The 104,656-nt window shown below is 44.5% G+C and overlaps 5 protein-coding genes and 1 non-coding gene across 12 annotated transcripts in view; 3 read left to right on the forward strand and 3 right to left on the reverse strand.

The window, feature by feature from the left end:
- The window catches only part of LOC135255816 (follistatin-related protein 5-like), a 174,632-nt gene extending 166,309 nt beyond the window's left edge, over positions 1-8,323 (reverse strand). For 3 of the 5 annotated variants that reach the window (XM_064337487.1, XM_064337486.1, XM_064337484.1), the window contains exon 1: positions 692-792. In XM_064337487.1, the coding sequence (XP_064193557.1) occupies positions 692-777 (86 nt within the window). In that variant the 5' untranslated portion in view covers positions 778-792. Of the gene's footprint in view, positions 1-419; positions 793-8,175 lie in introns of those variants that run through there. The other 2 variants (XM_064337489.1, XM_064337488.1) reach the window with 2 other exon arrangements.
- A 24,756-nt stretch (positions 8,324-33,079) lies between these two features.
- naf1 (nuclear assembly factor 1 homolog (S. cerevisiae)) lies at positions 33,080-58,944 on the reverse strand. Of its 3 annotated transcripts, XM_064337479.1 has the most exons (10): positions 58,825-58,944; positions 57,975-58,353; positions 57,796-57,878; positions 55,788-55,944; positions 48,577-48,670; positions 45,612-45,694; positions 45,049-45,209; positions 40,704-40,755; positions 39,489-39,591; positions 33,080-36,509 (listed from the first exon to the last, which is right to left on the reverse strand). In XM_064337479.1, exons 2-10 carry the CDS (start codon positions 58,308-58,310, stop codon positions 36,097-36,099), a joined length of 1,482 nt encoding a protein of 493 aa, XP_064193549.1. In that variant the 5' UTR covers positions 58,311-58,353; positions 58,825-58,944; the 3' UTR covers positions 33,080-36,096. The 3 variants fall into 3 exon arrangements, with proteins under 3 accessions (XP_064193549.1, XP_064193547.1, XP_064193548.1); XM_064337477.1 differs by having other exon boundaries at positions 57,796-58,353; XM_064337478.1 differs by lacking the exon at positions 58,825-58,944 and adding an exon at positions 58,720-58,824 and having other exon boundaries at positions 57,796-58,353.
- Positions 58,945-66,800: 7,856 nt separating this feature from the next.
- trnae-cuc (transfer RNA glutamic acid (anticodon CUC)) lies at positions 66,801-66,872 on the forward strand. The gene has a single exon. It is a non-coding gene; the product is annotated as a tRNA-Glu (tRNA).
- A 2,917-nt stretch (positions 66,873-69,789) lies between these two features.
- LOC135255811 (neuropeptide Y receptor type 1-like) lies at positions 69,790-82,745 on the reverse strand. The gene is made up of 3 exons (XM_064337481.1): positions 82,354-82,745; positions 75,917-76,761; positions 69,790-70,221 (listed from the first exon to the last, which is right to left on the reverse strand). The coding sequence occupies exons 2-3, from the start codon at positions 76,616-76,618 to the stop codon at positions 69,793-69,795; spliced, it is 1,131 nt and encodes a 376-aa protein (XP_064193551.1). The 5' UTR covers positions 76,619-76,761; positions 82,354-82,745; the 3' UTR covers positions 69,790-69,792.
- Positions 82,746-83,065: 320 nt separating this feature from the next.
- Positions 83,066-87,904, forward strand: LOC135255810 (neuropeptide Y receptor type 5-like). The gene is made up of 2 exons (XM_064337480.1): positions 83,066-83,697; positions 84,863-87,904. The coding sequence occupies exon 2, from the start codon at positions 84,884-84,886 to the stop codon at positions 86,276-86,278; it is 1,395 nt and encodes a 464-aa protein (XP_064193550.1). The 5' UTR covers positions 83,066-83,697; positions 84,863-84,883; the 3' UTR covers positions 86,279-87,904.
- Positions 87,905-92,878: 4,974 nt separating this feature from the next.
- tma16 (translation machinery associated 16 homolog) lies at positions 92,879-96,675 on the forward strand. Its single transcript, XM_064337482.1, has 7 exons — positions 92,879-93,030; positions 93,172-93,284; positions 93,652-93,689; positions 94,098-94,182; positions 94,514-94,662; positions 95,169-95,211; positions 95,870-96,675. The coding sequence occupies exons 1-7, from the start codon at positions 93,028-93,030 to the stop codon at positions 96,039-96,041; spliced, it is 603 nt and encodes a 200-aa protein (XP_064193552.1). The 5' UTR covers positions 92,879-93,027; the 3' UTR covers positions 96,042-96,675.
- The last annotated feature ends 7,981 nt before the right edge of the window (positions 96,676-104,656 follow it).

Consider the following 104,656-nt stretch of genomic DNA (forward strand, 5'->3'; position numbering starts at 1 on the left):
TTTGCTATGTTAATTTATTTTCAGCAAGAACAAAACTTGACGAAGCATAACCTGCCACGGCTGCAAACTTTAATTGTTTTTCAGGTCTTCCTGGTAAGCACTTAAGCTTAAATCCTGAAATATATTGAAAATGCCGTTTAAAAGAAAAGACTTGACGTTGTTATACACCAACATACACTACGGTACAGGCCTGTTCAAAATGGGGACACAACAAAATCAAAACTAGCATTTGGTCCTGAATCAAGATGCCTAAATGATCCACATGGTGTCAAAGCGAAGTGTTTACGACGAGATGTTATGTTATTTCGAACGCTACTTTATATCGACTCCACTTCGTACAGAATATTCATTACCTCAGAGCACCCCCCCCCCCCCCTTTCTATAAGTAAATTAATTATTATAAAAGGTTTTAACATTACCTGTAAATCCAGTCACGCCTATTCCAACGAAATGTTATACAAAGCAAGATCGTGACACAAGAACAGTTTGAAATACAGCGGTATCCCCAGAAGTAATCCACAAAATCAGATCCACATTTTTTGTGAAAAGTCCTCGAGACAAGTTGTAGTCGACGTATGGGGGGAAGGAGAAACGCGAAGGTCAGTCTATAAGCCTTATTTCAAGACGGAATTCAGTTTCAGATTTCAGCACCAGTAGTTAAATGGACAGCTCTGGTTGAGACGAGTCTCACCTCTCTGGGGTCTCCGCCGCCACTGAGATGTAAGCTGCCAGCGCACAACCCCTCACCAACTGGCCGCGTCCCGAGAGGATTTGCATGCAATCACAGTACCAACCAATCACCGGCACCGCTGCGAGTAACAGAGTCGTAACAGTCGGGTATGCATGTCACATTTTTCAAGCTCTTTTGCTAGTTATTGAATAGGACTCGGTTAACTTGATTGGGAAAACGGGTTTCATTAAATTCTGTGTATTAGTTTGTTTCGCTTTTTCTTTTTTTCTTTTTTTGCAATGCCGATTATGAGAATATCCAATGTGAAGTTGGAGTTTGCAAAAGCGCAGTAACACAACCAATACACGACACTACACTACTGGCGCGCGCGCGCACACACACACACACACACCGAGTACACAAATTGGTACTGCCAATACAGCTTTGATAGATTAAAAATACAATAATACAAATGCACTGCCAACAATTTGAACTACACAATTGAGCATGCTATTTTCAGGGTTGATATTGACTCCGTACTTTAATGTGGATTTGACACCAAGATAAAACAAAAACTGCCAATCTATTCCTCAATAGGACTTATTCTGAAATCGGAAATATTTTGTGGAAAACAGCACCCCCTAGAAAAGATTAATTCATAAATAATTCACAGCTAGACCATTTTATTTTAAATATTTTAAACACAGTAAATTCTTACAAGTTGTGTGTTCATCATTTATGGTTAATTAAATGCTTAATTTCTCATTAAGACATAATCCAAAACAATTTCCTTATAACTGCTAAGGAAATAAGTCGCATACACTGATGATGCCTTGTACATGAACACAATCCAGTAGACTGGACTACCTATCTGCTACAAATCAGTGCATTGTAAAATATGTGAATGACAATGGAGGAATATGCTATGCATTATACTGACACATGACATAAATCACATGTAAAATAATATAGATATATGAAACGGTGTATGGATTACAAAAATAACTCTTTTTTTTTTGCTTACTTCCAAACAGAGCATTTTCTGTACGAAGGAGAACTCTGAGGCTTATATATTGGGCTCCGGATTCTGAGCACAGACGGCGAGTGATTTGCGATGCGAGGGGAAGTCCACGGATCGTGGCGTGCGAGCGAGTCATTACTGGTACCTGATGTTTGGGAGAGCGCTCGGGAGCACGTCCTCCACCCCCCCCCCCCCCCCCCCCCCCCGCCCCCCAGCGGTGGTCCGGCTGTGTGACACTGTCACTTCGGGGGTCAGGCTTGCGTCCAGATAGCACTGACGGGAGAAGAAAGACTTTTTAGCCTGGACCTCTTACAGCGAGGCTTAAAAAAATAAATAAAAAAGCCCAGACTGAGTCCAGGTTAAAAAAAAAAAAACAATATCACTCCAAAATGACTGGCTTTATTTTCTTCAGTTTGAGGAGGCTGGGCGTGCTGTCAGCGACATATTTGAGATACTTTGACTGTTTGGTTGCCGGTGACATTTGAAAACACTTTCATCAGACCGGTGAGAGCTTTCAGCAAAACGTTACCGATATGCCTGATCTCATGATAGAACAATCATATTGTCCTTAATTGTGCTGTAAGTTGATAGGTTTTTTTTTTTCAAATCTCAGCAATCTATAGGATTTTTACTGGTGTCAAAATGGTTGAGGTATTTATTAAAAGTGTTTGATCCAAATCTGTTGCTCGAGCCAGCCTAAGGCTACCAGATGTTATGGTACTGGGTGGGTGGGTGCATGTGTATCTTAGTTTGACTTCGCATAAGTTAGGTCAGAGTGATGTTCACTGTGTGAACTGGACTTAGTGTGATCATGGCTATGAATAACAGTTACATAGCAAGTATTTTACCTTATCGGACCTGTTTTGTTCCAATGACCTTTGGTAAAGCAGTTATTGTACAGTACGTCACTTTCGATAAAAGCATCTGCCAAATAAATGTAATGTAACGTAACATGAATACACAGGAGAATACATAGGATTATGTACATATGTGACATTGATGTCCAGTCCAAGGTCATTTTGCATGATCTAATCTAATCTGTCCCTTTTTCAGGCAAGTTGGTCCTTCTGTTTCCTCTAAACATTTTACATGCAATCAAAATGAAGCCCCCCCCTCCCCAACTGTAAACTGTTCCTCCCCCTCTCCTTCACTATAGACTTCCCCGCCCCCACTGTAGACTGCCCCTCCACCCCCCCCCCCCCCCCACGCTTACCCTTTTATACTTCCTCCCATGCACAATCTCTTAATCTAAAATGAATCATTTCTGAATTGTTTTCTCTGTGTGTCTCTTCCTCCTGCTCAGACCCTTTATTGGGCTCCCCCTATCTCCCCTTCCCACAGATTCTCTCTTTCTCTCCATCTCACGCTATCCCTTTCTCTTTCTCTCCCTCACACACAGGCGCCCACCCACACCCACACACTCACACATACACAAGCATGTACACAGGCGCGCACACACACACACAAGCACCAACCCACCCGCACACACGTACCCACCCACCCACATGCACACACACACACACACACACACGCACACCAACCAACCTGCACACACACACGCACCAACCCACCCTCACACACGTACCCGCCCACCCACATGCACGCACACACACACACTCCCTCCCTCTCTCTCAGCAGCCATGGGGATATCCTTCAGCTTACCCTCACCTTCCGCTGAGCTTTTATTTCCCCAAAAGAAAGTCTTACTGTACACCTTACTGACTTACTGAAACACACACACGCACACATGCATTTTTAGACTCCTCTGAACAATTCCACACCCGCAGCCGTCCCCAGTCTTGTTTTGTTTATTGGTGTTTGCACAGAGCCGTGACAAATCTGTTCGCTTTCACAGACCTGCGATTCCCACTCCCACACGTCCCTTCTCTCCTCCGCCTGTTTACGCTCTCTCTCTCTCTCCACTAACACTCCCCCTTTATATTCTACCTGACAGTTCTGCCCTCCCTGTGCACGGTGCTAAGCTCCATCTCTGCTCATTCCCCTCTTCCCTTTGCCTTTGAAGAGAAGGCTTCTAAGAATTCTGAAGAAAGAAAGCATTCCAAAGTCGGTGTTCTAGAACTCTCGCTTGCCAGCAGTGATTGTTGCATCAGCGTTAGAATGTTCAGCGGCAGCACTGTGGTGCAGTGGGCAGCACTGTTGCCTCACAGCAAGAAGGTCCTTGGTTTCAAAATCCCCTTTCTGTGTGGAGTTTCCATGTTTCTCCCCTGCATGGGTTTCTTGGTATGAGTGTGTGAGTGAATGGTGTGTGTGTGCGCCCTGTGATGGACAGACGAACAGTCCAGGATCTATTTTATAGTTTCCTGCCTCCCGCCCAATGCATGCTGGGATAGGCATCAGCGCCTCCTGTGGCCCGGACCAGGAATAAGTGGGTATAGATAACGGATGGATGGGAACCAACCTTAACCTTAACGTTTAAAACTCCTGAGATCTATCTACGCACCTCAAATTTACCAGCATTCAGTATTCAACATCAGTCCAGTCGCTGAGTCAGAAAGCACTCTTTTTTGGAGTTGACTTCACACCGAGTGTCTCACGGCTCTCTCTTTGCACCAAGCTGCACGCCTAGTGTTCAGTAGCTGCCCCCCCCCCCCCTCCCCCCTCCCCCTCCACAATGCAAGGGATGTCTTTTGATGATCAGAAGAGAGTGTTCAAGACCAAGGGGTCTCTTCAGTGGCTCCCTGCTCTCATGTCTGGCTTATGTAGGTCAGTCACTACTGACTGCTACTGATGTGGCCAGCTGCTTACCAGTCCTCATTAATATGAGTGCCTTCAGGCCCTTACGCTGACGCACGACAGGCTGTGCTGCTGCCTGCTTGTTCCGACAGGATTGCCTTTGATTAGTGCATGAAGGGGCACGGATGCACCTGTTAAATCCACTTACCTGCACCAAGAAGTTTGCTCGTTTTTTTTCTCTCAATTAAGTTAGCAGAGCAGCCAGAAAGTACAGTCAACAACCCTACATTTTTGGGGCAAAACTATAGCTAGATAGACTTTACGTTTTTTTGTTGTTGCAGAAATAGCAATGCCAAAAAAAAATGCATGTATAAAACACAGGAGACAGAAATAAAGATGGTGGATGATCCACTCAAAGATGCACGCGTGCAACGCAGCATACGTGCAGGGAGAAACACGTTCGCGCCGTCGCGTTTAGGCCTTCTGTACATTGTTTTCCCCGTATAGGGGAATTTTTTCGCCCAAGCTGAAAGAGAGACGGGTGTCGGCGGGAAACGGTTCGCCGGAACGTCGTGCCGCGATCGCGTAGATCGGCCGCGCGATGGCAAAACGGTGCTATTCATGTGCGCTTCAGACACTCGGGCTTTCAGAACAGGATCCTGCTTTGGAATGTCGGAACGGCACGTCCCGAGGGCTTGAGTGGTTCTCGTGGCAACAGTGGGCCATGTCCCATGTGAGACCAAGGGGGGGGTGGGGGTGCAGGGTCGTGGGAGCGACGCACTCACGCAGCGCTGCGATTGGCCGGAGGTGTGACAAGAATTTGCGCAAAAAAAAAAAAAAAAAACTTCCCTTGTTTAAGTCAGCCGGGTGGGCGGGTCCGTTGCATCATTTCCTCCCAGACACCCCGCTGGCAGCTACTGGTCCCCTGGAGGGGGTGAATGCAGAGCAGCTTAAAAATGCTCATTCTGTGGGCACGGGCGGCAACGTGCGGAGAGGAGAGGACAACAAACTGCCAATTTTAAAGAGAGGGAAAGGAATGGGCGGGGGGGGGGGTGGATGAAAGAAGGATAAATGCCAGGTTTTTATATTAGTTTGGCAGAGAGGGATACAATGACATGACTACATGTAAGAACTTGTAAAGCCTCCCCCTCTATAGCCGGGTTCCTCTTGACTTTGCTTCCATTTTTTCTAGCTACCATTTGAGTGTTTTTTTTCCCCAGTAGGAGTTTTTATTTATTTTTTTACTTCAACTGCTTGCTTCTTGGGGGGGTTCAAGCTTGGCTATCAGCACCACTGTAGCAGGTCTCTGTAGAAAGCACCACACAAATAAAGCTGAATTGAAAGTTGAATTGCAAGTCCTTGACTACATTATTTTCTCTGTGGTGAGTGTGGATACACTGGATCCTGGAGTATTGATTTTCCTTTTCCTGGAAGAGGCTAGTGGAGCCTGACGTGAGTGTTACACCACCTGATAACTCATTTGCGGTTGAAGCCAGTTTCAAGCCAGTTAAAATAAAGAGGACAGTGCGTGGAATGTCAGATGGGAAAATAGTGCATGGCAAGGTGTTGGGGGTGGGGGAAGGGGGGGTGGAGGGTAAGGGGCACATGGTGTTGTGCTTTTTTTTTTTTTTTACTGAAATGCAGACGTGGCTCTTAAATGTGGCCAGCTTTTGTTGTTTTTCTAATAGGCTATAGTGTGAAAATCCTATTCCCCTCACAGGGAAGGAGCCAAAAAGCTATTAGATTGCAAACGCTGTTTAGAATGCCAGCTTCCACCACACAATTGTGATGTCACGATTCCATCACAATTGGATAGATGCTTCCCTCTCAGCGCTGGAAGGTATGTGACTACAATTCCCATGAGCAAGCAAGCATTTCTGTGAAACATGAAGACCTCATTGAGTATCTATCAATGAACTGTAGTTCAGTGGTATCTATCAAAGTGTAAGACCTCAGACACTGGTCTCTGTGGGACAGATGGAAACTATGCAGACAAAATAAAATTACATTTATTTTTTATGTATGCCAAAATGTTTTATGTAAATGTTTTTTAAACATATTTTTTTGAAAGGAACTCAATAAAGGATAAAAAATTTGGATGTTGACTACAATATTATCTTTTCATGTTTTTGTAGTATCTTTGTGAAATGGTTTATCAGGATTCCGTGTAGAATAGACATCACATTTTAATGGGATGTTGTAACTGTTTGTAATCACTACGGGAAAAAAAGCATTTAAGGAAAAAAAAAGTAATTGAGGAAAAATGGTGAACTTGCTGTTTGACGAAAACACTGAGGACTTACAGTGACCTCTGCTGGCCTTTTGAAAAATTACAGAAAAATACAACACAGGACTGACTTTTACCAGCTCATTGGAACAGTGGAAGGTATTAGTAATCATGTTTTTTATTTTTATTTTTTATTCTACATATTTTGCGTATTACATTTATCTGGCTTTTTTAACTTAAAAATTACAACAACAAAAAAAAACACCCAGGAAGGCACTGCGTACCCTAATCCGTACCCACTTAGTATGTGAAAAACATATACCAGATCAATGATACTAGGCTCCAAAGCTGTTCTGGCTACTCATTTACTCAACCACAAAATCACTAGTAGATAGGTGATCATCGCCAACAACCTATTCGCTGAGAGTCTACTGTCCTGTAGGATTTCACTCCAACCCTAACAAAACACACCTCATTCAACAGCTAGAGATCTCATTGAGCTGCAAATTAGTAGAGACAGGTGTGCCAAATTACGGCAGAAATGAAAACCAATAGGACAGTAGATCTCCAGGGACAGTGTTGGGCAGCCCTGTACTAGAATGCCAAATGCATATTTCTGTCAGTCAAGATACAGTATATAATGTCTGTTGTCCCAGTCACTATACTTAAATAAGGTGTAGATCTGTCTTTTCATTTTTCAGTAACCAATTTTGTGAATATAGTCCTCACTACTGTGAAGAAAGGAATTTCAAATATGAGAAGTTCATACACTCATCACTCCTGCAGCATTTTGAATATTAAATCATTTCAGCTCGTTGACAATTTTCCTGCTATTTGATGTTATAAATAGCTGCACAGAGGATGGATCACCCATGAGAATCGCAAGTGAATACCGACCATGTGATCTGGAAATGTACCAGCAGAGGTCACTACAGTATTGGCTCTCATAGAAACTGTTTTACTCGTCTACATTCAGTTGCATCTCAAGATGACCATCATCTCTAGTTCTCCCTGCTCACAGCTTGTTTTTTAGGGGGGAGGGGGTGGGGGGTGGGTGGGTATGGGGGAGTTAGGGATAAGGGCTTTTCCCAAAGTGAGGAATGGGGATATCTTTAATTTACACATATACACCCATAAAAGGCACATCACAGATGGGTGTTCGTGTTCAAAAACAGCAGTTCTTCTCATTCCAGAGTTTTTAGTGTCATGAATGACACTTCACCAAAAACACAACAACAACAATGGCAGCAACAGAAACAACAGCAACAATAGCAACAGTAATAATGGTAGCAACTACAGCAACAGGAAAAAATACCAGCAACACCAGCAACAGCAACAACACCAGCAACAGCAACAACAGCAACAACACCAGCAACACCAGCAACAGCAACAATACCAGCAACAGCAACAGCAACAGCAGCAACAGTAACAATACCAGCAACACCAATAAAAACATCAACAGCAGGAAAAAGAACGAAATTAAATTAAATCAATTGCACGCATACTTAGTGTCCGTTATCTTTTGAGCTCAAAGGGCTTCACTGCAAAGAAAATAAAACTCACCTCCACTTCCAACGCCAGACGATGCACGGTACTCTGCAATTCCCTGTATCTGAAGAAGTGCATTTATGAGCTGACGTTAACAGGTGCAGGTGTGCATTTTCAGAGACCGCAGGTGGAGAAGCAGCGCTGTTAAACCCTGTGTGGGGCACGGTGGAGCTTCTCCGGCGGTCTGGGGGGGAAAAAAACAACACTTATTAAAGTATTGAAGTGCCTCTAATTGCCGATTTTCCTCGAAGGAGCCGTTCTACACGCATCGCAAACAAACAAATTATTGTCAAAGCGCACACAAGTGATGCTAATTACGCGCAATTTCATTCAGGGGCAAATGAACGATTTCCGAGCCAGAATCAAGTAAGGCAGCAGTAATCGATAATGACGAAACACCCAGCCACTTAGCATGGTTCTTCGGTGTCTTCAGTCTCTCCCTGTACGGTTAGTGTGACAGCTGTGGACAGTGTGAAGGGCAATAAATATAACGAGTCTTTCCATGCAGTATTCTGAGGCAAGTTACTCTGCTGGCATATAGTGGGAGCCTGGGCATTAGTTGGTTTCTGATACTATTGGAATACATCAGGGGTTGGGTTAGCATACCGCTGGTGATTAAGCAGAAGCCGGCATCAGTTTACAGTCGTCCTACAGCCGAATGACCTCGAGCCAACATCTTACAGTCTGTGTAAACCTGACTGACTGTGAGCTAACAGCCTACAGTCTTCATGCACCAGAATGGCCTTGAGCCAACATCTTACTGTCCATCTAAACTTCACTGACTTTGAGCCAGAATCCTACAGGCTTCATGCACCCAAATGACCTTGAGCCAACATCTTACTGTCCATCTAAACTTCACTGACTTTGAGCCAGAAGCCTACAGGCTTCATGCACCCAAATGACCTTGAGCCAACATCTTACTGTCCATCTAAACTTCATTGACTTTGAGCCAACAGCCCACAGTTTGTCTAACCCTGAATGGCAACCCAATCCTTCCACCTGGCCTGCACCCGGACAACTTCAAGCAGCACCTTACAGTCTCCCTACACCTGAAAGTAGCCAGTGAGGGAGACCTGCCCTGCTCTCAGGAAAAATAAACAGAAGCTTTTGTGATATGGTGCAGAACTTAACCCTCAGTTTTCTTCAGGTAGCACGACTGTTTTCTTTGAGTCCCAATGAACCCACTAAACCATTGGTGTTCAAACTGTGCCAGGAGGGCTCGTGTAGTGAGTTTCATTACAGACTCAGATTTGGTTGATATAATTATTAAATTATTTGCTGAAATTAGGATGCAGGTTTGTGCACATGGTGAACTCGACATCTATGGTGACCCGCATTGTCTAAATAAAATTTTTCTTATATTCTGTGCTTCAATGCAGTTAAACGCATATGGCTGAATGAGTAATTGGACTCAATTAAGGCAGCATTAATTGGTTGGAATGAAAACCTGCATACACACGGCCCTCCATGGCACGAGTTTGACACCACTGCACTAAACCATTAAAAGTTTTTTAAATGATCAGAAGGACTCCTTACTCCCCAGTGAGTTTAATAAGGAAGGACATGGGACCAGATGATTGGCTCTCAGGGGAGGGTAATGTGCATTTGAATGTACTGTATGGAAATAGTGTATGCCGATCACATGAGCCAGCTCAAATCATCACACTAGCCCTGGGAGAATGTTTTTTTTTTTCAGGCTTATAATTATGAATTTTAAGACAGTTTTTCTTGTATATCTGAGATAGCTAACGGGACTAGACAAAATATTTTGTTGTGACTCAAAGTTGCTCAATTCTCATGGGAAACAGATTTTTTCCAAGTGTGAATGAATGTTTCCTTTTTTTTTTTTTTTTTTTACTCACTGGGCATGTAAATAGGATTCTGGCCAGATAAGCCGTTTAATTCATACAGCGAGTGCGGAGCACGTACTGTAACTGCTCGCTCGAGAGAGTTGGGAATTTGGCCCGCGGGGACGTGGAACCAACGGCATTTGTGCGCATTCATACATTTCATTGTTAACACTGATTCAGCTGAGCGTTCGCGAGCCGTTATCATGTGACCGTGCGCAGCAGAGCGGCCTCGGGTAAACGCCGGTGATAGCCATGCAAAACAAAACCGCTGATTTACATTAGCGCATCCCAGGGAAACGGGGATAACCGAGGCCCGGCTTTTCCCTGCGCAACTTTCTTATCGGTCCAAGCCAACAAAAAAGCGAATTTAAATTCATGAGAATTTTATTTTTTGTAAGGCAAGGCCTTCATATAACTGTGGCCCAGGCCAAACAGATTTTCTTTACATTTTATCTGCTTTTATTTTAGGTGTTTATTTAGCAGATACCCTCATTCAAGGTGACTTACGGTTATTATTTACACATTATCCAGTCCGCGGGTTACTTACTGAGTTTATTGAAGCTAAGTGTCTTTCCCAAGGGCCTGGAACATGGTTACATCCTGGTCCCTACGACCAGTATCACACTGCTGTCAAAAACTACACTACGCTGCCTGTGGCACTCTGTGACCTGATCTGCAAAAGTGGCTGCTAAAAGTGGTTCTTATGTAGCATTTATAATACCTTCATCCACACAACATAATGCATTATAACACTATTATAGGCATACATGAAACATTATAAGCAGCTTATAACTTAAAGGTTTTCATGTCATGTGACATATGATCTCATGTCATTAGTGTCATAACGCCTATCATTATGCGATTCATAACCTTATGTCAGCTTTCATAATACGGTCATAATGTTTATGCATGCTTATTGTAAGGGCTATGCAATGTTTAAATGTAGTGAAGACATATGAAGCACTCAAGACTATAATAAGCCAACTTTTGTGTGGTTTTTGAAATATATTTCCTCCCAGTGTCACACTGAGGACAGATGTCCAACTGATACATTATTTAAGTTTGGCAGATCTTTGGAATGAATAATTCCTATTCGTTTTGAGTGATGAAGAATACATAATCAGAACAGATTAGAACTGGCTAGGCAGAATAAGCCTAATGTAGCAATCCTCTCTTTGGACAAAGCCTCAGGATGTGTCGCACAGATACACAGCTTTTACATCGCGAAATATCCAGCTATTCATCCATCCGTCATCTATACCCGCTTATCCTGGTCAGGGTCCGGAGCCTGGACCCTATATCCCAACATGCATTTGGGCGAGACGCAGGAACACACCCCCTGGACAGGCCGCCAATCTATCGCGAGGGCGCGCGAAATATCGCTAACCGCTAATTAAAAATGAACACAGAGGGGCGACGCTGAAGGAGAAGCACAAAGCGAACATCAGACGGTGCCGGGAGTCCAGGGGCGCAGCGTTGGCCCAAATAACCACAGCGGGCCGTCCCACGAGAGGGGGTATAATTTCGCCTTATTGACAGGAGAGATTACGATCGGGGCACCTGGGTCTCTCCGCTGTCACGATCAGTGTTGACGGCCTCTTAGCGCTGTTTCACAGAACTGATGAAATGGCGCGGTTTTTCCACGCTCGCCAGGCCGAGAAGCCCAGTGGCTGCGCGCCGGGCCAAGAGGAGATGCCGGCCAAAACGAGCTGGACGGAGCGCCGCAGTCGACTGGAGACTCCCCACCCGAGCCAACGCGTGTTCAGAAGGGCCACTGCCGCGGACTTGTTTGTTTATTTCGCTTGATTTATTAACCTCTAAAAAAAAGCTAATTAGCAAACGACAGGATGAGCGAGTGGTAAAATGTTCAGTGTTAAATCCGCTCAGATAGACCACCATCTCAGGCTCATATGAACTCTGTACAACATGGAGAATTGTGTGAATGTGAATAAGCAGACCTTGCTTACCAGTTGTAACCACTTTCATACATATACATATATTCAGTTATACATAAAGCAGGGGTTAATAAATGAATGAGTGAGTGAGTGAATGAATTGTTGCATATATCTATATAGTACTTTTCTGAACGCACACACAGTGCTTTACAGTGACAAGTGGGAACTCACCTCACCGGCTGCCACCAATGTGTAGCGCCCACCTGGGTGATGCACGGCAGTCATTTTGCGCCAGAACGCTCACCACACATTAGCTAAGGTGGAGAGGGAGAGAACATTTTTTACATATTCAATGAAATCATGATAACGTTCATTGTGGTTGTAATCTGCAAGAGAGACTGTCCAGACACTATGACCTAGATTCACTCAGTATTTGTCATTAAGTTTGTAGTGCAATGAAATGCAAGTTATCTTTTCACAAACACAGTTCGACATGTTAATTTTAGTGATAATGGAACTTGACAAACTGGAGAAAAAAAAACACTTGCATTTACCGGCAAGTGTAAATGGTAGTACAAATATTGATTTAAAACAGACCTAAAGTATATGAAAGAGATAGCAAAAGCCCCAGGTGTGGCTAAACAAGCAACAAGGGAACTTGAAGACATAAAATCACAATGAGAAGATCTGGAAGCTAAGCCAAGTTTCTCAAAAGCCAATAAGCTACGTGGGAACTCTCTCTACATCAATTCACGGGCCACCGCCTGGTGTTTGCAAGTCTGGCTTAAAAAGCAAAGGAAATTAATACAAAAATGTAAATAAAGAAATAATAAAATAATTGCGGCTGTTGTTTCATCAAACAAAAATAAAAGACTGACACACCCTGGTGAGAGCCATAGCACGAAAAAGGTGCCTAAAACAAACCATAGGAATTTGGTCCATCCACCCATCCATCATCTAACCTGCTTATCCTAGTCACAGTGCTGGAGCCTATCCCAGCATGCATTGGGTGAGAGGCAGTAATACACAGTGGACCGATCGCCAGTCCATCGCAGGGCACACGCAGGGTTTATAAATATACATTTTGGAGCCGGTTGCTTATTAATGTTGAAACGATCTTTACACTGTGCACTTTTTGTTCCGAAGAAGATTGTGAATGCTACAGTTAGCTTAATGGTATCTCTATGGATCTATTATAGGGTGCCAGACCTACACTAATTGGTAACAACCGCTGACACAGAATTTATATATTGTTATTTTTCCGTTTTTTCACCCCATGATAAAGGCCAAAACACACTGAAGCTTTTAAACTATTCACTGAAACTTGCCTTGAAATAAAGGACTTTTATTTTGCATTTTCCAAAGAGCAGTGCCTTGGCTTTCTTCACCCTAGTTCACACAACCCAGGCCTTCCGAATTGGGGGGAAAAACTGGATCATTCATTCACGCTCGATGTAAGCGTAACTTCAGGGAAACTTAACTTGTTGCTCCATATATATGCTTTCTGCCAATGATACCCCTAGTAAGGAAAGTCCTACTGAAAGCATATTCAGACTCGAGCCTTATTTGTTTCTGAAAGAGCAGAGACTCGATGGCTACATAAAATTACTAAGCTCCCTAAAGGAGCAGATCTGACAGGCCGGCACAAGTAATAGCGTAGCTTTCCGCTGTAGCTAGCACTTTCACAAACCTCGCTAAAGCAAATGACCTGGTTCAGCATTTGTTTTCCTCGACGCTGCTCCTCGGGCAGAATGGAGTACTTCTGGTTCAGCTGTCTAAAACTGTGTTTGTGACCGCGTTTGTACCGTGTGGCAAACACGCCTGCCACAGGCCACCGAAGTGGCTTTCCAAGGGGCCCTCCAGCACAGAGACACAGACACAGAAGATGTTCAAATAGTCCACATTTATTCACGAGGGTTTGGCAAGATGGTACAGCCAAGTGAGCAGATCTAAAAACACTGTCATGACAGAGAGGCTCCCCTTGTGTGGGTGGGGATGGCAGATTTAACCTGTGCGCAGTGATTACCTCACTACGCACAGGTGCAGCCACTCCTGTTCCTGGGTCCAATTAGCCTGGCCAATTATCTAATTCTTAACCAATTATCCAATTGGCCAGGTCTAATTAGCTTGACCCAGGGCAGGTGTGGCTGCTTAAACCAGCCATCCCCACACCACATACCGCAACCCAGATACAGACTGCGAACAGGAGACAGCTGCTTAAGGTCCGTGGGACATTGTTAAAATGCGATGGGTATTTGTTTTTACAAGATATCACATTGTACAACATATGTTCCATTCCTTGGAGAACAGGTTTTTAGTCTGTTTTCTTTTGATGTTCTCCCCGGAGTGTCTTTCAAAACAGCGTTACCTTCCCCACCTGTGAATATGTTCACAGGACACAAATATAATTCAGGTAAAACATTTTGTTGGAAAACAATAATTTTCATGTTCTCCACTATTTGCATTCGTCTTATAAATATATCATTCCAATACAAACACTCCCAAAGTTGTGTTTTCCAAAGATTGTTTTCTTAAAGTGCTAAATATCTTTCAGGGCATGGTTTGCCTGCTGAACTATCATCTTACATTTTAATATTTATTTTACATTTTCACATTGCATTGCAACGTTCCCTGGGGGGAAGGTCGATCTTCCCTTCATTTAGGCAACAAAATTTCCAACTAAACACTACAGCACAACCCGTTTTGATTTTGTTTATAGTCATGTACGGCCGTACGTGTGTGAACGCCGCATAGCAATGTTCATAGCTTCCCCTGCTCACCCACGATGCACTGCGTTCGTTTCTTAATGAACTCACGGGGGAAAGAGCTCGGCTTCCGAACATAAGGCAAAGAAGGCGATGGCGGGGCCGTGAGGTTATTAAGACCTGACAATCGAGAAGCGTGGCTTGCTCTTTCACATCCCCGCAAACCCAATCATTTATTCGGAGGGAATAATAATAAAGGTGTTTACTATTGAGTGATTTTACACTCGCTCGCTCTCTCACTCCCGCCTCCCAGGAAACCGTCCGCCTTTTGTTTCGTCGGGGGAAACCGCAGATGGCATTTCTGGTGGGAGGAGGAAGAGTTTGGTCGTTTATCACTGCCGCCCACAACCCAATCACCAGTCCTGAAGTCGAAGCACTATGGTCTGAATCAGTGACAATTCTGTCAATAAACCGTCAACAGAATGAATGAGTTGTTTTGCTGGATAGTGGAAAGTGTGTGTGGAAAGTAAAAATGGAAGCAAAATGGAAAAGTAAGAGGGCTAAAGATGAAAGTAAACTGAAAGGCCGGGCAAAACAAACACCTCTGAGCGCCAATGTCACCTGCTTTTTAAAATATTTAATACCGACCGGGCGGATTTGTGGAGGGTTATGAATTGGTTATTGAAGGTCTCTCTTTAAAGAGTGAGTGTTGTTTTTGTTCCAAAGCAATCATTTTGTTCAAAGTCCTTGCGAACCGACTGTGGGGTTTGAGCAAAGCTGTGCTAGGCTCCACGCACACTGCCATCATCACCGCCATTTGGCAAAACATCAAAAAAAAACCAGGCTTAAGATCATAAAATAGCACCACACCAAATCTAAAGACAATCAATCATTTACGAAGGAAACACAAAGGAAGACTTAATATATAGCCCAGTCACTGTATACATCCAGGCCTGATATATAGTCACAGTACAGGCTTGTCCCAGCACATCCAGGCTCGTTTAAATTTTTATGACCCCTGCACAGGACCGCGCCCGTTGTGCGGGACATCAGTGCACCACCCATCCATCTTCCCCAGTCAGAACACAGAGCCCGAGGAACGGAAACTATTCCCAAAGGCCTCGACGCAGCCAAGCTGGGTCAGTGAATCCATGGCCTTGCGAGGTTGGCAGCGCCTCGGCGTTAGCACGTTAGCACGTTAGCATCCCAGTCAGCTAACGCACAGCGTCTGGTGCTGGTTTTTGTTTTTGCCTTAAGATCCGCAACCGATTCAGACCAAAGAAAGCAGGTGGCCATGAGTTAGCCAGGTAATCAACTGCTTTAACTGATCAGTTGCTGTGCTACTCAAGTGCTGAGTGACAACAAAAGCAAGCAGACCCTGGGGGGTATTTCATGAGGCAAGATTACTGAGTGAGTTGGATAAATGCACTGAGTAAAACTCGGAACCCTCCAAAATCTGGTACTCGGACTGCAGAAAAAAGAGCTGGGCTTCACCCAGTGCAGATGTCCAACCACCTCAGTAATCCTGCTTAGTGAAATACTCCCCCCCCCGGCCCCCTCCAGGACCAGGACTGAGCCCTCCTCCCCCCTCCAGGAAGAGGACCGAAGACCACAGAGATAGGCTAATAAAGTACACAAAAAAAAACTTTCTGTGAGTTTGTCCAAGAGTACTGAATGAATTTGCACCCTGGTAGGACTGGCAAATGTGCACAGCGGGGATCAAATTGCACAGTACAGTAACAGCATGGGGCGGTGTGGGAAAAACCACACTGATGACAAAGGAATGCAACATTATTTGTGTCCAAGCCCTTGCAAAAATTAGCCCTTGATTCATAAGACATGTCACCACAAAAACTACACATTCACCTGCAGACACTGAACTGGGTTACAGCATCTGCGTTGAGTTGGCTGATCCTGTCCTCTGAGGCATTTGTTTTTAAGGAGACCGCTGCTTAGGCTACCGTTCACTTGCTAATCAGAAGGGAAAGATTTCTCACATCCCTTATTTTCCTGCCAGTCTGGTGTCCTTTTGTCTTTGCCATTATTTATTGCATCTAGTATTTTTTTTTAAGCCGTCCCCCCAAAACCTTGTTCATCAGCTGCATTCCCATAAATCATAGCGGCAGCGGGCTCAACGACACCTCCAGGAGAGATATATTTCCTCAGTTCTTTGGGCGTTCCAGACGCGCTTTGTCGCAAACGACTTCTCTATTGACAGAACAAGGTTTGGTTTTTGAGGAATGCGCAGACTCGTTGCCTTTGAACAGGAACGTAAATATAATTACGTGGGGCTGGTGCTCCTGCAAGATTCGAGAAATCCGGAGAGCCTAACTTTTATCTGAAGGATGCACCAATGCAGGTGACAGCCCGGGAACATCAATAAATCAGTTCAATCCCTCGCTCCCAAGAGGAAGCCAGCCCGCGGGGCGCAAAGACAGACGTCCTCTATTTGAACAGCGACCGCCGCCTTCCGCGAAGCACCGAAAACACGGTCATATTTTTATTATTTATTTATTTATTTTTTTTGAAAAGAGCGAGCGAAGAACAGAAGCGCGACAGTTACGCAATAACACACCAGCAGAACAAAACTGTCGCTCGGCTGGCAAATGGCAAATTTGACCGCACGGTGTTAAATGTTTCCTTGGATTCAGAAAGGGACTGGTGGGGGGGGGGGGGGGGAGGAGAAAAGGGGGAGGGAGGGGGGGGGCGCGTTGTAAGTGTTATAAAATGACTCACGGCCCTCCCGTGGAACGCGGCGTTGGAGTCTGCGTTCGGCGGTTTCTGGACGCCGTGTCTGCGTGTGTGGGTGCGGAACTGTAGCTCCTCAAGCCGTTAAAACGCTCGGAGTTCAACGAGAAACAAGCGGCGAACGCACCGCCGCCGAGCGTGACTCACGCTGCTCAGTTCCTGCTCTCCCACTCTGGAACAAAAACACTACAACCTTCAGTACTGCACAGCGAATCCTGAGCATAATTCATAATTCATAATTGAGCGACGAATGCATCGAGTGGGCACACGAGGCCGTCAAATTCAGATTTTTATTTAACACCTGACATATGTTATGTTTGTGTGAGCATCACAGTATATAAATGGTAATAACTTCAAAAAATCCCAAGCTCCAACTCAAAGAGAATAAGCAAGAAAGATTCGAAGTGTGGGGAATGTATGTGGTAATGGTCAAAAATGGGCTCTGGACTGAAGCAGTTCAGCACTTGATTACTTCATTCTTCTTGGAAACCCGTTGGTCAGGGAGAAACGCTGTTGAATGTATTTTTAAAGTGAACAGTGAACACTAAGTGTTCGTTAGATACCCACTAATTGGCCCATTAAGGGTGATTCAGCTCTCCATTAGTAAACCTCAAAATGGTTTTACTGACATATACGCCATTCCCTGACAGCTCATGATATGGACTTTTTGCTAACTTTGGGAGGCCAACTGACAAACTTTTGCACCAAAGGCCTGATTTTTATCGACTAGGCCCCTCTCCGGTTTAGTTTGTCAGAAGGTGGGGGTGGGGGGGGGGGGGGCATCAGAACAGTCCAGGCTATGTTCAGGGCCTCAGAAAGAATAATATAACTTTATTAGGGCTTTTCAGTCAGTTTAAACAGTCCCCGTGGCCTAAAATCTATGCAAATGAATGTAATAGTGGCCAAACAGTTCACGTGATTCAGTTGGTTTATGTTTGTGTATCTCAGCCTCATAAAACGGTGTTTGAACTATGATGCAAAATGGACCAATAATAAATATAGCCCTGGGGGTAAAAAAAACTCTTCTGCCTATAAAACAAAATGGTAGTAAAGCAAGATGTTGGAAATGGCCAGTCCCAAAGCTTTAGAGCTCCGAAATGTCCGAATATCTGTGCGGAATCAACTGAATTTGCGGTATGAAAGTTATGGACCAAAACGTAAGATATGAGTCATAGCGCCACCATCTGGCCAATACATGTGTGATACCTTCACCGAGCAGTGAAGGGAGGGGGGCATAGCAGCCCACCTGCCGAATACGGTTACTCTAGGACTTACAGTTTCAGAGCTACAGATACACAGAAAAAGACAGAATGAATTCCAGCAAAATAGAAAAAGGGCCTTGTCTGAAATCATGTCTCACTCATTTGGATTTTCATGAAAAGAAAAAAAAAAACCTGGACTCTCCACCCACAAGTGTGATTGACTTGCAGGGCATATTTAGCCTTGTGAACAGAGAGCGGACTTCACTTTCATTTAGGCTGTTTGTGCTTTCACTCGGTCATGTTCTACAGTGTAAAATGAATTACGAGCCGCGGCTTTGGAGAGGTAGCCCTGTCAAAACCAGCCTTATCAAAATGATTTATGTAATACTGAGACAACAGCAAAGCACTGTGGGAATGTTTGACTGCACCAGTCTTACAGCTGACCAGAGTTCACATCAGCATATCACATCAAAGACCAACAAACAAATATTCAGCATGACTGGTTTGGCAGATATAAAAATAAAAATACATATCTATTTAAATACTTGCATTTGAGAATCCAATTTCTACACATCGCGCATATTTGCTTCAGATATACTCGCCAAAAACACTTTCACTTTTAAAATGCTTTCCTGAGAATATAAAATTCATTATAAACATTTTATTTTCAAATTCTTGTATAAAATGAGACTGGTATTTTCAGAATACTTTGCAAGTACAAATTCAAATGTATTTGAAATACTCAATGATTCCAAGCTTTGTCCACAAACAGGGTTCCATGATCTCAGTGTTAACTGAGTTTTTGACAGCCTGGAAGAGGGTGTGACAGCCATTTTGTCTGTGCAGTGGGGGATGGGGCATGATGGGGGGGGGGGGCTCAATTTCGTGTTCAATTCTGTCCCCAGTCCCCAGTTTCGTGGAAACATTACTCATTCATTAAGCACCCCACGGGAAAAGTCCAATAATACCTCGTCCGCCCCCCCTTCATCCAGCCTCTCTCATTCAGTGACATTTCCAGCACATTCCATGACATCAGCCTATCAGCCTCTGACACCGTCTGCGCTGCCAGGACACGCTGCAGTGCCGCCAGGCCACACATCCCACATGCATACAGCGCCGAGCCTGGGGAATAACGCTAACGTCATTAGCATGCGCTCCTTTATTTAGCTCATCGTTTCTGTTATTAGCATCGCTCCTTTATTTAGAGCATCCTTTCCTTTATTAGCATGTGCCCCTTTACTTAGCGCATCGTTTCTGTTATTAGCATTGCTCCTTTATTTAGCGCATCGCTTCTGTTATTAGCATCGCTCCTTTATTTAGCGCATCGCTTCTGTTATTAGCATCGCTCCTTTATTTAGCGATCGCTTCTGTTATTGCATCGCTCCTTTATTTAGCGCATCCTTTCTGTTATTAATCGCTCCTTTATTTAGCGCATCGTTCTGTTATTAGCATCGCTCCTTTATTTAGCGCATCGCTTCTTTATTAGCATGCCCTTTATTTAGCGCATCGTTTCTGTTATTAGCATCGCTCCTTTATTTAGCGCATCGCTTCTGTTATTAGCATCGCTCCTTTATTTAGCGCATCGCTTCTGTTATTAGCATCGCTCCTTTATTTAGCGCATCGCTTCTGTTATTAGCATCGCTCCTTTATTTAGCGCATCGCTTCTGTTATTAGCATCGCTCCTTTATTTAGCGCATCCTTTCCTTTATTAGCATCGCTCCTTTATTTAGCGCATCGTTTCTGTTATTAGCATCGCTCCTTTATTTAGCGCATCGTTTCTGTTATTAGCATCGCTCCTTTATTTAGCGCATCGTTTCTGTTATTAGCATCGCTCCTTTATTTAGCGCATCGTTTCTGTTATTAGCATCGCTCCTTTATTTAGCGCATCGCTTCTGTTATTAGCATCGCTCCTTTATTTAGCGCATCGTTTCTGTTATTAGCATCGCTCCTTTATTTAGCGCATCGTTTCTGTTATTAGCATCGCTCCTTTATTTAGCGCATCGTTTCTGTTATTAGCATCGCTCCTTCATTTAGCGCATCGCTTCTGTTATTAGCATCGCTCCTTTATTTAGCGCCCATATTTACGGTCCTGCATTTACAGCGCGGAAACGGTCTCGGCTCTCGTTTGTTTTTTTTGCCCGTTTGTCGTTTTTCTCGTTTTCCCTTGCACCGGCATCGAAGCCATGGGAGATTTCGGGAGACGTTTTCTGTCTGATCAGAGTTTGCATGTTCTCCCCGTGTCCGCGTGAGTTCCCTCTGGGTACTCCGGGTTTTCTCCCACAGTCCAAAGACATGCAGGTCAGGTTAACTGGAGAGTCTAGGTACGAGTGTGTGAGTGAATGGTGCGTGTGTGTGTGTGTGTGTTCTGCGATGGACTGGCAACCCGTTCAGGGTTTGTATTCCTGCCTCTCACCCAATGCATGCTGGGATAGGCTCCAGCACCCCCCCCCCCTTCCCCCATGACTGTGACTAGGATAAGCAGGTTAAATGATGGACGGACGGACGGATGGACACACTGCTTTGTTTAGTGCCAGTATTTACGCTCCTGCATCTTACAGCACAGAAACGGTCTCGGCTCTCGTTTCCCTCCCGTTTGTCGTTTTTCTCGTTCCTCCCGGCGGCCCTCGTGTGTCGGTGTCGAAGCGACGGGAGGCTTTGACGAGACGCGCCCCGCGCGCGCCTCTGTTTAAATGCAGGTCACGCAGCGCATTCTACAAATGGCATCTCTTTTTTTTACACGGTTTTGTGGAGTCGAAGGCAAAATTTAGCTGCGACTCTCAGAGGTCATATTTGCTTTTCCTTGAAGTCCCGTTTTTTAAAATGGCTGCTCCAAAATCATAAAAACACAGGCTCACACAAATGAGCATTCCTTTGACTCTCATAACTAAAATATTAATAACAGGAGGGGTTCTTGTTCCCCAATATTTGCTTTAGCAGCAAATACCTCCTGAGGTTATTATACACAAACTGCAATGGGCTAACACCAGTCAACAGAGATGTATCTGAATCCATTTTGGTACTTTAGCAGCACTGGTGCACTGGACTATAAAAATGCAAAGTCTCATATAGCTCTGTCCTGGCCAGCAGGGTCTCCAGCCACTATAGCTTTCAATGAGCCTTGGCTGGCCATTATTTTGCCATCGTCCTGTTGCTAAGCCAACGTTCTCTTCCTGCAGCACATGCAGTTTGTTTTGTGTGTACAAAAATGGAACAGGCTAAAAATATACCGAAATACAGTATGTTCCTTAGATACACTATATGACCAAAAGTATCTGGACACCCCCCCCCCCCCCCCCTTGGTCTGCGGCTGTTTTTCATGGTTTGGGCAAGGCCCCTCAGTTCCAGCGAACATTGTCCTTGCCCCAGAAAATTCGCTTCTTGCCGAAGTGGGTGTGGCTTCACCCTTAGAACGACATCTCAACAGGACCCTAAGCAGCCTCCTTCCACACATTCAAAGCCATCGTCTCCAAAGCCTCCGCCCATTTTGGCGGGCCCAATCGCAGGCAGGCCTCCATAGAGAGGGGGGCCATTCTGCGTAGCGTAGCGTAGCATTGATCCGCCTGGCTGATATTAACGGTATTTTTGGAGCGGTGGCGTTTTCGAGTGGCGGTATTTCGAAGAGGCGGCGCACGGCGTAATCAGCGGTCGCTTGAGCGGTCTCCTCTCCGCCCCCGCGCGCGCGTTCCCGCTCGGCGGAGCGAGCGCGAGGCGAAATTTAAACCCACCCCAGGAGCTCCCCTGAACGAGCCTGTCGCCACGGCGACACGCGGCAGCCGGACCGGACCAACGGCCCCTCGGAACGAGGCCGCGAGGAATAGAAAGAAAGGGCACCCGTCACCCGTAAAAAAAATAAATAAAAAAAAGGGGGGGGACAGGGAGGATGACGGGTTGCCAGGTCTGCACAGAAAGTGCAGCGGATCCCCCCAAACCGCTTGTCCGGGGGAAAGAAGGATTGGCTTACCGCGTGTCCGTTTCTCTCCTCGTTTCAGTCGGAATCGATGATGACAGCGGTGCAGCGCCGTGCGATTGGGGAGCCGGGCCCCCGTAACTCAAAGGTCGCAGGTTCAATTAGCGGCTGAGGCGCTACCGCCACCCCGCTGGGCGCGCCACTTATCCCGAATTATCTCAGTAAATATCCGGCCCGATAGACAGTGCGTCTCTAAAAGACTACGCCTGTCTCGTCTGGCCTCCCTCCCAGGCAGACTGACCGCTGTTATCAGCTGGAACAGCAGTCAGGCGTCTGGGTCTGTGTGCGTGTGCGTGTGTGCATGTGTGTGTGTGTGTGTGTGTGTGTGCGTGTGCGTGCATGTGTGTGTGTGTATGTGTGTGCATGTGTGGGTGTGTGCGTGTGTGCGTGTGTGTGTGTGTGCAGTTTCTTACCTGCATGGGGCTTGTTAGTGCGGATGCAAAGCACCTGGCGGATCCAGTAGCACTCACCTGAGTAAAGCTCGCTTCAGCTGATCCCTCTTCCTCTTACCTCCTCCTCTTCCTCTTCCTGTGTTGTGTTTGGTTCGGTCCCTTTAGTTCCACACTTCACAACACCTGACAGCACACGTTCCACACATCCAAACACTCCCTTCACCACTGATCCTCCCGACGTACATACCGCATAACTCTCTGTGTTAGTTACTTACTTAATTACCACGTTGACCGTTAAACCTGCGTTGATTTCTTAACTTGTTATGTTGCGGTCAATTGACCTTTAAGTTAATCTAGAAAATACTTAAATTATTTTTTCAGTATGCTCTTCTACTGGCCTATTAGTGTACATTCTAATTAAATGGTCATTTCTTTATTGCAAACCCTGTATGTTTTAACTGGGAAATTTTTTCTTACCTAAAATGACAGAACGGGGTTAATCGTGTCGTCTCCCTCTCTGGTCCTTTCAGTGAGCCGGGTCGTTCCGGGGCACTTTTTAAACAGAAAAGGGTTTTTTTTAAAGCTAATCTGTTACAACAGAGTCACACAAGGATCTCTTGGACCGAAGTCCTGGAGAGCCACAGTGTCCGCCTGCTGGTTTCTTGGGGTGTTCTTTTGAGCTCCCAAGCGCCGATTTTAAGCCACTGATTGGGTAAAGGGTCCACGCAGGTTTGCTTCCAAGGCCTAAATTGCCTGCTGATTGAAAATAAATAGCAAAAACTTACAGTCCCAACCAGCCGGGAGATTGGAGATTGAGATCCCCGGTGGAGAGCAGATCTGGGGGAAGATGTCAGAATTACAAGTAGCCGCACAGAGTGCCCGACTGACTGCTCGGTATCTGAGGGAAGGTGAATTAAATCACTAAAGACACACGCATTTGATTATTAATCTCGCTAATTCTTCTGCGTGCGCCGCGTGAAATTGGCTGTTTACCCCCCGTGCATGCGCTGAATACGCGGTTTCAAATTAAACAATAGGGCTAAAAAAAAAATTAAAAATTAAAAATCACCACAGAACTTGCCGCGAGCCATCAGGCCGAACCAATTCCCTGGTAGCACGGCGTTGCTCCAGTAGCGCCTGTGCGGGGGTCTCTCTGCCGTGCATTCAGTAATTATGGCTGGCACTGCTGACTCGCGCTGTAATGAGGTTTGAACTCACCCTTCACCTGGCGCATTTTTTTGGGAAGTGGCGAGGCCAATAATTTCACCATTTTCTGGTTTAATATTTCTGAGATTTCTCTCTCTTTCTCTCCCTCTCCCCCCTCTCTCTCTCTTTCTCTTTCACACTCACACAATTTACAAAATATGTATTATATAAAATAGGAAAATGAAACATTCATTGAGGTGAAAGGCTGATTTTCAGTCCTGCAGAAACCGATGTATGCGCGCACACACACACACCTACACACACATGCACACACGTGCACACAAGTGCACACACACACACACACACCTACACACGCACACACGCACACTTGCAGCTTTCCGCCTCTCTTATACTAATCAACATTTATCCATGTTTCTCATTTTTCACATGCGTCCTGTATCTTAAACATTACATTAGCAAAAGAACTTCATATAGCATATGCAAATTTCCATAAAAAATACATTTCTTCAAATAGCTTCATGTTCCCATGTAACAATGCCAATTTCCAATATGAAAACATATGGATTGAAACATACATCTTTTTTAAATTTTTGTTTTGTATTCACAGAATATAAAGGATTTAGCTCGACCTGGTTTTCCTATTTTCATCTTATGAAACATTTAAAAACAGATTAAATGCATGCCATTTAGCATGTTTTTTTTTCCGCTATGTTTTTTGCTATCCGTTACCCACGTACACCCATCCACAAGCCAAGCTCCCATGTGAGCCATCTCCAGTCATGTCGGGCAGCCAATATTCTGTACGAGATGCGATGCGCATTAAAAATGCGCAGGCTGCCTGAATTTCAATCCGAAGCCAAAGGGGTGCACGTGACCGGCCACACGCCCATTTATTTTTCATGCACGTTTGTGGCCTAATCGTTTATTTTTAAATATGAATGTTTAAAGGTTCATTTTCGGGGCACACCTTTCTTGGCACCAGCCAGGTAACCATGGTGCCCCAGCACCTGCCCCTTTTGCCCCAAGTGCCCGATGTACCCCTTTGATTTGTTTTTTTTTTTGTTTTTTTAATTACACTAAATATTTGTATTATTGTTGTTGTTGCAGTCATTCATTTTCATTCACACATTTTGGTAAAAATATAAGCCTATTCTGTACAATAACTGGCTGTTGTAAAAACAGTTTTCCCTCAGTTGGTGTGCCTTTTTCTCACTTAGAGCTCCTGGAAAAGATTATTTTGGATTCAGAGGAATAAAATAGACAGGGATGCACGTAGGCTACAAATTTGCTAAATATAAGACTGTGTTGCAACTCACATCAGGATGAAAACTTAAATTTGGATCTGTGGAAAGTGGCGTAATGTGAACTCTGAACAGCCACGAAGGGAAGAGTCGTGCTACTTCTCACAGTAAAACAGGTAACAACTTTCGCTCGTGTGACGAAGTGGCGTTTCCACGAAGACGACAGGCGTCAGGACTGGGTCGGCAGCCGAATTTCATTCACCTCCGCACGCAATCAACGGACGTTTGCGTCCGCGGTCTGTGAGGTAATGAGTCCTGACAAGAACCCGTTTTTATTTTTTTTTCAAACTCTGGTCCAATTTCCCAACGGTCTCGATTCTTCAGACAGTGCAAGCAGCCGTGTTCCACACCGTATAAATTCACCACACGGCAGCGTGTACATTTCATTTGTGATCGCACGCCAAGGAAGAGAACATGAACTGGATGAAGGGACCCATCTCATTAAGCTTAAAGGGTGAGGGAGGAAAGAAGAGAGAGAGAGAGAGAGAAAGGAAAAGAGAGAGGAAGAGATGTCTTGTGATATCATGCGCATAGAACGCTTCCCTGTGAATTTAAGGAAATCGTTTCTGGAGCAGGTTAACACAGATTAGCTCACAGCATGACTCCAGGATTTTTCAAAGCAGCTCTGATCAATCCCGGGGGTTAGTCTATTCCACAGAATTCAGCTCCTCCCCAAACTCTCTTCCACCTTAAATCCCGGAGGGTGGATGTGCATGCCCCCCTAACCCCCCCAACCCCCCCACCCCCCAACTTAATTTTCAGAATAGCTACACACACCAAAGATGGCTCACCCTCAAATTTGTGTCCTTCATGCACCACCTGCAGGATCAAGTGTATCAAGTTTTCGCTGCAAGTCAGAAGGTTAGCAAAGGTGTGTGTTTGTCTAAGCCCCGGGGGTAAGAACGGATGACCCCAGAGCAGAACAACAGAGGCGCGGGGCACGCCCCCTCTCTGCTGCTCCTCCCTTAACAGGGGATCCATTTTTCCGAGAGAGAAAACGGGTCACGACCCTCTCCCCTAAGCGGGCAGCGAATCGGGCACTGCGGCCATCAACCGAGCTCTTTAAAATGGCCGACAGCTGCTCGGACGGCTGCCCCGTCTGACTTTTACAACACGCGCTGCATCAGAAGACAGCGGCGCTTCGGTGGGAACGGTAAACCGAACACGGAATTAAATATAATACAGCTTCCACGAGGACACGTTCTGAATTTAAGATTACGATCGGGTCATACCGGTCACATCTGTGCATTTAACGACCTAGCTGCCTTCTGCAGGAAAACTGAATTCATTTCCCCACAGCATCACGGTGCAGTTTGCTAGCGAGGCTAACGTGTCAGTCATTATACCCAGCTATAGCTTGCGACCTTGTGTTGTGCTTTGGCTGTTTGGCTTTACGTGAACAAGACTATGGGATAGAGGCACATGTTACAAATGTATTCGCGTATGAAGTGGCGGGCCATCACTTCTGATGCTGTAGACAGTACTCTTTCCCAAAACCGTGATGCCGCGATGCCATCAGGGTAAAAAAAAATGGCGGGAAAAGTCGTTGTAAATGACACGCCATTGACCAATAAATGACGACGGTTTCACTGATCAAACAGACCCGCCGTAACCGCTGTGGTTGGTTTACGTTGCACCTAGAATCCCGATGTCGCCGACGCGGGCCCACGCTTACACCGCCTGTTAAAAGGGACCCGATTCCCATTTTCACTCCCGTCTTGTTTTGTGTCCACTGCAGATACGGCACCGGTCGGTGTGTTTATCTACTGTCCTATCGGTAACCGAACCCTCCCGTACGCATGCGGGCTGTTTCAGATATAAACCTTGCCAACGCGGGCACCGGATATGAGTCACTTTTAAAAGTAGATGTAAACAGGTGATAAAAAAGTAAAAATAAATAGGGCTATAAAACGTTAAAAAATTCTACCTGGGCATCAACATCTGCAGTGTAAACGTCGTCTAGTCTGTGGAGCAGATCTAAAGATGGAAACTTTTCACAACGAGAGGGGGTGTGATTATTGGACGGGACGGGGGCATTGTTCAGTACTTGCGTGGGATGTGCCCCCCCCCCCGCCTCAAGGTCACAATCACGCCTATACTGGGTGCCGAGGGCATTCCTCCTCTGGGAGAATCGTGGCGCGCTCTGGACAAGCGAGTAGTTACCCAGCATTACCCTACTGCAGTTCGTTTCTGTTGTTTTTGGGCTAATTTTCTTCTCTTTGTCTCGAGGTAATGGGAACAAGGACGCCATAAATGTGCAATAAAGAGAGATAAAGCACGATGTTCTTTCCCTACTCATCAGGCAGAACGCAGAACGAGCGGCACAATAAAGGCAAAGAACGATTTTAGTCCGTAACGCAAAAAACATCCCCGCCGGTGCCTTCGAAGGACGCGTCATTGTAAACGTCTCCTCTTCTCCCCGCCATAGCGCGGACGTCTGTGTAAAGAAGTCTGGGTTCACTTCAGGGTACTGGCACGGTCGTGTGGGCTAGAAAGCTCCACAAATAGATCAGATCCCCGGAGTTACGGAATGAATTACATCCACCATGTAACGCATGTGCGGGGGAAGACTTTGAAATGCTGAACGGAGTGCAGGTTTTGTGAAAGAACCTCTACGCTGCCAATCTACTGCCCCATGTTAACTGGCATACGTAAGAAAACACATGTATTTGTCTTTCCGATATAAAAAAAAAAAAAAAAAAAAAAACAGCTTTGCGTCAGGAAACAGATCAGACCCACAGGGCTGTTGGACTGCGTGTGTCACCCTTATCCCACAGATAATCTGTCACCTGTCACACGAACAGCTGTGATTTTTGGCGAGTGTTTCTCTATTCATGGAAGGGAACACATTTAAGCACATGTTGTGTAGGCCCACTTAGATCGCGCCGCTTAGATCATAATAAATACCACTCGAGCACATCAGCCAGGCTTCTCGCATGTTGTGATACTGCAGCGTCAGAGGCCGAGGCTACAACACTCTGGACCCGACTGCCGGTCTATCAGGACACACACACAGAGTGCACACAACCGCGTGGACCTTCTGTTCAACAGGCCCTGCGTGAAGGAGAAAACAATAGGCCCGGAGGACGTGAGGGGGAAGGTTTTATACGAGGTTTTTATACGAGCATAAAAGCAGCCGCCGTTATCTCACGCGGTCAGTCTGGTTTGTTAGCCTGCGCGCATTTGTTCTTCTCGTGACTGAAAAGAAAGAAGAAAAAAAAAAGAAAGAAAGAAAGCTGGAGGGAGGGAGTCGCGGAAGGTGTGAATAAACGTCTCTCGCTTAACGGAGGCTGCGTTGGCGGTTCGCTCGGCACGGCAGAAACGCTCCCGAACCAGGCGCGTCCCGTTAGCGTGATCTATGCGCGTTACCGCAGAAACACAAATGGCTTCAATAGGCCAGTGACGGACATCTGCAATGTGTGCGTGCTCCTGGAAATTGAAACAGCCTAGTACCTGAACGAGAGGACGTGATCTGTGCCTAGTTCATCAACGCTGTGGTGGGCTACAAATGCCCCATTATGTTGTGTTTGTTTTAAACAGTTGATCTGGCAGATGAATTTTGCCAGATGGTCATATACAACACGCTAAGAAGCTTTTTATATGGTCCTCTCCCAAGCCTCAAATTCCTGCCAGGGTTGCTAACTTGCTGTTATTTGAGTTACATCACATACTGCATTTAGTTGTTATGTATGGCACCGCGGCAACCAGCGTTTAGGTGTCCCGCTTTAGACGGGGGATTTAGCAGATGTTAACCCAACAATGTTTTCAACAGCTGATTGAAGACCATGCCAAATTGCGCATCTGCCGATGCACTGTTAATGAATGGAGAGAGAGCCAGGATCTCACCGTCAGCCAGATAATGGCGACTAGCACATCCCCAAAGAGTTGACGATGCTGGATTACAGGCTTACATTACAGTAGTCACTTAGCAGACGCTCTTATTCAGAGTGACGTACAGAACTGTAGAACCTCAAGAAAAAAACCCATCTTTTCTCTGAATTGATTTAGGATTTTATGCTTTAATCCTAATTAAATTAATTGAATCATTGTTACTTAAGTATGACCCCCTTCCCTCTCCCCACCCCCCACCCCCCCATGTTATATTCCATTACACTGGGCAATAATGTCTGATTAATATAAAAGATAAGGTTACCATTTTACTTTTCAACTTTAAGGTCTTATTAAAGGAAAAAAAAAAGGATAGCAATAGATATGCATATTCCAACAGTTTCTCTGGTCCCTTGGGCAATCCAGAAGCCTGTGGACAGGAATGCCCACTATTGGTAGAGCTTTCAGAGGACATCAGAGGAGACCAGGAGGAACCCAGCAGTTGAAGGGGGTGGGGGTGTCAGGGGGGAGGGAGGGGGGGGTTGTTTGGCCGGTTCACGGACGGCAATCACAAGCTGTCAGTTCAAGGCTGCTTCGCTAAGTGCCTCTGACAGGTATCGCATTGGCCCCCCCAGGCAACACTGAGAGTGAGAAATACAGAGTTCGCGCCATTAGCCGCCGCATACACGGGGAAACAGAGCGGCGCCGCCGCGGTTTAGGAAGCCGGGCTCGTAATTCCAGGGTCGCGCGTTTCAGCACCTCGGTGAGCTGCCGCCGTTGCACCCTCGAGCAAGGTAGTTAGCGCGCGTCGCGATCTGCCTCAGTAAATATCCCGCTGTTATAAAAAAGGACTGAACGTGGGGGAAAAAAACAATGCAAGCTGCGCAAAAGCAGTCCTGGATAAGAGCGTCCGCTAAAACGCCTGAAATGTCAAAGTTAAATAAATCGCAAACAAGGTCCACCAAAGAAAAAAATAATCATTTTGACATGTATGTAAATACATACAGGTTTCGCAACAATGTCAAATGTGCAGCAATCTACATCAAGGAACAACTCCGCTACATGACATGGTAAGCTATTACAGACATTGACAACTCTGAGTGGATCACTACTTCCTGACATTCAGGAAGTAACCCGTTTCTTACCCCACCTGAAACAGGCATGACTTTGTATGAAAAGAGGAATTCGAATATTTTCATTCATATTTTCCTCCCACTGGCAAAAAAAAAAAATATATATATATTATATATATATATATATATATATATATATATATATATATTATATATATATATATATATATATATATATATATATATAAATATAAAAAATTTTGCCAGTAAGGCAATGTATATAGAGAACCGAGTCATTTGAATAATTCTGCCTAAAGCAGTATACTGATGTAAGCTATCCATCCTGTTGATTATCCGATAGCCAAATTCTTTTCCCAAAGAAGCTGAGCTAAAGTAACTTTAAGTTAAATTATTTTTGAAACTACACACATTCACATTCTGTGAGTACTGCTGGCTAAATTTCATTTACAACTTTTTAAATATGCATAATGGCACTGCCATCATTATTAGACGCCAGAAATCCTGTTAATGTGACACACCAAAAAACCTTCACATATGATCACTAGCATTATTAAGTACTCTAATGTGAGAAGGAGGGGCAGGGGCAGGGGCTGGGGCTGGGGCAGGGGCAGGGGAAGGGGAAGGAGAACAACCACTACAACAATTGTTCTTCTGAATACACTTTTGGTTGTGGCTCTTAACTGCAAATGTATCTAAACAAAATAAAAATGCAAATTGACTCGATTTCCTTTGACTGACAGCCAACACAAAAGTATTTAGGCCAATGTTTATTTTTCAAAAAAAAACAAGATTTATTATTCCAGTTCACACAGCTAAGCATTTATCCTAGAAAAAAAGTTTGCCAGTGTAAGGCAAAATAAAAAATATAGCAAAATAAATATAAAAATAAAACAGAGTAGATCTGTGTTTTAGCAAGCCAGATTATGGCAACTCTCCCCCCAGTTAACCCCCCTTCCCCCCTCACACCCCCCCCCCACTCCGCACCCCCCACCCCCTCAATAAAACCCAGAGAGGAAGTAGAAGCGACAGTACTCCCGCTGGAGCATCGATCGCCACACGTTCAGTGTGATGCTGCTGCCCGCTCTCACCCGCAGTTTAGCCAGCTGGGCGCGGTTTGCTGAAGGACTGCTAAGAGCAGCCGTAAAATGTCAGGTCTGATACACGCTCAAGTCATGGGCATGCACGCACACACAGACACACACACACACACACACACACACACACATGCGCACACACACACACACAAACAACAAGACAATGGGGGGGGACTGAATTATCACTATTTTAAACCAAGCCGGGAAAAAAAAAAATTCTGAGAAAAGCCAGCTGCTGGTTAGATATTTTTAGCGTACATCTATAATATTCTGCCGCCAGCCAAGACTCGGTGATCGACTGCTTACACGTTGATCAAAGCGAACCCAGAGCCATGATTCTGTATTCACTTTAAACTTTTTGCGTCAGCAGGTACAAAGGAAAGAGGAGGTGTATGTAGAGACGTTCACAGCCAACGTACGCAGGGAATGTACCATAGAGTGCAAGGCGTCCTTACTGGGGAGGCAGATGCCGACCGACAGTCACGAACTGAAGGCTTATGGTGAAGCATAAAACGTAAAATTTAAGTTATTCATCATTTTCAGTTTCAAAAGGCACTTGCCATTTTTTTATTTTTTATTTTTTTTTTGGAGATCATTATGGTCTCATTTGTAGTTCCATAACACACGGCTTTACCCCGAAACATCTCATCAAAGCTTATCAAAAAGAACAGGAAGAAAAAACAACAACAGAAAACAGTGAAAACTCCTGTTTCTGTGCTCTGCTTTTAGCAGCTAATGTGGAGCGCGGAGCCCAATCAATGACTTAAATGAGCCACTCAGGTGCCGAAGCACGTCGGAGAGCGGCAGACAATGCGGCCCCTCCAGGACTGGGCTTCCAGATCCCCGCCGCGGAAAAGCTCGTATTCAACATGGCCGCCGCGCCTGTGAATTAGTGCGCCGAGCAGAACCTATCGCCCGCAGCCCTCTGCCAATTTAAGCGGCTTTTGAATAAATATGGCAAAACTAAGAAGGCAGTAATAGTATATTAGGGAGACAAATACTGAAACATCAAAAGGTCTGTGTGTGTGTGTGTGTCTGCTATATAGACACTAGAGATCCAACACCGAAAAACCCTGAAGTCTAAACGCGAGGCGTTAAAAATGTGTTTCTCAGAAATAGCACACGGCTAGTCATATCTCAGAAAAATATGGCCCAACATGGTTGAGAGATTTCCGTATCATGACGACATCAGAGATGAGAAATAGGTAAGGGGGGTGGAGTGGAGGTGGGGTGCCATTGGGACGGGTCACGGACCGAGGGGTGTTTCAGATGCAAATTCAATACGAACTAACAGTAACTTACATCTTTTTTTTTTAATCAACTAACTCAGGCCGGACGTTATAGTGTCCGGTCGGGACCACGAACTGGGCCTGTACAAATAATCTGAAAACCAGGCATCTGGAATCCCTAACACACACATACATGAGCACGCGCACACACACACACACACACCCTTGCAACATCGCTAAATTCACACGTTCCGCGCGGTTTTCAATAGCGGTGCGTGGGAGCAGTCGAACGGAGCGGTTTGTGACACAACGGCACACTTCCCTGCTTCCTGTGCTCGGTCTACTTTAAAACGCTCACATGCACATTCTGAAACCTTTGGCTGAAAGTGCCGAAAAACGAACGACTCCCAGACATAACCAACTGGTTAATGCTCTGGACACCGGAGATTCATTTTTTAATTTTATTTCATTTTTTTATTCCTCCACAGAGGGAAGCAATTAGTCCCATTTAAAAAAAAAAATAAAAAAAAATACCGAAATGGTGGCCATTCAACTTGATTGGTTCACTGGACCGATGACATCACAGCCCTGCCACTCCTGCTCTACCACCCTAGACCTCCCAAGTCTGGGTCAGTTTCTTCATCCAAGAGAACTGATCTGTTTAAGGAGAGGACCTAAACATTATCCAATTAAATTCACGGCTTAAAATTCAAATCAAAGATATCTCCATTTTCACCACCAGAACAGTCCAGTGCATTAGGGGAAACGCACACCTATGTACATCAACACACACATGCATGAGCAACTACAGACACACATCCATATGCACCATTTTCAATTTGAACTAGTGAATTAATTTATGTCAGAAGTCAAATTATTTTTTTTTAAGAGCACCAGAATCACATTTCAAATTGTAGGCACGCAAGTGAAGCGTTTCATTTTCATATAAAGAATTCATCAAAGATTGTCATTCCTCGTGTCCTGGCAAAGCTTTAAATATTTAGGCACGCAGTGATACTCATTCATACAAATGAATGTTTAAAATGCATACCAGCGCATCATTAATAGATCATACTCATCAAAAAAAAAAAAATGTTTAAATCACGGGAAAAGATTTACTAGTACACAAATTCATCATCTAACCTTCAAACCTAAACTGAACCACAAGTGAAGCATTGAACATTTCTCCACATGGACTGCCATCACCATCGTCTAGGCAAAGGTTTAAATACTCATTTATTACAAAAAATAAATGTTTATACTCCTGCTAGCATGGCCTTCATAGACCTTAGCAGTCTTCAAAAGAACATCAACTGAAAAAATGCAAAATGATCAGCTCCTAATTTTTATTTGAAAATGCATTCCTTGGGGATTCTGGATGGTGTACCAGAATTATGGGAACATCACATTGAACGAAAAAAAATCACTATGGATTTTAATACAGCATCAACTTAATTTAGCTTCAAATTCTATCAACGCTTCACTAAGTTGCTGCAGTAAACAGGAAAATTCAAGATGAAAAAAAAAACTAAGAAAACACTCCCAGGCTTCAACAGCATCATTCTTCGGATGCAGGGATGAGATCACGTGGAAAAACGCACACAGATCCAGTATTTTCTCCAAGGAAAACATGGCAAAAAAAACAGATTACGGATTAATTCAAGACGAACGTGTGAGCCGTGTATCCATTAAAATAGGGCCACTCCACTACACTTTATTTGGTAAGCATGAATGAACTAGAACTGCAGTCCTAAAGCTAAGCTACATTATGTTAAGGCAGCCCTGGAAGCCCACTGAGTACGCTGGTTTGTCCCCACTATAACTATAACTGCAAACGTGGCACTGGAGCAAACTGCAAACTGCATAATTATACACTTCTAACGTCCGTTAAAGGTTTACTGTCTGAAGGTCATGTTATTTCAGAGATGGGTGCGTATGCCATGAAGAAGAAATATTCAGCCCATATTCAGATCCCATGACCTTTAAGGGTGGCAGTGTAGTACAATGGGTAAGGAGTTAGTCTTGAAACTTAAAGGTCGCAGGTTTGATTCCCCGGTAGGACACTGCCGTTGTACCTCTGAGCAAGGTACTCAACCTGCATTGCTTCAGTATATATCCGGCTGTATAACTGCATACAGTGTAAATGCTATGCGAGAAGTTGTGTAAGCTGCTCTGGATAAGAGCATCTGCTAAATGCCCCATAATGCATTGTGCTGAATAGCAAACAATGCCTTTTCAAAGTGGTCACAATTTTAACTGGCTGAATTACAGACGAAGGAGTGATACCAATGGATTCTGAAAGTATAGACAGTATAAAACTTTTCTTGAAAGTTAAAAATCAAAACAAATGGCAAGGGGTTGACCTCCCACTGTGTAACAAACAAAAACGTTTAAAAAACAATTAGAATTATAGAAGAACTGTCCCTCCATATGATGGTCAGATGTAACAAAAAGATGCGAAACAAACCTGCCTACACAGTGGGTCCCCCAGAACAGGGTTTGAGACCCCATTTATTAAAATAATACTTAATGCCCTTCAATTAAGTAGACCTATGAATGTACCACTCTTCATCTTTAGTTTCAAGGAAGCACAATGTATTTGAAACAAAACAAAAAAAACTTTGGCAAACCCAAAAATGTTATTTCCAAGTTATTCCTGTGAAGAAATACCACAGATCACAGCTAAAGCAATAAACGTGAAATGCAACACCAAGAGACCCTTCGGAGAAATTTAGAACAAAGCAACAGCGCTCCACGCTCCTCTCACGAAATGAAGCGAGAACCATAAAGGAACGTACACCTTCCTTCCCCATTTTAGGAGCCCAGCACGCCATCTCTCCTACAAGCTAAAAAAAAAAAGAAAAAAAAGGAAAAAAAGTACACTGTTGCTAAGAAACCGTGTGAAGGCGATTCCTATTTATAGAGTATATCAGCGTCTAGTATTCCGGATGACAAACTCGCGTAAGGTGACGAGCCCCCCGCTGAGAACGACAGCGAATCAAACTTCAGGAATGAACGGTGCACATTATCCTCCCCGCTGAAGACAAAAGATGCTGATCAGGAGCTAATCAGGTCCCATTCAAACCCAAATACTAATTTTTCTGTCAACAAACAACGAATAGAAACAGCGAGCGATTTCCTCTGAAGAGGGTTTACTTCGCGTGAAGTGAAGACACGCTCGGCTCGTACAAATTACCTCCGACTGAGCACAGGCTGAGAGAACAGCCTTGTTTACAAACAAAATGTACAGCGATTTGACGAAAACAAAACTCGGCTATGCAAAAACATACAAGTTTTTAAAAAAAACTAAACTAAACCGATAAGATAAAAGGATCAGCTTCAGCTACTGCAGTTATGTGACAAATTCTAGTACAAAAATAAAGCATTTCTTAATCTAAGACAGTGGGCGGAGTCTCACCCCGTGTCACTCCTGTCTATGGGCGAATGGGCAGTGTGCAGCCCCTCTAAAAGTGTGGGGGGAACTCCGATTGGCTGGGAGGAGGGGGTGGGGGTGGCGGGGGCGGAGGCGGAAGGTGCTGGAAGGGGATACCGTGCAGGTGGGGCGGGGGCCCCATTGCCGGATTGGTCCACTGCATGTTCATGGGCGGGGGGAACGGGGGGAAGAAGGGCAGCGCGTTGGGGTGCCCGAATGGGGGCGGGTACGGGCACTGCATCATCATGTGTGTGGGGGGGTAGGGGGGTGGCGGCGGCATCATCATCGGGCTCTCATGGGGATGGAGCTGGGGGTGGTGGGCGTGTCTGTTTGGGAACCCGCCCTCTGAGCGTTGGTTGAAGCCCCGCCCGTGTCGCCCCCGCCCTGCTTGTCTGGGCTGAGAATGGGTCGGCTGGTGCTGGTGAGACTTCCCCACACTGTTATCTGTGGGGGGGGGGGGGGGGGCGGGACAAGACAAAAACACAGGTTTACAAAGTAACACATTACATTACATTACAGGCATTTGGCAGACGCTCTTATCCAGAGCGACGTACAACAAAGTGTATAACCATAACCAGGAACAAGTGTGGTGAAAACCCTAGAGAGAAGTACAGTTTTAAGTGCAGGGAGCGACCGCATAGTTTAACTTGGACCCTGTAGGTTAATCTGATTAACACAAACAAAAACAGCAACAAAGCAGTCTATGCAGATAAGACAAGCAATAGTTGAGTAGGCACGAGTGCAATAACTAAGTAAACTAAGATAAACAGCTTACCTAGCTACAACCCTAAGATTATATAGTCAAATTAGAGACCACAGGGAGGTAGGGAGGGATGGGGAGAGGTGCAGCCTGGAGACGCACACAGCACACAGACACAAACCTGTACATACGCTGATAACAAACCACCGTATCACAACATGCTCGACGATGCCTCATGCAAACAACAAGCTGGCAGCCATTTTAAAATTAGATAAAGGGTATTGCCAAGCCTTCACGAAATTATATTTACTGAACAAAGACACTGCTTGACTACTAAATAATAATAAATATAAAAAATGTAAATCATTTTAAGCAAAACACTACAAGGTGCAACTAAGAACATTTTTTTCCCCCTTCCAATTTTAACGGCCCACACTGCACTGCAGTTCCGTGTTCCATTTCGCTGTGACCTCTGAACCGCCCCCAATTACGCCTCTGCCTGTTCCTGAGCTGCGGCTCAGCTGCCGGATCAATCTTAGAAAAATCAGCCTGTCTGTTTGTCCATCCGTCCGTCCGTCCTTCCCCTGGACTTCACCCCCCCCCCCCCCCGGTCCCACTTAGCCGCCATTCTGAAACACAGTGGGTGAATCCGCCATCACGCAGGGGTATACCTCACGTGCCTTTAGAGGGTGGATTAGGGAGGTGGGGGTGGTAGGGGGAGTTGTGAAAGGAGGGTAGTAGGGGTAGTGGTAGGTGGGTGGGCTGGTAGGGGGTAGAGTAAGGTGATTGTAGGAGAGGGGGGGTGAGTAGGGGTAGTTGCAGAGAGGTGGGGGGTCAGGTATGTAGCGAGAGATGGGGTGTATTTGTAGAAGAGGCTGGGGTCAGTAGAGGGTAGATTAGGGTGTAGTTGTAGGAGAGGATGGGGGTCAGTAGAGGGTAGATTAGGGTGTATTTGTAGGAGAGGATGGGGTCAGTAGAGGGTAGATTAGGGTGTATTTGTAGAGAGGATGGGGGTCAGTAGAGGGTAGATTAGGGTGTATTTGTAGGAGAGGATGGGGGTCAGTAGAGGGTAGATTAGGGTGTAGTTGTAGAAGAGGATGGGGGTCAGTAGAGGGTAGATTAGGGTGTATTTGTAGGAGAGGATGGGGGTCAGTAGAGGGTAGATTAGGGTGTATTGTAGGAGAGGATGGGGGTCAGTAGAGGGTAGATTAGGGTGTATTTGTAGGAGAGGATGGGGGTCAGTAGAGGGTAGATTAGGGTGTATTTGTAGGAGAGGATGGGGGTCAGTAGAGGGTAGATTAGGGTGTATTTGTAGGAGAGGATGGGGGCAGTAGAGGGTAGATTAGGGTGTTTGTAGGAGGGATGGGGTCAGTAGAGGGTAGATTAGGGTGTATTTGTGGGAGAGGATGGGGTCAGTAGAGGGTAGATTAGGTTGTATTGTAGGAGAGGATGGGGGTGAGTAGAGGGTAGATTAGGGTGTATTTGTAGAAGGATGGGGGTGAGTAGAGGGTAGATTAGGGTGTATTTGTAGGAGAGGATGGGGTGAGTAGAGGGTAGATTAGGGTGTATTTGTAGGAGAGATGGGGGTCAGTAGAGGGTAGATTAGGGTGTAGTTGTAGAAGAGGATGGGGGTCAGTAGAGGGTAGATTAGGGTGTATTTGTAGGAGAGGATGGGGGTCAGTAGAGGGTAGATTAGGGTGTATTTGTAGGAGAGGATGGGGGTCAGTAGAGGGTAGATTAGGGTGTATTTGTAGGAGAGGATGGGGGTCAGTAGAGGGTAGATTAGGGTGTATTTGTAGGAGAGGATGGGGGTCAGTAGAGGGTAGATTAGGGTGTATTTGTAGGAGAGGATGGGGGTGAGTAGGGAGTAGTTGCAGAAGAGGGTGGGGGTCAGTAGAGCGTAGATTAGGGTGTATTTGTAGAAGAGGATGGGGGTGAGTAGAGGGTAGATTAGGGTGTATTTGTAGGAGAGGATGGGGGTCAGTAGAGGGTAGATTAGGGTGTATTTGTAGGAGAGGATGGGGGTCAGTGGAGGGTAGATTAGGGTGTATATGTAGGAGAGGATGGGGGTCACGAGCGCTCATGGTAGCAGGAAGTTCGCTCGCCCTGTCGCCCGCTGGCGATTCTGCGGCAGCTCTCCCTCTAAGTGCCCGCGTAGCCGGTGTTCAAAAACAAATCGACCGTGCTACCCGGCACGCTAACCTCAAAGACACTTCCCCGGGCGAGGCAGCCTCTCTGCAGCAGCTACAAAAAAATCCCCCACAATACCCCTCACCACAGGCAAAAGTGGGTAAAACGGGCTTTTACACAAAAAAAAGACCCAGAAAAAGAGTGTTTCACTGTAAAGAGTGTTACAGAGAGGCTCAGCAGCGATCTGGAACCGACAGGACAGAGAAACAGCGCTTTAGTTTCACCGCTTAAGCCCACTGAACCACCCCTGAGCTCTGCGCTTAAGCTGGCTCCCCATGTACAACACCCAGCTATGCAGATAAACACACACGCTCAGCTGGATAACTGACAAAACTGCCCACAGGCCTGTACAGAGGAAAAGTGCCTTCATACATCATTTACAAGCGGTTTCAAATTCTTCTGGAAGGCCACATTTTTCTACATTAATGTTCAACATTGTACAGGACAATTTGGGTTAAAGAAAAGCAAGGCATCTGTCAGACCACTGAGCAAAGTCCAGAAAAAGGTGCGGGGGTGAAGGTCAGAGGCCTCACCCGGCTCGCCCTGATCCGTCTTCAGGTGCTTCCTCTGCTGGTTCTGCTTCTTGCGCGTCTGCTTGGCCAGCTTCTCCTTCTCGTCATCGCTGAAATCCAAAGCCTAAAAAAAACATTTAAATAAGAGGAAAAGAAATACATATTCCTGGCCAGGAAAACTAGAATTAAAAACAGGTCACACACTCTCATAGTTATCAACCATATACTGCTGGTTATACTAGATAAGCATGTGCCTGATTGGTCCAGTAAGCCGGGCGTTTGTTGTGGTGTCGATGCGGGACGGGGCGGAGAACACGCGATGTCACTCCAGCCCTCCAGCCCACCGCCATCACGCTGAAGGGAGGCAGGGTGCAGCCCCCCGACTGACCAGAGGGGGCGCTAGTCACGACCCCACTTGTCGTGGCGGTCACTTCTTCAAAAATGTACTGCGCGTCCCTCATTCTCCCTCGTGGGCAGCCAGCGAGCATGCCATTACAAACTACACTGCGACGCTGCATTCGCTGACACCTGCTGGACAGGGACAGGGATCACGAGGACAAGCGATCGCAAACTGAACTGCGACGTCGCATTCGCCTTCTCCAATGGCCCTCACACTTCAGATAACAGACACTTAAACAGACCCCTCTGGCATTTCTGAAACTGCATTAGTGTCTCTCGCCGAACACGTTCATGCGTTCATCCTTCTCATTATTCTCAGAAGCGTCACCGCGATCGCCACCAGCCCTCCACAGTTATACGTCAACGTGCTCTTTAAATCATTTACTTAATTACTTATTTATTGCAAACTATTTCGAGATAAGCAGAGCAATTAAATACACATTAAAATGACACACAAAAATGAATGCAATGTCTGCTATCTGTAAGACTCTGTTGTAATTAGACCTATTAGAATCCATATTTGTTTTGGATTCAAATACTTTTCTGTGCTCTGTTGATCTTGCCTGGTGTAACAGCCTACCAATATGCCTAGAAGGCGAGATTTGCAATTTTGAGAGTATTTTCATTGGTTCCAATACACAAGACAAGATCAGTCAAGCGTAGAAAAATATTTGAATCCAAAACAAATGCGATTTGACCCATTTCTGGTTGTATCGCTTAAGGCACTGTTCCCGTGTTCGGGTATAAACACACACACACACACACACACACACAGACGCACACACACACACACATACGCACACACAGACAGAGACAGACACGCACACACCCACACACCTCAGGTGGTGGCTCCTGGTCGTTCTTCCATGATGCGTCAGACCCTTTGTTTCTAGGTAGAAAAAAAAGACAAAGAAAATAAACGCAGTGAGTGAACGTAAGCGGTGTGGACTTTCAAACGTGTTAATGTAACGCAGACCACAAAGACTTGATGTCATAGCGGCAAAATGTCCAATCAGGAAAGCCTAATATTTATGCTCAGCCAATCAAAATGCCTCATGGCTTACATTGCGGGGAGCACTGAAATGATCTGTCTTGCAGCAACTCCTCAAAACCATGAGGTCCACCATACTTAGGGAGAGAAAATTATTACACCATTAATATGAGAGACTGGATTTTAATAAACTGAGCATAAATCATTTGTGTAGCCCAATCGCACGGAACCCTTGAAGAAGAAATGCGTACAACCGCTCTCTCCCTGGAAACCCAGTCAACGTGCCGTAGAACACGCTTTCAGAACGAGGGGAACGAACCTCACACGCACAGCAAAATGTCAATATCCACTCGCTTGTGGCCTTGGACAATATTAGTCATGTCCTTTTAATGACATATCCAAAGGCATGCAGTTTTGAATCAGTACTTTTAGTTTTCATCCATTTTGACATGAATACCATGTGACGAACACGCTAACAAAACCTTTTTTTTTTTTTTCCATAGACCCATAAAAACCTTGTGTACCAGGAGAAGAATCTGCTCATATGTACAATGTGCATACTGGCGTCTCTTCACATTGAAAGGCAGGTTCAGAATGTACAGCCTGGTGCTTTGGAGGCATACGCAGTACGGAAGAGAAGGTCATCTGTAATGCATGTGCCAGGGAACATGTTATAGCACTATGCAGCCAAGCAATGGCCCGTCAGAGGAAAGCACTGGGGCTGACCGGGCTGACTGTTTCCTGAGGGGAATACTGCATTTACCCCTCCACCGAGAGAGAGAGAGGGAGGGAGAGGGGGAGGGGGAGAGAGAGAGAGAGACAGGTGGGGAGAGAGAGAGAGGGAGAGGGACAGAGAGAGAGCCGCAAAACCTCAAATGGCGATAAACCCATCACAACTCTGTTACCGTAATGACGCGGTGGATTGTTTTTGTCCTGTTTTTCCCTGCAATGCGTTTTGGGCAGGGAGGTGATCATATTAGAGACACTGGGTGTGACCCTTTGGGGCTTTTTGGGCGGGAAAACGTTCCCCCTCGCAGCGCAGCGGAAGCCCGTTCCGAATAACGACATCACACCCGCGGCTATCCCGCTAGAGCATTCCATGTTCCGCTTTGTGAGTAATTCACACAGCGCGGGTATTATTATTATCATTATTAACAAAGAAAACCATCCACCCAGCTGTGGCTGGTGCCTGAACATTCCAGATGTACTTTGATCCTGGTCTACAGGGTCGAAAGCCATTTCCGTCTGGTTAGAAAGAGCAGAAAGGAAAGGGGGGGTGGGATTGGGGAGGGAATCTGTTTTGCATTCAAATCTCCCCAGAGCTCCGGCGTTTGATTGGAGGACCCGGGCGGAAGGATTAGTTAGCGCGGTCGGCGCCGGTGACGCTCAGGGCTGAGCGCTGTACCCTCGTTGAGGAGGAGGCGGCAGGGGCAGGGCGGGTCGAGGCAGAGCGGAGGCGAGCAGGGCATCAGAGCAGCAGAGCATTGAAATGCAGGACCGGAGCAGGAGGGCAGGAGGCAGGAGCTAGAGCAGGAGACAGGGCAGGAGAGGGCAGACAGGAGGCAGGGAGGGATGGAGCAGGAGAGGGGGCAGGAGAGCAGAGCAGGAGCAGGGCAGAGCCACACCTCCACCCCCCCCCACCCCCCCCCCCGGGCACGGCACGCATACCAATAAACCTCCAGGGAACCGCCATCGCTATCGGCAGAGAAATTCCAGCCGCCCGAATTTGGCAGGGAGACAGGGCAGCCCTCCGAGGCGATCGGAGAGGAGATTAAGGGCGGGGTCACACCAGGACCAGGGAAGGGTGTCGGCACACACCGGAGAACTCCGTGCGTCGCCTTTTCAGACTTCGGACGCGGAAAACGACGACATCTCCGCGCCGGGCCGGGGGCCGCTATAAAACCGTAACCCCCCCCCCCCCCGTAAGCACGGGCGCTCCCGGTGAAGTAACGGTCTAAACGCCTTAAAATAGGCTGGTGGTTGCCATGCAACAATGCGTTTTGCGCTGTGTTTTTTTGACCTCGTTTCAGCCAAAGTCTGAAGTTTAAAGGCATTCGGACGCTGAGGCGCCGTCAGTACGCCAGTTCAACCCTAATTTGGCACACCTGATGCAACCAACTGGCAAAACGACAAGATCTCCAGCTGGTGAACGAGGTGTGCTTTGTGTGAGTTGGAGTGAAACCCAACAGGACAGGAGATCTCCGGGAACAAGGCCGGGCAGCCGTGCTTTGAATGGGGGGGGGGGGGGGGGGGGAGAAGTACTATGGTTTTGTGTGCCTTGCCCAGTGCTATCGTTAGCTTTAATTCGCTTTACGTGCACTGGGGGGGCGACACACATGGTGTGGACGGGTGCATTATGAAGCAGGCCTGCAGTGGAAATGACCTTGGGCCATCTGCAGCCTTCCAAGTGCAGCTGGCTTCCCCAGTTATGTCACCCTGCATCTGTTTCATTTCAACCCGTCTCCCGTTCCGCCGGTCCGTACGGTTTTATACATAAACGCCGCAGTGTGAAATCTTCACGGTCACTGGAGCCCAGAGGCGCACCCGCTACATTCTGACGTCAACGTCAACGAGCGTATAAAAAAACGTACTGGCTAACACGAGAGTGGACACGCCCCCCCCCCCGCCCCCCACCCCCCCCAAACCCCCAGCATTCCGCTTCACAGTCCTGCTTCGCATTCCATTCCGAAGCTTCCGCCGACGATGCAAGAGCGTTTCCGTAACGACAGGAGAATGGGCCCGCAAGCCAATCGGCAAACAGCAGATCTGAGAAGGCTGTTTGCACAGCGCCGGTTAATGCTGGCGGGGGCGGGGGCGGGGGCGGCGGGGGGGGGGGTGAGGGAGAGATAAAAACATTTGCCCAGTTTTATCATGCACATCTCGCCCCTGTTCCACACACACACACGGAATTTCTGTTAGACGGTTAGCAAATGCCGTTTGATTTTCTGGATCATGTTGGATTAGTTATTTCGTGCACGTTCGTTACAGCATTAAAAGTCTGGGACAATATTCAAGTGTGTAAATATGTCACAAAAGCCCCCTTTATATTCCCCCCAGACATTCACCTAAAGAAACACAAATCTGACAGATTCTGTAGTGAACTTTGTGCCAAAGTGCCTTTGAGCAGGCGCCACACTACTGTCTCCACCCCCCTCTCCCCCCACCCCCCACCCTCCGTACATTTTTAGACAAGTCTTCTGTACTTACAGACGCTACACACAGAATGTTAAGCAGCGAAAGCATTTCTGCGCTCGTTCGGCAAAAGTGTTTTCAGATTAAATATGCTGAAGCCAGTTTTGTGTCTAGTCACGACATCACAAATGGATTCGTTCAACAGAGGGAGAGCTGTGTCTCTAGCTGCCACTGTGTTTTGATTTTCCATGAGCGTTCTGCCATTTTAATGCTTTGGTTTTATTTGCAGGTTACACAGTGCAGTCCGTAGGTTTTCTGGACAGGGACATAAATGTTTGTTATTTTGTCTCTGTACTCCAGAACATTGGATGTGAAATGAAACAATGAATATGAGGTTAAAGTGCAGACTGTCATATTTAAGGGCATTTATATTCATATCCAGTAATTCATGTAGGAATTACAGCCCTTTTTATACATTTCTCCACCCCCCCCCCCCCCCCCGGCCCCATCACTTTGGTACCCTAACCCTAACTGTCCATAAGTTTTTGACACTTCATTGGACCTCATGGTGAGGCAACAGTAAACATTTTGTTATCTTTTTTTGTGCATAAACTAATGATTCAACTGTTGCTCCATACAGCTGGTGAAGAAACAGCAGAGCAGCCAATTTCAGTAAGCTTAATTTTGGTCCCCAAAAATGGGGGAAAAACCAAAAAAAAGGGCTGAAATTCTTACCAAGTTCACCCAATACGGATCTAAAATCCCTCACATTAAAGCTGACAGTCTGCACTTTATATTCATAGTTTCATCTCAAATCCAATTTAAATGTGCAGGAGCACAGAGCCAAAACAACAAAAAACTGTGTCACTACCCAACTACTTACACACTGCACTGTATGTTATTGTAACTGTTTCTGTTGTGGTGGCACACCCAAGTTTCCCTCGGTTTAGTTTATCAAGCGATCGATCGATCAATCAAATCAATCAGTCCCCCTTCCCTTGACATAAACTCCGCCTGTCAGTGTGTCGATCTCTCAGAGAGTCTGTTTGCTCTACTCACTGCTGGAGTTTCTCCGTGAATATGTAGTCGGTGAAGTCCTTCAGCGACGGAGCGAAGTACATGGTCTCCTGCAGTCGCAGGCCCTTGCTGACGATGTGGTCCGTGGAGTTAAACCGGAGGACGTAGTAAGGGTGGTGGACTGGCCCGAAGATCTCAAAAACCTGAGGGGGGGTTAGAAATCACGATGTTTAAAAAAATTTTTTTTATTTTTTTTTACATTCGTGGTTTAGATTACAGTCGCGGAATCCTAGGTGCATAGCAGAAATAAATAAATAAACCTAGCGTACAGGGTTTCCCTCAGAACGAGTGAGCGTTCAGGGGGAAAAGCGTTCGCTCACGTACTGCAACGCCTGCGAGAAAGGCCCGCAGGGCGTGAAGGGGTTAAATCGGGGAAGGCCGCAGCGCCGCTAAGGGCTTCGCTTCCAGCATAGCGCCCGTCCCCAAGGAACCCGCTTTTCGCATTCGGAACGGCAGGACGGCGAGCCGATCACAGATCAAACACACACAAAAGCGGGTCGATAAAGAACAGAAGGGAGACGGGTTTGAGCGTGAGCCCGGATTACCTTTCCGACCGCTTGCCTGTCCTTGTTAAATATGACGCTGTCGTCCTGCAGCGGTGGGGTGTCCTTGAGTGATTCAATTATAACTGTGGCAGAGAGAGGGGGGGGAAAACAAAAAGAGCTACATCACCCGCTCCGGTCTGGAATGAGAGTGAAAAGAGAGCGTGACAGAGGCACAACAACAAAACAAGGTCAACGAGGTTCGCCCGTGCTGTCGTGTTCGAGAGACACCCCCGCCCCACCCCCATCCGCCCCCACCTTCTACCCCCTCTCCCCGTTTCAATTCCCAACAGCAAGCCTTTTATTCTTTTAAGGGGTTATCATCAACAACAACAACAACAAACAAAAAAAAAGATCAAACAAAACCACAGACAGGTACGGGCCAGACAGGTGTCGAACAGAGCAGCAGCGGACGCGGAATACAAAGGACGAGCCGGAACACCGCGTTTCCTCCCCGGCGCAGACGGCGAATGCGGCAGAGCCAGACATCAGCGCAAAAGCGGTTTCGCACGCCGACGGCTATCCAGCCCTTCTACATTACATTCAGTGCCAATGAATTGGCTGCGCTGGAAGCACGCGGTGTGTGGATGTGCATCATCCTTCTCATTGTTTTTACTGGGTTAAGGGACCTTGGACACAAACGCTGCATTACATTACACTGCATTGCATCGCAATCGCTCAGCAGATGCTCTGCGCTTGGCACATCTTTAGGCGCCATCTTCCTTAAGAAAGCGCTAACAGGAGGGAACAATGCTTTTGTAATTTTTTCCCCTCACAATCAACCGGCAGTTTTTTTCCACGCTTGTCAGGACCCAGCAGAAGGCCCGGGACACTCACACCTTCAGCAGCCTCGTCTACACAAACATGAGTAACGGCACGGGGCTAGCCCGACGTTAGCCTCAGCTGCACTCTTTACACAGCACAGACAAACGGTCGTACATTCACGGGCAAGCAGAGACGACGGCTTTAATTTTGCATCAGTCGTACAAAGGCTGCTCAGTGCAGTTTACACAACATGCTCACGGTACATGTTACCCACACACGTAGCGTGAACACGTCAGACCTGGGTCAAATACATACTTGTTTTGGATTCAAATACTTTTCTGTGCTCTGTTGATCTTGCCTGCGTGTAACTGAGCCTGACAATATGACCAGAAGGCGGGGCTTGCACCTTTCGAGAGTATTTCATTGGTTCCAAAACAGTGTTGAAACGTATTTCAATCCAAAACAAATATGTTTTTGACCCAGGTCTGGAACACATGCTGGCATTCCTGGACCAATAGCAGACGTTAGCCCCAGGGGCAGCAAACTGATCTGCTAACACAGAGTTACAGGGCTACAGCAGCGTGTGCGTCATATAATCCTAATCTTATCATATCGTATGTGTAATTCCACAACATAAATACATAATCTGAGCTCAGTAAGGCAAACACATAAACTGTTGAAGATTGTATACAGTAGTTTCCTGTTGTCTTCATTGAAAATTCACAGACAGTATGCATCCTAATTGGAACCCAGAGGAACACAGACTAAATATAGCACACAACAGATGAACAACACACGCTGTGATGTCACCAGGTAAATGAAAAGGGGTTGTCAATAAACATTTTAATTTACCTGAGGACCTGATGCATACGTAGTTCACCTGTTGAGTTCATCTGTTGTCTGCTATATTTAGTTTGTGTTCCTCTGGGTTCCTTTGTAGAGAAACTTTAACCGATCCTTTTATTATAAGTAATATACTTGTGGTGAAAATTCTGCGCTTAAATAGGCCATCATCATTGTGACTGACATGTTGAGAAATTTCACATCTGGAGTAAAACAGGTGAGATTTTACTGGTTATTTATCTTTGGTGGTTGAGAATAGCATTTCTCCCCCCATTAACTCTAGCTGGCAGTTGGTCAATTTTTCAAAATTCCTAATATTTTCCATTCAAAGCTTCACGCGCGCACGTCAGTCAGTGTAAGAGCTGCCCCGGCTGTAATGCCCCTTCTTTTTTCTTCTCTTTTTTATGTTTTTTTACACCTGCCACATTTTTACCTGTCTGGGATCTCGGACATTTTCATCAGCGTCAGGTTATCTCCCCAGGTGCACTTATTCACACTGGAATAGCGTTATCAGACAGGGCAGCCTCGGCTGATTCACACAGGGCTAAACTTAGCAGCGCAAAAAGATCACTACGTTCCCCGAAAAACATTTTTAATATAAAAAAGAAAAACAGTGATACCAATGATCATCAAATCTGTTTTGTTTTTAATTGCCCATCTGGCAGATAAAGAAGTTAATTAGTTTGTCCTTCACTTTGAGAAACGAATTTAAGAACATATCTTCCCAATTTGAACACATTATTTTTAGTGTTCAGCATCACTGATATTTGTTCCTCAAAGATAAAGGACAAGTTCTGAATGAACCCATTCGTATCAAAAACAGGAACTAACTGTGGCATCACACCTGAAGTGTTAATAAGTTTTTATCCATATTATTATTATTATTTATAGGTTATATAAAACGACGTATTCCGTCCTACACAACATTTATTGTTATTTTCCATTCGATAAGTGCTGGCTGAGTAGCCTTGGGAGTCGGGTGCCAATACATCACAGGCTGGAATTTTCCAACAGGCCTTGAGCACAAAGTAAAAAAAAAAAAGGGAGTATACAGCTGAATGCTGGGAAACGTAGTTTAATTTTTTTTTTTTTTTAACCTTAATGAGGTGGGCTGTCCTTGGTAGTGACACACAGACACACACACAGCCTCTCTGGGAAGGTTTGAAGAATGGCAGTAAATTTTTTTTTTTTTTTTTTTTTTTTTTTTAAACTGCGTTGACCGGGTGTGCTCCTTCTGCAGAAATAAAGGCCCTTATAATTGGATCAATCATGAGGCGTTTTCTTTTCTTTTCCGGACCGGATTGCCGCTTTGTTATAAGACAAGGGCGGATTTTTTTTCCCTCCTCGGGCCCAATCGTACCTAACTGCTCGATGATGCTGGAGATGAGGCCAATGGGCAGGATCTCGGCTTCCGCGGGGAGAGAGATGGACAGCTCGTTAACCACGGGCAAGTCCTGCGAAGAGAAACAGGCAATGGTAAATGGACTGCATTTATATAGCGCTTATATCCAGAGCGCTTTACAGTAATGATGCTTCTCATTCACCCATTCACACACACACACTCACACACCAACGGTGAAAGGCTGCCATGCAAGGTACCAGTCAGCTCATTGGGAGCAGTTAGGGGTTAGGTGTCTTGTTCAGGGACACTTCGACACGCCTTGGGCGGGGGATCGAACTGGCAACCCTCCATCTGCCAGACAAACGCTCTTTCCTCCTGAGCTATGTCACCCACAGGCATCAAACCTGCTCAGCTTGGTCCTGCACAGCACAGCACTGCCCCAAAATCTACACACTTATTTATTTACTCCAGCAGTGTTCACTGGTCTAATATCAGGGAAAGAATTACAACAAAAGCATTGAAACAAAGAATTCACAGAAGGACAAACACGAAAAGCACACCCCTGGGGCTGATTTCTCAAGAGCTACAACCCTGCTTGATGCAGTTCTGACTACGTTTGAAACTCGACATTAATTTGCTCTGGAAATGAAACCCCGTGGAACTGTGTCCAGTGGACACCACCATGCTTGTAGACATCATTGGACCAATTTCTCTAATGTTCGTCATGTTCAGACAAACACTTTCCCTGGAATTAGCCACGAGAAAGGTAAACATAAAAAATCAGTCCACTCCAAACCACCACCCCACAGGCACCATTTTAAGATGCATGATTGTGAGGTCTTCACCCAAACTTGGTCAGCACTTCACTCTGGCAACCTCAGGCCTACCATCACCGAGCTGACCATGAAATGAACCTTTTCAGGATTACAAATAAAAGGAAGGACTGTTAACCCTTAAAGAGGGTTACTGTTGAAGAGTAGGTTTTTTTTAGAATGTTTTTGCAAAATTCTAAGTCGGTGTTCTAGAACTCCATTGCTTTCAATCACCGGTAGTGATTGTGACATCAGCATGAGAGGGTTCAATTCATATACTCGTGATCTTACACCTTAAAGCAGTGGTGTCAAACTCGTTGCCATGGAGGGCCGTGTGTATGCAGGTTTTCATTCCAGCCTCAGATCTTGATTATATAATTAGTTAATATTTGCGATTAGGGATGCAGGTTTGTGCAATTGTGACCCGACGTCTATGGTGACATGTCTAAATAACAATTTTCTTATATTTTGGCTCATGCAGTTAAACGCATATGGCTGAATGAGTAATTGGACTCAATTAAGGCAGCATTAATTGGTTGGAATGAAAACCTGCATACACACGGCCCTCCATGGCAACGAGTTTGACACCACTGCCTTAAAGGGTTAAACGCCACATGGTGTACACAAAAAATAATCGGAACTATTCTGCCAGAAAATGTTCATGCACCGGTGTGTGTATGCGTGTGTGTGGGGGGGGTGGGTTCTCGGAAGTCTGTACATTCCCAACTCAATGGTCTCAGTGAAATACACATTTGCCAATTTTCAGAGCGCTTTTACAGCAGAGACACAGAGATTCCCCGGGCACAAAGAACCTCACATAAAAACCTTACACATCCTACTGAGAAACTTCAAAACAGCTAATTAAAAAAAAATTAAACGACACATCATAATGCAGTGTACAAGCTTAAAGTTTCTTTCTTTCTTTTTTTTTTTTTTTTTTGCACAGGACACAATGACCCTCCAGTTCTTTCATCCATCAAATAATAAAATACAGCCTGCAACAGGACAATTAATCAAGCCAACACCTCCCAACAAAGAAAATGCTAATTCCGCGCTCTTTCAACAGATAAACGTGTTTGCAGGCTAAATAATATGCATGGCTAATTACGTTTGATGAATAATTCACATGCATAAAGCCCTTTCAGACAAACGCGTTAGCGAGCAGTACCGGACACCGCTTAGACACATTTGTGCAAACGTTTAAAAAATAAATAAAAAAATAAAAAGCGGACAATGAGGAAAGGCCTACAATCTTTGTCTCCGGGTACCCTGTACCCTGGTCTTCTCTTTGTGTGCTTTCTAATGCTTACACGGGTTCTTATCATGCAAATGCTTTATTAATATTAATATTCATGCCTACCATACCAGCTACAGTGTTTAAAGAATGTACTCTTCTTCGAGGGCATGCAATTACTGGTAAGTCATTTTTGTTACCATACCTGCACTTAAATGTAACCCCCTTTTTGAAAATGACGCATTCCGTGAATTTGTTTATCAGACAAGAAAATTAACATTCCTGTTTTTTTTGTTTTTTTTTAAATTATTATATCGTACAAAAAAAAAAATTCTGGAACAATACCCAGTTATGCTCATCATTAAAAAAAGAACAAAATAAATAGCTGAAACCAGGAAGAACTTTTTAAATAAACAAAAATACAATAACTGCGCATTCCCACGCTGAATTTTGGGTTTAGAAATGAGTTCATTTCGTCAATTTTGACAGATGACATTTCTACCACTGTAGAGTACAGATCAAGTTGCATTCAGACTAAATATGAATGCATTAATGCACTGATACGCTCACAGCTTTTACCTGCGAGCCACCCTTCCATTATTCCCACACGTTCGGGAGACAAAACACATTTATGTCACCAGTGCGTTTACAGGACAGTTGCTTCCAGCGAGCTATGTGGAAGGATCATTTAATTCCTGTCCTGATGTAATTACAAATGACAAGTGTACAACGCCCCACAGTGCCTGCTAGTCAAGCCTGTTAAAATCAGCTGCAAAGCATTACGTTTACAGTTCATGCTCAAGTCGACCCATTTTAAAGCCTAAATGTGCAGAATAACACACATGAAACATCACAGTGCGTTCGAAAACACGTCCCAGCTAACGGCTAACATTCTCACAGCGTTGCTGCAATGCCGTGCCGGCGTTATAACGTCGACAAAACATTCCAGGAGCACTGTGAGAATATTTTGTACGTCGCTTTGGATAAAAGCGTCTGCCAAGTAAATGTAATGTAATTTTGGGTGACAACGAGATGCTTTCTGCCGGCTGGCGCTTCCTGATGAAGAGATCAATCCCGGCCTGACGAGGTGTCACGGTGCACCAGGGCCATTTAATGGGAAAAGGGATAAAGCCGGCCTGTTCAGCTGGCTTCAAGAGCTCTTAAATGGATTATATCCCCCCCCCACCCCTCCCCCTTGAGACCCCGCAACTCATTTTTGTCTCATTTTTGTACAGAACGCGAGTCTCTGGTCTTAATCTCAAGAAACATACCATTCTATTATTCTGGTACCTACACAACAGGGGACATTTAATTAAAAATAAGATAAGACATTTTTTTTGTTTTGTTTTGAAAATCTTTTCCCTGCAACATGTTTTTTGTCATACAAGACATTTAATTTATATTTAAATTTGAATACTTAAACTTCTTTTTCCCGCACAGATCTCAGGAGGATGTGCACCCTCACGTTCCCCCTTTTTGATGTGATATTCACGCCACTCACATCAAAGGGTTTGGGGGGGGATCTCAGAAGACGTTGGGCGGTTCGCCGTCTTAGGGGGAAGCGAGGGAAGTGACGGGCTCTCGCCGGCTGCGTCGTCGTCGGACTCCGCGAGGTAGCCGCGTGGCGCGCGTTTCGCAAGCGGCTACGACAGCTCCATTCTGTCACGCATCTCCCCAAGCAGCTCGTCAGCGCTAACGACGTCATCCAAAGCAGGATAAAAGAAAGCAGCGAAAGGCTTCAAGAGTGGTACCCTAGAATTATACTCATGTAGCCGACACTACCAAACCCTATGCCAGGCTAGCTCATTTGCTAGCCATTTTAAAACAGCCTCATGTAGCTGCTAAGCTAAATTATACGCTTCAACGGGTTTGTGTTCTACCAGTAATAATACAGGGCAACGCCATAATACTAGAGTAACACAGTGAGACTCACGGTGAGATCGTTCAGGGTGAAGGTGAGCACGCAGAGTGATGTCAGCAGAACTGCAGGTAAAACAGGGAGATTGGATAGAAAGCAGTGAGCAAACTGGTGACTAGACCGCACCGTGTCTGCGCGCTGCTGCTTCGTAGGCTCTTTAGCGTGCGTTCCCACACAGGTAAACAGGCTGAGGCTAGCCCGTCTGCGTGACTCCACAGAGCGCGTCTGCGTGACGCCATAGAGCGGGTCCACAGATTTCGCACATCGCTGACCTACGCCCCCTCCCCCCCTAGGGTCACACCTGGCCACACCCGTTCCCGCCTCCTCCTCGTTCAGTCACCTCAATACAGCCCAGCCCAAATGCAGGCAAGCCATTACATCCCAGGCATTTCACAGACGCTCTTATCCAGAGGGACTTACACAACATTTTGGCATAGCATTTGCACTGCATCCCTTTATACAGCTGGATATACACTGAAGCAATGCAGGTCGAGTACCTTACTCAAGGGTACAACGGCAGTGTCCTATCCAGGAATCGAACCTGCAACCTTTAGTTCACAAGCCCAGATCCTTACCCATTATACTACCAAGCAACGTCACCGTAAAACTGTGTTTAGGTACACACAAGAGCAAAGAGGGAGACTGCAGTGTAATGGTCAGGGACCTGGGCTTGCAACCTAAAGGCTGCGGGTTCGATTGCCAGGTAGGTAGGACACAGCCGTGGTGCCCCTGATCCAGGCACTTCAGTATGCGCCCCGCAGTATAAACGGATACGTTTGTAAAACTGTACTGCGTGCGTCACTCAGGATAAGAGTGCCTGCCAAAAGCTTGTAACGTAATTTAACAACTACATTAAGGGAGACTAATTTTCCATTAAAATTGAGTACACTGAAATACAGACCTTCACAATTAATATTTCCCAACATCGCTAATAACAGGACGTGGATGAAAACAATTACCTTAACGTCATATTTAAATTAGCCAAATTATACAAATCGAAATAACCGGAAAAAGGCTCCTTAGAAAAAAAGATTTTGCGCATTTCTAAATAGAACCATAATGGGATTATTACACAATTACTGCAGGGACTACCGAGTGGCAGTTTGGGAAAAACGGAGATGGTGTAAGCTGGGTATTTGTACTACAAAGAAATATTTTAAAAATAAATTAAGATTCTAAGCTCCAACAGCTTTTTTTTTTTTTTGGGGGGGGGGGGGGGGGCTTTGTCATTTAGTTGTTTACTCTGTCGAGTTACACTTCTGACTGCTGCTAAGTAACTTTAATGTTGTCCTAGACAATGTTTAGTCCAATTTACTCATAAGCAGAGATTTGCATTCATAATGAAATTCTTAGGAAGACAGCTCATGGAAAAAAAACAAGAATTTGAATTTCATAGGCTTCAGAAAGGACTGCTTTATATTAGCAGAAAAAGTAGATCCCACAAACATTTGCTTTTTTCTCCATATCATAAATATCTAGTAGCTACATGTCGCTCATTACCATTACAAACGCAATATTGGCAGACCACTTCAAAGACAGACAATAGACCCTAAAGCCCGGAAGACCAAACTCAAACATGGCTCCACCGCTGCACAACAGCATCTCCCACATCCCTCTTTGAGGGATTCTGCGCACCCACCTCAGGCTTTAAAAACCCAGCTTTACGCTCTCGCCTCCTCCCAGACCCACTCTATCAATCCCATGATCCTCTGCTCCACCCACCCCCACACTTTCCTAACCCTCCCAAGCTTAGGCAGCAAGCGCAGTTCTGTCTCCTCACACATCTTTTTATCCTGCTTTTTTAAAAATTTACTTTGGAGGAAAACCTAAAAGATTTTTTTGCACTCGACTGCTCAGCGGTTCCGTACACGGGGTGGTGTGTTTGGGGGGGGGGGGGGGGGGGCTCCTAGTTTCTCTTTCCCGAGCACTCGCAACCATGACCGAGTCTTACATAACCAGTCAAAAGACTGCAAGGATAACGCACATTGTTCAGGCTCTCAGGCCATATTCTGTGAAGGCCAGCACTGGACTCGGTGGTACGCTTGGTGCTCTCAGTCTCTCAGATGTTTCAGGGCTTATTGTGTGTTTTCCGCCCTCAGATCGAGAGTCATTGCAGACGAGCACAGCCCACTTTGCACTAGTGCCCCACTGCAGACGAGCACAGCCCACTTTACACTAGTGCCCCATTGCAGACGAGCACAGCCCACTTTACACTAATGCCCCATTGCAGACGAGCACAGCCCACTTTGCACTAGTGCCCCACTGCAGACGAGCACAGCCCACTTTACACTGGTTCCCCACTGCAGACGAGCACAGCCCACTTTACACTGGTGCCCCATTGCAGACGAGCACAGCCCACTTTACACTAGCGTCCCACTGCAGACGAGCACAGCCCACTTTGCACTAGTGCCCCACTGCAGACGAGCACAGCCCACTTTACACTACAGCCCCACTGCAGACGAGTACAGCCCACTTTACACTGGTGCCCCATTGCAGACGAGCACAGCCCACTTTACACTAGTGCCCCATTGCAGACGAGCACAGCCCACTTTGCACTAGTGCCCCATTGCAGACGAGCACAGCCCACTTTACACTAGTGCCCCATTGCAGACAAGCACAGCCCACTTTACACTACTGCCCCACTGCAGACGAGCACAGCCCACTTTACACTACAGCCCCACTGCAGACGAGCACAGCCCACTTTACACTGGTGCCCCACTGCAGACGAGCACAGCCCACTTTGCACTAGTGCCCCATTGCAGACGAGCACAGCCCACTTTACACTGGTGCCCCACTGCAGACGAGCACAGCCCACTTTACACTGGTGCCCCATTGCAGACGAGCACAGCCCACTTTGCACTAGTGCTCCATTGCAGACGAGCACAGCCCACTTTACACTAGTGCCCCATTGCAGACGAGCACAGCCCACTTTACACTGGTGCCCCACTGCAGACGAGCACAGCCCACTTTACACTAGTGCCCCATTGCAGACGAGCACAGCCCACTTTACACTAGTGCCCCACTGCAGACGAGCACAGCCCACTTTACACTGGTGCCCCATTGCAGACAAGCACAGCCCACTTTGCACTAGTGCCCCACTGCAGATGAGCACAGCCCACTTTGCACTAGTGCCCCACTGCAGACAAGCACAGCCCACATTGCACTAATGCCAAAAAAAAACAGCTAAAGGAGGGCTGATCGAAGCCACCCCGTTTTCGCTTAAAGTTTCCCTGAATGCTGGCAGCTGCAGCCGAGTCAAACTGACCTCGATGAGAAGTTCGTCGTGCGTCTTCAGCGGCACCGGCTTCCTCCCGCTGCCGAAAGCTCCGAAGTCTTCATCCTCATCTTCGCCAAGAACGGCCGTCAGGGGTGGGGAAGAGGAAGAGGACGATGACGACGACGAGGAAGACGAGTCTGAATCGCTGTAGGGGGAGGGGGAAATAAAAAAAAATAAATAAAAAAAACACGTTTGACTCAAGAATCAAGTCATTAAAAAAATAAGCTTTTTTCCCGTTTTTAATAAAAACTAAATTTGTGTTCACTGGCAGGGTTTAAAATATAAGGCAAGTGATCCAAAACAATCGCAGCAGGCCGAGGCAATTAGAGGGAGAACATTAACCGAGCCCATCTGCGTCCGAAGGACCCGCGTTCGGAACAAACGAGCGTTCAAACCCGACACGCGACGGCGGAAACCGAGGGCGGGCACGAGGCTATAAACGCAATCGCGCTTTCAAGGTCAAAAATTCGAGCGGACATTATTCACAAAGAAACAGAGGCTGAAAATGTCCACCGACACTCGAGCGCTTCCAAGCGATTTCCTTGAGTAGATTTTCTTAGAGTGAGTGGGGTCGGGGTACCGAAAAAAATGCTACTAAGGCTCGGGTAAACATACTGCATGACCAAAAGTATCTGGACACCCCCTTGGTCTGGGGCTGTTATTCACGGCTGGGGCTAGGCCCCTTAGTTCCAGCGAAGGCAAATCTTTATGCAATGACACTCTTGACAATACTGTGCTTTCAACTTTGTCACAACAGTTTGGGGAAGGCCCCTGTCCTGTTTCAGCATGACAGTGCCCCCCGGGCACACAGTGAGGTCCATATAGAAATGGTTTTGTTGAGAACGGTGTGGAAGAACTTGACTTGGCCCGCACAGAGCACTGACCTCAACTGATTCAACACCTTTGGGATCAATTTGAGAGCCAACTACGAGCCAGGTCTAATCACCCAATCAGTGCCCGACCTCACTAATGCTCTTCTGGCTGTATGGAAGCAAATGCCCGCAGCAATGCTCCAGCATCTAGTACAAAACACAAATTTAAAATCAGAGCACTAGTACGTTGTCCCAATAACCTGGATTTGCTCATTAATACAATTCTTCAGCCAGGAGATATAACTAAATAATGAAATCAGCTGGCTGAGTTCATGGGTGGAAGAAACACACGGCAGGACTTTTACTTTCTGACCCCTGGACTTTCCACCTCAGTATACAACATAAAAATGGTTTGGCCATGTTGTGGTGTCTTGTAATAAAATACCCATGTGAATTTCAAGTCCACACACAAGGCGAGTCCACACACAAGCCGAGTCCACACACAAGCCGATGAACACAGTTGCACAGAGTACATGTGAATTTCGACCCAGATTATGTCACCGCTACATGTGCTCATTTCAGACTAAGCTGTGGTGTAGCCAATAACCCCCGGGGGAGGGGGTGGGGGTGGGGTGTGTGTGACATAACTGGACTTCCACTGAGCAGCCAATTTAGGACATGAAAACAAGGTGTACGGATTCAGTGGCCAATAAACAGCAGATTAAAATGTCCATTGCAGAATCACGCTGAACATCTAAACCAGCCACTGATCATCAGTCCTGAACATCACTACAGACGTTCAGAAATAGTGTGACTCCCACCTCTCCTTACAGACCCCACATGGACAACAGGGCACTACTGTCTGTCCATCTGTACACCCGTCCGTCTACATCAAGGCGCACAGCAACTACACTACTAGAGCAGGGGATTTCAACCTTTACTGACTCAGGGACCCCCACCCTAGACTCAAAGGCATCCAGGAGATTAGTCAAGCCAATGTGCAGAGTAATATACAGGTGTTTTACTGTCTGTGGTGGAAGACTGTAGAAGTTAAAAGTTTCTCACACCAACGCCTATACTTATGTATGCAAGAATGGATATCGGGGGGGGTGCAAGAGTGTCTGAAATGACTAGACCTTAAATAGTGAATTACGTCGTCCAAGCAATAACGGTTTGTGACCTACCTGTCCGAGGACGAGTCTTCAGAAGAACTGCTCGCCCCACTGTCTTCCGTCTCACAGACACCGGTCCTCAGAGTCACGTGTACCTGAGGAACAGTGGAGCTTACAGCGCTCTGGCCCGATTCTGCGGTCTCAGTGGTGATTTCAAAAGAAAGCGTTTCCATTTTGGCAGACACCGTTACCTCCATGTCTTCAACTTGCCCGTTCGGCCCAGCGGCGACGTCACTCTGACCGTTCTCCGAGCCGGGCTTTGTGGTTGGACCAACGGTGCCTTCCGTGCCATTTTCAGCGTCATCCGCGCGCAACTGTGCTGCCAACTGTTCATCTGATCCACCAGGGTTTATACCCTCGGTACCAATCTTGGATTCATTGGTATTCGTACATGGTGTGGGCCTGCTTGCCTCAAGTTCACTGTCCGACACAAAATTATTATTTACGTGGGTAGGTGCAGTTGACTGCGAATGCAATGTGCTGGAATCTGCGTTCTCCTGCCCCGTACCCGGCTGTTGTTCTTCCATATTTTAGGTTTCCGTTTGTGCAACACAGAACTGGTACCAACACCTATAAAGAAGAACAATATATAGCTGAGCATCACACTATAAAGTAACAGTTTACCAGCAAATAGAGCAGTGTAAATTTCCAAGCACTACCGAACTAAAACATTGGCAGTTCACAAGCTAAACTTACTTAGCCTAACAGCTAACTTGTGAACGCAGTAATCTATTCATTCAGTAACGTACTCAGTTGACTTTTTAATCGAACTAAACCAGATAGCTGGCTAGCTTACTAGAACAGATTACACAGACGAACAGCACGATTTCACACAGGGCTGCCCCTTTAGCTATTCGGATCATTTAGCTGAATACAGACAAAACACAAACGTTAAATTAAACACAATGGCAAACAATTACACAGTACGTAACGTACAGTTGTAAAATACGGTTCTTGAGCAATTGTTAAAACAATTTTATGAAAATCTGTAAACGAGCAACATGCTGAAAGTGAAAAATCTGAGCGCGTCCACGTTCTTACCAGATCCTCAGACGCACGTTGTTTTTAACTTTCTCTTCCGGCGGCTGCTTTGTACGCAGGGGTTCTTATGCCTACGTCATCAGCTGAAGCTCCGGGGATCGTCCCGGCCCCATGGAAACTGAGGGCTGTCACAGATTCACACTTATTTTAACATCGGTATACGACATGTACAGTGAGTAGAATAAACCGTCACAATGAATAAAACATTAAAGACTTCGGCACATTTAAAAAGGCACGACGCCCTAAGTACCACCCCTTGTATAGCCTATAACTCAGTGAGTTAAGAACTTTCCAACCACACACAATTGAACAGCAAGTCTACCTCTAATTTTAAGGTTGGGTCAGATGAACCTTTAATATTAATCTACCAAATATTCATTTTTAGTTTGCAAGCCGATATAAAAAGATACTACTACATGGACTACATAGGATAATGGAAGATAAACTCATGGAAGTGTAGTTTAAATGGAATGTTATTATTTTTCAATTTTTGTAAGATGCATGTACATCCCATGAGCTATAAATAGCTTAACAGTTTCACAGATTGTTATTGAAAATTATTTATAATTATATTTACGGTTGGGTTGATTATAAACATTTATAAACAGTGTCATATTTTTTCCTGTTAGTTAGTTGCCTTGTTTGTTTTGTAGGCATTACATCATGCAGTACACGTGTTCAATGCCTTGGTGAAACTTAAGCTGTTACCCTTCCAAGAGTAGGTTTTTTGAGTCAAAGTTCTAGAACTCCATTGCTTTAAATGGCTGTAAGTGATTGTTTCATCAGCTTTAGGATGTTCAGTTAAGAACATTCTAATCACATATTTGTGATCTCACACCTTAATTGGTTAATTTGTATATCTGTTGATCAACACAGCCTTTGTATACTGCTATAGACTATAAACTGAACTAACCATGTCATTTTCACAAGGGGACAAAGAGGCCACAGTCAACAGGTGTCAAGTCACTTCCGGGTTTACAAGAAATCTTTACAAGAGATCTGGAGATCTTCAGAAATACTCTAGTTTCAGGTTTCCCAACCCTTATTATACCAAGGCCACGGCAGATATGATCGTTTTTGTTCAAGCTGAGCACTCAATTATTTATGTTAGAATGGGACTACAGTTCTTTACAAATAGTAAGTGTTATTCATATGGTTACAGGAAATGTAGTTCTTCTAACAGAAGTAATATTCTTTTGTAGGCTATTTATATTCCTGGCCAGATATTCAACTAGAAACGTTTTGCTCAGGGTGGCACAGATACATAAATTAAACAAGGGGGGATATATCAGAAATATTCTTAATAAGCAACCATATTTATACTAGCTCAAACGCACTTCATAATCACGGTACATTTGTCGCACAGGCTTAAGTGAATATTAAACGGAGAGTCCTCGATAAAGATCATTACCAGATTAACGGCTCCGTTAATTAAGACGCAGCAGGACAGAAATCAATGAGCGTTGCCTTGCACGAAGTTGGGAAATATCCGGAAAACATGCTAGAATTACTGCATTGCAGAAATAATCATTGTGCCCCAAAGCCATTACAACCACCCACCTACCCCCCAACACACACCCACACATTTTGTCCAATATTTTTTTTCCTAGCATGAAAAAAAATTAAGTGAACTGTATGTGTGTATGTCCTTGAAGGGGGGCAGAGATAGGAAATGCTATAAGCAATTGCAATTGGTCAGTTCTTTACTCTTCTGTGTACATGATGCAATGGGGATGCATGAAAAGAGAAAACCGTTCTAGTTTTCCACGAACACATCGGCAAGTAATTTGTTCCCTTACGACTTGCTCTTAGGGCAAACGTAAATTGAGGTTGTGTTCTGATTGCTTTTCAATACCATTTTATTATGTTGTTTTTCCATTTTGAAAACAAACAAAAAAAATGATAGTGCTTGCTGGAGGCGCATTTTAATATAAATTCTAATTGTGTGGAACTTAGGGGGCAGAAAATAAATTTAGATTTAACTTTTAATGCAATAAGATAGTTGATTCATTTGGGGGCAATCTCGAAGCTCTTGATCTTTTAGTTTCAGTTGGAAAAATGGTTTAAAAGGTGTTTTCTACTGTTTGTCATTACAAAATTGACTTTAAAATTTTAATTGATTCCAAATATGATCTGGCACTATGAAATTATAATCTGGGTTACTATGTTCCCTATTCACCACAAGATTTAACACCAGAACAGTAATACATTGGGCTGAATCCTGGGATTTCTTTCCCCCAGAAATATATATGTACAAAAATTTGTTTTCAACATAAAATATCTGTAACGGTAATAATAGTGGACCTGAAATAGAGAGCCTGTGTTGACTCTCGTTGTTATGGAAACTTGACTTGGCCAGCTGTATACGCAATTTTTTATCGCTGGTATGCTTATCAGCCCAATAGTTCACATGAAGGTAGCTAATAAACGAATATAGGGAAATAGTCTCTGAACTATTTGCACAGACCATTAACTGACATGTATATGATTTCATAGACAGAAAATGATCCTGCATCGATGTAGGCGCCACTATAATATTCGTAAAACCTCATATAAATATTTGATTTGGCCGAGGTCTACAGAGCGCAAACCATGAAACAGACTGTTGGTGAGTCTTTGCTTGGTGAAGTTACTCCGTTCGGCCAGGGCTGGATACAGCGTTTGTTGAATAATTAAATAATCAGCACGTATAAGACGTCGCTGTAAGATGCATGTCAGTTACTTAAAAAAGGCCTGTGCTGTTTGAACCAAGATACTGGTCCACTGTACCACCTCAAGAGTGCTTCTTCGTGCCAAAGTTATTATTTTATGTCCCTGTAACAGAACAAAAATGCAATATATGCACCCAGGCCATTGTAATGAAATACAAATAAGGCCTTGCATTTATATGTGAATGTTCCAAAGTACTGGATGAGCTCTTATGCCATTATTATCCCCTGAAGCTTAGGAGTGCTCGATAGCCTAGTTTGGCTGTATTATGAAAAATTAAGTATTTCCATGAAGCAGATATTGCATTGCGAGCATGACTGTTCTAGTCCAGCAGAGTTCTGTGTGGCATGACACCATTTCTGAGTTACCACATTGATATTCAGTCAGCAGTAAAAAAAATCCCTTCAACTCCTATTACCATCAAAGTGGCTCACAAACCCTTAGAGATATGAAATATCTGGCAATACACAATATTGTTAATGTGTGGACATTCTGTAAAATATAATGGCAAATATATCACAGCAATATATTAATAACATGTTATTATTACTACTGATAAAGTTACTGATAAGCTAATATACTGTATGTATGCATTTGTGAATGGATGTCGTTTGCCTTTTCAACCTGCTCAGATAGAAGTGTATCAAATGGTACATTAAAGATACTGGATTAAGTGCTATATCCAGTTCAGCACGATTTATGCTCATACTGTAGATCAGTGGTCTCCAACCCTGGTCCTGGAGAGCTACATGGTCCGCTGGTTTTTGTTTTCACCTTAAAATCAGCACCCAATTGAGACCCAAGACACCGGGTGAGTTGAGTTAACTGTGTAATCAACTGCTCTAATTGATTCATGAAGTGCAGAGTCACTATGAAAACCAACAGACCCTGTAGCTCTCCAGGACCAGGGTTGGAGACCACTGCTGTAGATGGAGACTCAAAGGACTGTAACAAAAAATGCAACAGCATTACCACAGGGACATAGCCACAGTTCTCTTTGTATTTTGAATGTTTTTCTTTTTTTTTTTTTTTTTTTTGTGGGTATCATTACTGCTAACGATGCTGAATTATTCATATAGTGCCTCTGAAGATGAAATTGTCTTCAGCCCTCGACAGCCGACAATGAAATTCGCGTGGATCATTTTATTTATTTATTTGTGTTTTTTTTTTTTAAATGACAGTTCCCGTAGTCCTGAGAGGCCGCTACTCGATCTCTTTATTGAAATCTTCAGACTTCAATCCAATTTTAATCCTCTTCTTTAATCTTTAGGAGTGGCATCTGTGTAGCTCGAGCACATCTATCAGTGATGTTAGAGAGACATAACTATGGCTGTTACGAAGGCTGCACTGTTCATAATTACATACGGTGCTCTTGATTCTCTCCAACAGCCTGCCCCATCAAAAGTACCTCCCAGCATCCTGGGTGAAATACACATTTCAGACTGCCTTAAGAAGTGGGTTCACTGGAAAACGGATTTGGTTTTTTGCGACTGCACAGTGTTGTGTGTTTAATGCACGGTCATTTTTCTGACAATCTATCGTAGGCGCAGATTAAATCGAACTGTAAAATAATGTGTAGATATGTGTATTATAATTATTATTATCTTCTGGACCGGGACACATCACAATCATAAAAAATCATAATTTGTCTTTAGTGCAACACAGCTCTGATCATGTGATCTATGTCAGTGTGTCCCAGGCGTGCTGCATGCCTTGGGGGGGGGGGGGCTGAGGGTTGATGAAAAATTTCCTATTATGTCAGGTGGGGCCTGACTGAATAAGTTTGGGAACCAATGATTTGATGATCAGTTAAATATTAAATGAAGATGACACGACAGCCTCACTTCTGAGCCTTCTTTGGTTTTTACAGGCAGAGGTCACAGCGACATGATCGCATTTCCCTTCATGACGCGAGTGCAGCTTTATTACATTAACGGTTTACCAGACGAAGGTAATAAAAGCCTTGATTAAAACACAAAGGGATATGGCCCTTATCTCTCGAAAACAGGAATTAATTCCTAACACAGACTGGAAGCAATTTAAGCAATTTCAGTCCAGGGTCAGAAAGCAAAAGTCCTACTATGCGTGTGTTTATTCCACATCCCGCTGATGTCACTAATTAATTCGACCTCCTGGCCGAAGAATTGTGCTATATAACAAATCTGTGATTGGAACAAAATACTGGGGCAGGAATTTTACTTCCTGAACCCGAATATTGACACCTCTGCGGCTCCGCCCTTCATGGAATATCCGCCCCGCGTTCTCTGGAAACAGCTCCTGTGAAAGCCAGTAAAACCCTTTTTTTTTTTCTTCCTCACGAACAATAAAATGTTGCAGTATAAGTGTTACTACTATTGATTAGCATATTAGTCAGCCGAAATTCACAAATTCACATTTTACATACCAGAATGCTTCTTGGACAATTCAACATTTGGACTAATTCAAAGATTTATCAATTATGTTCACCATAACGAGTCTTTATCTGGGACCATAGGCCTCTAACCTGCTAACCATATTAACAATACGTCCCCTGCATAGAGGCTCAGACAATGCAATGGATATTTCTAATACACTGCACTGTTATTGAGGATGGCAGGACAGTCTTGGGGGACTGAAGGTCACACCTTAGCCTGTTTGACTTTCTTCCAACAATATCAGTTTCAGCACGAACTAACTGTGCTTGGCTGTACAACTGGAGTTCTTGTGATATTCTCTGCAGAAAATGGAACTGTAAAATTTTGTTTAGTGGTTTTTTTTTTTTTGGTTTTTTTTTTTTTGGAACTCACTGAGCCGCGAAACTTCCCACACATTTCAGGTTGTTGGTGTGTGAAGAATTATGGGTAATAAAGTATGTTACAAAAGCCAGGAGCAGCCATGTTTTGTTTTGTTTTTTGTTGTTTTTTTTTTTTTTTTTTTGCTTTCTCCCTTACAGATATTTTGGAATAAACCTCGGCAGTGTATTTTGATAAACAGAGATGCATTTATTATACAGTAACATATCAATATCGGCATAATAAATCCAGAGTCTGAAAACATCAGTAATACAGCACAATCAGCAGCACATACAGTATGTATGAACAAAGAATCATAGAAAATTATTCTGTAGAATTGCACAACCATTCATTTTAATTATTTAATTTAAAAATTGCACGGTTGAAAATCAGCCACTTGTGCTTAACGTGTTTGTCGACAGTACATAATATTTGTACAAACGAATGTATGTACAGTATCTGCAATTTACTCCCCTCTGTAAACCCAGCCTGGAATGTTAAGTGATGTTTGACTGAACTCCTTCTTGAAAATTCATTCATTTTAAATAAAAAATGATTTTGCTCAAAGCTTGTGCTTTGATTCACCAGCGAGGAACCCTGACCATGCATTCCTCACATTGCGATGAATCCACAGGTAACGAGCACATAGTGTTTTATAAAGCAATTTTCACGCAAAGATGTACTTCAGTGTTATGATTAAGTTTGTAGTAACCTAATCAATCATATTCCAATAACTGCAGGAAATAATAGTAAATATTATACCGTCCGTTGTTGAGTGTAGTACAATATGCATTTACGTGTAAGGTTACCTGTACATTTTTTCAACTGTAAAAAGCTTTTCTTTTACATTTATATTACATTGAGGCATATAGGAGAAGCTCTTATCAACAGCAATTGACATAAGTGCATATGTACAGGTTAAGGTGTGTCTGTCAACATGTTCACTCTGAAACAGAACGTTCAGCTATTTTTTTTTTTTTAGAGAAAATGCCCGACACATACCTGTCGCACCTGTTGTGTTCAAAGAAATACTAAGCTAAAGATTTTATGATTCCGTTTGTATCACCTTCGCCTCTCTAAACAAATCAATAAGTCTGAAGGACAATGCCAGAAGAAATGAGCCGTGTAAATGATTATGAACTGCACTCAAATAGATTGATTCTGACTTGACAGCTCTGAACAAAAAGGCAAATGAGGCATGTGCAATAAGGCAGAAGTTCATATCACAAATATGGCCTCTGAGATCAACAGGCAATATGATTTCTGTTTCCCGCTACTGCTCAATAAAACTGCAACGCTCAGCAATGCTTTAATTTTTTTCATGATCTTTGCTTAATAGAGGCGGTTAAAGGAAAAGAATTTAGTGTCCTTCAAGAGAGAAGAACGGCAGGTGAAGTTGCTATTTACTCTAATGGAGCTGAGAAAGACTGAGAAAGGATCTACAACAAATTGGCAACGATGTGTCTAGTGTGCGCACATCTCGTGAAATGTTGTAACATCCTGATATTTTATTTCAATGCATTGCAGCGTACTCCATTTCTGGAAACAGGGATGACACTGTGGAATGGCCAGGCCTCAAGATAGCTGGCGATTATGACCAGCAAAACCCATATTGCACTGACCTAAAATATTGTGGGGATCACACGGCACCACTGTGGACTACAAATCCCAGCATTCAATGCACAGCCTTCAGATTATGAGACTGATACAGAAAAAGTAATGTAACTAAATGCTTGAAAATTGTGCTGGGAATCATGCAAGACTTGGCAGCTACCAAAAAAACAGCACTATATAAGTATGCAAATTAGTCTGAAATTCTGTCCTGTTATCTTCCTTTTCACACAGTCTCACAGCTTTAAATGCCACGGCCAGTAACCGTTGTGACACAAAGAAAACTGCTGGTATGCCAGTTGCTACAGCTTTCTACCGCACTGCATGCTGGGAAATACACATTTTAAACATTCCTGTGAGGTACCAGAAGCAGCCGTGAATATCTCGCATGAGCCTCTGAGCACCTGTTTCTTTCAGCGTCAGAAACACCTGTTGGCACCTCTTTCAACAGCGTAGTTTCACATACTGTACCAACTACTGAAAGGAACCAGTTGATTAATCAAAAACCCCATGACATGGCACAACTTACAGCCCTTGTAATATCAAAGTAATTTTGTCACAAGAAAAAGCAAGCACAATAAACATAATACTGAACTTTACAGAGGTATTCCATATTGTAGGCCATGCCTTGAGTCACATATAAATGGTTATAAAATGGAGTTCCTCTTAAACCATGTACTGAAGTTCCAGTATTGCAATGTAGCTATCACATCTCCTTGAAAAAAAAGTAATATATGATCCCAAACATATTATATATATTCTAATATATTTAATAATATATTCAGTTATGGTTCATATCCTTCTAAGACCTGACAATTCATTGTTGTCCCCTCTAGAGGGACAAAACTGTCCAGTGTCAACATCTCCGGCTGCCATGACAACAAGTCCCTGGTGGTCTAGTGGTTAGGATTCGGCGCTCTCACCGCCGCGGCCCGGGTTCGATTCCCGGTCAGGGAACTGACCTTTTTGGGCAACAGCATCTCTGGTGAGGGCATCTGCTAAATGCCTGCAATGCAGTAGTTACCATCCCTGTTCCTGGAGATCTACTGTCCCGTAGGTTTGCACTCTAACCCTAACAATGCACACCCAATTCAACAGCTAGAGCAGGCCTGTCCAACCCTGCTCCTGGAGATCTACCGTCCTGTAGGGTTTTCACTCCAACCATAACCAAACACACCTCACTCAACAGCTAGAGCAGGCCTGCCCAACCCTGCTCCTGGAGATCTACCGTCCTGTAGGGTTTTCACTCCAACCATAACCAAACACACCTCACTCAACAGCTAGAGCAGGCCTGCCCAACCCTGCTCCTGGAGATCTACCGTCCTGTAGGGTTTTCACTCTAACGCTAACAAAGCACACCGCATTCAACAGCTACAGATGCTAATTAGTAGAATCGGGTGTACCAAATTAGGGCTGAAATGAAAACCTAAAAGGAACAGGATTGGTTACGACTACTGCAATGTAATGTGCCTAAGGGTCTTAATCTCAAGAATCGTTCGACTATGAAACAGTGCACTGAAACATACATTACAAGGGGCATTCAATAACAATAAAATAAACAGCATGTAGTTGCACTGCAACATGTTTTTATCATCCAAGACAATTGTATTATGCCAATAAAACTAATTTACTTTAACTTTTTTATGCTGGGTTTCAGGAGAACGTTTAAACTTTAAGTGGCCAGCAATAATACTCTAGTCTGCATATGCCCATAAAACATATTACAATATATGAACATACATAGTCTACTTTTACTTTGTAATTCATTGACATGCAGTCTATACTGTAAATCACACATGTTGAATTGTTTCTGGATGAGTGTTACCATTTCAAATATAAATGAAACATTCATTAAAAATTCATACGGATGACAGCCTGGCTGCCTAATTGTGTACCGCAAGAAATGCTACAAACAATATGGACCGATACAGAAACAATATGGACTGATACAGAAACAATTCAAGTAAAGCTAAACTGAGCTTCTCAGTTGACACAATCGATAATCAATAAGAGCACATGATCAAAGCAAGCCTTTGGTGTTGTTTTTTTACTGTTCAGCAGACTGAGAAACCTTATCATCGTCACCATAACTGCACAGACAAATGCTATTTGCAATCCAACAATAGCCTGAGACCATCTTTCAGAGATAATCTTACATTTAGTACAGATCCACAACTGTGCCATTTTCATTTTATGTTAGATTTAAAAAATAAAAAAAAACATTCATAAAAACAGGTTTCATAACATGTCCATTCAATGTATTCTGATGTGGTGGGCTGACCAAGTACTAGATTCCATGATATCACACTGACGCAACTGGATCTGCATGAGGGATTGATTTGAACTGTTATTGAATCCTTTTTTCAGTTTCAATGTACAATGGTCTTATGAAGCACAATGGCATGCAATGCACTAAGGTTGCTATAGATATGAGAGATATGAAAACAATGACGATCGTAAAAGATCAAAGCCCCAGGTGACCACCTGAAGAAAACGATAAGTGCATTAGCACAACTCTTCCAATGCGATAAGGCCTTATGTTCAAAGAGTCTGCCAGGATCTCAAGATTATCAACCTTTATCAACACATTCAATAAATATTAATGGAACAGCAGAACAGATTCATAAAAAATAAAAAAATTCAGTCTTTTTTTTAACCACTCTTATAATTACAATATTGACACCTAATCATGTGATTTTCACATATGTTTCATTTAAGAAAAATGTAAAGCAAGAACTCGATGTCTCTTTTACAGTAATGACCTGAGAAAGTAAGGAATGACAGGGAACACGAGGGATTTAACAGCCGATGAACTGTACAGGCAATTAGGCCGCCAGACCGCCAGACTGCGGAAAAACCAAATGCCGGATAAGGGCAGGACACCATCATCTACACCCCTACGCCATGGGTGAGTGCAAGAGGATCTCTAACCCTCTGAAGAGTAGGTTGGTTTCTTTTTGGAATGTTTTTGGAGTGCTCTAGAACTTTCAATTACCAGCAGTGACAGTTACATCAGCGTTCGAATGTTCCATTAAGAACATTCTAATCACGCATTTGCAATCTCACGCCTTGAACGGCTAATCACCACATTGAGGCAGGATCATCTCATTCAGGAGACAGCACCTCCTACAGCACAGTGTCCTGATCACTGCACTGGCCGCAGGTTTACTGGCTGTCAATTGGTGTAGAGCAGGGGCCTGTAACCCTGGTCCTGGAGAGCTACAGGGTCTGCTGGTCTTTACTGTTACTCAGCGCTTGACTGATCTACCTGGGCTTAACTGTTGCACAGGTAACTCCCCTCACCTGGTTTTGTGGGTCCGAACTGTCCACTGACTCTAAAGTGAAACATAAAAGACCAGAGAGATGCAGACCCCTGGTTCAAATGTAAGAGTGCCTCACCCCCATATTCCCTCCCACCCCATCCCTCCTTGGCCCATTACCAGAGGAAACCTGGTTTTCCACTGAAGTCTCCCATGGACGTTCCAACCAGGTCAGGTCATATATTAGTCCAGTTTTGGCACTTTGGCACCAGATGGCCAGAAGAAGCGATGGCTTCTGGGTAACGCGGCACGTGAGCAGCACTGAGCCAAAAACCAGCCGCAGCGAAACGCAGCCGCCAAAAACCGCGCCGAACCTTCTCCTCAGCCGGCGCATATCGTCTTAACGAGTCTCGCGGACGCTACAAAAACATTTTCACGCTCCTCATGCCAGGCGACCAAGCGCCCGCGCAAAGACCCACTTGGTGCGTCGGGATTTTCTTCTTTTTTTTTTTAAAAACAGGACATTCAAAAGTCAGACAAAAGGTCAGGCCCACAGACTTCGCCGCTGCCCCCCCCCTCCCAAACCCCTGTGCCCCCCCCCACCCCCCCGGCGGGGGTCATACGTCGGGGCTGCTGGGCTTCAGCGAGCTCTTGGACACGTCGGTCTGCACAGTGGACACGGCGGACATGGCGATGGTGTCGTACTCCTCGGGCCGGCGGGCGCTCAGCTTGCACATGCGGAACACCACGTGCAGGTCGCGCTGGAAGTTGCGGTTGAGGAAGCCGTAGAAGAGCGGGTTCACGCAGACGGACGCCATGGCGGTCAGGTGGCACAGGGAGAAGAGCGGGTTGTGGTTGCAGTTCATGGCCGCCTCGTGGTTCCAGTCGATGACGGCGTTGAAGATGTTGAGGGGCAGCCAGCAGACGGCGAAGGCCACCACGATGGAGAAGAGCATGACGTTGATCCGCTTGGTCTCGCTCGAACGGTACTTGCTCTCCCGCATCTTGTCCATCATGCTGTTCCTCTTTTTCAGACGAGTGTATATCTGAACAAAAAGAGATTAAACGGTCAACATTATAATCTTACACATCAGGCAAACCATTCGCTTAAAAATGGAATTCACTACCAATAAGTTGAAATTAAATATAGGTCAAGATTTTTAAAAAATACTGCAACTGATTATTCCTGCTTTTGGATATTGCCTTTTTTTTTTTTTTTTTAATACACTGCCTTGAAATATGTTATGTCCACATAGTTCAATACATTTCAGTTGATTTCAATCAACTTTGACTTGAGGTAGTTACTGGAGCAGCCATTCCCTTGCAAAAATGCAATATACTGCCAATATACTGAAATAAAGCACATGAGAGTACATGATGACCAGAACAGGCCATATAGCCCATCTAACCTGGCAATTTACAGGACCTAGAAATGAGAGAATATCCAGCATCACATCAAGCATGAACTTGAAGGCCACAAGAACCCCACCTCCACCGGATGAACTGATAAGCCAGTCCACACACTGACAACTGTGTTTTGTAGTTGTTTCAATGACCTTCAGTGTGCACTTATTGTACGTCACTTTGGATAAAAGCATCTGCCAAATAAATGTAATGTAATGTAAATATGTTTGAGATTATATTTTCGAAAAAGTCCATGTACAATATGTCTTAGTAAATTCCAAGGCCTTTGCAAAAAGAAGTTGCAGGTGCATTCTTATATTAATTAGTGGAATAAAGCATAACCTGTCATATAACTGCCCTGGGTAAGAAGATAAATTACAAAAACAAACATAAATCAATCCAACTTTGATCTTTGAATCTGAACGCAGCTGGTTGTACTGTTAACTTTTCATGTGCAAATCGCAGTAGGACTGAACTGCACAAACAGGCAGCAGCCACACATGAATCCATTCATTCATTAAATAACACACAGATTAAATGATCAAGTAAATGCCAATGCAGTCATTAATGCAACCATCCTTATGCCTACATTATAAAACAATGTAGACATAAAATAATAATTAAAATCACAGAGCCTATTTTAATGTCACTTCTAGTTAATGAGTTCACTACAATCAAAAACAGCTTCGATAAGGACTTCATCATAGATGAAGAAGAACGCATATTACTCAAGACAAGCTGACAGTAACCCTCATTAACGCATAAAACAAACACATTTTGACATTTGAATAATTGCTTTCTTTGCTTTCCTCCTTTCATTAGTGGGTATATATGTACATATACTGTATAGTCCCACTTAATTAAATGAAGCATGTTGTTCTTTCATCCTAAACTACGTGCTGAAAGGTTAGTCTTCATTCTGGCAGGCAGCTGTGAGATTGTGCTGGGTTATTATTATTGCAGATGCACTGAATTCCCTTGATAATAAGAAACTTGCTGAGGTCAGAATGAATGGATGAATCTTTCCTCCCACACGCATGCCTTCTGTGTGAATGGCAGCTCGATTTCTGCATTTGCATACAGGGATTAGTGCATTCGTTAATTAAACATCTTTAGATAGATAACCATAATGGTATGAATGTTTTTATCGTAGTTTCTTCCGTCTCCCCCTGGTCACTCACTATTAAAGGATGTGTTCCGATGCATTAGTTATTTATGCTGAAACCCCTAAACTGGTTTGCCAAAGAATTAATAAATATTCATAGTTATGATATGTTTTGCCATATATACTGCTTTGATAGGCTATCAAGATTTAATTCAATACTCCTAAGAGATGTTTCTGATGTGCTCTTGAAAAGCAGCGTTTTAAAATGAAAATGCTTTCTTTTAATAGCGCACTGTAGCATCTGGACCAATCCAGAGCATAATGACCTGGAAAAGGTCCATAGCTAAGCACAGCTAAGAGGAATCATGCACAGCTGGCTCATCGAGTTTTTCCACTGTCTGTTTTTTCATCTGTGAAAATAAACAGTTAATGCTTTCATTCATGGTTTACTTGCATTCCGTGCTTTTAAAAAATGAAACATTATTCAAACATTCCGTTCAATGACTTCAATAGTTTTTTTTTTTTGTTAAATAACATTTTTTCAGTTTTAAATAAACGATTGTTTTTTGCATACAGCAAATTGGTCCTTCCATTATGTCCATTAGCTCCTGTTAGATAAAGACCCACAGATAGGAAAGCAGTACTTATTTTAAACCTTTTATGATCCAGGGACCCCCCCCCCCCCCTTAGGCTTGATGGCATCCAGGGGTTCCCAGGTAAAATGCTCATATTTAAAAAAATTAATTAAAAAAGGTTATATATTTTTTATATTTTGGTTTTATATTTTGATTTCCCAAATCTATAGATAGTCATTGAATATCATATCTGACCAGAGACCCGCTATAGCACCTTCAAGGACACGCTGTTGAAAACCCAGATTTTAAACTAAAAGTTTTAAATGGTGTGCTTTCTTCCAGACATGGAGGACATGTACTGCTATCTTCAGTAATGATGTGGACACCCCTATGTAACCCAGCCACTGGGGATGCCCAAGCCCGGATAAAATGAGGAGGGTTGCGTCAGGAAGGGCATCCGGCGTAAAAACATATGCCAAATCAAATATGCGGATCTGATCCGCTGTGGCGACCCCTAACGGGAACTGCCGAAAGAAGAAGAAGAAGAAGAAGAAGAAGAAGAAGATGTGGACACCCCTAGGTCTGGGGTTGTCGTTCCTGGTTTGAGCTTGACCCCTTAGTTCCAATGAAGGCAAATATTAATGATACAGCATACAATCACATTCTAGATGACTTTGTGCCCTTTCCTGTTTCAGGCACACAGTGAGGTTCATATAGAAATGGTTTTGTCGAGAACGGTGTTTAAGACCGGTGACTGGCCTGCACAGAGCCCTGACCGCAACACCATCCAACACCTCCGGGATCAATTGGAAAGCCAGCAGCAAGCCAGGCCTCACTAATGATCTACACAAATCTCCAACATCTAGTACAAAGCCTTCCCAGAAGACTGGCGGTTGTTATAGCAGCAAAGAGTGGACCAACTCCATATTAAGGCCCATAATTTTGGATGGGATGTCAGGAAAATTACCTGACAATCTACCAAAATCAAAGACTTGGCTATTGGCTGTTTCTTGTCCATGAAAATGAGTTGGATTATTTTGATTCTACAATTCATAAGCTCCATAAGACATTAGAAAAATTAGCTAATTGCATGATGGCATGTCCTATATAAGTGACAAAAAGCCTATTAGCGAGCTAGCTAGCAGTGTAGGTGGAAGACGCTGTTGACTGAGCAAAGTCATCCAATCAAAATTATTCTCTGACTAAGGCCCTGGTACTCGTATCTGTATAACAAAATGTGGAATTCAAGCAGGGACTGAACACAGCCTTGCAAAAACACGGCTTTAATTCAAATTTGAACTTGTAGGGCCGACATGGTTTAAGCCCACTGATGGATCTGCAATGAGGTGTCAAGACAAATGGATTACCTGTCCACTTGATTAATAGCAGGCCAGTCCAACAGTGAAAAACGGTGAATAATGGAAAAACAAGGAATGACAGACAAAACAGGCTGCCAGGGAACGGATTGCAAACGCTCAAAATTTAGATCTGAAGCCCCTGACTGCGTGAAGATAGCCTGAAGCCTGTCTTCCACCCCCGTACAGATTCTCTGACAGATGCATCAGCACAGCGGCAGACTTAAAAAGTCGATTAAGACAGAAAATCGTTGCTCAAAATGATAAAACACCATTGCATAATGGAGTCCCTGCTCTGAATCACTCCTGTGAGAAAAAAAAAAAAACATGCTTTCAAAAGGGCGCCCGAGACGGAACATTAATATTGAGTATATTCGGTTGTCATGGTTACATAAGATCTTTCTTGATGAACAAACATTACCAGAAATAAAAAAAAACGCAGAGAAGATTCCAGACTGGCGTAACTCAATGAGTGAGACTCGGTAAGTGAAAGAAAGAAAGAAAGGGAGAAAAGGCCATGATTGACTCGCACACCAGAGCCTGGAGATCGACCACAGACAGTGGCTATATCCAGAAACACCTTCTTTTTTTTTTTTTGACGCCTTTTCTCTTTTTAAAACCTCGTTTTGCTCTTTTTCTCCTCGATTATAAAGCCCAGTCCTGTTCAGCAGCCGGGCTCCGCGGCGCCGCCGCTTGCCTGTCAAGTTTGGAAAGGCGCAGACAGACGCACGTTCGCCTTCCAAAATCCGCGACGTTAAGCCAGCGATTCCTTCCCACGTGCCCAGAATTCGACATCAGACCGCGGGGCCCCGCCTGAACAACGAGGAGCCATCCAGCAGCCCTCATCCAGCAATTTCCCTGCGACGATTTAGCAAAATGAAGGGGCACATGCAACCCAGGCTCAAAACGGCTTCGACTAACAATGAATAAAAAAACAAAAAGGAGTGTTATGTTCCTCTAACACACTGCACAGCACACTTCATTCCCAATCAGCCTCACATGAAAAATGGTGTTTACATTGTTCAGTAATAAGGGAAATGAACTCCGCTGTAAACCACACGCATTAAGGCCCGAAATGGTCTGCGCTTTGATTGAACCGTCCCCTCGGTCGCATTAAATCTGCGCCTCAGCGTGCTCGGACCGCTTGTTAAAAAAAACGAGCGCCCGTCCTTCAGCGCGGCGTGGACGTTTTCAACGCGCCCGGATTTACGACAGAAATCCACGCCGTTGCTTCTCGCGCCCCTGAAGCTGTTGGTTCACATCTAATGCTAAATTCTTACGGCATGACACACACACGCTCCTGGGGAATAAAATCAGATTACGAAATTTTTACAGCTGAACTGTGGATCTACAACAGAAAAAAACAACAACGACCAGCTGCACACAAGTACATTTCACTATCTAGCATCTCCTGAACCACTGCACAAAGCTTCACAAACCAGTCTGGGGCCACATTCCAGATGTACTCCGATGGGTGTGCTTAAAAAAAAAAGCAGGTTTCCTTTGTGGAAATGAAATGCAAGGATGTTTGGCTGTAGGTGTTAAGTCAGCATTACAAAGGCCACTAGCATGACTTTGCTGGCTGAAGAATGATTTTTGTGCATGAGAATTGATCAGTCTTAAGAGAGCATAACTCCGCAGACAACTATGTAAACTATGCACAGAACTGAAGCAATTTTCAGAGCGCAGCTGTGTTTTTTGGTGAGGGGGTGGGGGGTTGAGATGTTTATTGTTGATGCATGACAAAGCTGAACTACTGCTGTCCCCCAGATGCCATCACGATCTGCCACAAAATAAATAACTTAATTACTATTAAAATTTAAATTATCATGAAGTTGATTCTGACATACAGACAGGTGACAAACCAAGAGACAGGCCTGAATACTTAATACCCCAACAGTCACCTTGCTCTCTTGATCCAAAATCGAGGCCAACTGGGCCTGCTGAGCATTTTTATACATGCCACAGAGCATGATAGGATGTTAATTGCTTAATTGTATCATGCAGTACACCTTTATGGAAGCATCTGGATTCGTTATGTTTCTCCACTCATCCATTCAGGCTTTTCCTTTAATTTGTCACCCATCTACATATATACTGAAACTGAATTAAAACTTAAAGTACAAGTTTTTAAAAATGGGACCCCAGATTAATCCGCAGGTATAAAACTGAGAGAGCGAGAGCATTAAATTAATGTAAACCACTCAGCTGGTTTGTGGCATGTTTTTTTCTTTTCCGTCGTGGATGAGATAAATGACAATCAACGCAACGCGGTGATGTCGCCCGCCGTCCGCTCCCTTACCTTGAAGTAGCAGATGAAGATGAAGCAGAGCGGCCCCACGTACTGGATCAGCAGCATGCAGGTGGTGTAGGTGAGCTTGAACGTCCTGGAGGGCCAGTCCTCCACGCACACCACCTTGCCGCTGTACTGCTCGTGGAAGTGCGGCAGCAGCTTGAGCGGGTCGTCCGTCACCAGCGAGAAGAACATGAAGGGCAGGGACGTGCAGCCGGCCAGCACCCAGATGACGGCGATGCCCACGTAGGCGTGCAGGTTGCTGGGCCGCCAGCCGCGCGGGTTGACGATGAGCTGGTGGCGCTCCACCGCGATGAGCACCAGCGAGAAGATGGAGACGGAGACGGAGAAGCACTGCACCATGCCGTTCAGCTTGCACATGGCCTCGCCGAACACCCAGTGGTCCATGAAGGTGTAGACGAGCGTGAAGGGCAGGCACACGATGGACACCAGCAGGTCGGACACGGACAGGTTGGCGATGAGGATGTTGGTGACGTTGTGCATCTCCCGTTGCCGGGCGATGATGAGGACGAGCGCCAGGTTCCCGACCACGCCCAGGAGGGCCACGGCGCTGTAGGCGACGGCCATGACGAAGAACATGGGCAGGTGACCCTGGCACTCCTCCCCCAGGTTCAGCAGCGACAGGTTCCGGCGGGAACAGTTGGCCGACGGGGAGCAGTTCCAAGGGGCAAGGGGAAGGATGTCGGCCATTTTGGGGAGAAAAATTAATCCTAGTCCAGTTTTTAAAATGGTCTTCACAGGATGTGATGTCACGTCATCATTAGTGAGTCTGTGATACTTTTAGCGGCCATTTTGTTTTTTTAAATTTCCTTTTGAAAACTATCCGCTGCCCACTGAAATCAATCAGACACATTAAGGGTTAGAAATGTTCATTTAGAGAAGCCATTACAGTTCGCCACAAATAATGAGCCCAGAATTCACCATGACTATATTTCGTAAAAAACAGTGACTCAAGTTGCCAGGAGTTTCCTCTTTCGAGAAATGACCGTTTGATTCCTCCTTAGAGAAATGAAACGTTCGACGGCGCATTCCACGTCAGTGAAAAGGGGTCTTAATTCAGACACCAGCGACCGTCGTTCGACCAAACTGAGCCCGAGATAGACGCGATGCTGAGTGTCGATAGCTGTCTGGACGAGCCAGTTTGTATTTGCTCCTTCGGACACTGAATTCACATTTCAGGGCAGACGGCCACACTTTCTGCTTCAGCAGTTATCAGGTTTTCAGCTCGGTTTCTCTTCGCTTTCGAACACGCCCTCCCGGCCGAGCGCGTCCTATCGTCCTGGCCTCACACTAAGATGTTTTCCCACTTCAAAACGCAAGCCCTCAATTCTTCTGACACGGATTAATGTGCTGAGTTTGAAGTCAAGCCAAACAACCTGTTTGTGTTGTGTGTGTTGTGTGTCTGTTTGTGTGTGTGTGTGCGCACAGGATACAGCATATGCAGCCTTATTTCAGTGATACATGTTAAGAACAACTAAACCTGCCCAAATGATAGCAACAAAAAGTAAGACACAAAGCCACTTCTCCCCTTATAGAAATGAAATATCCTGCAATGTAATATATTGCAAATTGTCTCACCTCACTGGCAATCTGCAATATTATTTAGCAAACAAAATAATATAAATAAGACTATAAGTCCAAATATGAGACTTTAACACTTCTTTATTGACTTATTTTTGGGTATCTGCAGTGTGTGCATGGCAGTAAACTGTATATCTGTGCATATATTGCAAAGAGTTGCAATATGCTGAAACAGTATATTTCATTTCAGTATATCACGGTATCCTCCATTTCCATAAGAGATATTTCACATGAATAATGCAATTTACCAGAACATCACTTCAAACTTTTGATCATATTTGTCTGATGCTGTCTCAAAATTGGGACATCCAGGATATAGCCAGGGCCCTGGTAATACAGCACCTTAAAACAACAAGATTCTCAAGTGTTCAAGTCAACTCTAATAGCTCATACAGAGTCCAGTCAGGAATAAATAAATATTATTAGAGTTAAAATTACCCTTGTCAGAATTGATTTTACTCTTTTACATCTTGCCGCGCACCGACTTGACCGAAGCAGCGACTCTGTTCTTTTGAGAGGGCTCTGAATAAATTGAAGCCTGGGCCAAACACATTTGCTTTTATGTAACACGGCATCTCATGAGACTGTTGAGATAAATTTCACTTTTATGAAACGGAAGAAATGGGCTGAGCTGGAATTCAGAGGGCACTGAAGTGCCTGGTTCATATAAAACAAATCTTCAGGCCAGCTTATTAATGCCGGGCCTCTTATTAATTCGGCAAACGCGCTGTCGGTCGCCCCCGTTCCGGGGGGACTAGTGATAAGAGTGTTTTATTAGTAATACTGGAGAACAACAACAGGTTTATTGCAGGGTCTGATTTATGGCTCCGTCCACCGAGCGCTAACCGGCTGTTCACAGTTACCAGTGCCATAACTCCCATTATCTTGGCCGCATCCAAAGTCTCCAACGCGTCCAAAGACACGCATTTGGACGTGGAAGTAGACCGGCTTCAAGGAGTGCTCCTGTGAGGGTGGCCATCACGGAACATGTACTTCACAGGAAGGGAATTCATCACTTTTAGGCATCCTGGCAGGCGGCATAGGCATGGTACCTCACTCCATGTGTTGCATTTGATCAATTGGTTCCACATAACATGGCGAACCAGAAAAATCTGCTGTAGGTTAAGAATGAATTTGGTACACAGTACAGCTGTCTTGACAGGGCATAATAATAGTAGTAATAAAAATAATAATTATTATTATTACTATTATTTTTGCTGTTATTGTAGTAATTGTTGTTATTATTACTATTATTATATTTTTATTACTTTGTTTTTTACTTTTTTAATATCTTTCTGTTAACATATTATCAGTAACATGTACACTCTGCTGAATAGCTGTTGAAGGATTTTCAAGAATTGCACCTTGCTCAGTAGTACAACAGTAAAATCATGCCTGGAATTTAAACCTGAAATCTTAAACCCTGAATGCTCTTCTAGTTCTTAGACCACTATGGCATACGGTAGCTGTAGAGTAGAAATATGAACGTTCAGATCTGCAGTGGTGAGAGCCTTTCATTCGCCCCAAGGCAAATGGAGTTTGGGTCATAAAATGGAGCTTATTTAGCATCAGGGTCTTATTGGTATTGGCTGCTAATGGCTTAAAATTAATTTATGTGTGTGAGCCCGACGCTAACATTATGGCTAACGTGATGGGCCTACATCATGGAGAGGCTATGCATTTCATGCACCACTGATGGTGCAAATTAAGTGATAGTTTAAAAAGACTAATCATAATCATTCTGAACATCTTTTATTTATTATTTCTTTTTATTTTATCATTTTCACCGGCCAAACATATACAGGAACTCAATAGCCCCAGAGTCATACTCATTTGTTTTTTTTAACTTAAGTTGACATCTTCACTAATCTACTTCTTCCATGAATGTGGAATCTTTGCTGCAGCTTGCATTTGTGCTATAATGTTAAGCCAGGAGGTACTGGCATTGGCCAACACGGACAGACAAGTGTCGGTTAATGATATCAGCCTCATAAATTCCATGCTCTGCATCCCCAATATATGTACATCACAGGCTTGCAATATAGTTTTTTTTTCTTTCTGCAGTGCAAATCTGTAATCGTGTACTGAAGGCTGGGAGTCTTAATAAGACCCCCATAGTACGGCCTTGCCACGTGGGTGTTTGGGACATTAATGAAGTCCACATCCCGACCACTTCCTTTAGTTGCTCCTACGTTTCATCCTGCACAGGACAGCCCTGTTGTGCGACTGCTGCATAATTGCTAATCACACCCTTCCCCAGAAATTGTGTACCGCTTTATTTGAAAACCATAAAACACATTTTTTTTTTTTTAACTTAATTGGGTCACTAAATAAAGCGAGTGCGATTATCGGAAGACAGTAACACTTTATGGCACCTTTGTCGTTGCCTTGAATGTGGGTCAGGTGTACGAATGTGTAATTATGTACTGCAGCACAATATTGTCATTAGAGAGTGGTTGGGTTCTTACAGGAAATGCTGGCCATTCAGGCCGAACCATGACAACTGCCATTGAAACCAGGAACATAGGAAATTTACAATAAGTAATCAGATAACAAGATCAGACGGCAGTACGGACGTTTATTGCATGAATGTATGTGGCCTTCTGTAAAAATATAATTACATTATCTCTCACTAAAACTGGCTGGGGAATTTAGAAAATGTGTGTGTGTGTGTGTGTGTTCATGCGTGTGTGCGTGCGTATGTATGTGTATGCATGTGTGTGTGTGTGTGTGTGTGTGTGTGTGTCTGAGAGTGTGTGAAATTTCAGTTGCAATTACCAGCATTGCCTCGCAAATTGTCTCTGCCCTTTGAAGCTCTGTAGTTCAGAATCAGGGGAAACTCTGAAATTTCTGGATCTGGAAGTGGAAGCTGAGCTGGAAATTAAATTTTAAGGAGCCTCTCATCAACCGAGAGTCTTTTATTCAACGGGATACAGCCTCGCAGTCTCACTCTCTCACAGTGAACTATCTAGCCTTTGACAGTCGTTCGGTGATCACAGAAGAATGTTGTGTCAGGCTAACTTATGACTGGTTGACTAGGCCCTGATAATTTAACCGTGTTCTAGTGAAAGACCATTGGATGCTTAATGAGCCTCACGTGTCACCCTTTCTTCGTTAGCCTTCCATAGATTAATTACACGCAATTTGTCTTCACTGGGGCAGTGTGTTTTTTTTTTTGTTGTTGTTGTTGTTCTGAGGGAGGATGCTGAGGTCACTACAAATCATTTCCATTTAACAAATTCAAATATCAACAGACGTGCTGTGTGGGTGTTTGGATGGCAGTCGAGGGCAAGTCTATCTTTGGCACGACACTGAGCGTAATGTGAATATGCAGATTTCCCCCCCGTTTAAATTTGACCTTCTAACCTTGTTTTCACCCCGAGTTATTCAGTTGTCAGTTTAGCTTAGCTCATTCAGTGGGCTACAATGAATGATGTGATCTGACCTGAATTACATAAGGTGAATTATGTCTAATGCAAAATCATTCAGCAGGTTTATTCCCGAAAGGAACAAAATACATACAGCTATAAATAACTTTATCGCGCATATTGGCCATTTCCGTATTGGAACATTGGAACACTTTAATGTTAAAGACGTCACCTTCTCCAGACAAAATGGGCTATTTGTTATGCATGTAATGGGGATATTATTAAGTCTTGATTAACTGTTCGCTTCGATCGCTGAACAAGCGCGACACTTGTAGCACATACTTGACACGCGACGTGCTTCTAACCACCCCGAGACGCACCAGTGTTTTTCCTGCAGAGAAATCTCCTGGCTGCTAATACGTAACCTTAAACTGTTGCAGGACAAGATAATCGCGCGCTAGTCCATTCCAAAACTGATAGAACTAATACGCGTCGGCAATACTATTTCCAAGAGGGAAGGCCATGCATGCGCGCAACATTTTTGCAATTTCTTCCTGGTCTCCTTTTTATAATACAATTGATCTTTTTCACTCTTCCATGGCATGCATAAACTGAACCTTGACATTTTGAGAAACCGCCAGGATATTGTTAAATGGCATCGTAAAAAAATGCAAGGCGAGGACAGTCATCAAAAGTTTCTCTACGTGTATGAATCATACAAACCATCTTACCTGGGGTATAAAGTACGTCGATGTTTGTAGAACAAGGTGACATTTGTTTCAGAAGAGCCAATAAATTACGTTCTCGCCACGCAGCGACAATTAATAGAGCAATTAGCACATCTGATGCGATCAACTGTGAGATGAAAACCATAGTTAATTGCAACATAAGTTATGGTAGATTTCAGACATTTATGAAACACCCGTCAAACAGGGGCCTTAAGGCTTCCCGTTATTTACCTGCGCAGTTTCAGAAGAAAATTCTCAACAACGTTTTTTGTGTAAACATTAACTAAATCACCTCACCATAATACAAGTAATTATACTCAAATTGGGTCGTAAAATGTCAAAGTGGTTTCACCAAGCGTAAACAGGTCAAGGTGCAAAAAGCTTTCCTTTTTTCATGCATACGCGTAAGTCATTTTTAGAATTGTTAAGTATTTTGTTACGGGATCAGACGGGAGCGGAGTTCGGCGTTATGATTGTTTTGCTGTGTTTTAAATAGTCCAAACTCCCCCTTTCTTAGCGAACCGCCAAGAGTTCCAAGATGAGTATATATCAGAAGACTATGGACCGAGAGCTCATAATTCAATTAGGACAGGATCACTTTATAACCCCCAGACGCATAAAACAAACATGCTCTCTGATTCAGTTCAGCATAGCTTTCTTGACATCTTCAAATATCCCTGGAAGTCGACTAACAACAGCTCGACTGCATTAACCGCAACACATTTTTTAAATACGAATGAAAACCTACCTTTGTATGGGTTTCACTTGTCGAACAACACGAGAAACGTATAATCGACAGGGTTGATGGTATATCCTCTGTAACAGTTAAGAGCCGACTGAGGCGGTGCTCTTGTGTTCCAACTCTACCTTACAGATCGTCACATGGTCTCGTTCTGGGTGATAACGGATCTCCAAATGAGCGCTTTTCACTCGCACAATTGCTCAACAATTCAGACACGAATGCCACAGAGGTTAATGTTTTTCATAGCGCTCTGACATACATTTTAATTGAGAGACCGACCACACTGTACTCTGAACTATGAACACTGGCACGACAGCGCCATCTACATGTTAAAATATTAATAAACGAGATATACAACTGTGCTTTTTACTCAGGACGCGACGAGATTACAAAATTTGGATCTAGTTTTTTTTAATACGAAATAGATTTTTAGGAGGCTCGTATGCCTACAGTATGTACAGAAACTTTACAAACAACACCTCGTAGCTACGTGGCTAGGGCTTTACAATGGAATATAGAGAGTACGAAGTCGTACAAAATTAGAAAGGTTTCACACTGTCAAATGTTACAGTTCCATGGACTGTAAACTGTAGCCTAACCTATATTCTGTATGTGTTAGCTATTTCACCCCCACCCCACCCCCCCCAACCCAACCCACACCCACCGATATTCCTCTTTTTGTACGACACAGTCGGCGATATATATGAGCCGAGACGTTATCAAGCAAACTCGCAGACCCATAAAACATCTGGTGTAGTAATTGACATTTATTTCGGTTTTAAAAAATCGCTGAATTAAATATTTTATGTGATACCACTGCTGAAGGCTTACTTATCGTTTGAAACAACCACTTTGATGTTCGTCTTGGACCTCGTTTTCCGTGGATCTGGAGAACAACTGACTGATACAACTGACATACATCGGGGAGCTCTTGGAGCTAGGAGGCTTCCTGGATATCCCCACTGGAAAAGAACCATCGGACAAATACGAAAGTACTATCCATGGTGCTGAATTTATTTTGACGAGATGGTGTTGCGAAACTTCGCAGTTCACAGACACTTTCATCAGCGATTGAACGCCGAAGTTCCATCGCCTGTAACCAATAGGGAACGACATCAAGGAGACGGCTAATTATACGCGAAAGTTTAGGCTGATGCAAGGAGACTTGCGGCGCGATAACGGTTCATCAGTGAAGATCACCTAATGAAGTCCCAGACGTCGAATTGCAGGAATAAATTTGGTGACGTGTGAAGAAAAGCAGACCACTTTTTCACCGTTGACGAGAAACCTTTCAAGAGGCAAGACGCTGCGTTATGGTAACCAACAAGATCAAAAAAGAACTGCTCTAAGGTACTCTTTGTGTTTTCACTCAGCGCCGTACAACTTTGAACCCTTTAAACGCCGAATTATCCGCAGAAAAACGTCAATATACATATTTGCTTTACTGTATTGGCCTGATAGAGCTCCCAGTTGTACGTGAGAAGGTAAATGTGTAAGAGTTGGTAATATTGAGCCTTCGTAAAATTAAGCATGTATATCGTATATTATGCTAATTGATTGCTTTCTGTATGTCTGTGTGGATTATGTTTCTTTTAAATAGTAGCTTAGTGCCGTTTATGCGTCACTAACGGACACTGAGATATCGGGGGAAAACTGTAGCCTAATTTAACAAGAACAATGATAGTCTATTCAGTACGGGCAGATTTCTCAACGATAGGTAGAAGTTGTATGCTCAGGGGCTACGCACATCCTTTGCCGTAATAGGCGTATGGTAGGCAACATGAACAAATTCTACGCTTTGTGCGCAAAAGCGTTATCGGATAAACGGTTATTGTGTTGAGAAGTTGTGGCACATCTTTATCTTACTAAACGCTAACCGTAAACGGTCTCTGGCATTTTGTCAAACAGTGACTGGGTGTCAAGTTATCATTAACCTATTGTAAATTTAAAGCACCGACTAAAACCCAGCACCAGACATCTGCGATGAAATTAGGTTAATATGAACTGATACTGCGGTATATCAAACAGGATAATCTGTCAGAGGTATCAAAATGTAATCCACGCAAGTTTAATATAACGTAACATTCTAATTCAACATTTACACAAACTGATAACTGTGCTTTACCATGAGCTGAAAGGGGCTTATTACTAAATCTCCCAAATGGATGTAATATCAAAGATAATGAGAAGACTCCTGATCCTATCTCTTAATACAGTTTTCACAGTTGACACCGCGACATGATATTCGCCATACTTACAAGCATAGCAGAACTGTTTATTGGTGGTTGGCCGTTAGTGGCTCAGGGAGGCTGTCAATAAGAGGCCTGTTATGCGTTCCTGGTCAGGAGAATAAAGGTAAAAAGCGTGGGAAAAAAACTGAGGAAGACGAAATATATTCACATCAAATAATATTACATTATACAGAGGTGTAAATAAAACTGTTATACAGGCTTGATGTTCCTGTGTGCGCATTCGTTTGTTTTATATGTCGTTTTTTCTGTGTTTGTTGTGATAGAAGTCCTTCAGAGGCTTGAAGATGGATTCGGGATATATTAACGCAAGTGAAAACCCCATTGATAATGCGACCATGTTGCTGTACAACTCGTACATGGCATTATGGGAAGATTTCGACAGCAGCGTGAATGACATGCGCTACTTCCTGATTGGACTGTACACAACCGTGAGCGTCCTGGGTCTCCTAGGAAACGTGCTCATACTGACGGCGCTGGCCAGGAAGTGGCGAGAGAAGAGCATCATAAACCTCCTGGTGGGCAACCTGGCCTTCTCGGACATCCTGGTGGTGCTGTTCTGCTCCCCCTTCACCCTCACCAGCGTGCTGCTGGACCACTGGGTTTTCGGGGAGGTCATGTGCCACGTGGTGCCCTTCCTGCAGTGCGTCTCCGTGGTGGTCTCCACGCTGGTGCTCATGTCCATCGCCATGGTGCGCTACCACATGATCAGCCGGCCGCTGTCGGCGCACATGTCAGTGCACTCGGGGTACGTCCTGCTGGCGGCCATCTGGACGCTGGGCCTGTCCATCTGCTCGCCGCTGCCCGTCTTCCACCGCACGGTGGACGTGAGCCGCGCCTTCCGGCTGGGGCCGCCACAGCGGAGCAAGTGGCTGTGCGTGGAGTCCTGGCCCTCGGGCGCCTACCGGGTGGCCTTCACCCTGGGCCTGCTGCTGGTGCAGTACATCCTGCCCGTGGTGTGCCTGACGGCCAGCCACGCCACGGTGTGCCGGCGGGTGTGGGCGGGCGAGCTGGCGCAGCAGGGGCAGCCGCCGGGGCCGGCCGAGGAGAACGAGGCCATCCGGCTCACCCTGCCGCCGCCGGCCGAGCGACGGGGCCGCCGCCTGCCGCGACGCGTCTCCGCCCCCGAGGGGTGGAGCCTGGGGCCGGTGGGCGGGAAAGAGAGGCGGCGGTACAGCAGGAAGGGGTGCGCGGTGGGGCCAGTCGCCGGCCGCGACCGGGTCTCCGGGGGGTCCCGGGGGTCCGGCGAGGGGGCGGCGGCTCGGGACGGGGACGGGGACGGGGACCGTGACCGGCGACCGCCCCCCCTCCTCCGCGTCCCCCAGCCGGGCCCGCTCCCGCCCAACGTCCCCGTCTGCTTCGAGGAGCTGAAGGAGGAGGAGTGGCGGACGGCGCTGACCGCCGCGCGGACGTCGGTGTCGCGCGCCAGGAGGCGGTCCCGCGTCGTCTTCCTCAAGCTGACCGCCGTGGTGCTGGCCTTCGCCGTCAGCTGGATGCCGCTGCACGTCTTCCACCTGCTGACCGACTTCAGCACCGACCTCATCTCCAGCCGCCATTTTAAGCTGGTCTACTGCATCTGCCACCTGCTGGGCATGCTGTCCTGCTGCCTCAACCCCGTGCTGTACGGCTTCCTCAACAACGGCATCAAGTCCGACCTGCTGTCCCTCATCCGCTGCCTCTAGGCAGCAGAGAGAATGTGTTTCATGCATTACGTGACATTACATTATATTACAATACAGGCATTTAGCAGCCGCTCTTATCCAGAGCGACTTACACAACTTTTTTTTTGTTTACATTACATTGAATCCATTTATACAGCTGGATATGTACTGAAGCAATGCAGGTGAAGTACCTTGCTCAAGGGTGCAAGGGCAGTGGCCTACCCGGGAATCGAAACCTGTGACCTTTCGGTTACAAGACCATGCTGCGGTTTACGGGGCACCTTGGGATGTTCCAGGAAACAGCAGGGAACCTTCCGGATTCGATCTAGTGGAGCTCCAGCCGGCTGTGCCACCTCAACGATAGCAGGTTCGATGCGAGGTCGGTGAGAGACGTCAGCGCAAAAGGACGTCGGGGAACCTGTATTTAATCTACATCCACATCAATCTATGGTCCTTAACGTTCACCTGCAGATGAATGCAAGCTGTTCGGCGGGCTCATTTAGGCTCATTTAGCTTTAGCGATCGCTCAACCCGCCATCCTGAGCGCTGATGAATCCCAGCCATAATATTTGATAATTACAACTTACCGCTAACCTTCGGGGGCCCACTTTTGAAAAGAACATTGACCTTCTCCAATAAACTTTAATTTATTTCCTAGCCACGGTCATTAGCATATTAACAAGAATGTAATAGGAGATCATTTTAAGTTAAACTTTCGGTTAATTTTTCAGTTAACAGCCTAAGAAGCCCTCACAGCAATTTCAAAGTAATTATGGCTGAGGAACAGTAATGTGTCTTCAGAAAGCTCTTAAGTTTTATTGCCATTGCAAACAAACACATTGGTATTCACTCCTTGGTGATGTACCATTATCAATTTCCAACCGTACTTTCACACGTGTGGTGTACATACATATGGAAAATATGCCAGTTGTAACAAGTATTTCTGTATATTTAAAATGTATTCACATCACGTCCGGATAAAAAAATATGTTGTTTCATTTTATTATTAATCATCATTGTTTAGTATGACCCTTGTGCTGATAAGTGCCAAATCATGGTTACCCACGTATATAGCTGAGTGTATTTCACTGAAGCAATTTGAGTTTCTTGCACAAGGTCATAATAGCTGTGTTCCCACCTGGGAAAACAGGCTGGAAACTTTGATTGAGAACCTGCCAATAAGGCAAGCCTTATGAACAGCGCTGTTTCAGAAAGGCAGGGTTGGTGTCGACCATTAGGCTAATTAACGGCACTGATCGATCGTCGCCGTCCCGTGTTAAAGCACCTCTTTCCTGCAGGGAGGGGCCTCTTTCAGCGTGACGATGCTTCTGTCCACGGAGCTTGAGTACCTGCTGTCATTGTAGCTAAGCATGCGCTGACTTACTTTACTATGGGAGAGAGTGGAGTCCTACTGTAGATATGCTGGTGAGATCTGTACCACGGTATATAAGAACCTGCTGTCATTGTACAGAAGCTAAGTATGTGCCGACTTACTTTACTATGGGAGAGAGTGGAGTCCTACTGCAGATATGCTGGTGAGATCTGGACCATGGTATCTAAGTACCTGCTGTCTTTGTACAGAAGCTAAGCGTGCACTGTTACTTTACTCTGGGAAAGTGGAGTTCTGATGCAGATATGCTGGTGAGATCTGTACCACGGTGCATGCAGGCTAATGAACCATTGCTTCATTGTACCTTCACCTTTGAAGTAATATTTTAGTTTCTGACATTATTTTATAAGTCTGAATCATTTTACTTTTAACACAGTGTGTATCTGTCTTGTATTTTCTTATTGGTGGGCGATCTAACTGAGGCTCTCAAATAAAAACAATAAGTGAATAGATGCATTGTTGCACTGTGATTAATAGCTGAAATTGACTTGATATTCAACAGCTTTTGAAATGGCTGTGATGTGAAATATGCTTTTATCAGGACAGTCTCGTGATGACTGAACTGAATACTGAATACAGAATTATTATTTAATGAATTTTAAATAGCTTCTTTCTCTTGTCCAGTAGGGAATACCTGATCTGCCCTCTGTCAAAAGGCACTGACTAGTGTGTAGCGACAAATTCTGAAGCAGCCAAATCTGCAACTCACTGGACCATGAACCAAAACCAGTTTATCAGTGCAATATGCCAGCTGAAATCCCCCTTATTTATTTTACAAAGACTGTTTACCTTGTCATTCAAGTTGATTGATATTCTGTTTGTGTAATTATTGATATTATTTTTTACATTACATGGGGTTTGCTTTCATGCTGAAGAAAAGAAGCAAACTGTAATTCAGAAAGAGTACTGCTCTGGGGGTCAAAAGTGACAGTGGTTATACGTTTTCTGTTAACAGATAAACAGCATGGCTGCATTGTGCTCGCTCATAATTTAGGCAAAAATCATAACTGAATCATAGATCAGGATTTCGTCTCCGGAATCTTCGGTTGCATCACTCGTGCGGGACTGAATGAATCCAGGGAGGGGCCCCTCGACTTTGACTGAACTGCAGGAACATGCAGGCAAGGCCTGGAGTCACGCCACTCACTGCTAGACTTCATAGACTTAAGCGTTCTGTGATAAGCTGCTTGGTCACAGTCAACCTGTTCAGTGACATTTTTTACAGAGTTCTCTATAAATATCAAAGGCTACCGTCCAGCTGAACTAGTTTTGATTGCCGTGGAAAATTCTCATACATGTTTGATAGCGGAAGAGGCGAACAAATTTGGAATTTGGGCCTAAATAAGCATTTACGGCCTTCAACACTCACCCCCCCCCCCCCCCAACTACTACCAGAGCATTCCTTTGCCTTTGTCACAGACACAAAAATAATTCATTTCGACAAGCCTTCAAAACCAATATACAGAGATTCCAAGACACTGTTTGACATTCAAATGTCAAATGGAGAATTTTACATGGGTCTTTGAGTTGTTTTACTTTTGACCAGTAAGGTCAAAATGAATCACCATGCATTTTGTATCGTACATGTTTGTATCTACATCTACAGCAAATTATTACAACAGGCACTGAGGGAGAGGTGCAACAGAATACAGAGTGTCATGTCAACCTCACGATGGATGTGTTAGCTGTTATGATACAAGTTATTTTCATTACATAAAATTGAATAGTCTCATTGCGCACACATCCCATTTCAATTCCACGTGCGCGCACAGAAAGCACAAAGACAACCCGCAGAAGCAATTTAAACTGAGTACGGGAGATTGCTCTGTGCGCACCAGCAGTGTTCTCTACACTCTACACCACAAGCACTTACCAGATGCTCTTTATCGAGAGTGACTGCTTGCACTTTTTTTTTATATTTACATAGTCTCCATTTGGATGTGTCCCGATTCGATGCAGGTTAAGTGCCTTGCTCAGGGGTACAACAGCAGTGTGTTACGTGGGAATTGAACCTGCAACCTTTAGGTTACAAGGCCAGGTCCTTGAACTTGATTATACAACACAGACACCATTGTAGCGCACTGCTCAGAGTAGGATTCATACATACAACCCTCTGTGGCTGCAGGCTGAGCTCCCTCACTCCCACCAGTCAAGTGACCTTTAACCTTTCTAACAAGCCCCCCCCCCCATCCAAAACATAAGAACAGGACATTTTTTGTGGGGGGGTTAAAATCTAAATCGGATGTCTACAGTCAGACCCTCAGGCCTGAAAGATGGAACCAAAGAAGACAACCCCCCCAACCACCCACCCCTCTACACAATATCCTCCTTCCCCCCTTTTCTTCTACACTGCCTTCATTTTATATCTGGATTTGTCCTCCCTGATAATGTGTGCCACCACTTTTGATGCTTCTATTCTCAGCGCACTGCTGAACAGGAGCATTATGGGAATCTGCGGGAGGCCAGAACGGGCTGTCACAACAGCTGGCTGTCAAACGCACTGATTCTCGTCAGCAGACAGCAGCGGCGGAGAACCGAGTCACCATCTCTACTGGCCACCCTGGTACAGTACGCCTCCTCCAGCAATCCGGCATATTTTGTGTGCTGCAGTTTCCCATAAAATATTCATAACAACTTTCAGAACAAGAGGGGAAGAGAGATAAGGCGTGTTTTGGGCAGCGTGCAGAAACACTTCGGCAGGTCCATCAGGACCTCTGCCTGGGCACGAAGACAGCTCATGCCTGGATAATTGCGCTGTCGTAGATATGAAGTTTGATGCCACCCATTTCAGCCTATGCCAGAATTGCAGATTAATCCTTTTGTAAATGCTGTCACAGGCAGCCTCCTCGTGTGCAATGCTGCACTGACGTTGGACGGTTAGTCAGCTGAAGATTTTGTTGTAATTACTGCACAGTGCACCCACGGTTCAGTGACCAGCAGAGGTCAATTTAATGGGGTGAACTTCTACATGGTCAAGCATGCAGAAAGTTCACCAATGTGCCGAAGAAGTGTCCAAATTTTAACATACGGGACATATCCTATAATCACTGACAATTCCAACTGAGGCATTTTTCAAAAACAAGCATTAACAATAACCATCCATGCATATAAAAAGAAACCCTAAACAGATTTGTACATTCATAGTCTTCGGTAGCACCAAGTGAGAGACTTGTGGGGTTTAGGTTTTCAGCTCAGTTTTGAAAGACATTTTGGAGAAAGAGCTCTCAGCCGTAATTTAAAACCAACGCCTTCGACAACTTTGATGCATCAAAGATCAAAGCAGTGCAGTGAAAATGTCAATCTCTTTGCTCTTCATTTTGTTTTTGCTTTTATGGGACATCATAGAGAATATTACATCAGCTCAAAAGAGGGATACAGTACAAGATGGGAGTAGATACACACACACATCTGAATATAGCCAATCTAATACAGACTGAACACGTTTAAATGATGTGGATTATGATGATCCTAAAGCATTGTGGATCTGACATAATGTCTGTGAGGCATAGATAATCCCAGGAGCTCTACATAAGAGTATATTAAACTGGAGTTAGACAAGCTTACCGTAATTGCAGGATCCAGCAATGCACATTGATGAAATTGCAAATAAGAGCAAATAATATAGCTCCTCTTCCTCCCTCTCTCCCAATGCATGCTAGGATAGGCTTCAGCACATCCCTTGACCCTGACCAGGAATAAGTAGGTATAGATAATGGCTGGATGGATGGCTAATATAGCTTCTAAGCTCAACAGTAAATATGAGAGAAAATTCATTTCCATCTGCCTCTCATTATGACCTATGCCCAACTTGTCCAGGCATTGGAAAAAGAGTTTGATTACCCAGCTGAGCACTAAAACCATGAAGATAACATGACTGAAGCACCTGCACAAAACACCATGCATGGTTGCATGTGCATGCACACATGCTCATGCATGTGAGCACACAGCAACACACTCCTATTCCGTAATGCATGGAACATGTAAATTTATTTCAATCCCTAAACGACCCCTCACATTTGGCACCTGTTTCTCAGTACAAGACAGTAAAAGCCAACTGTTTTCATGAAATGATAATGCACTGCAGTTTAGCTGACGTTAAAAAAAAGAACTTTTCATAAAATGTCACCTGTAAAGATAATGTAATGTATTCTCACCTTTTCAAGTCTATCTAATGCTCAGAGAACTGCAGCAGGTTCTGGCAGTTTCCAAACAATGGATAGCAATGACAACAGCCTTGCCACCTGAAAGAGAAAACAAGTCTCGATCTATAACTAGAGTCAGCACACAGACTTACGTTGTAAAATATTTGCATTTGAAATGCGCCAGCCTATACGTATTTATATAATTCTTTACAATTAGGAGAACTGCTATTTTTAGTGGGTTAAAAGGAGCAGTGCTTCTATAATTTTTTTTTTTTAAATACATAAAAAGAATCAATGTGAAATGTCACCAGGAGGCTTAGGATAATCTTGATCTCATTCAAAAGGTGCATTGTAACTTCCATTCTGGGACAGAAAGGTCATTCCTGACTATTAGAACTTGCCTGAAAAGGCTTGTGACCTTTTTTAATACCTCGGTACATATCGGGACCTTTACATTTCAGGCAATATGCATCCAGAATAAACCTCTGAGCATTCAATTAAACAGCTATTAAATCTCATTCTGTTTCATGAACATCAACGAATATAATAACATTGCATAAACAGTCTACAAATTGTGTAGATTCTTGGCAGAGCTGCTGGAACATCAGTAATCTTCTCTCAACGCCATATAAGTCACGCCATTATACTCTTTTTGGTTCGGAATAGGAGCCAATATTTTCCCCAAGATTTTATAAAAATCTATCTTTTATTCATGTGTTTTATAGGATTGAACTAGCATGTGGTTTTCTGTAGATACTGGCAGTACTACTCTGTTTTTTTTATGGTTCTAGGTTAGCAACAACCTGGATTGTAGCTGCAAAATGTGCTATTACGCCCAGGGGTTCTATTACGCGCTCTGCTGATGCCATAGTCTATCTGCCAGCGTGTACACTGTAAACAAAAATACAGGAGCTTAGGTCTACATTCACCTGACGTCATTAGGTTACGTCAAATAATACGACTGCGAGCTCTTCTCACTCATTTTACATTAGTTCGTTTTCTTACATTTTTACGGACTAGGAGACCGCATATTAGCCCACCTGTTATCATTCAATCTTCCCAAAACGTTGAAGGTCCCCTTTAAAGTTTTCAAGAATATAATGGTCTTCCGGAACTAATTGACTTTTTTACCCGCGATCGGGGAATCTAAACAGTGTGGGACCATTTTCCGTCAGCGAGAAATTGCACGTGCTTTTTTTGCTGTCAAACTCACTACAGTGAGCACTATTTATAAGGAAATGGTAAGCACTTAAATGTCAATCTGTTAGACAGTTAGCTATTTTGATATTTGTATTAGAGCTTAGTGTTTGTACATTTTATAGCTACTGTTAAGGTAGACTGAAAGGTGACTAACATACTCGCCTTGTGTGTACTGTTTACAGCCGAAGGTACTGAAGGGTGGTAAGGGAGCGGTAGAGAAGAAGGTGATTCACCCATACAGTAGGAAAGCAGCCTATATTGCAAGCAGAGTTGTCAAACAAGAGAAAAAAGAAAAGTAAGTTTCATTTGTCTTCTTGCATATCGTCATTCACTTGTCTCGGTATTTACTAGCTACTTCACGTAGCCAACTGAACTCAGGTGTTTGCTTATCGGTAATGCTAAGCTAACGTTAGCTACATAGATACAATGAACAGCTAACTCCTTCTCCAGCTAGCGAATGGCAAGCTTGTTACTCGTTTTTTGTGAGGCTGATTAACTGATAATAGACTTGTTCCAAATATTTGTCTAGATGTAGCAAGCTTCATAGCAGATCAGATCTTCTGAATAAGTTTGTTTTACAAACTTAGCGGGCTCGTGTCTTCAGTATCAATCTATTGGGTTTGGAAAGCTTGAAAGTTTTGAATTTTATGTCTCGTCTGCAGGCTAAAGCATGAAAAAACCTTACGACTAAATGCAGTTGGTAAGTTATTTGGAATGTTAGGTGTCAGCTTGTTATTTTCCATTAATCTAATCATTAATATTTTGTGTTTGTAAAAGCAGGGCTAATAGCCTTTTGGGTTGTCCTCCTGTTCTTCTAAAGTGTGTAACATTATGAACAAATAATAATTAAATGGCTGCATTTTCTTGCCAGCAAAATAGTTGATAAAATGAGTCTTATTAAAACAGGGCTGTTGTGGTGCACCACTCACAGTTCCATATCGTAAACCCTTTGTTAAAAAGCAACGCTTAGATGGCCATAGTTCAGATGTGTTACCAATGCGTTGAACCAGATTAAGAAAGTCTGTCTGAATATTATTTTAATCCTTCTCAATTGTTAGGTGTGCATTTCTGTTAATTAACTGTTAATCAGTTGTTAATTTGTGTGCAGGTGAAAAACTTCTTTGGTTCCAGAGCCAGCTTGATCCTGAAAAAACGGAATACACAAAACAAGATGCTTGTGACATTATTGAACGGTAAGGCCAGGAATTATTCAATGACATATTGACGGTACAGTCAGAAATACCTCTGTTTTATACTCTTAACATGCTACATTTCAGTGGTGTTAATGTAACGAATTGCTTCAGTTCTTCCTTTGTGTTTTGTTCCTGAGCATCACTGTGCAATAGATGCTGCACATTTTCACTCGGTAATTGGGTAACCTCGCTAGCTAAATTAAATTGATACCTCTGATGTAAACAACGGAGGTAACTATCAGCCCATAATGCATACATCAGTCAATCTGCGTAGTACCAGCTCTGAACAAACACCAGTAAAAACACGCCGTGTTCCCTTTCGTGGCGGCAGATATCTGCATCGTTTTGACGCGGAGATGGAGCAGATCGAACTAGCGAATGGAATTAAAGGCAGGCAAGGACGTCTACATGGCTCCAGGGAGAATGTCATCAAACAGACCGTGGAAAGAGAGCGAGCGTTATACGAAGGAAACGGATTCGGTGAGTCGTCCTTTCTTTCATTCGGTCAATACATTTTTCTGTTACGTATGTGCCGGCTTTTCTTATTCCTGTTGTTGAACACGTCTGTGGAAAAAGACCGCGATGAATGCTTGGTACATCCAGCGATCAGGGTTGTTATGGGGTTTCTTGCTTAGAAATTAGCTATACTGAGTGTCCTGCCGAACAGTAGGACAGGCATTCATCCGTCAAAAGAGAACGACGGTTCAATACCTGGGCTCCAGTCTACCCAGTTCTGAATCATCGCAAAATACCTGCTTAGACTTTGAAAAGGTATTGTGGCGTTAAATGGACGTGGCCTTGGCCTCCATTGTTGGAGACCACTGCTGTGGTGATCATTTTGTTCTTGATGCAGAGGAATACACAATAGATTTTTTTGTGCTGTTCTTTTTACAAAGGCTCTTTAGTGCTTGTTGGTGTTATTTGACTTAACTCAGATAATTTTTCTCTCCCCTTTAATTTTTTTATTTATTTTTTTTTTTTTTTAGAAATTCCTGACATTATCAATTGTAAACATCTGAAAACGTTCAGGTAAGATATTTTCAAATATATTTTCTTATGTCTGTTCATGTAGGGACCAGAACCGTGGAATTTTAAAGTTTTAGTAAATTCAAATCGTGTTGGAAACTTAGCAGTTGCATTATGCCTGTCTGTCAAATGTATTTGCCTCGGCCAGTCTCACAGTGTAAACTGGTTTGAGTGTCATTCCCGTAAAGAATATCTGGCTGTTTGGACAGAGCCACGTGCACTATGCAGGGAATCATTACTGTGACAAATTTACAAAAAACAGATTTAAAAAGGCCTCATAGCAGAGCATAAGCAAAACCTGAGAACTGAAGCAGGGCCTTTTCTGGTACAGTACAGAAGAGAAAAGGCATCTGTCTTATAACAAAGGCAGATACTTAACCTTTAATGGTTTTTCACCTTGCCTGCTTTCTGTGGAATTCCAGGCAGCCAGAAAATTTGGGTCTGATCATATTCTCAAGGATCTGCCTGTAAGAATTGAAAATGAAGTTGAATAAATGATATTTTTAGCACTGAGGTTAGGCAGGGTTCATACGCTATTATGACCAAAAGTATGTGGACGCTCCTGCTGAAGGGTTGACGTTTCTGTTTGAAGTGCCTTTCTTTGGCGTGTACACGGTGCTCCTACCACATTTTCTCGTTATATTTTTTTTTCCCCACACAGAGAGTGGAACGGCGACTTGAAAAAACTGCCCAATATAAAAATGCGCAAGGTGTCGCCCAAGGAGGCGGGAACCTCGCAGAAAGAGGCGGGGCCAGAGGGCCCGTCAGCGGAGCTGTGCGAGGACGCGTTGCTGGGAGACTCTGAGGCGGAGTCTCTCGATGAAGAGTTGTAACGGATGACGCCCACCTTCCAGCACATTTGTCCCACCCCACCAGCACCCCGCAGCAAACCCCCGACTCGGCTGTCTGTTACTCCAGGGCCAGGAGAGCCGCAGGATTTGCTGCTTTCCGTTTTTACTTTAAAATCTGCAACCAATTCTGACACAGGTAATCAGACTTAGTGAGGTAATCACCTTTTTTTTTAATTGATCAATTAACCCTTTGAAGAGTGGATGTTTTTTTTCCTCCAGAATTCCAAAGTCAGTGTTCTAGAACTCCGTTGCTTTAAAATGACCAGTAGTGACTGTGATGTCAGCATTAGAATGGTCAGTTGGGAGCGTTTTAATTCGCACATTTGTGATCTTGCGCCTTGAAGGGTTAAGGGCTGACAGTGAAACGCATCACATCCTGTGGCTCTCCAGGACCCCAGGGTCTGGTAGCTCTGCTTGGACTCCTTCAGCTACACTGTGCAGTGGGTCATAACCTCATTTTATGTACTTTATGTACTTTTTTTTTTTCCTCCAATCCAGAGGAATTTGGTCCCTCTCCACGCCAGAGATTTATGACTATAATACAGCATGTATGTGTGTGTATTTAAAATGAATGCGAGTGCTTCCCTGAAAATAAACGCCCAAGGTCTTTTCAAAATGCGTTTGCTGTAATCTTTTCATATGGGAGCTGTTTTTATTGTGTGGGCGTACAGAAATACGATGAAAGGAGAAACTGAATTATAATCGATTGGTCAAATATGAAAGTCATTTTGTGAGCAGGGGAAAAGTTTTCTAGCTTTCTGCTGTTCAAATATCCAGGCTCGGTTCACTGCAGATGTTTCTTGTCACAAAAATGGTCGATGGCCTTTTTGGTTCCACATCAATAAATCCTGTTAAGGAGGTTAAAAAGCTCCATCGAGCGGAATGTCAAGGCTAATAACAACTTTGAAACCTAGCGTGTAGAATTTCATTGTTCGTGTGCATTACTGATACACATCTGCCATGTCCACAGTTTGAAGTGGAAATAGTTAGAAATGAGATATTTTTCAGTTTCTGAAGGGAAGTTGAACTTCATTCAACAAACATAGCTCGCTGACTCAATTTTGTTTTGAAACCAAACGAATAATGAAATTACAGTAACGACTGTAAAATGAACTTTGGCGTACAGCTCAGTACCCAATGTCTCCGTGGGTGGAAACCACAGAAGGAGGGTGGAACCTCAGGAGGAGGTTCCTGCTCCGTTCAAGTTCGAGTCCTGGCCGGCTGGATCCTCCCTGCGTGCAGTTGGCATGTTCTCCCCGTGTTTGCGTGGGTTTCCTCCAGGCACTCCTGTTTCCTCCCACACCACATATGTCAGGTTTGGTATACGCCCGCCTTTGCCCTTGCCCAAGGCACTGGCCTCAGAGCTGGAGCTGGTCCCCGGGCGCTGGACTCTGTGGCTGCCCACTGCTCCTGAGTAGCTAGAGTGGTTCAAATGCAGAGGATGAATTAGCCCACGGGGCTCAATAAAGTGCATGCCATGAATGGACAAATAGTGCTCGGGTCTGTGCTGGGCCTCAAAACTGCTGTGTGCATTTTCTGTGTGGGATCAGTAAAAGGAGACTCGGGTGACTTGACTGAGGCTTTTAAATTCATAAAGGGCATCAACAAAGTGAACTACAAGAGATTCTTCAGCTCATGTTCAGTTAGAACGAGGGGACAAATGGAAATTAGCAAAAGGTAACTTCCATACAGACATTAGGAAGAATTTTTTCATGCAGAGTGGTTAACGTGTGGAGTAGCCTCCCAGGTCACGTAGTAGAGGCAGAAACTCGGGGGATTTTCGAGACCAGGCTTGATATGGTGTTACATACTATCTAGTCCGTGGGTAATCCGAGCACCAGGTGCAATGTAGTCAGGAAAATGGCGAGCGTTGTTGTTCTCGTCATTATGCTGTTATCTTTCCGCTTTCCCGCCAAAAAGGGCTTCTCGTCGCTGCCTCCTTTCCGAGCGCCTTTTCCCCTCTGTCATCCGTGCTGGGCGGGGCCCGAGGGTGGCGGCCGCAATCAAAAAGCCGTTAAAGCCGTCGGCGCAGTTACCGTGCCGGGGGGGGGGGGGGGGGGGGGGGGAACGCGAGGGAAATCACGGAGGTCGCCCGCCGCCGTATTTCACGCGCCTCTGAGCGCTCTGCGATTAGCTTCCCGCGGCGGCGGCCGAGATTACGCCTTCGCGGCTCTCATCAGTCGCCACGGCGACAGAATTCACGAACCGCCGCCGACGTCGAGAGGTCCCGGGGGGGAAGAATGATTGCCGGGGACGCACGGTGCGGTGGGACGTGCGCACAGCACTTATAAATCGCTTTTGTAATGGGCCCGTTTAATGGGTGCAGGCAAATAAACTTTCGCAGGGAGACAGCGGGCACATTTCTTACCACTGTCTGAATTTCACTCTCCAATTTGTATGACAAACGGCCATTTAAAAAAATGAATAAATAAATAAATAAAAAGCATTTCCTGCAGCGTGCTGTATGTACTTTACCATAAAGCATATTTGCAGAGATTAGGGATCAAATGTCGTCATTCCCTGGGGGGGGGGGGGGCAGTCCAACCCAATCCCAAGAGAGACAGCAAGTGCAAGTACAGACTCCATTCACAGGAGGGATCCAGTTCGCCAAGCAGCCCAGGTCTCGTTGCTCACCAGCGACCCCTGCTGGTCGTTTGGGTGCCCGCAGTCTGCTCGCTGAAGCTGCATATGAAGTGTCCTCCACCGGCTCGTGTCTTAGCGAGCTCTGCTTGTGCGCCGCAGCGAGGCGAGAAGCCGTGACCTCACGCCGGGTGTTCTGGCGGAGGGTAACTTCCTGTCCGTTCTCTCCAGAATTATTAGCAGCGAATATCACTCGACATTCACAAATTGGGGGGGGGGGGGAAGGAAAAATGATTAAACAAAGTGCAGAAAACCCTGTTGGATACATTCACAAATTTATTGCACTGCCTTTAATGTACATGTAGTAATTCCACATGTAGTAAACCCACAGCCGGGTTTGCCAACACTTAACAGGTAATTAAAGAATGACGTCTGCGCTCTAACTGGCATAGTATGTTCCTGGAGGATTATTATATATTCCTTTCATAATTCACATTCTCCATTCACAGTCAAAACAGCCCAATCTGAATTCATTAGAAAAAGAAGTGTAAACAATTTATTCATTGTGCTGCTCATCAATACTGGTGGAACATTTTAAGGTGATGTCACTGAAGTCCAGACTAAACGGCTTAAGACGTCTATCAGACTCGTTTGTAACAAAAGGTTTGAAAACAAATTTTAAACGTATCTTCTGAACCACTCTCTTAATGTGAGTATTCTATCAAATGTATCTTAAAACTGAACCACCTTTCATAAACTGCATATGTTTGCTCACTTTCAAAGCCTCTGAATACTCATAATAGACAACAGCTGTTTCACCTGTGCCGTTTAAAATTTCTTGAATTGCCCATTTTAAAAACTGGTTTATACTGGTCATACTGGTTTATATCAGTGCAACAAACTTTTATCTAAGGAAAATAAGACTTTCCCAATGATCACTGAAGCTGTTTTTCTTTCAACTTTTGGTCTGATGCTGTTGTAAAAACGTGACATCTCAATCATTCAAGACATAAGGGGGGGGGAGGGGCTTTCTGTGTTCCTGGTAACGATCATCGGGGCGACGTTCCCCTGGCATTGAGTTTTTTGCTGAAGTTGCCTTAAACTTCCATCTCGGAAACGACAGCACTACGGACGGCTGTCTGTGCTTCCCGGAGCGACTTCGGGACGCCGCCCGGGCTGTGATCGTTCATCTGCCCGCACTCGACGTGTCGGCTTCCCGATTGTTCGTGTTGAGGGGCGCTTCCCCCCTTTTGACAGTGTCGGGCAGTCTTGCACAATATGATCCGTTGAAGCTTCAGCCTCGCCGAGCGAATAGCCTGCATATGTCATAGATCAGCCCGCCCGTGAAGCCGATCGCCACGACGATGAGCTTCGTCCAGAACGGCCACTCCAACACGCCTGCAACAGACAGACAGAGGGGATGGCTCTAACGAAATATGAAGGGTAAATGTGTGTGTGTGTGTGTGTGTTGTGTGTGTGAGTGTGAGTGTGTGTGTGTATGTGTGCATGCGAGAGAGAGAGAGAGAGAGAGGGTGTGTGTGTGTGTAATTTTAAATCCCTTTTTCAGCCAGAGCTTCCTAGAGAAAGACATTGGACTCACAACTCATGTGGACTCACCTTGACAGACAAAGATGCTTAAAGAAATGTGCAGACTGAGGCTTATTATGTGAAGGTTATATCAAATCTAATGAAGTTTAAGAGTGGCTTACGTATATGTATGTAATGTGTACTGGCATGTTCAAAAGCAGCAGGCAAAGTCTCGATGGGCCCTGCATGGCCAGTTCTTGTTAACACCTTTTGTATGTGCTAATTGCTGTATATTACGTAGCATAGCAATTGTGTACCAGACGTAATATTTCCCATGTTACTCTCAGATGCTCAGACTGAATATCATGGTTTTACTTTGGGATACAGGTAATTCTGATGACCTACGGTGAGCACGGGACACCATAATTAAGGCCGTACCGTTTTCTTTTCCTTGCTTGATCTCCTCGGCCGTTCTGTCGATTAGAACGTAGAGGGACCACACCACGCACGTGACGGCGATGATGTGGAAGGTGACGGAGCAGATGATCTTCCTCCTCTCGCTCGCGGACATCTGGAGTTTCTCCCACTGCGAGGAAAAGGCCGACAGTCCATAAAACGCACCCCCGGGCTTCCGAAAATAACAGGGCAAAGTGCAGTTTCTCTCATTAACCCTTTGAAGAGCAGGTTTTTTGGAATGTTTGGAAGTCAGTGTTCTAGAACTCCATTGCTTTCAATTACCAATGGTGACTGTTACATCAGCATTAGAATGCTCACTTAACAATATTACAATGATTACTAATGACATTACTAATGACACTACTGACAATGTATTTGTGATCTTACACCTTAAAGGGTTAATATCTGTAATGTAAGCCACAGCATGGTCAGGACTATTGTCTAATGTCCGGTCAGAATACGTTTCCTATAGTCATTGATAATGATACTGGCTCATGTGTCATACTTAACATTCATTCTTACTTTCGAATTAATGTCCAATAGACTAAGGAAGTTTATTTTCTCCACAGTCCTCAAGGATATGAGTCAGGTGTGGATTACAGACAGGTCAGGGGTGGAGGAAATCCCAGAACAATTCTGACTGAGAGTAGCAGCTAGATGTTTAATAACAATATAAAACGCATTCATGTTCAGTAATACGCCTTAGAAAACAATGTACTGAAGATGTAGCCTGGACGTAATTAAAATGATTCCCCAGTGCACGGGTGGTAAGACTGCATCAGGCCCCTGGGTGGTAGGCCTCTAGAAATGTTATTCGTGCCATGACAACATTTAAAACATATATTATGTTCTTCTCTTCAAAAAGCCGTAAGACCAAAAACCACCACACATCCTTTTTTCTGAATGAGAATTTACCCAGAACATTCGGCAGTAAAGAGATCGAAAGAGACAAATTTATTCCAGCACATCTGCAACTATCTCTTCCCTTTTTCTAGTGACATGGCTTTGGTTGTGGGGATGGAATCAAAGAGCAACAACATATTAATATTAATATGATTATGATATTAATATTAAATTATTACAATTGTGTGTGCATTCTCAAGGTAAGAAAAACTGCATTTAATATCCACGGCAACGTTATAGTTCTGTGGACTGCTCCGTACACAGTGAGAACCACAAGATGTCACTGTTGAGTCTCAAAATCCAAAATTCAACCCAGGACTGACAAAGGGGGAGTATTTCACAAAGCAAAAGTAAAACCCAGAAATTCTCTTCTTACTTCACCCCAGTTCCATATTTGGGAGGGTTCCAGGTATTACTCAGTGCAGTTATCCACCTAACTCAGTAATCCTGCTTCGTAAAACAGGGCCCTAGGCTATACATTTGGTAACCATCCGTCCATTATCTAACCCCTGACCTGACAACCTGCTCAGGGTCGCTGGAGCCTATCCCAGAATGCACTGGGCAGGAATATAGCCTGTACAGGTCAACAGTCCATCACAGGGAATGCACACACTGTCGTGCCTAGGGGCAATTCAGACTCCATGATTAACCTAACCTGCATGTCTTTGGACTGTGGGAGGAAACCCACGCAGAGAACGTGTGGGGAAGTGTGGGGGTTTGAACCAAGGACCTTGGACCTTGCTGTGAGGCAACAGCGCTATCCCATTTGGTAACCCAGAAACCAAACAGAGTCCCTTATTAGAGGCATTCTTGACCCAGTAATCACTGGAAAGACAGTGCAGTATTATTCACATGCCTCAAAACTGAAGTTGTCCAAGTCTGCATCTGTAGCATCAGTATTCTTCCCAATAATGACAGAATAATAAACAGCTAATTTTGAGAAGGTAGCTAAGGTATACCGTACACAGCATACATTACAAGCATTTGTAATTAAATTACAAGCATTCTTAACTGCTTTATCTCAAGTCCTTTTAACCCTCCTGCTGATTGTGTTCAATGCCACAGAACACAGAAATAAATTATGAATTTTAACAACACTCTGTAGACAAAAAATCAGATAAAAAATCAGAGGGCCAGAGGCCTTTAAATGATTAATTTGGAAAAAGAAAACACTTGCCATTATTTGTCCAGTTCTCTTTGATGTCTTTAACTTTGTGAGAGGCACATACGTCTCTTTTGACATTTTTTAATCAAGTCTTTCATAGTTTATTTAAATTCTGTGTATTTATCTGCCCAAGGCCAAAGTCAGTGCATTCTCATGTAGCTGAAAAAATTAGCCTCTCTCTCTCTCTCAATTTCAGTCTGAAAAAAGTGACACATTCTGACCCACCGCTCAAAACCAATTATGACAAAGCAAACACAAGGATAGATACTTAACAGATACATTCGGGTTAAATCCAAAGCGACAAACCAAAAAAATTATTTTAAAGAAAACATTATATTAAAAAATTATTTTAAACAAACATTACGCACGCAGAAATACTGCAGTAACGTCAACGCTAACGACTTTTAGCCTCCGTTAAAGTGTGAGGGAAATGAAGAAGCGTGTGGTTGACTAGAGGAAGGATGCGTTCCAAATTAGCTTTAAGGAGCCTCTCAGCACGGCAACCCGACCTACTGAACCATTACTCCTGATCGTGTGTCCCGTCCTCAATGATAAATGAGCAGGTGAAGCTCGGCAGGTGAGCTGGGTTTTCTTACATGGGAGGGGCCAGTGCGAGCGGGGCAGCTGGGCCGTTATGGGAGGGGCTTCACCTTCTGCCGATATGAGAAAATGTATGCCCACGTAACCCCGTGTTTGGGTTTTAAGCCGATCCCTGCACCCCCCCCCCCCTTTACTAAGCCTTCAACGGCTGATGATCTTTTCAGTTCTTGTTTTTTGTTTTTGTTTTTTTACATTCAAAGGAAAGAATGGTAACAAAACGTTTGTCTCATAAAGAGTTTGTGCAAGATACAGCACAACATGTTTTTTCCCCTCCGAGCACACGCTTTCATAAATTATCCTTATTGTAAGTGTACACTTAAGGGCAGTAAAACCCCACTTTTTATTTACTGATGGAATAAGTTGTACAGATTATTTAAAATATAAATTCAGCAGTTCTTGCATCAAAATTCAAAGGCTCTTACTTCAAGGGAGGAACAGAATACTTTATTTTCATGCTGACATTATTGGTGTTATGTTAGCGGTACGCTATGCTAATGTCACCTGAGTGACATCATCCTTTTCTGCTGTTCCTTTCTGCACCTTCTTCCCAAATTTAGACAGACTTCAGAGCAATAGGTGGCAGCATTGGTATGTTTGTCTTTTATTGTTCTGTCTTGTTTTCGTTTTTAAAAGTAGAACGCTCAATCCATTGTCTGTACAAAGGGGTCAAAGAAAGCACTGTTGTTTTCTCACGGATAAACATGATTTGTTATTGTTTACCCCTCTCTATTGTATTAATTCATAAAAAATGTAACATACGGCATATGAACAATACGGCAAAACATAAAAATCACAACATATGTAAGGGGATTATTATTTGGTGCCATGGGAAAAAAAAAACAGTGCTTTATGTCCACTTCCCACTCAAACCGCACCACACTAAGCAGGTGACTCTGTACCCCGGCCTATACCATTCCATTGAGTCGAGTGGTGTATATATGAAGACAAACATACAAGTATTTGCCTTTCTGATGACCTAACTAACGGCTTTTACAATTCCGACAGTTCCCAGGTCCAAAGCCTCGCTTTGGGAGGGGTGGTAAAGCAACAGGCAACTGGGCACCCAGTCACTGGTCTCTCCCCGATGTGAGAGCAGAGAGACAAGTAGCTAGTCACCCCTCCCCGGTGTAAGGGGGGGGAGGCTAGCGAGGCGGCGGTGCAGGGGGCAGGCTCGGGGGGGGGGACAGGGTCAGTGCGGGGGGCAGGGTCAGTGCGGGGGGCAGGGTCAGTGCGGGGGCAGGGTCAGTGCGGGGGCAGGGTCAGTGCAGGGGGACAGGGTCAGTGCGGGGGCAGGGTCAGTGGGGGGACAGGGTCAGTGCGGGGGGCAGGGTCAGTGCGGGGGGCAGGTCGTGCGGGGCAGTCAGTG

This window comes from Anguilla rostrata, chromosome 5, assembly GCF_018555375.3.
Source record: "Anguilla rostrata isolate EN2019 chromosome 5, ASM1855537v3, whole genome shotgun sequence".
NCBI classification, from domain to species: Eukaryota; Metazoa; Chordata; class Actinopteri; order Anguilliformes; family Anguillidae; genus Anguilla; species Anguilla rostrata.

Excerpts from the sequence above, each read along its gene's own strand:
- naf1 (XM_064337477.1), bottom strand. The coding sequence starts at position 58,310 with ATGGAAGAACAACAGCCGGGTACGGGGCAGGAGAACGCAGATTCCAGC. Across the intron at positions 55,945-57,795 it reads GAAGACTCGTCCTCGGACAG|CGATTCAGACTCGTCTTCCT; the intron begins GTAGGTCACAAA and ends CTCCCCCTACAG. Across the intron at positions 39,592-40,703 it reads ACCAGGAGCCACCACCTGAG|GCTTTGGATTTCAGCGATGA; the intron begins GTGTGTGGGTGT and ends TGTTTTTTTTAG.
- tma16 (XM_064337482.1), top strand. Across the intron at positions 94,183-94,513 it reads GCTTGTGACATTATTGAACG|ATATCTGCATCGTTTTGACG; the intron begins GTAAGGCCAGGA and ends TCGTGGCGGCAG. Across the intron at positions 94,663-95,168 it reads ATACGAAGGAAACGGATTCG|AAATTCCTGACATTATCAAT; the intron begins GTGAGTCGTCCT and ends TTTTTTTTTTAG.
- LOC135255810 (XM_064337480.1), top strand. The coding sequence starts at position 84,884 with ATGGATTCGGGATATATTAACGCAAGTGAAAACCCCATTGATAATGCG.
- LOC135255811 (XM_064337481.1), bottom strand. The coding sequence starts at position 76,618 with ATGGCCGACATCCTTCCCCTTGCCCCTTGGAACTGCTCCCCGTCGGCC. Across the intron at positions 70,222-75,916 it reads TCTTCATCTGCTACTTCAAG|ATATACACTCGTCTGAAAAA; the intron begins GTAAGGGAGCGG and ends CTTTTTGTTCAG.